Raw genomic sequence first — 104,583 nt, 5'->3', positions numbered from 1 at the left:
TTCGAGTCAGAAAATTAATTAATTAATTGATCTTAATAATTTTTTTTTAATCAAAGTACATGATATTTGGTAGGCCAAAATAATTTATAACTAGTATTTATAAAATATCTTCTTTGATGAAGGTAATGGCTCTCTTATACTTAAATAAATATTTTTTAAAAGAGAGAAAATACAATAATATTTTAGAGAGAAATGCTCTGAAAATATATATACAATAAAAAATGAAGATTATAGACATTTGTTTTGAAGGTTTCACGGTGTATTTATAGCCCATGAATCTTGTTCTTGTGTAAAGAGAAAAGGCTGGAGTGTGATTTTATCTTTGTAATATTTTAAAATGTAATGTGATTTGTATTCCACTTATTTTATCAAGCAAAAATATTGAGACATGGCAAGTCAAGAAAGACTTTAATATACCTAATGATGTTGGCGGAGTGCAAACTTATTTAATTAAGTTTATTTGTTGAGAAATAAATTTTCTAAGATTTTATGTAAAAATTTATAGAATTAATGACGCTAAATTCATGTATTATATTTGAATCCGTGGGTGTAACAAGTTTAGTCATACTCAGGTTATATATGATGACAAAAATCTTTAGGCTCAACACTTTTAAAAAACATGCACAGACCCACTCCGTTAGCCTAGTAGCACATTAGACCAGGCTACTAGGCTTGGCAACACCTGTTAGAACCAAGAAATGGGTTTGGCAAGTGCCAAACCTAGATGGTGCTAGTTATGCCTGAGCCTGACATCAAAATGCTAGACCAAAGCACTGGGTCTGGTGTTGGCTATACATAAAAGCAATTTGGTCTGGTCAGCGCCATACCCAACAATAGGGGTGAGCAAAAAAACTGGAAAACCGATTAAACCGAGAAAATTGGAAAAAAAAACCGAAAAAACTGAACCGAAAAAAAACCGATTAAATTTTTGAAAAAACCGGCCGGTTCGGTTCGGTTTCGATTTTATAAACAAAAAACCGAAAAAACCGAACTGAACCGAACAGAAACCGGAAAAACCGAGCCAAAACCGAGCCAAACCGAAAAACACCGAGCCAAACCGAAAAAAACTGAGCCAAAATCGAGAAAACCAAGCCAAAACTGGAAAACCGAGCCAAACCCGGAAAACCGAGCCAAACCGGTTTGAACCGGTTTTTGTCCTAAAAAACCGAACCGAACCGAACCGAAACCGGTCGGTTTGACCCGGTTTCGGTTCGGTTTCAGTTTTTTTTTCAAAAAAAAAATTTTGGTTTGGTTATTTTTTTTTGATAAAAACCGAACCGAATCGAAAATTATCACCTCTACCCAACAATATATGAGTTTGGCCAATGCTAGACCTAGTAACCTTTGGGTCTAGCATTGGCCAGGACTAACGCGTCTGGAGCTTGGTACATTACCAAACCCAGTCATGGCTAGGTTTGACTAGTATGAGACCCAACATGCATGAGTTTGGCACACTGTCAAGTCTAACCATGATTGGGTCTGACATTGGCCAAACCCAACATGCCCAAAGCTTGGTAGTGCTAGGTTTGACGCTAGCTAGATCCAATCAGCTTTTGGGTTTAGCTTTGACTAGACTTAACACGCCTTCACTAGGGTGTATTTGTGCTCGCGCATGCCAGCTCTATAGGTTTGGCACTAACCAGACTCAATTGCTTTTAGGTCTTGCAAACGCTAGACCTAGCAACTATTAGGTCTGATATTGGCCAAACCCAGTATGCTTGGGGCTTGGCACACTAAAGCTTGGCATGCACCAACACGAACATGCCTAGTGGAGGCGTGTATTTATTTTGCAAAGATACATAAAAATATATCGATAAAATCTCATTTCATTTCTATATTTATGTGATAGAAAGGTATGAGCCTCTCATTCCTTGGAAACATCTTACAGGCAACGTATTTGTATGAGTAGAAAGTAACTTCTACAACTTCACAATATGTATTTGAAGCATCAATCAACTGTTTCTATCATTAGGAAGACCAATGCTTATCAAGAGATTGTTGCAGATATAGCTGTCATCTCTGGGTAGTAAAACTCCTGTTTTTTTTTTGATCATCAGCTAGCCATTGGTATTATGTCAGATATTTTGAATGACAAAACCTTGTCATTTTGAAAGGACATCCCTGCTTTGTTTATCCATCAGTGTGCAAGCATAGGGTCTTCCATAGATTAATTTGGGAAACCAAGCAAGTAGGTAGGAATCAATTCCAAAAGAAAGCTAGTCAATCTTGTTATATTAGTTTGGATAGAAATTGGTCCTTAAAAACTCTACAATACCAATCCATTCTCACACTCCAGGTGAAATGCTTCATTAAATCAATCAACTAAGCTTGTTTAGTTTTTTGTGCAGTAGAATTTGGTGTCAAGGTCAGATCAGGTAAATAGTTTGTCGTGTGAGGAATTTATTCTCCCCTCAACTTTTAATTTACAGTCTATCTGCTCATGCTTTATGTTGCAGTGGAAGGTCATAATTAATGAAGTAGCCAAGTTATGCATGTTTTGGATCAATGTTTGCAAGCCATTCTCACAAGAAATCAGTCAAGGAAGAAGCAAGAATAGGGAACAAGATCAGTGTGACGATGGACGGTCACATGTTTTTCCTTATTCCTTCTCTTCCCAAGATAAGAGGCTGAACAAAGGGATGCTTCGAAATGTATGGGAAATTACAGCATGAAGCATAGAGCACAAGCACGTATCTGAATTTGGTGGGCTTCTGAGAAGTGCTTGCTTTCCCTGATTGCAGTGACAACAATGCTCGGAGCCCTTGCACTTCTGTCACATTGTTCAAATAAGAACCTATAGGGTAGCTATTGTTTCTATTTTTTTCCCATTTCGTTATATACTGGGGGTGGCAATCATAGATGAGTGCAGAACTAGTGACATTGTGGATGAGATGCATAGCTAGATCGATTTTGATTAGCATCGAGCGATCATGCTGATATAGGCTGAACAAGATTGAGGCTACGTAATTAATCCAATATGTTCTACCTATGAATCAACGAAACTGTGTTTCAGCAAGAGAAACTTGCAAGGGACCGGATGTTAACTTCTAAAGATGAGATGATGCGAGCATCGAGCGATCATACTGATAGAGGCTGAACAAGATTGAGACTGTAATTAATCCAATATGCCCTACCTATGAAACCAATAAAACTGTGTTTCAGCAAGAATCTTGCCAGGGACCGGATATTAAGTTATTAACTGTTAAAGATGAGATGATGCGCTTGATTGATACTATCCATAAATTTCAAGCACTGCGAATGTAATTAATCCAAATCTAAAACTATAAAAAACAAATCCCTTCATGATATACGAGATCGGGCTCGATTATTTACAGGGTGATTCAAAATCATGGTGTGATGAAATAGGGAATCCTTGGCATTTATACAAGGACTATTCTCATGACAAATCAGCTTCGTCCTTCACCCTCGACAGACATCACCATATATTTATCAGATATACAAGCTTGCCTTGTCTTTATATTTTTAACTATTGGTCAGTGTTCAGCATATACATCCATATAGTATTAGGGCAACTCGGCTTCAGTGTAGGTAGTAGCCACTGTTCATTTTATTGACAATACCAGATTATAAAAACTAAAATTTAGCCATGCAGAAATCATTCAAAACAGCTTGCTGAAAAATAACAAGACTATTGTTAACTTGACATCGAAACTTCTAATGAAAAGTAGTTCTTGGATTTCATCATATCAGAACTGACCAAGTTCGAAACAAATTTCAAGTACACATTGATTTAAAACCAATTCACACTATAAAAGTATGAATCACTGGATTAAATCTCTATAAAAGCCCGTAAACAATTTATGATTATTTTTTAATAATAAAAAAGTGTAGGAATTACATTTATTTCCCCCAACTATGATAGAGCGGGGTCTCTAGATCCATCAGCTCCAAAAAGTCCGCACCACCTTCCAGGGTGGGAAGGTCTCCCAAGTTCTGAAATATATCAGTCCCTGGCTTTGCAATCCCACCAAAGTCCGCACTGCCTGGAAGCGTTGGATCCATGAAATATTGTGAGATGGGGATACTATCCCCACCACCTTCCAGGGTGGGAAGGTCTCCCAAGTTCTGAAATATATCAGTCTCTGGCTTTGCAATCCCACCAAAGTCCGCACTCTGAATCCAAATCAAATTTCAATTAAGTTATTAGATAAAAATTTCAATAAAATTGCAAATAAAAAACTGAAGTACTTTAGCAGAAAAGAAAAGACAAGGCAAGAGATAATAGATTTTAGAAACTAAGCGGCCATGAAACAGCAAATAGCAAGTAACATACCCATGCCCAACCTGAGAAGCAAGTCAAAAGAAAATTTTGGGGAAAAAAAATCCTGCCATGTAATACATTATAACAATCAAGAAAATTTAACAAATGATTAGCAATGCCTCCATAACTACACAAAGCAAAACCTAGAAACAATAGGTTTAATTACATAATTAATGAAGTCCCAAGAACTAATTAGATTAGATGATAAGAAATAGATCCATAAGACCTATTCAAAAAAGTCAATTTTCCAACTGCCACTGCTTTTAGCACACAGCCAAAAGCTTAGTAAATAATTATATACATTGAGTTAAAAGGACAAATAAACAGACCTCAGGATTGTCATTGTAGAAGACAGCCAGCATTGAAAGGATATCATCATTGTCATCCACAATTTGAGGAGCTTCCACTTGAGTAGCACCCACGCTAGGAATGTAAGCAGAGCACGTATTTTCTGGTACATATGAGCTAGAGCTAGCAAGGATGGAACTGTTGGGGTTACATGGTTGTTGAAAAGCTGGTGCTGACATGCCAGCAAAAGAATCAGCTTCACCACCATTCACACCCCCATGCACAAACTGAAGAGCTTTTGTAGAAGCAACATCATCATTAGAAACCCTAGGAAGGGTAGTGCAAGCTGTTGATGGGGCTTGGGAAGGGCATGATATAAGCGGTCCAGTGCACATGCTCTCTGGCACGCATGAGCTTGTAGCGATGGTCATGTTTGGATTGTTTGGCAGCATAAATGCAGGTGCATCCATGAGAGCAGGTAAAATAGCTGGCTGGGCATTCACTTCCTTCTCCACCTCATCATCACCATCATCCCATTCATCCTCATTAAATGGTGCTCCATACTGCGCACCATTTTTTGGACCAGGTCCATCCTTCTTGAATATCTGACAGAGGACGTACTCATCTTGAGCAATTCCTTTGTCAGCCAACTCTTTTTCTTCAAGTCTATATTCATACATAACCCAGTCTGTTCGCTCCCCTCTAGGTGGCTTGCCAATATGAAAAACCAAAGTTTTTATCATCCCGACAACTTCATTTTTGTACTGAACAGATCTGTCTTTGCCAGTGGTTTTCCAATAACCAATATCAGTGGCACGCTTCTTTCTTACCCCACTTGCATACTTCTTTTCTGTAGGGCAAAAGAAGTACCATTTCAGATCCCTAGTTCTCAAACAAGATTTATTGGGAAGATCCCACGGGGCATATTTGTTAATCTCAATCTCTGCAATTGCTTGAAAATGAAATTTCTTCCCCAGCACTTTTCTTTTCAGATAGTATTTTACCAGTTCCACATCAGTTGGATGGAACCTAAAGCCAGGAGGCAATGAACTATTTCTCCCCATTGAGAAAATCCAACAGAGCTTCAACGAAAGAAAAACCAAATCACAATACACCGTGTGATCCTTCACAAGCAGCTAGAAAAATGTTGTATGAAGCAGTGTTGTTACCAGGCTGGTAGCCAAATCTAATACACTAATACTTTTTGTCTTTTGCACAAACAATGAATCTAAATATTGAAAGCAGCAAGGATGACACTCTTGTGTCAAAAGAAAAACAGAGAAGTGAAGGGTCAGGTCCAGTGTCTAAATATGAACTTCCACGAACACCACGGCCTCCCCTGGGTCATAAACCCAAAACCACACCAAAGTAATGACGCTTGTGTCTCGTAGAGATCAAAAGACATTGGGTGTGCAGTATAATTCCTGATTCAGACATTCTATTAGCCACACTGGTCCAATAAAACTAAGTAAAAGTAATAAAAAATAATATCAAACCAAGACAGATTCTAATCTAATCAAGACAAACCAGAAAACAAAGGCAAGCAAAACAATCAAGTCACAAGCCAAATACCACACACTCAAAGGACCAAAAAAATTGAAATCAAGAAAAGAACAAACAGCAAGAAAATCAGCTCAAACTCAATACATTGCGACATCCAGTTTAGAAAAAAAAATAACCTTAATCACTTCACAAGGACAGTATTTAAATATACATAATAAAACCGATCAAAAACAAAAACCCTAAATCACACAATCTCGTAAATAACAATCAATATCAGCTGAAAAAAACACAATCTCAGCTTGATCAAGATAAAACCCAACACAAATCAAAACTTTAACAGAAAAATAACTCACATACACAACAACAAAAAAAAGACAAACCCATTTTGCAAAAACACAATCTTCAACTCCTATGGAACCACAACAACTCAAATACAACAAAAACCCATAAAAAATAGAACACTAAATCGCCAAACCAAGACGATGATTTAAAAAACAACCCCTAAACGAAAACAAAAAAAAGAGTACAAAACTAACCAATCACGTAAAAACACAACATTTACCACCTAAACAATCTCAATTCCTCAATAAAAAACAAACCCACAAAAAACAAACCATAAATCGCACACCCCAGATAAAAATCTCAATCAACCAGCTCAAAACCATTAAACAACAAAAAACCCACAAACCCTAGAGAGAAATCCCAAAAATAAAACCCAGAACAAGTGAAGTAAATACAGAAAGAAGAAACCCTAGAAATGGTACCCGGGGAGAGGGGAGGCTGTGATCAAGAGCGAGGGAGAGAGAGAGACGCCAATATCTGGAGTGCCCAGTAAATCAATGTGCGTAGAAGTAAGGGGAAGCAGCCTAGGGATTGGTCGGGTCACTTTATATAGAAAGGGAGAGAGTATAGAAGGAGTGTTTGGTTACTAAACTAAATTAGTTATCGGCGTGATCAAGAACCCTTGTGTTTTGATTGGTTGGATTGCCTCATTGATTTTGACTCTTTTTTATTTTTGTTTTATTTCTTATAGAACTGGACAGATGTATTTTTAGGAAATGTTGAGGTTGTTTCTGCTGTGGGACCATTTGTGTATGGTGGTTGTGTCATGATGATTGGTTGGGTCAAGTGTAAGAATTTTCCTGTTCACACTAGTTTTTTTTTTTTTTTTTTAAAAAAAAGAGAATTCTTGCAAATTATGTTTTCTTTTTCTTTTTCATTTTAAGGCTGAAGTGTTATTAAATTAGTTTTTGAATATCGAAATTATCACACTTCAATCAGACTTTAATCCATTCTCTCTCCGTGCTATACCTGTGTTTTTAAAAAATCTAAATTTTTTTATTAAAAATTAATTTTTTGTGTTTTGAATATTTTTGATGCGTTGATCTTAAAAATAATTTTTAAAAAATAAAAAAATATATCATTTTAATACATTTCAACATGAAAAGTATTTTAAAAAACAATCATAACTACACTCTCAGACACTCAATTATTTACACCGTTGCATTCATAAATTTCAAAATATTATCGAGTGAATGTTTTGGGAAGAACTTTTTCCAAATATGATAAGTTAGTTTTTGGAATGTGCTTTTGTATTGTTTTTTTTTTTTTTTTATGTTGGGTGTATTATGTTATAACCTAATATTGATACATCATTGATAAAAAATCTTGAAAAATTATATTGTTCTATATATGGAAGTCTCTTAAATCACCATGTATAGGTGATATTAATTTCTTTTTAATTGTTTTTGTTAGTGTGAATATCTTAACTAAACACTTGTTGCAGATCATTAATTTTGATTTTCCAAATCTTATCAATTAGCAAAGATTGTTCAGTAGAAATTCTTGTGGTTTTCTTCTAATTTTTTTTTAAAATTTTATGTTCATATTTGCATTCCTTCAACTTATACCAAGAAAAAAAAAATCTGGCTCTTGCTTGCTCAAGTAATAAACAACATTATTATAAAAAGAATGGTAAAAAGATTATTTTTTAAAATATTTTATTTTTAGAAATATATTAAAATAATGTATATTTTTTATTTTTTAAAATTTATTTTTAATATTAATATATTAAAATGATTGAAAATATATATATAAAAATAATTTTAAATAAAAAAATTCATTTAAACCAAAATTCATTTAAATAATCCCAAGCACGAAAGCCTAAATGGATATTTAAAAGTGTAGATGCGGTTACTTTTCAAAATATTTTTTACTTGAAAATAAATTAAAATAATATTTTTATATTTTTAAAAAGTTATTTTTAACAACAGAATAATTGGAAAATATCAAAAAACTATTAATTTGAAGAAAAAAAATAAAAAATCCTCAATTTTTTCAAAAGTATTTTTAAAACACAAAAATAATAATAGGTTAATATTGTGTCCACGAAGAAATAGAAAATTAACGACAAATGGGGATGAGGAAAGCTTTTACAGAAGAAGACCTTATTTAAGGCAAAGGATCACCACCCCCAGCTACTGCCACAAAACTTGACAAGCCTTCCAAACTTCAAAGAGAAGAAAAGCCAATCTGGTCATGGAGACAAAACATCACAGTCGAAAATTGAATCACGTAATATCCAAAGGATAAGCACTACATAGAATATTCTCTTGAATAAAAAAAGAAATGATTCAGAACAAATAAATTTATTAATGTTAAATAAACTTCTTTAATGGCAATTTCCCCCACATGTTCCATTCATTGGATTAACCCACCAAGTAAAAGCTTATATTGCATGAACTGCCCTATGCTTGAACCAACCATTACGAAAGATGAACTAGTCAATAAGACTATATGTCCATACTAGAAGACTTGACTTAGAGTTGGAAGTGTCCAAGATCATATCTCCTACCTTTAAAAACTATTGTACAGAGAAGGGAAAGAAAAAAAATCATCAAATATTGCTCAAAAGACCTAGCACTTGGATGCAAGCAAGCAGACAAACATCAAAATTTTAATCAAGAAAAACACAGCCTGGAATCCAAATTCAAAGCCACCAAAACTCTGATATACAACAGGAATATCAAATGAACAAATTTTCTAACTGTTGAGAGCAAATGGGATCTAATCTAAGAGGTTGTATTCATATACTCTTTATCAAGAATGTTACTAGCAAGCCTTTGGTAGAAAGCATGGAAGAATCATACTCTTGGAAGAATAGACATCAAACGGAGAACAGTTACTGACTGACAGGGCCGCCTATCCAATATACATCGGAAGAAAATAATAGACTTCGAAATATGAATAGATACAAAATCGGGAATGCTCAGCTGCTTCTGATCACTAACCAGTGTGGAATATGAAGTAGCTGCAATGGGAACCAACAATTACAGCCTCAGACACCATTTCATGCCTGGAACGTTGTCCCCCGAGGAATCACTATGTACAAGTATGTTCTATCTGAAGATGCGTAAACAGTGCAGTATTTCTCTTGTCGTGTAACTAAATTCCCCCAGCAGCCAGCAGAATTCTATGACAAATGACAAGGGAAATGATGAAAAAAAGAAAACCTTGCTGAGGTAAATGCAGCCTGCAGGACTTTTAAAAGGTATTTCAGCCGATACAATTACAATTTCCTCACACCAAGCGAAAACAGGTCACAAACTGTCATCACTATTCTGCTTAGTTGCCAAAACCACAGTGCAGTGAACCAATTGCCATTATATGACATCATTTTACAAACAGCTCCAATCAAAATGCTTCACTGGACAGACTGGTTTGGTCAAAGGGAGCAAAGAAGGCAGTCACCAAACAAATCTCACCTCACAATATTCCATTTAAAACCCTTTGATAATAATCGTACTGCCGTGTCCGCCATGCATCTAAGCTGCTGCTGATCAGAGAGAGCACCAAGGACACGCATTGCTGCAAGAAAGAAACACATTGTCTCATGACAACCATAGCATTCAAATGCTGTGCAGATTGATACGAATATAAAATTGCAATGTCACCTCTTCTGTCAAACTTAGATGGTATCGCTTTCTTAGGTTCTGTATTGTCCGTGGACCACCTTTAAAGCAAGGGAAACCAGAATCCTGATTCAGAAAAAGAAAAGACAAACAAGTCCATCAGTCAACAAAGCATTGGTATTGCTGACATTAGAGCACCAGAATCATAAAGCCAGACCCCTCCAAAGAAATTACATAATTTTGTTGGATTGAAAATTATGTGCTCCCTTTCTCCCTCTATCAAATAACTAAGAACAAGGAAAATTAATTGTCCTATTTCAAACTTTAGTGACCATAGATCAGCTTCGGCACTTCTCAAGCATCACTCCTCAGCCCAAATTCCCGGTTACATATTGGGGATGAGCAACCCAAACAGATTTTATTTGCTTTAACAATACCAGTGCTATTAAAGTTGAAACAGATCAGATTTGGCTGATAAGTCAGACTGAAATACTCTGTATCAGAGAAAGAAATCACAGCGGTTAAATTTCAAATCCACAATTCACATGTTGCAACAATAATCCATGGCCCGCTGTCATTTCTTCACCAATTTTGTGGGCAACAAAACAAGATTTAAAGGCTTCATGAACATCATCGAGAAATTGCCAAAAACTTAAACTATGAACCAAAACTTCAAGGAAAACTTGCAGGTTTACAGAAAGAAACTAACAAGCTCAGGTGCCACTGAGTACAAACAAATGGCATGCGTGGGAAAGAAGACTGCAGTAAAAGAAAGCTGATGAAAAACCTAATAGGAAGGGGAATGTAGATAGCCCAGGCCCAGGATACATTCTGGGTATATAAGACAGCAGATGAGCAAGGACAGGTCCAAAAACCCAAGATATCCAACCTAACCAGTCCCACAAGGTTTTGATCCCTACTCATGACCCCAGTAGTGCCATACATTAACGACCAGCCCACCTTGTACAAAGCAGGACATTCTCATGCCCAAGATCATTCTTTTCCACAAAGGGCCATCAAGTCTCACCTACATATTTATTCATCTCAGTTTTTCCATCTAACATACATAGTAAGCCCTAAAATGTGCAATCCAAGATCAGTCTTGTCAAAAGCAGTCTCATGATGTTTGTATCAGGATCATATATGGTCACACAACATATGCCATGCATAGCTTATGAAAACCACATACTGGGGGAAAAAAATGATGAAGAAAGAAAGGACCAGAACAACAGAAAACATTGGAAGGTTAATGATAGTTCAGTTATACCTGCAACATCTCAACAAGGAGAATAATACGCTCTGCATGCTTACGACATGTCAAGAAGCCTTGAATACATAAAACCTGCATTTGAAGGGCAAATGATAAGTCAATCAATCACGAGATTGAAGAGCCAAAACGGTGTAATTGGATTGAAACAGTAGAAAGTGTTATCACTACCTTAAAATAGTCAAAGAACTCGCTTGGAATTCCCTCAGCGTCAGAATCCATGACCTGGAATAAGATCCATAAGCAAAACCCAAAACCAGTTGCAGAACAATAACAAAAATGTGGACACACACACTGGCACATAAAATAGACTACCATACCTCAAGAAGTTCCCGGGTTAGTTTGAAAGGTGCGCTTTCAAAATTTACACCACCAGGAGAGTTAGAGAGCATGAAGCCAAAATCAATGTGTATAATGTGGCCATCTTCATCCATTAACAAGTTCCCATTGTGCCTGTCCTTCACCTGAGAAAAAAACAAAAAAGAAATGCATTTTTCTCACAAAGAGAATGAATGAAATAAGTAAAACATAAGGTGCAAATCATTCTGGTTATAAAAGCTAATAGTACAAGAAAATACACTCTATTTGACCAGTTGGTTTGGAGTGTTGAATATTTTTTACATGATAGTAACACCTAAATGAAGGATGCAGCTTACTCTGGAGAAAAAGCCATCTTTACAGATACACAAATATGCCATCGATTTTTCTCAAAATCTAACACTCCATCCATCCCACATTTGTCCATTTCAAAAAGGATAAAGATTTTAATATATTTTTAAATTGCAAATGGACATCTTTACATTCTCCTTGAAAAAACATTTTTTGTTAGAAAAAAATTCATTAATACAACATTAAAAAAGTAAAAAATTTTATCGTTTCCTGATATGGACGAGTATGACAGGTGAGAGGTGACTAGTAAAGACATTTGCATTTGGGACCTGCACATTCTTAAACGATAGTGAGATCAGGCACCATACCTGTAAAAGGTAGCACACAAGAGAATATCCAGCCATGCTTTCAACAAAGTTCCTCTGAAGAAATAAGATGTAGATAAATAAATAAAACCTTGGGGATATATCTTTAATGAGAAAGAAAAAGGAAAAAAGAAAATTAAATATACAGCCCAAGTCACCATTTGCTGTTAAACTATAGAAGTAAGAATTTGGGGAAGACAAAGGTTTGCAACACTGATACAAGATGCAGTCTCAAATTACAGGAACCATGATAAAACCAGAAACTACAAATATCAAAACTGGGGCTCCAATATCTATGAACAATCAATAATATGACAAATAAAAGCATTAGGCAAGAGGTTTTAATGCTATGTACAGCTTAGGCGACTGATGTTGTTAAAATGAGAAAATGTTCCAAATCACAAACAGATTTCACCATCCTTCCCAGATGAAAAAAAACCATGCTTGAGAAGGAAGCACTGCCAATAGAAGCATGATCCTATTAAACAGAAAGCTTTCACATTAATCCACAACCATTTCTAGAGTGAGAAACAACATTTGTTTTTAACTAATATGAATTCCAGTTTATGATTGATGGTACAGTATTTCGTGTTGCAAAAAAATGCCTAAAGAAGTAGTGAGAAATTGGATGCTAACTCTTCAAAATCTATAATTACTGTATTGTGTCCTCTATACTTGTAGAATCTCCTCTATGGTAGCTTTCCACCTAAAAATAAAAGATGAAGAAAGCCACCAATACATGTAGAGCCACAAAACTTCTAGGAAGAATAAGCATCTGACTAACCCACCAAAATAATGACTATGCATTTGCTAATGCATCAATGGATTTTCTTGGGGTGAATAAGCCTGTTTAACCATGGTGATAATGTCAGTGCACCACTATTTTTTAATGTTTAATACCTGTGCAAGCTTAAAACTTGGGGAGTTCTCTCCATACTTGGCAACAAAAAAGTCACGCAAACTCGTGACATTTGGATATCTGCTCTTAATAGAATGGATTGATGCCTGCAAACCAAGGCAATATCACTGAGATACCAAAGAACAGTCCTTATAAAACAAATCAAACAGAACTAATATACATAATTACCGTATCTGGAATTGTTTCAATGAGAGCTGTGTAAGATGAAGTACATAGAACTTCATAGGGACGCAACCAAAGAGGGAGACCAGCTTCTTGAAATATATCTGGCATTAAAACCTAAATATTTTAAGCTTGAACCTACTGTAGAAAAAAAAGAAACAAAATCCAACTTTTTGGAATAATTTGAACATAAGAACTTGACACAAACAAAAAAGATAACTCTGGCATCGGAGCTTATAACATTAACTGGAATGCACTTTAGGCTCAACTCATCATCTCAAAGTCAATGTGACAGCTAAGTTTAATTTGCACAAAAAAAAAGAAAAAAAGAAAAATCAAGAAGATTTAGAAGCATCAAGTTAAGCAACATGAATTTGGATGGAATATTTGATCTGACACCATTAAGAACCCATTTGAGAGTACGGTAGCTTCTGTTTTTTAGTGCTTTTCAAAAATGCATTTGCCTTGAAAAAAACATCAAATTGATGTTTGTTTTTGTGTTTTTTGATAATTTTGATGTGTTGATGTCAAAAATAATAAAAAAAATATATCTGGAAAAATAAAAACAGTTTGATGCAATTTTTAGCAAAAAACACTTTTCAAAGGCCCCTTGCACCATAATATCAAACACGCAATAAGAAGATAACAAAAAAGGTCTGTCTTGGATTCTTGAAAATATGTAAAGCAAGGGCATTTAGATGCTTCAAGTTAGGCAAAATGAATTTGGATAGAAAATTTGATCTGACAAGATTAAGAAGATAGCAAAAGAAGGCCCACTTGGATTCTTGAAAATGTGTAAATCATCAGATTTTAGCAAAGTAACCTCTTAGGTATAAACAAGGACTTCAGAAGTCCAGAATTCCCAGAAATTTTCCGTTATTCTTTTTAGTTGCTATTGATTAACTGTTCATTTAAATTGGAGAGAAGCATGGTTAATGCAGATAGTTTTAGCTATTTAGCATAGGCACAAATACAGACACATCCTACTTATATAGTTCAGGAAATTTATTGCCAATTTATATAGCATCCCTAAGAAGAAACATGCTGCTTTCAGACAAAAACCTCTGAATAGTTAGCCATGATGAATGCAACACAATCTGCAGGCACCTACCATAAAAGTGAGAAATGAGTTGCACAGCAAGATGCTCCTGCCTACAATCATCACCACTCTTCACAATAACCTGCATGAGAAACAAAATTTTTTATTAGAACAGAAGGCAATTAAACAATAGCAACTCGCAGAAATTTATTAGTATTACATGTTCACTTGGTAGCCTAAAAAGGAAAGATCAAATCAAACACTGTAGACAATTAAGCATTCTAGAAGATACATAGAACCATACAAGGATACATGTAAATACCTACACATTGTCAAGATTCTTGTAAATAAAGCTGAAAAGATGCACATAAACGAGAAGCCTCAACCACAAACAAACACACAGACACATGAAATGTGCCTGTGCTATTCAATTAACATTAACCATTTCAATTATCAGCAAAACTTGAAAGAGAAACATAGTTCCATATGCAGAACTTACAGAGCGCAGGTCCCAACCAGGTAATTTCCCATATAATGAAGCTTTGCGTATTCTCTCTTTCTTGACCTCCCAGAGTTCACCAGATAAGGCATCACTGGCCTTGGGATTGCCATCAACCTGTGGAGATTCAAAACTTTCAATTCCATCATTTTGGACTAAGAAACAGAAAACATGATTTATCAATTTTTATGAATCTTCACCTTTGGGTGTGCATCCGAGGAATCTTGACCAGCCCCTTTCAGAGGGAGTCCAGGAGGTGCTTCCCCTTTGGCTGCAGCAGCCTGCAGAAGACAGTTAAAGTTGTATCATGACCATCAAAGACAAAAACACACAATAATGGCAATCCATTCACAACAACCCACCTTTACTTCTTCCATGGCAATTGTACTAGGAACCCGACGATGCTCCTTGCGTCGTGGTGCCCCTGCATACCCTGTGTCTTCCATTCTAACTCCAGGATCTGCTGTCAACACTACCCTTACCCATTCCAAATCATTACAATGTGAAGCATTTTGATGCATACAATTGATGCCAGAATTCAATTTAGGTGCTTCAATGATAGTTGACTGGCTAGGGAATTGCTTCTCCACTGAAAGACTCACACTAACAAATTTCATTTTCATTTCTGATGAATGGGACATTGCCTGGTCAATCGCCTCAGCGGTTGATCGAGACATCCTATCACTACTATTCCGATAAACTTCCTGGGCAGTCCACAAAGGATAAGCCCAAGGAGGTGGCTTCTGCAAGAATGCATCGCCATTTGCTAGAGGAATTCCTCCTCTGGAAAGCTTTTGAGTACCAGATGTCTCCTTGCTATTACTGAAAAGGGTTTACAGGAAGAAAAATCAAGCATATGTACAGGTAAAATCATTGTTGTGAAAAAAAAAAGTTTTGTATTGTAACGCATTCCAATTGGACCCTGTGGTATTTTCCAGTGATTGAAGTCCACAACATACCTTGGCATTTCACTTTTCAATACTTCAACACAAATCAGATAAGGTGCCTTTTCCCTCGAATTCAAGAGAACAGCTTCATCTTCGGGTATATGAACAATGCGATACATCCCCTTTCCCATTGGAAAGCAAACCCCTAAAAGTATAAAGAACACTATTAAAATTATGAGCTCCTAAAACTATAAAGAGCAACAGTAAAATAATGAGAAAATACTAAATGATAAATGTACATCACTGGAGGATGCATATTAACTGGGGTTATGCGTGGAAGAAGTAAAATTAATTAGCAGTAGAAACTTCAATTTCTTGGTAGTCAAAGTTCTCATATCCAAAATCATCCATAAAGAGAACTTCAATTAAACTGAAAATACTGCTTCCTGATAGTGAACTCTTATCAGCAAAGCATAAGTTCATAACAAATTCATATACTGTCCTAATTGCAAGAATAAACATGGACTGGACCACTCACATTGGCACTTTAAACAAGGCTATAATTTTTGCAATTCAGAAATAATAGATGGAAGATGGGGGGAGAAAGAGAGTGAGGTTGCTTCCTTTTCTTTTCTCTCTCTTTTTTCTAGAGAAAAAAAGAGCACCAACATCTAGAAAAAAGATAGCAGCCCAACTTATATACCCAAATAATACTAACAATAATAATAACAATCCTCAATGATTAAAGATACATTTCCAAAGGAAAAACTTAATAAATTGGCAACACAATTTACAAAATGATCTTTCAAAGGGCTACAAAAATGTCTCCACAACACCAAACATCTTAGAGAAATGCGTACAAAATATAAACACATATAATGGGCTAAAAAAAGTAGTACATATTTTAACAGCTGCCCAGACACTTCTTCCATTATTAATGTAAAATTTGAAAGATATTTTCCAAGATCATGTGTTTTGCATCATATTTTGAAACCCTCCATTATTAATCTTTGCCACAATTTCTAAGACCACCTTTAGACAATAATACCGTCATCAAAGCTGAAGCATGTGCCAGAACAGTTAAACATGTTGTGGTTTTGAGATGGCAATCTTTCAACTAAAACCCAAAATGGTTTATACCTCCACTGTTTTGAGCCTCAGCTAAATGCATGTTGATCTCTGCAAGTGACTGAAAACACAAGGGTGAGAAAACACACTGTTTCAGAAAGCATTCAAGAGAATATCATGCACCACATGTGTGCATTAACCTGCTATTCTTTGGGTAGATTAGCATGCAGCCCACTTTTTTAGACTACTCTCACATATAAATTGAAATTTCAAAGGTTATTTCAATCATTTCAAAGTTTTAATACACAAGTTTACTTTCTTTCTTTTTTAACTAGACAATCTCTTCACGCAATGGATCTCATCTTTGCTCTTTCTCTCACCATCATTGCAGAACAATAAAACCTATTTCATCTTTGCTGCTAGATGAATATTCATCTCATAGTACTCCCATCTTTTCTGATTGATTTCAATGGTTGTATAGCAATTTGTTTAATAAAATATAAATTAAGATTGAATTGGAGATTACTTTAAGTGACAGCTTACTGCCTGATAGAACTGCTAGACCTATCGATAATTTCTTCTTCCGTAAGGCATGTATGTAAATCCTCACTGACAGTCGTTTGTAAGAGGCAGAGTTTCTGACTCAGGCCATTGTCTTCATCTTGGACTTGTTTCTTAATTTCATAGTTTCAATTCCAAGGTATTGAGATTTTTTCAAGGCTTTGTTGACTGGGGATTGGATGATAAATGGAGAACAATCAGATAAGTGTCGAGAAAGAGTGAGATTCTGTCAAATCACCCTTCTACCCTCATTTTAAAATGCAAGAAACTAAAAATCAAGGGTATTTCTTCATCCAAGAAAAGTGGGCAGCTAGCTAACCAGCCCAAAGAGTGGACAAGAAAGCAAATCCCTTATGTGTGTAATATTTGCATGCAAGAAACAGAAAGCATAGAAAAGCATTAACCTCACAAAGAGCACTTTTACGATCTTCAACAGGAAATACATCCACCAAACCATACGAAGTTTCACATAATGTCATCACAAAGTCCAATGACTCATGATAAGCCCCTTTCCGGAACAGTGCTGCAGTATTTGAAAGTGGGGGCTTTGTGTTTGATTTCTCATTCTGTTGCTTAGGTGATCCAGGATGCTTCTGCAAGATTAGAGCCCAGAAGATTTGAATGAGGAAATGCTAAGAAACTTGTAGCCAAGAACCTTTAATAAAGGCACCTCCCAACCAGCACAAATACAGGACATCAACAATAGCAAGCAGAAGGAGCCCCCTAGATACTTTTCCTAAGTAAATATGACCTTGCAAAAATCCTTATTCCCAGCTGTTTACATGATTATAATATTCTTAAGTTGAATTTCATGTACTTCATCTGTTTAATTGAAAGTTACAGCTATTACATGTTGCAACTATTTCTTTCTCCCCTTGAACACAGCTGTTCTGAAAGGTTTCCTGACTCCCACCTAATAGTGACCAATTGGCAGGTACACATCCACAAGTTCAGCTTTTGCTTAAATGGAATGCATCTTTAAATGCCCTCTCTGCATGTAACCAAAACACGCCTTGGATATAAAGGTTTCTTCATCATATTTCTCACTAACAGAATACTGCTTCTTTTGTACACTTCATGCCATATCATGAAGAATTTAGGGCTACGGGTGATGCAATAGTCTCAAAGTCTAAATGGCCACAAAAAAGGGAGTTGTAACAGATCTTACGATAGATGGACACAAACTAAAAATCATTTTATTTCTATAATCGGAATTGGGCCATCCTCATGCCCTCCTTTAATCCCTCTCATCCTTTATGCGAATGGTTCAGTCCATGTCCTTGGTGGTACCACATCAAGTGGCTTCACTAGCTAAAAGCAGCTGCACTCACAAAATTCAGTAAGTTGTTTTTCTCAAGTGAAAATCCAGTTGGCCTTTTATCAGGTACCTGAGATATGGATTATGATAAGAGATGACTGCAATGAGAAATACACGCCTCCTAAGAAGATAAGGTCCAAAAATGGAGACAGGCCTCCAGCATCACTCTAAGCTTAACTAGTCCATGGCTCCTATTGCAAGCATGATGTTGGGAGACTATCATCAAAGCATCCAAGCCCAGAAGCGATATAATGACCACAACACCCTTTAAAAATATATCAAACTTTACGGGGACCAATATGAGATCAAGTAAAATCACTTTGGGGTCTCTCAAATTTACAACTAGCATAACCAGATGAACAGAACAAACTAAACAAAGATAATGATACCATCACAAAGATTAACGGCAAAAAAGCACAAAACATAGCCCTAATATCATTTTAAAGTTCAAACTAAAAGGATATGGAGTGTGATTTTCAAGAAATCAAGAGAGGTGATTTACTTCAAACATGAAAAATCCAGTGATGATGTTTCATGCTTAAGCATATCCTCTTACACTCCCACTATCAATAAAAACAAGAAAAACTGTATACAGTCGACCAACAAATTTCAACATTTAGTGGCCCTAATCTTTCTCATAGCTTAAGCATGCAAATAAAGAGGCCAATATAACTGTGTTGCCGCAGCAGATAACTACAAGTAGAATACTTTGCCACTGCAGATAACCGCTGGTGTAAGGTATCTACATGTAATGTAAATGACACATCTTTTATTGATTAAGATCACCAGGCACTAGAATATAGCTTTAGTCATTAGATAGTAATAATTATAAAGTGTGGTTCACCGCTTTGTAACTTTAAAAGAGCAATGTGCTGCAAAGCAACAGCAAGATTTTCAGACAAACCCAACACAGCATGACAAAATGATTATCAGCATACCTCATTGTTCTTCTTAAAACTAAATAACTCAGAGTCTTCAAATGAGCGCTCACGATCTCTAAACAATTTGCGAAAAAAATTCTCAGTACCCAGGCTGCTTTCAAGCAAGCTACCACTACTGTTATTTTCATTCACAGGAGAACTTTGGACCTCTTCAGGATGCACACGAAACAGTCTTCGAAACAAAGAAAAGTCAGAAGGTTCTTCTTCCTCACCATTGACAGTCCCCTCATCAGGTTTATCAGCCCCATCTTTCTTGTCCTCAAACTTATCCTTGAACAACTTCCAGAAGAACCCCTCTTTTTCATCATCCTCTGCAGATTTTGAACCTTTCTCTTCAAGCTTCAACCTTTCTTCATCCTCGTTCTGATCATTTCCATCTTTCTTGTCTTCAAACTTCTCCTTAAAAAACCTCTTAAGGAACCCCTCTTTTTCATCGTCTTCAGCAGATTTAGAAACCAGCTTTTCATCACCATCACTCTTACTATCACGAAACAGTTTCTTGAAAAAGCCATCGGAGCTTGACATTACTTCCTCATCCTCGACTCTACTATTGTCCCTGAGAAGCCTCTTGAAAAACCCATCTGAGCTGGACGTCAACTCCTCATCCTCGCTTTTAATGCTATCTCTAAGCCTCTTGAAAAAACCATCTGAACTTGTTGTCAACTCCTCATCCTCGCGTCTACTACTATCCCTCAAAAGTCTCTTGAAAAATCCATCCTTTCCACCCTCATCCTCATCTTTATCAACTGATTTCCTAAACAACAAAGCATCTCTAGCCTTAGTATCATCTTTATCAACTGACTTCCTAAACAATAAAGCATCTCTAGCCTTTGTATCATCTTTATCAACTGACTTCCTAAACAACAAAGCATCTCTAAACTTTGGACCAGGAATAAACTTCTTAAAAATCTTATTCTCATCCGGTGACAACTGACTCCCAGTCCCATCCTCCTGCAAACTATTCCCCGATAATTGCGTAGACTTCTGTAGAGGTGGAGAAGAAGTCAATGACAACAACTTCTGTTTTGATGACAAGATTCTATTCAAAACCTGATTCTTACTCCCAGGACTCGAAGACTCATTCCGTGGCCTCAACAATGGCGGCCACTCTCCCATCAAAGTGGCAGCAATCTGACACTTCTCCTGAATCCTACTAATCCCATCATTATCATCCGAATCCTCAAGCTCCGCCAACAAAAACCAATGCACTTTCAAAGCTATTAACAACGACTTAGAACACATATCAATAACAAACCTATCAAGTGACGGACTTGGCTTATGTATCATCATATAACAAATTTGAAACAAATAACTCTCAATACCCGATAAGGGCAATGTATACATTCTATTACACAGATAATCCCGAACCCCGGCATGATCGTGCTTGTATAGATAACTAACTGCAATCCACTCACAAAAGAAAGATGAGTCAAAGAACCTAATCAACCACCCACTCTCACCTGACTCACTAGTTAAAGGAGTCGTCCTCGAGGTAATCTCTCGCGGAGAATCATCCGATTCTCCGCGAGTTAATCCTAATAGCCTCACCATTGTCTATCTACCATCATAAAACTATATATATCTCTCTCCAAATCAGATCATTAAAGGAAACCCTGCTACAAACACAAAATTTAAAAATTCCAATGTTAAACCCTAGAAGTGACCAAAAACCTCGATCCGAAACCCTAATATTCTTCTCCTCCTAGTGGTTTCACTGATTCGAAATTGAAATGCCTCACTGAGACAAGCAATCGAAATCAAAGCAGGAAAAAAAAAAAAGCTAAGTCGGAGGCAGGCAACAGGTGAGGCAAATAACCGAGAGAAATCGAAAAAAATTTCTGTTTGGTTGTCGAGAAAATTAAAAAGATGGATGATCGGGAAAATGAGAGAATTTTGAATTTTTCACCAACGGAAAAGAAAATGTAAAAAAGAGAGAGAGGTCGTCGGTTGTTGTGATTTTAATCGGATTTTGAGAAGGAACGACGTGTCGTTACTGGTGTTGGCAATGGTGATGGTGGTGGGGCAAGGTGGTTGTTGTTGTTGTTGCAGAGAGGGGGGGGGGGCAGGAGAGGTAATTTTCTTTTTCTTTTTAATTTAGAAAATTTGAATTTTGATTTTTCTTATATTTTTTTTAATGTCTGAGGATTTGGGTTTTACTAAAGTGCGCTGATGGAGTGGGAGCACTTTAAGAGGCGGATTTATCATTTATTATCATCATTAATAATTCATTATGATTAACTAATTAGTGTTTTATTTTGCGTTGTTTTCCCTCCAAGCTTAACGGATGTGCAGTTGATGAGATAAGGAAAAAAAATAAAAAAAGGAGTTTTCTAATAAAAAAAAATAGAAAAGGGAAAGGGAAATATGTGAAAAGAAAAAAAAACATTGGAGAGATTAAAATATGGTTTGTAATGAGTTTGTTTTTATTCTTCATGTGTCAATCAACTCTCAATTTTTTTTTTCCGAAACTCTTTTAGATTGTTCATAGAGAAAGTTTTCTTTGAAGAAAAAGAAATAAATTGGGGTTCTCCATGATTAAATTTTGGGTTAATTGGGGATGCTTGTGAAGACTGAGTTTTAGCGGTGTGGATCAGGATGGTGAAAGTTAGCATAAAATGATATTGATTATTAATGTGAGATGATAGTAGTTGTTTTTTAAAGTATTTTTTGTTTTAAAATATATTAAAATAATTTTTTTTATTTTTTAAAATTTATTTTTGACATCAACACATCAAAAATATCCAAAACTATTAAAATATTAATTTAAAACAATTTCTTTTTAATTTTAATAAAAAATAAGTTGGAAGCTCAAAACTAATCAGAATTTAAAAATATAGCTTGTAATGATATGTACACATGACAATTATACATCCAAATCTCAACAACTAAAGGCTGAGATTATAATTATACATCCAAATCTCAACAACTAAAAGCAAATTAAACTCTTTAAAAAAAGAGTTTAATTTGCTTTTAAAATAGTTGAAAACAATATTATAATAATTTTTTAAAGTATTTTTTTACAATTTAATGTGTTAATTTTAAAAATAAAAAAATCTAAAAAAAATAATAATTTTAATATATTTTCAAATAAAAAATATTTTTAAAACACTACTTATATTGTATTATTAAACATATAATAAATATTACTTCCAATATTTATAAATATACTTCTTCTTGGCTTCTAAGGCTGTGGTGCGAGGATAGGTGGGGTTTTTTTAGTGTTTGAGATAATGATAAATGTTGTTTTTTTAATTTATTTTTTTATTTAAAAATATATGAAAATAATATATTTTAATTTTTAAAATTTATTTTTAACATCAATTTATTAAAAAATATAAAAACATAAAAAAAAAAAATTTCTTTTAAAACACGATCCAACTACAGCTATTAATTTATTTGAATATCAAGATTCAACTCCCATTTATAATTGGATTAATAACCTTAAATCCTTAATACATGCCATGTTAGCATCGCTAATCCCGTTAATCGGTTCGAACCGGAGATGGTGGCTAAAGGAATCTATTGACATGCCACTCTGTATTAGGGTTGACAGTGAATATTAAGGCTAGTTTTGGTATTATACATACTTGTATTTGAATTCAAAACTATTATTTATACTCCACTCAGTATACCGTAGGTATAATGAATTAATCTTGTATATCCAAACCTAAATTAATCGAATCTTAGTTCTTCATTTAGATACTACTCATTAATTATCTTAATACATAGATAATAAAGATAATGACACAAATATGTTTTTCATCAACTTTATTGAATAAATATATATAGCATACAAACTAGTTATGTGACTTTTCATCAACATGACTGCACACAGGAATGATTAGCAGCCAAGAGAGGGTAGACTAGACCTGGAAGAACAAGAGGTTGGGGTTTATGTCCTGTGGAATCTTACGCTGGGAAGGGAATTTGGGAAGGAGATTTGCAATCTGTGTAGCCCTTATCAGATATGATTCAAACTTATTAATATTGTCCTTGTTTTCTTCAACCACTAGGTCTTTAAATTCCCTTTTTTTGAAAGTCCAACTACCAGTTTTCCAGTTGAAGTGATACAATGGGAGAAATCGATGGCCGTAAATGGCTAAAAACTCAATTGCCGTAAGAATGAACTCAAATTCCTCGTTGAACATGTAGTAGGGGAAGCTAAGTCTTGTCCATCCTGGCTTCACTCCAGCATAACCCTGCAATTAAAGCATAAAAGTAATGGCATCGAACTTTGCTATTTACTTGCAGCGGCAATTCGTGAATCTCAGGACCATAAATATATTTTAAAAAAAACCATTCACCTTTTCTATGGCAGATCTGATGGCTAGGGTGCTAGGCTCATTGACATGGAGCAGATTGTGACCATAAGGTCCAGCACAAGCACAGCCACCTCGAGCTTGAATACCAAATACATCGTTAAGGAGTGCTGCTATAAAAGGTCCATGAAGAGGTTTGCCTCTTCTCTTCCCTGTCTCTCTCCACATATAAAGAACCTCGTCATTGACGTCTTTGTTATCAGTTCCATCACAGTACTCATGTATCATGCCAGTCGAGGAAGAGTTTGTAGTAGAGTATATGAGAAAGGACACTATAGCTTGTCGCTTGGCAGTTGTGTTACCTAAAACCCATATATTTTTGTTTGGAAGGAGCCTGTTTAGTGCCTTTTCTATGTAAATATCCTCTTGTTTTCTAATTACTTGGTAGCTAATATATTCTTTAATCCAGAAAGCCAATGATGCTCTGATGGTTTGGATTATTTGAGGAGTTCCTCCACTCTCTCTCTCCTCTATATCATTCAAGTACAGTGTATCCTGCATTTGATCATGTAGAAACATTAATTTGAGTTAAAATCTGAGCTAAGGTTAGCTCACTGACATGGAACAAATAAAAGAATATATATATATAAGGTATACCTTTTCACTGAAACCATTTACGTAGTTAACTGTTCCACCTCCACAAGTTGACGGAGCAGAAGATCCCAATTGATAAAGGGCTTTGCTCATCAAAAGTATTCCTGGCGATCCAGGCCCCCCAAGAAATTTGTGTGGGCTAAGAAAAATACCATCATAACCATCAACCTCTCCGGATCTCATGTTAATTTTCACATATGGGCCGCTACATTAAGAAAAAAGGACGAATATATGACCAAGAAGCCAACACTTAAGGATGCAATGAATAAAATTAAAATCTATAGGTGCATGTCATGTCATGCATAGAAAGTTGAAATTAATTAATTAATTATTTCATTCATGAATAAAAATTGAGAAGGAAAAACAAGAATAAATTTTGTGTTACCTTGCAGCAAAATCAAAACAAGCAAATCCACCATATTGATGAAGAAGTTGAGAAATTCCTCGAGTGTCCGAGTAAATCCCTGTCACATTACTACTTGCAGAGAAAGAGCCCAAAATTGGCCTGTTTGCATGTCTATACGTTTCAAGTCGTCGTCTTAGATCTTCAATGTCTATCAAACCATTGTCATCCAAACCTATCTCTATCACTTCAGCTAAGCTTTGCCTCCATGAGAGGAGATTCGAGTGATGCTCATAAGGACCGACAAAAACTACCCATCTCTCTTCATTACTCAGGCATTTTATTAGCCTCTCTCTAAAAGTTGATGGCACGGCGATCCCAATTACTTCTTGTAATCTTTTAATAGCTGCGGTTGTGCCCGAGCCACAAAACATGATTGCATCATTTTGTCCACCACCCAAGCATTTCTTGATATATTCAGCAGCTTCATGCAACATTTTTGTGGTCCGATGCCCCACATGACTGTCACTAGTATGTGTATTCCCTGCACGTTAATCCCTAAAAGTTAACAACTCCGAAGAAAATTAATTTATACTGAGACGATAGTTGTAAGGTTGCAGAGTATGGATCACTACATATTTAATTTATTTAAATTAATGGTAGAATTCCAATTGCTATTAAATTATATATATGTACATCAATTTAATTCAAAACCAAACCGGTGACATTAATTTGGATGATATATCAGAAGATAGAGTTGTGTCACAAAAAAAAATAAGAAAAAAAAAATAGCCGACAACATCATTAATTACTAACAGAAGATAGAGTTGTGTCATAAAAAAAAGTGAGAAAAGATTAGTCCAAGTCAAATGATAGTTGCAGGAAAACAAGTAAATGATCCAAATCACCTGATGGGAATTAACTTTTCTTTTTATTGGACAAAATTTCAAGTCAAACAATGCCTTAATTCATATTCTTGAAAGTCTTGCGTATTCCAAAAGGGTTATGGAGGTTAATTTTAAGTGTGAGTGCTACCCTTGCTAGCTAACTTGAAAAGGGAAAGAAGGAAAAAAACAATGAAGTCTAGCTATAAAATAAAATGAAGCAAGCAAAACAATAATAAGTTACCGTAAAAGGGAAGAACATTGTTGATGATAAAATTCTCAATATAGCGAAGAGATCGGCCGGAGGCCGTATGATCAGCATAGGTGAGTCTTCTTCTACCAAATGGAGAATCAAACTCTACATCATCGCCAACAATTTGAGAGCGCAACCATGCCAGCTTTTTTTCAGTGGAGTTACTCTTTGGGACACCAATCTCTAGTGTTCTAAAGGATTCGGAGGAACCACAAAGATGTTCAATGGATGACGATATTGAAGAAGATGAAGAACTACAGCTAATTGTTGTGACCGAGGGCGAGTTGTTTTCCAAAACGGTAGAAGTTCTAGTGTCTTTTGAGGTCGTAACTTGAGCCCTAGGGGTGGTCTCTCTCAACATGGATTGCTCTAGTTCCTTTCCCATGTTACAGAACTAGCTAGAAGGAGATGATGATGATAAATGAATGATTTATTTATTTGGATAAGCTTAGGAGATGAGTATATATATATATATATATATATATATATATATATATATAGAGAAATATTCTCCTGTGGCAAAATTTAAATAGTGACAACTCTTCAATTCAAGTGGCTTGTATGTCAATACACACATGTGGCCAGCCCCCAGTCTATGACCGACGTCTATGTTTTGCTACATGTTAATGCATGTGGTAAGATATAGTACAAAAATAGGAGAATAAGGGTTTTTAATTTCTAGAAAACTTTGAAATAAAATTCCTTGAATAACTCTCAGAACAATAATAATAATAATCTTATATTTATATCAAAATTTATATTTACATTTATATTTATTCATAAAGTCAAAGAAGGAAGTAGATAAATATAAATGCTTAACCACCCATTTAATGATTGGTTTTGGTATATGAAAATTAATCTTTATTAATACATTTAATGCTTAACTACCTAACCAATTAATACACAAGCTGAGCTGGGGGAGAAGATCTCAACTGATTCAGAGCTTTGATCATCAGAGATGTTCTTGACGATCCAGCCCCGTAAAGAAAACCACGTGTTTAGCCCTTATCAGATATGATTCAAACTTATTAATATTGTCCTTGTTTTCTTCAACCACTAGGTCTTTAAATTCCCTTTTTTTGAAAGTCCAACTACCGGTTTTCCAGTTGAAGTGATACAATGGGAGAAATCGATGGCCGTAAATGGCTAAAAACTCGATCGCCTGTCAGAGCTCCGGTTAACAGAGATATTCCTGACGATCCAGCCCCATTAAGAAAACTATATGGCTTAGAAAAATAGCCCGCCATCAATTTCTCTGGACCTCATGTCATTTTCCAAAGGTGGCCTGTCTGCATATTTATGACTCAAGTTGCGGTCATAGATCGATAATGTCCATCAAGTTGTTTTTGTCTAGTCAACAGTGGAGCCAAGAATTTTAAAATGAACAAATGCTTAATATTATATATTATATAAACATGGGTTATGTATAAAAAAATCAATTTAAAATTATACACTAACTCATATCAAACAAAATTAATTTATAAATACTCAAGTTGCCATCATAGATCGACAATGTCTATCAAGTCATTTTCGTATAATCAATGGTGGAGCCAAGAATTTTAAAATGAATAGGCAAATTATTAATAAATACTTGATATTATATACATGTGTTATATATAGAGAAATCAATTTGAAATATATGTACTAACTCATGTCAAACAAAATTAATTTATGAATATTTTTAAAATGAAAAAACTTACACTATAATTGTTCTTTTCAAGTTTTTATATTTTAAAATTGCTTCATAATGACTTCATTCTTAATTTCATTAAAGATATTCTTTTTCAATATATATAATCAAACTTTCATTCATCTATTTCTAAATCTTTCAGGGATTAGTGAAGTTATTAGCAACAATTCTTTGTTGACTTGTTGTTTTATACAAGTGGGTTAAATATAAATATTCAACAATTCTAGTGTTTTTTTATTTTATACATACATATATATATATATATATATGCGCGTGCTTTATTCACACTGTTATTAATTTTTTTATGAGATAATTATATATATATTCTACAATTATATTAAATATTTTTTTAATTTTTCTATGTAAGATATTCACCTCAAATATCTTTTTACATTTTTTTTCTAAGTTAAACTAGCTCAATTCATGTGACTCGTAACCTAACTCTTTAGAACCTCGAACCGGGTTTATAAACTATACCAAGTTGCTTCAAGCAACCAAGCTGATCAACTCATTTCTCCAACTGAAAACAACCAATTAAGGTGAATGTTAATGCTCAAGAAAATGGTTTGGACTCTTTCAAACTTGTGACCAGTACTTGAAGAAAATAAGCAACCACGCGCTCTAGTAAAAAAAAAAAAAAAAAAAGTTTATCCATTTTGTCGTGCAAAAATCTTGCCTTCTCTTCTCTGTGAATTAATGCCGCGTCAAGTGTGTTAGACACCACCTTGCGAGTTGCTATCTAAAGGGAAGCAACGAGTCCCGTTGTAAGGATTTAAAAGGTGACCAACCACTCTTGCATGAAAAAGTGACGAAGGACAGTGCCAATAATCGATTAAAAGTAAACGGAAAACAAAAACAAACAAAAAAAACCAGCAGAGGAAATGGAAAACCAGGAACATGCAATGGCGCCTATGGTTTTGCTCTCAACAAATCAATACCATACCTCACAGCCTGATTTTAAGGTAGATCAAAAAACTACGGAAATCATGTAAATTGTAATAAAGAATTAATATTCTAGGTATAATATTTTTTTTAAAAAATCAAAATTTAGAAGATTTCTCACTAATATTTTGTTTGAATTGATATTGGAAATCAGATAATTAAACGACTTGTAATTTACGACAACATAGCTATTAAAGTATAATTCAAAACCGAAAAATATTAGTTCTTCAGGTAATAAATCATTTAACAACTCTAGATCTATCTAACAGAATTTTAGAAATTCTTGAATATTTTTGTTTTATTATTTTCACTGCGTGTATGATATTTAAAACCAACATATTTGTTTACCACTAACATTTTTATTGATGGCTACTTTCATAATTGTCTGTATTCTACCACTGATCAGTATATATACTTCCTGCCAAAAAGAATATAACATCTTACACTATACTAGCACTTGGTTGGAAGAAGTATTATGCTTAGATAGTAGCTTGTCCACATGAATCTAGTTTGTATTTTGACCTCTATTATTGCTTCAGGCTGACCGAACGTTTCACCAATGGAAATTCTTTTGCTCGAGTGCGCGCCCAAGTAAAATTTATGTTTTATGCATTGTGCAAGGAGGTGAAATGTCACAATTAAGGAAGGGATTTCGTGAATGATTAAAAGCACCATTATTATAAATCATTCAATTGGTTGGGTTGAGTAATTTAATGATATATCAACTTAAGATTTGACTCATCGAATCAAAATCTAACTGAAATCCAATTTAGATTTAAAAAAATAAATAAAAAAGATATTATTTAATTCTTTTTTTATAAAATTTGTTTTTGAAACAATATTATACTATATTAATACAGGTTAAATTGAGTTAGTTCTGAGTTAATTTAGAATAATCATAGGCTATGCCAAGTTTAATAACTATTTAAAACAAGAAAGAGAAATAAAGGAAGACTACTTATACCCATATAAAGAAATACAAATATTCACAAGATTCCCGTCTTTTGTAAAATTACATCCCACAGGACTAAACTAATCAACATGACTGCACACAGGAATGATTAGCAGCCAAGAGAGGGTAGACTAGACCTGGAAGAACAAGAGGTTGGGGTTTATGTCCTGTGGAATCTTACGCTGGGAAGGGAATTTGGGAAGGAGTTTTACAATCTGTTTAGCCCTTATCAGATATGATTCAAACTTGTTAATATTGTCCTTGTTTTCTTCAACCACTAGGTCTTTAAATTCCCTTTTTTTGAAAGTCCAACTACCAGTTTTCCAGTTGAAGTGATACAATGGGAGAAATCGATGGCCGTAAATGGCTAAAAACTCAATTGCCGTAAGAATGAACTCAAATTCCTCGTTGAACATGTAGTAGGGGAAGCTAAGTCTTGTCCATCCTGGCTTCACTCCAGCATAACCCTGCAATTAAAGCATAAATTAAAAGTAATGGCATCGAACTTTGCTATTTACTTGCAGCGGCAATTCGTGAATCTCAGGAACATAAATATATTTTAAAAAAAAGCATTCACCTTTTCTATGGCAGATCTGATGGCTAGGGTGCTAGGCTCGTTGACATGGAGCAGATTATGACCATAAGGTCCAGCACAAGCACAGCCACCTCGAGCTTGAATACCAAATACATCGTTAAGGAGTGCTGCTATAAAAGGTCCGTGGAGAGGTTTGCCTCTTCTCTTCCCTGTCTCTCTCCACATATAAAGAACCTCATCATTGACGTCTTTGTTATCAGTTCCATCACGCTCATGTATCATGCCAGTCGATGAAGAGTTCGAGGTAGAGTATATGAGAAAGGACAGTATAGCTTGTCGCCTGGCAGTCGTGTTACCTAAAACCCATATATTTTTATTTGGGAGGAGCCTGTTTAGTGCCTTTTCTATGTAAATATCCTCTTGTTCTTTAATTACTTGGTGGCTAATATATTCTTTAACCCAGAAAGCCAACGATGCTCTGATGGTTTGGATTATTTGAGGAGTTCCTCCACTCTCTCTCTCCTCTATATCATTCAAGTACAGTGTATCCTGCATTTGATCATGTAGAAATATTAATTTTAGTTAAAATCTGAGCTAGGGTTTGCTCACTGACTTTGAGAAAATAGAAGAATATATAGGGCATGCCTTTTCACTGAAACCATTTACATAGTTAACAGTTCCACCTCCACAAGTTGAGGGAGCAGAAGATCGCAATTGATAAAGGGCTTTTCTCATCAAAAGTATTCCTGGCGATCCAGGCCCCCCAAGAAATTTGTGTGGGCTAAGGAAAATAGCATCATAACCATCAAACTTTCCAGATCTCATGTCAATTTTCTCATATGGGCCGCTACATTCAGATACAATAAATAAAATTAAAATTATGCACGTCATGCATAGATGATTGAAATTAATTTATTGATTATTTTATCGATAAATAAAAAATAATAATAATAAAAAAGAATAAATTTTGTGTTACCTTGCAGCAAAATCAAAACAAGCAAATCCACCATATTGATGAAGAAGTTGAGAAATTCCTCGAGTATCTGAGGAAATCCCTGTCACATTACTACTCGCAGAGAAAGAGCCTAAAATTGGCCTGTTTGCATGTCTATACGTTTCAAGTCGTCGTCTTAGATCTTCAATGTCTATCAAGCCATTGTCATCTAAACCTATCTCTATCACTTCAGCTAAGCTTTGCCTCCATGAGAGGAGATTCGAGTGGTGCTCATAAGGACCGACAAAAACTACCCATCTCTCTTCATTACTCAGGCATTTTATCAGCCTCTCTCTCAAAGTTGATGGCACGGCGATCCCAATTACTTCTTGTAATCTTTTAATAGCCGCGGTTGTGCCCGACCCACAAAACATGATTGCATCATTTTGTCTACCACCCAAGCATTTCTTGATATATTCAGCAGCTTCATGCAACATTTTTGTGGTCCGATGCCCCACATGACTGTCACTAGTGTGTGTATTACCTGTACGCGTTAATTCTTAAAAGTTAAGACCTCCGAAGAAAATTAATTTATACTGGGTCATAAAAAAATAGCCGGCAACATTTTTGCTCACGAAAGATAGAGTTGTGTCATAAAAAAAGTAAGAAAAGACGAGCCCAGGTCAAGTGTGATTTGTTTAATTCAAATAGTTGCAAGGAAACAAACAAATGATATACATCACTTGATTTGAATTTACTTTTTTATAGGACAAAAGTCAAGTCAAACAATGCCTTAATTCATATTCTTAAAAGTCGTGCATGTTCCGAAAGGGTCATGGAAGGTTTAGGTTTCAAGTGTGAGTGGTACCCTTGATAACTTGACAATGGAAAAAAGTAAAAAACTATGAAGTCTAGCTATAAAATAAAATGAAGCAAGCAAAACAATAATAAGTTACCGTAAAAGGGAAGAACATTCTTGATGATGAAATTCTCTATATAGCGAAGAGATCGGCCGGAGGCAGTATGATCGGCATAGGTGAGTCTTCTTCTACCAAATGGAGAATCAAACTCTACATCATCGCCAACAATTTGAGAGCGCAACCATGCCAGCCTTCTTTCAGTGGAGTTACCCTTTGTGCCACCATTATTTAGAGTTCTAAAGGATTCAGAGGAACCACAAAGATGTTCAATAGATGACGATATTAAAGAAGATGAAGAACCACAGCTAAGTGTTGTGACCGACGGTGAGTTGTTTTCCAAAACGGTAGAAGTTCGAGTATTTTTTAAGGTCATAACTTGAGCTCTATGGGTGGTCTCTCTCAACATGGATTGCTCTAGTTCCTTTCCCATGTTACAGAACTAGCTTGAAGGAGATGATGATGATGATGATAAATGAATGGTTTATTTGGAGAAGCTTAGGAGATGAGTATTTATTTATAGAGAAATATTCTCCTGTGGCAAAATTTAACTAGTGACAACTCTTCAATTCAAGTGGCTTGTATGTCAATATACACATGTAGCCAGCCCCCAGTCTATGACCGACGCTATGTTTTGCTACATGTTAATGTGGTAAGATATAGTACAAAAATAGGAAAATAAGGGTTTTTAATTTCTAGAAAACTTTGAAATAAAATTTCTTGAACAACAACAACAACAACAACAACAACCATTATCTTATATAAATTCAAATAAGGGTTTTATAATCATCGGGATTCAAATCTAGTTCTTGTAGGTTATATATATAAATTCTGGTCTTGATGTAAATATCATAATTAACTTTGACTAAATCGTTAAAAAACAAATTTAATTTATTTGCTTGAAAATTAATCTTAAAATAATATTGTAAACTGAAGAAATTAGTCGAACTCGAATATGAAAAGGATAAGAGAGGTTTGTCCAAGCTTTTGACACACCAAACTAGCCAGTCGCAATGGTCCCCCACTTTTGATAAAGGCATAACCATATATGTGCTTTGATGATTTTTATTGTATTGTATAAAACTATTCCAGAGTTTGCTACTTTCTGGAATCAGTAACCTTACACTCATGGTTTAAAAATCATGAATGAAAATAAAAAAAAAAAAAATTTCATCGAATAACTAAATTATTTTTAAAAGTTAAAAAAACAAAAAGGATCGAATTTCCAACCACCACCTCTATATTGGCTAAACTTTTGGAAGTAGAGATATTTTTTGTTTATTATTATTATTATTATTATTATTATTATAAAAAGAAAGGGTGGATGAAAGGTTCTCCACCCTTTATTAAAAAAAAAAGGCCTAGAAGCGCGAGCATAGACTGGGAGGCCCGAAGTACGTAGTGGAAAGAGCTCCAATATAAACACTTAATACAGACTATATAGGAGATATCAACCTCATAATTAGTTACTCCTTAAAGTGTACTAATATACCCAAGCATTTTTAGTTACACACGACTGAAAATAATTCAATCCCTCATGAATTTCATACTCAATCCATCCTTACAATTATAAGTATTCTAAATCATATCAAATTTATTCGAGTGATATGATCTCGGCCGGTGAATACAAGTAACATGTGTAGAACTAAAATTACTTTTCCTTTTGCTTTCATATCAATTAGATATTACTTAACTCGCTTTCCTAGGAGTATTCCTTTAAGTCAAATCATTTCATGACTATAAAATATACTTTTAAAGTAGCGATTATTTACACATCATCTCATCATACAATCAAAAATCACAAAGGGTAAGATATTAAGATCTTATACATGATCTTCAAGACTCACATACTAAAGAAGCAGGGATCCATTCTTTAATCCTGCAACAGTCGTCAGCACATGTAGTATGAAATACATGCTATAATGGAGCGTACTCTTTTCTTATCTAAAGAAAAAGAGTGTATGCCGTTGCTCTTTTTGTTAGAAAAAATACATCATACAAGTTTTAGTCTTGTAGCCATAAAATATAGACTTTAAATAAGAAATTCTAATTTGCTCGCTATCATTAGTGGTGGATGAATAATTTCATACTTGGCTTCAATCATAATAGACACATAAATGGTAGAAATTCATTCATATCGATTCTTTTATTTAAAAACCTCATCTTGATCCCAACCAATGTGACTTTTAAATAATTAATTTAAGTTAAAATTGCTCTCATTACGCCCAAGTTGCTTATTGAGCATTAAAACTCAAATAGTCTCATCTCTACTTACCTTACAAGCGCTAGAGGTGATTGCTCATGTGAGTGAGTCAATCTAAGTCTATCAACATACTTTATAAATTATATTATATGATACTCACAATATATTCCATAAAACAAATAATGAATAACATGATATCACTATTATTAATAATGCTAGAACTTAGAACAACGTAAATAAAAGCATCATCCTTAATATATACATTAACGGTGTCTAATGCCATAAAACTATTTAATACAAAACCAGAACCACAAAAAATATTATCCAGATATATTTTTCACACAACAACCAACAAATACAATATAATATCCCAATTATAGTAAAGCAAGAATAGGAATAAGATTTCGTCAAACTTCTAGAATGTAGAGTACATCATGAAAATAAAATGTGCGACCGCCCCACAAATTTAGTTTGCAGGCACTAATCCCTAGCACATCAATGGAAGCATTATTCCCCATGTATATGTATCTACTTCACTTTTAAATTTGATAAAATTCCACAAAGATTGTTCGATCCCTTGCTATGTGATTGGTTACTCCTGAGTTTACAGTCCAAAAAGAAACAAATAAAGCAAGCATTAAACAACTGCTAACGTATAAGTTTGAGGGATGATTGTGGTTAAACATTACATTTGGCTCAGTTCAATCACGAGCAAAGTAACTAGGTTTACCACAATTGAAACAATTCATATTTCTTAAAACAAAAACAATAATTTTTAGAAATCAAGGACTAAAACATAATTTTACAAGATTTCGAAGACCAAACTATAAATGACAGAAATATATAACCATAATGAAATCTCACCCATAATACATCCTCAATTCTATACAGAATCTCAATTTACATTCTAAAGATCAAATTGTAATTTTTCAAAGTTTAGGGACTAAACTGTAAATCTCTAAAATGGAGGGACTAAATTGAAAATCACACAAATCAATTATAAAGCTGAGATTCATGATCCTTAACATCATAAGAATACTTGTATGTTGTTATGGGAATGATGATGTCGTGAAAAAACTTCACGGAGAAAATAGATTTTCCATGGTTAGGTTAATGGCCTTGATTAATGGCTGTGCAATTCGCCTTAAAAAAAGTCCTTTGGAGGAAATTGATGTTCAAAGTGGTCATCTATTAGAGGAAAAAATAGTGTTTGTCAGTCTATTCATTTTTTTTGTAGAGGAAAAAATCATTGGCTAGCCATTGTTGTTCATTGATTGGTGTGTCATGTCATGATTGTTGTGTCATGCAAACTATTGGTGAAAAACATTGACGATGGTCTACCATTAACGTACCTGCTCTACACAGAAAAAGTCATGTGTGCATTAAAACATTGTGAGTATGAAAAGTTAGTTCGGGCAATGTTTTTTCAAAAATTTTAATTATATTATACCTGTAAGCAATAAGGATGTTTAGTTTATCATAACAAGAGCATTCAAAACATAAAAAATATTAAGAAAACTTACAATCCATATAAGTTTAAATCTATAAGCATACAAAACAAAAACTCATAGCAAACATGTTTTCAACATAAATATATTAATAGAATTCTAGCATTCATATTAAGCATAGATTCAAACTTGCAATTTAATTTAAAGTTCTAACAAACATACCAATAATAAAAAGTTTTATGTTTAAATTAAAACAAATGATGATATTTACTTGTTGATGCACTTTAAAGTAATGAAACTTTTGTTGTTATCAATGATGAGTCATTTGTCCTTAAAGCTTTATTATTTCTCTCTTGTGCAACTACAATGTATGCAATATGTGAACAAGGTCTTTGAACTAAAGTTTAAAAAAAACTTAATTATCTCTCAACAATGTGAACATAAGCTATAGATTTAGAAGGAAACACAAAGCATAAAAAGAGAAGGAAAATAGTAAAAATGAGGTGAGGAACTGTGTGTAAGAATATAGAACAAAAACTTATATGAAACTCTTCTTTCACCCCCCCTCTTTATATAGTAAATTTTAAAAGTTAAAAGCTTAAAGAATTAATTTTGATAATAATTATAATTAAATCTCTTTATTATCAATATTTGATTAGTCACCATAAATGAAGAGTTATATCAGAACATGGCGGTTATAAATCTAAATTTCTTAGCTAAAAAAACATTTGAAGTTTGTAGAAAATGATTCTAGAAGAGACTATTAACATTCACGACAACTGGACAAAATAATAGGCTGGAAAAAGTAATTCTAAAGTCCACTTTGCTTAGGACATCTCCCATATAAAAGCTTGAGTGCTATTTGGACTCAATCTTAACTTTTCAACTTCTCATTTTATAAACACCAAGAAAGTTTTGTTTCTTTTCTATGTGGGATAGAGTTCTTTTAGAGGGTTTTTGGATTTCACCAAAATATGTCAATTAAAGGTTCTTTGAGATCAATTTTTTATTCACTTATAATCTATTTAAATCATTTTATTGTTTCATGTTAAAAAAATTTATGTTAGAGATTAAATTTCGATAAAATTTTAACCAGAAAAATAAATAGACCCTACTTTTAATTTGATATCAAATATGCTTATTTACTATGTTTCAATAAATAGGTGGAATTATGAGCTGAGAATTCCGGCCGTTAAAAAGTTTTTTTTAGAAAAATATTATTTTTTTAAAGATTTTCAATTTTTTTTGTGATTGTGATTCCTATTTTAACAGAAAAAAGTTTTGAACATAAACTATATATTAAAGCAAGTAACATTAAACTACAATAAAGAAACACCTTTGAAGAATTAAGCATTAAAAGACAATTAATAATAAAATAGTAATAAAGGGAGAAAAAAACAGTTAAACAAAAAGATACTTATGAAAAATCTCTTGAAATAATTATGGGATTGGCCATAGAACAAAGGGCCAATCAGCTACGTGATGAGAATATTTTAACGGTTTATTTGATCTCATCTTCTAAATGATTGTCTAAGTAAATTATTATTATATTTGAGTGGGCTTGGGCATAGATTTGTGGATTAACATGGAGTAATCCATGTTAATTCGCTTAATCTATAATTTATTGATCAGAAACATGATCGATTGACCTGATTGATCGTGGTTAAATCTAGTTAAAGCTCAATTTAAAAAATTAATTTTTTATAAAGTAGTTTTCTGTTCAAAACCAATATTGTTTTTTATTTTTTTTTTAATACGAATTAACTAAGATGAACTCGGATTAACACGCTTAATCTATGACTTGTGATCTTGTTACAGGTTGACGACTTTTTCCCCTTTTTTCTCTTCCTGACGAGGATACAAAAATCACAGGGAATATTCTGGAACGACTTATTCCTTAAGATCCTTGTATATCATTTACAATGTGTTCTACGACCTTCACTTTCTGACTGCAATGACTTCTTCTTTGACAGGTATCTTTAAAGGTTGTAAATCTTCTCTTCAATGAATACCTGCACATTGTCCCTTATAGACCCCTAAGGATGTTGATGGGGGACCCTCCGAAGATCAAGTCAGTACGAAGTATTTTTATGTGGCAAAAGACATTAATGAAGGTATTAATGAGCTTTTATGAAGATAGAGAGGAAGAAGGAGAAGAAAATATAGAAGTTAGAGAAGAAGAAGAAGGATTGTGTTTATGTCTCAAAGTATAAGATTTCGAACCTTTTTTCTGTATACTCAAGCTTACTTTTATATTACCTGACTTGATATGCTTTATACAACGTAGGAGGGGTAGAGATGGGTGCAGACATGTCCTTACCCAACTTAGAGTTGGGAGCGTACGCGGCATTACCCAACGTGAAGTTGGGTGTGAACGCGCCATGACCCAAGTTAGAATTGGACCCGAACGAGCCACGGCCCAACACGGAGTTGGGCGGGGACGAGCCACGGCCTAACTTAGAGTTGGGTGCGGACATATCATAATCCAATTTAGAGTTGGACGCGGACGTGTCATGGTCCAACTTAGAGTTGAACATTGAAAAAGACACAATCTCATTTTGAATTATAACATTTATGTAATGGCTTTTAAATGGAAAAAGGCTTTTAGAAAACTATAACCCATCACTTCCCAATTTCATAGGCCCCATTTATTTTTCTTTTTCTTTATCTTTTTTAATGCTCCTCCTCTTTCTCTCTTCTTTTCCATCATCTCACCTGTGTGTCTATTCGTCTTTTTACTTTTGCCTCTTTTTTTTCTTTTTTTATCGTTTCTTTTCCATCTTCTTTGACTATTCTTTCATCGTTTTTCTTTCTTTCTTTTCCCTGTCTTCTCTGACGTGTGTCCACTCGTCTTCTCCTTCTCTTTACTTGTCTTCTCCCTTATTTGTTTAACTCCTCTCTCCCCATGTCCTGCTGCGTTCCCACTCATAACTTTCCCATTGTTTTCAACTCCGGTCCCTATTTCCTCCATTTTTTCTTGTTTTATATTCTTTATGTCTAAGAACGTTGTTCCGGTGGTTTGCGGTGGTTTCCGCTGGGCTTAACAACTATTAGTGAGAGAGAGAGAGAGAGAGAGAAGATCCGTTATCCTTTTTAATCAACAACCAGTGAGATTAGATAAATCTGAATTATATATCCATAGACGCGGGAGAAAATCGCATCTTTGCTAAGCAAATATTTTTTTGACGGGGGTTAAAAAATTCCAACTACAAAACATATATTTTATTATTTTTCATTATCTAGTCTTTTTAGTTGAGAATTTTATATTTAGATTCTAAATTTTATTTTATTTATATTTTAATCCATGTGTCTTGAGAAAAAAGAGAAAAAAGTTGTAATTTTCTGTTATCTCGTAAAAATTATGGAGTTATAATTTTTTTTTTCTTTCTATTGAAGCTTACTTTTCAAATGATGATGAGTTTTTGTTTAAAAAGCAATAATTCTCATAAAAATATATTTTTGTTAAAACAAGAAAAATAAACAAAGAAAGGAAGTTTTAATTGAAAGAATATTTTTTTTCTTTATAATTAAAAAAAAAACTTAGATTTTTATAAATATTTATCCTATGGGATATATTTATTTTTATTAAAAAAGCATGTTGTTTTTGTAAAAAGAAAGAATACATTATATAAAAAATTCACCTGATAAAATATCTTTTTTTATAATTTAAATTATTATGTTTCTTATAAATATCTATATTTAATATATTATAATTAAATAAAAAAGAATACATTGTTTTTTCTTGCATGTGGCGAGGTGACACAGTTGATTATGGATCTCAGAAGACGTGTCCTTACATTGTTCGTTGGTGGACTTACGGTAGCGGTAGCATGTGGTTAAGTCAGTCCATTCCAAGCATGTTTAGAAACGTAGTTAGAATTGCTTTTTAAAATATATTTTATTTAAAAATATATTAAAATAATATTTATTTTATTTTTAAAAAATTATTTTTAATATTACCATATTAAAATGATTTTAAAATATCAAAAAAATATTAATTTAAAATAAAAAAAAATTTCAAATTTTTTCAAAAATATTTTTAAAAACGTAAAAATAAACAGGACCTGAAAGTACGAGACGAGAATCTTCAATCTTATATTTATCTCACAAAAACAAAAAAATTAATTTTTAATTTTTAACTTTTTATCTATTATATTTATATTTGATGATTTATTTTTTATTACTATTTATGTTATTGGAAGTCTCTCATGATGATGACGTGTAATAAATAACATAATCTTGGTTGCGTATTAATTTGGTCCCGCATGGAATAGAAAATTTCACCATCTACTTTAGTGCAATCACTCAAACTATACATACTATGTTTCATGGACACTTTGCTTTTGTGGGATTTTTTTTTTAATTAATATGAATATGTGGACCAACTTATTATTTTTATGGATAGTTTTCAATACACAGGTTGGGATATTTTTTATTGATTGATGATAAGATTGCAACTAGAAATTAAAATTTAACCCAGTGTTGGAGATTAAGGCAGATATTTTATTTATTATAAATATTTTTTATTTGTAAATATATTAAAATATTTTTTTATTTTTTTTAAATTTATTTTTTTATATCAGTACACTGAAATAATAATAAAAATATAATTTTAAATAAAAAATATTTTTTAAACGTACTCATAAAATACTTTTTAAATTGAATTTTTTTTTTTAATGAAGGGGATGGCTTTTGGTCAAGTCAGTGAGTCCATTCCAAGAGTACGAGATAAGAATCTTTTATTTATTTAATATTTTCCACTTTCAATGGCCCGAAAGTCTCGCAAATCCCACCATTAATGATGACGTACAGACACTGACGTCGCCCATATATAGTAGCATTAATGAAACTCTGACTGCGTATTAGTGTGGCCCCGGATTGCAAATAGAAATTAAATATCTTTTAAATTGTTTTTGAAAGCGAATTCTTACAAAAATATATATATATATATATATATATATATATATATATATATATATATATATTGATGATAGGTAGTATAATAAAAAATAAACTATAAAATATTTTTTAATATTTGGTTATGTTTTGGAAAATGAGTTGAAAAATAACTTATTAATATTTTATTTTCTTTCATGTTTATTAAAATAATTAGAAACAAATTTTACAAGTTAAAAAGTTAAATGAGAATGAAATCGAAAAAAAATATAATTTTATAAATTATTTCAAATAAAATAAATAACAATCAAAATAATGGAAGAGATCAAATCTAACAGATAAAAAATTTAAAAAATGATAAAATTAAAATTAAAATAATTACAATTTCATAAATTATTTCAAATTAAATAAATAAAAATAAAAAGAATTAGGACTAAATTTAATAGATAAAAAATTTCAATTAAAATAATAATAAGAGAAAAACAAATAACAATCATAAAAATGAGAACTAAAGTTAATATAAAAATCAAATTAAATCAAATTTTAAGGGATGAAATTAAAAAACAGATTCAAACAAAATATATATCAATCAAAAGTTTGAGTACCAAATTTGATATAATCAGCAAATAATATGATATTTTTAAATTTTACACAACATCTGAAAAGTGTTTTCCGCCCAAAATAAAAAAAAAATATTTTCCTGAAAATCAAGCCAAATTTTTTTTAACTAAAAAGTATTTTTCATTGACCAATTTTTCTAATAGTAAACAAACACATGAAAGTTTAAAAATTAATTTTCAAAAAATTACTTTCCGAGCAAACAAACACCTCAACATAAATCACTAACCCACGTGTTGACTAACCTTTTACTATATATATATACAAAAATAACAGTGAAGGGAGGATCGTAAAAGTATCATCAGCTCACCATTTTAGTAATCAACCTTATATAGGATTTCGTGCATGAATTAGGCTGGGTTTGTTAAGGATAAACACCGATGATTTGTTGTGTTCTTTGTTGATTTATGTTTTCCATCCTCTTCAATTACTTCTCCTTGCTATGTTATTCTCATGTTCATGTTTTGCATATTTAAAAGTTATGATTTCTTATTCATGTTTTTGTGTGTTTTTTAGGATCACCAGTTTGCAGATTATGTTTAGAAAAAGCTGCACGGATCATGAACCCGCAGTGTGTTAGTTGGAATTAATTATTGATTTAATTACTACAATTAAACGCGAAATTAGGAGGTCGTATAATCATTAGTTAAAAAAATCAAATAACCCAAATGTCAAATTCAAAAATTATTGACTGTAAATGTAAAAATTTTAAAAATAATATAAATCAAATCTTGAAATCTCACCTAACAATTTAAATTATTGGGTCGAGATGGTTCTTTGACATGATATCAGAGTCTTATTTATCAAGCGGTTATGAGTTCGAATATCACATTCTCTATTTATTTGATAAAAAAATTAAACACAAGGTAATATAGGTATGTGTAAATTTCAAGTCCAAAGGGCTTTCACTTGAGAGTGTATTAAAGAATAATATAAATCATATCTTGGAGTCTCATCTAATAGCTTAAGTTATTGAGTTGAGATGGTTTTTTTGATAAAAATAATAGGTTATGCTCTCTCTTTGATGAAGAAAGTTGAAAATTTTAAATATAAAAGAATAAAATTGTACACACGGTCCAAACTCGAACTTTGGGGTTTTTTTTTTATATATATATCTCATATATGGGCAGACCATGCCATGAGGCCCAGAAGCTTAATGTAACTCTCGAGTTCCAAGAATTATATCCATATATCTTTCGTTTTCCTCTTCATTTCTCTTGCTGCCAATCTGGCCAGAATTTCTTCTTAGAGCACTCACCAATCCGATTTGCTTTTTTTTTTTTTCTTTTACTCAACAATTAATCCATTGTAGATGGCAATTAATTAATAGAACATATATGACAACCAAAGGCCAGTAGTCAAATATTACTTATTAACTATATTATATAATAATATAAAGAAATTATAATTCAATAATTAACTGGAAAAAGAATTGCTTCTTCATGAAAAAAAAGTTATAAAGAAGAATATTAACAAAAACAAATGGAGCTTGAATAAAATACTGTGAATACAAACTCATGCCCAATGTTTACTATAGCAGTTTAATGATGTACTTGCTTTTCTCACGAAAAAACCCTTGAATTAACTGCTGGGGGCAATATAATCATTGTACAAGGCTCCTCTAATTATTATTGGATTGTTCTTGAGCAGGATGGTCCTTTTCTTCCATTTTAGAAGCAAAAGATGGAGTTTAAAGGCAATTTCATCTTTTCAGTTTTTTTTTTTTTTTACAATAATCAAGTTGAGTAAAGGATAATTTAATCTTTAATAGATATAAAATATATTAAAAATAAAAAAGTGATTGGCTCGTGAATTGCATACTCCAACAAGTGAAAAGGTCCGTGCTTTTAGGTAGCGTGTGTAGCACCTCAGGTGGCCAAAAATCAACTTCCACTGTGTTATTGAAAGCATTGCGCTATTCTTTTTTTGTTAGAACAATGTAGTTGTTTTGGGTTGGTGGAGCAATGCTGATGACTTTTTATTTTCACCTCTTACTTTTCTCTCTGGCCTTACCTTGAAAATCACACTACCCATGGAAAATTCTAGAATTATTTTCTGATTTATAATCGCGTCAACTTTGATCTTTATTTTTTTAATTTTTAATTTTTTTTTATCTCTTTTGTAAAATTTTGAATTGCTTTCAATTTCAATTGTGATATGTTATTTTGTCCATTTGGTCATTTTTTGATTGGTTTTTTTAGTCTTTTGTTAAATTGATTGTTCTTTCTAATTTTACCTTTCAATCAAAAAAATATTTTATTTTTTATTTCAATTTTGATCCTCATTCTTTTGATTGTTTTTTTCCTTTTGTTTAATTAATTTTTATTTTTATTTTCACCCATTAATCAAAAATAAAATTTATTTTGCGTTTCAATTTCACCTATTCTCTTGATTGTTGTTTTTTGTTTTGTTTTGGATCCTTGTGTAATTGATATTTTTTTCCAAGTTAATCTTTCAACATTTAGTTGGTTGAGAATTGAGTTTCGTGGTTTATCTATATAGCATGCTTTCAGTCTAATATCCCGAGTCACGGATTTGAAAAGCTAACGCGGGGTGACAATGTTTTTTTTTTCTTATTTTCTTTTTTAGCTTTATGATTTTTTTTATTTTTTTTTCTACCAAGTTATCTCAATCTCATGACACGAGACACGAGTTTGGAGAGTTAACCCGGTTTGGCTCGCCCTTTATTCTCCGAGTTACAGTTTTGTCGTGTTAACTCGAATTGATTTGAACCGGTTTATTTTATCTTTTTTATCCAATTTTATCCTTCTGTATTTAATGGACTGTGAATTGAGCTATATCATTTATTTTCTTTTACATTTCTTTTTAATTTAGTCCATCTCATGTCATTATTTATTTTTTTATCATCTAATTAAAATAAAACTAATTTATTTGACTCATTTGAGTCTATGATTCGAGTTCTGAATTTGTTTTTCCTTCTTTAAAACATGTTTGTGCAACAAGCACATCATTTTTAACACAAAAAAAGCCCTCGCGATGTAGCGTAGGTCCATGGCTAGTGCATCACTAAATATAATTCCATTATATCATAAATATCACCAAACAAGGAAAGAACAAGAACCAAGCTTAGAGCGTGTTTGAGAGTTCATTTTAAAAGTTTATTTGCCTTGTAAGAACATTAAATCGATGTTTTTTTAATGATTTCTGATGTGGTGATGTCAAAAATAAAAAAAATATTAAAAATATATTTTAATACATTTCTAAATAAAAAATACTTTTGAAAAACACTCTGCACCACAATACCAAATACATGCTAAAACATATCGTAGGTTGAATTTTGGCAAACATGTTTGATATTTTTGCTTCGGTTTTCTTTGCAAGTTGTTAAAATATTACAAGGAGAGGGACTTGAATGGAACCAATTTATGAAAGAGGGCAATATTGAAAAATATCCACATCAAAATCTGGTGAAGATAAGCGTTTCCATTCTCAATCATATTTTATTTGCTACTACCTCACATTTTGAAGGTCCCACCATCTCAATTATTCATTCTCATTACCCATGAGAATCACCAATGATTGAAGAAAGGTCCCACCATCCTTTCTCGTACTCTCAAATCATGAATGTTGGACGATACAGACCACATTGATTAAGGGAGTATTTATTTTTGTTGTTGATTTTTTTTAAAATGTTTTTGAAATTATTTTTTTAAAAATATCAAATTAATATTTTTAAGGCTAGACTCTGCTCCCAGACAAAGCCTATAAGAGTTGGATTATTCCTTTAAGCTGAACCCATGACGGTGGATTTTCCCCCCAGGCCTAACATATGAAAACTGGGCTTTTTTTTAGGCTGAGCGGTGGACTATTTTCGAAGCTGTATGCATGATAATGAATTTTTGGAAGGCTGAGCCTATGAAATCAGGCTCTTTTCTAGTCTGAGCCCATAATATTGGGCTCTCTTAACAATAGATTCACGACACGTTACTTGAGATTGTTGATTATGTAGTTTTTAGGGTTTTTAAGCCTGTTAATTTGAAGTTTATCATGTTAAAAGAGGATATTCATCATATATATTTTTTTAAGAAAAAAAATCATAGGAGTCATGTATGATCCTGACACCAGAAACCATTTAAAAATCCCTGGTTTTGTCGTTTACATTTATTTGTAGTTGTAGTGCCGTGCTTGACTAGAAATGGGATTTATTTTTTTTCTTTTTATGGCTACGATATGAATTTATTTTTTCATTAAATCAATGAATGGTTACAATTAATCTTTGGGGATCAGAGCTAGCTAACACTCCTGGACTAGAAATATTAGTTTTTTTCATTTAAGTGCATTGAATTTGTTTTTTTTTTATATATATATATATATAAAAACCATTAATCAAGCACTTCCATTTATTTTTCTGTGTTTTATGATGAAGTGATAGTTGACTTTTACCAACCGACTTCAAATCTAGGCTTTCTTTACAAGGTAAAGTTCCTTCCAAAGTATTAATGAAGAAAAATAAATTTAAATTAAAACAAATCCTTTTATTTTAGTTAAAAATGAAAGCCCGTGAGAAATGATTGTTTTTTCGTGTTATTTTATTATGTTTTGATTTTACGATCATATGATATCTTCGAATTGTTTTTAAATTATATATTAAATTCATCTGTATGTTTCAATAAAAAACAATCCATCTAACCGTAGACTAAAATATATTATGTTTTATGATAACTCTAAGAGGTAACTCAACTGATCAGATTTTTAGTTTGCTCTTTAATAATCACGAGTTCGAGTCCTTTCAGGGCCACTAGAGGCTTACATGACGTTAATTTTAGGACCGTGAGATTAATCGAGGTACACGCAAACTGACCCGGACACCTACATTAATACAAAAATATGTTTTATGATGATTGAAACTAATTAGAAATTCATTATTAATAGAAAGCATATAGTTTGAAGAAATTATTAAACAAGATAAGATGGAATGCAAAATAATCCTTATAGGCAATAAGCTTTCAGCTACACTCAACATGTACAAAATAATCCCATATATAATTAACTTCACTTAAAGAATAATATCCATAAATTGATAAATATGCAATGAGACTTGAACTCAAAAGTTCATCTCTCTTAATTCCTAAGAGGAGCAGTTAACTTTGGATAAAAATTGAACTGATCATCATTAAAAAAACTTAAAAACAATGAATATTTTGAAAGCTCCAGCTCTCCTCGATCGAATCAGTAACCTTCTTGCACACTACTACCGGACCTGAAGCGTATTGGCCAAGGATACTATTTTGTAAAGGATAGATTGCATGCCGACACCCTCTATTTTGAACTGAAAGATTTTTGTTTTTTTGTTTTTAGGTGAGTGTCTTTATGTATTAAAATAGCAAGCTATATAACCATTTAGATAGTGACCCAGTGGTAAGAGCTTGAGATCAAGAGGTTTGCTCCCTCTGTGGTCTCAGGTTCAAGCCCTGTGGTTGCTTATATGATGACCACTAGAGGCTTACATGGTCGTTAACTTCAGGGCCCGTGAGATTAGTCGAGGTACACGCAAGCTGGCCCGAACATCCACGTTAAATTAAAAAAAAAATAGCAAGCTATATTCCATGAACAGGTAGCCATTTCCATTACAAAATTCAACTAATCCACAGCAAGTGGACTGTGGGACTCATCTTAATTGAAATTTATAAATGTTCGCATGTTACGATCGATCCATGGAAGAGTAGTTAAGCAAAATTGAAAGATGGAATTTAAAAAGAAAAAAAAAAATAGTGCAAGCTCCTTCACTGTAATATGAAATAGCTGGATTTCCCCATCATCAATTGTCACTTATTTATTTATTTATTATTTTCTTAAAAAGAAAAACCATCTTGCCATTTGCTATCTAAATTACAGCGCCGAACAAAACAAATCACACAGCACATTGGTACTGGTACTGAACGGGTCCTTCGTATAAACAGAAAATGATTTTAAAAAGGGGAAAAAAACACTATAATATTTCTTAGAACAAAAAACTTAACATCTACGAATAAAATAAGCAACCATCTGCTCTAGTAGATGAGATATTTGTCCTGCAAGGATCTGGCCTTCTCTGAAAACGCCGCGTTGTGTGTTTATACGCCACCTTGCTTGCTAGGTGCTATCTAGAGGGAAGCCACGAGTCCCCATTGGAAAGATCTAAAAGTTGACCAAACACTCTTGCATAAACAAGTCACTAAGGACGAAGCCATGAATCTATAAAGAAAAAGAAAACCAACAAAACCAGCTGTAGAAATGGAAAACCAGTAACCTTCATGCCATGGCGCCAATGAGTCTGCTTCTACCAAATCATTGCCACTAATTCCAATTTAGATAAAATCAGGATGGAAATTTAACCCATACCCGTTCCTACTACGTCAATACCGCCACACGGTATAATTAATATCTAATTCTAATTTTGATAAAATAAAAATATCGATAACCATTGAATACGATCTGAATGAGTAGATATTTTTTAAAATTAATAGATAATAAATAAAGTATGAATATTATTAAACTCGAACCAAAACTTAACCCGGAATATATATATATATTTGTAAATTATCTAGACTTTTTTTAATACAATATAATATATACATATTGACTTAAAAACATATATATAAATAATATTTATCATTTAATATACATATACATACTTCATATATATATATATATATATATATATATATATGAATTATGGAATAAAATTAAAAAAATTGATTAGTCGTTGTATATATATAAAATACGGTTTGAAGATATTTTAATAAAATTAAACAATTTTGATATACGCTTGATATATAATTAAAACATTTTTCGAAAATATTTCTATCTGAAAAGGAAAACAACATATGTTTTCGGAAAACAAAATGTAGTGTACAGGGAAAGATTCAAAATTAGAGTTTTTCAATTCTAAGGTATAGAAAAATCATTGTTTTATAAATTCTGAAGTAATTTCTAAAGTTGTTTAAATAGAAGTTAAATCAACCTAAATTAAATTAAAGAGAAATCTTTTTATAATAATTAGAAAAAAGAATTTAAAAACAATATTCTCTAAACTAAACTTGAATATATTCCTGACTTTGGCTGACCTAAAAAATGGGGTGAGATAATCTAATTATTAAATAAAAAATTATAACTATTTTTATATAATTGTTTTTTTAACCTTGATCCTATCCATCTGGTCTGTATCCGCTATACATTCAACGTAAAAAATGCAAGAAACTGTTTCCCAAAGACTTCCAAAGGGCAATGCATTCCAAAGGCACAGTATTAGGAGGGTTTCAAAAATTTTGATTTTATTTTAAATTAATTTATTTTAATGTATTAATTAATATTAAAAATAATCCACTGTCCCAACACTTAGAATGCTATAAATACCCCTCAAGAACAAGAGGAAGCTAATCGAAAGGAACTATTTGTGACGTTAAAAGAAGCTAGAATTTTCATTTTAGGACAGAAAGAATGGCAAGCACTGGTCAGGTCATCCGTTGCAAAGGTAATACTCAAACAGCTTTTACAAAACATGTTTCTTTCGCCAATTTTGGAGAATTAATTAAAGAACTTTCACTCATCAGACTGGTTGGGTTATTTTTTTTTATAAAAAAACTGGACTAGAAATTTGATTTTAAGTTTAATATGGCCTTTAAATAATTGATTATATAAAACAACTTGAACTAAGCCTTAATTTGTCTATGAATTTCAATTTTTCTTTTTCTTTGTTGATAATTAATTGGATGGATGTATTGTAGCTGCTGTGGCATGGGAAGCTGGAAAGCCACTGGTGATCGAGGAAGTGGAGGTGGCTCCACCTCAAGCCATGGAGGTTCGTTTGAAGATCCTCTTCACATCCCTCTGCCATACTGATGTATACTTCTGGGAAGCCAAGGTATGTGATTGCACTTTCAAATTTAATTACTACATAATCATGCACGTGATCTTGTTTTGTGGGCTAGATTTTCTAGTTATTCTTGCAGAGATTGATACTATAACATTGGTTGCAATTTGCAGGGGCAAACCCCATTATTTCCTCGCATTTTTGGTCATGAAGCTGGAGGGTATGAATTTGAGCCATTAGTCCATTACTTGTTGCACATAGATTATGCTTTTGTTTATTTTGACAGTGATGAATTGTGGTGACTAATTTCATTTTTTCCCCTCATGCTTCTATTTTTCTTTTGGGTGCGTAGGATTGTTGAGAGTGTTGGTGAAGGTGTGACAGACCTCGAGCCTGGTGACCATGTGCTTCCTGTATTCACAGGAGAGTGTAAGGAATGCCGACATTGCAAATCAGAAGAGAGTAATATGTGTGATCTTCTTCGGATTAACACTGATAGAGGTGTGATGCTGAGTGATGGCAAGTCTAGATTTTCAATTAGAGGGCAGCCCATCTACCATTTTGTTGGTACATCAACCTTCAGTGAGTACACTGTGATTCATGTTGGCTGTCTGGCCAAGATCAATCCTGCTGCTCCACTGGACAAAGTTTGTCTCCTCAGCTGTGGAATCTCTACAGGTTGGGAAAACACCAATTCAATTATTCTTAAACGAACAAAGATTTTCTCACCTTCTTTTGATGAGGATTTGGTTTCGTGTTGTAGGTCTTGGAGCCACCTTGAATGTTGCGAAGCCAAAGCCAGGCTCCTCCGTGGCCATTTTTGGACTGGGAGCTGTAGGCCTTGCAGTAAGTTTCTTTTCCAATACACGAAACAGATGATTTTTCTATCCATTTATGAGTTCTGATGCTAGCCTGCTACTTATGTTAAATTTGTTTTTGTTGTTTGACATGATTAGGCTGCTGAAGGTGCTCGGATTTCCGGTGCTTCAAGGATTATTGGTGTTGATTTGCATTCCAGTAGATTCGATGAAGGTAAAACAATCATTTAGTTTTATCATATCACTAGTTTTCTTTCGCTTTTTCAGCTATTGCTCCATTGGTGTCTTTAGCTTGTCGGCTGCATTAGTTAATTATTATGTAAGAGAGGATGTTGCAGAGAGGATTTTAGCATTGTCAACTTACTAGGATGAAACTGATCTTCATATTATCGAGTAGCTTCGCAGTTGCTACTTGGTGATTGTGCTAAAATATTACACAAGACGTCATGTTTTTTATGTTCATATACAACTGATTTCTGATGTTCATCTGTGTTTTTTATTTCAACAGCCAAGAAATTTGGCGTGACGGAGTTTGTGAACCCAAATGATCATGACAAGCCTGTTCATGAGGTTTGTAAGAAGATGAATCATGTTTGGAGGGATGATTCATATGAACCTTTTGCATCAGTTCTAATTTTGATTTTCCGTCTGTAGGTGATAGCGGAGATGACTGATGGAGGAGTGGATAGAAGTGTTGAGTGTACAGGAAGTATCAGTGCCATGATTTCTGCATTCGAATGCGTCCATGATGTAATTTTCTTTAAACTGTTTTAGTGATTATGGATCACTAAAAAAAAGCACTTTTAAAACACCCAAATCTGTTAACATTATGGATCTCTTTGCAGGGTTGGGGTGTTGCTGTGCTAGTCGGCGTGCCAAGCAAAGACGATTCTTTCAAAACCAATCCAATGAATTTCTTGAGTGAGAGGACTCTCAAGGGTACTTTCTTTGGAAATTACAAGCCGCGCTCTGACCTTCCTTCAGTTGTAGAGAAGTACATGAACAAGGTAACTTCAATCCCCATTAATCAATCTCTAGCCCGTAGAATTATGGTTTCCATTAGTGCTGATCGGAAGCAATCTGTATATGAAGTTTCTCAAAATATCTACTTGAATTATCATTAACAGTGACATTGTTTTATTTTAAGAACATTATCATAGGCAACAAAGCAGCCATTCCTCCTCCTTTGGTTTTGAACATTCTATCATCATGCAAAAACCCTCTTATCCTAACTAGTTGTTATATGTGCAGGAGCTTGAGCTAGAGAAATTTATATCCCATGAAGTCCCTTTCTCTGAAATCAACAAGGCTTTCGAGTACATGCTCGCTAAAGCTAGCCTCAGGTGTATTATCCGGATGGGTGCATAAAAGAAGAATCATCTTTGTTGATTTTCAGGTGTATTGCCTGAGCTAGCCTCAGGCGTATTATGTTCCGATAGTGATCAGTTAGATGAAACAATAAAATCCATGCTTTAGATTGATAATTAAGTAAGCTGTTACCACTACACTTCCTCATGAGAATAAATAAGATTTTGACGTGTTTTTTTTACTAAAGGTTATCAGCACGTTCATCTATTTCACAAGAAGAAAACAAACACAGGAACAACACGTTTGAATTCCTCTCATTAGGCAAATCAGCTGGAGCCAACACTTTATTTTCAAAGAATGATCAGGCGGAGCCATATTGGCCATAAGTGGTCAAGTTGCTAGAACATGTACTTCTTGAAAAACTCATAAAAGTGTCTGTCAACTTCTTCTTGTGTTAAAGGCCTCGTGAAAATACTATTTTACTCTTAAAGGCCAGTTCTTTGTGATTTGTTTTGAACGGTAAAAGCATAATTAGGATGTGTTAAATAATAAATCCTGTTCCTAAAGGATGATCCATTTACTCCCTAAATTATACAAAATTCCCGAGGTTTTTATTCTTCTTCAGTGAAAAAGAAAAAACTGTAAGAATGATAAAGGGAATCGAAATTATGTAATGAATGATCCATTAGTACATTGTAATAGACTTTTTTCTAAGGCAACTTATTCTATTTAAATCAACAAAATCCATGTACTAATAAATTATACTATCAAGAGTTATTCAAACTGGAGAGGTTTGGGATTATTATTATTATTATGAACAAATTGATTATTAGTGACAGCCATTGCTAATCAGCGTGAGGGTTTTGGGATACCACTGTAATGAAAGGTTGGAACAAGTCTTTAACAGCACAAAAGATAGACTATAATTAGCAAAAACCACAAAGGCTAATTAGAGATTAATCCCCAATCGTGATAGAGATTTCAGATTGATTTATCCACAAAGAGAAAAAGAAAAGTAAGCTGATTGGGTGATAAAATTGCAATAATTGCTAGTTTTGAGACTGCATTAACACGAACATCTTAGTTGGAGGACTGATTTGTATTATCTAAAAAAAGAAACATAAAACCAGAAACAGTCCAATCCTGAAACCAAGGAGCCGCAGGTTCTAAATACAGAGGACAGACAAAACAGCAGAGATCGTCAATGGTTTTCTCTTTAAAAATCTTCAAATCGATAGTCAACGTTAAACATGAGAGACATACATCCTTCTGCTACTATAAATACCCACAAGGAACAACCTCTTTCTTCACAACTCAAGAAACAGAGCAAACTACTCAAAGAAGCCTCAAAGAAAAAGCTGTTAAAGTTCGTTTAAGACAAGAAAGAATATGTCAAGCACTGCTGGTCAAGTCATACGTTGCAAAGGTAACCAAGAAAAGCTACTTCTCTTTGTTCAAGTCTTTTCATTTCTGGTTATCTTTTGAGGAGTCTAATTTATTGTCTTATTGATCAGCGAATGTGAATATTTTTTTTTACTTTAATAATGGCATGCGTGTTCTTTAATCTGTAGCTGCTGTGGCATGGGAAGCTGGAAAGCCACTGGTGATGGAGGAAGTGGAGGTGGCTCCACCTCAAGCCATGGAGGTTCGTTTGAAGATCCTCTTCACTTCCCTCTGCCACACCGATGTATACTTCTGGGAAGCCAAGGTGATTCACATTTTCTATTATGATCTGTTTTCAGAATCTGGGATTTTCTAGTTTTGCTTGTATGGATTGATACTGTAACTAACATTGGGGATCGAATTGCAGGGTCAAACCCCATTGTTTCCTCGCATCTTTGGGCATGAAGCAGGAGGGTATGTCCATTAACTGCTACTTAGATTATGCTTTTTGATTATTTTGACAGTGATGAATTGGGTTGACTAATTTGACTTTTTCCACCCTCTTGTTTCGATTTTTCTTTTGGGGGCTTGTAGGATCGTTGAGAGTGTTGGGGAGGGCGTGACAGACCTCAAACCCGGTGACCATGTGCTTCCAGTCTTCACAGGAGAGTGTAAGGAATGCCGACATTGCAAATCAGAAGAGAGTAATATGTGCGATCTTCTTAGGATTAACACTGACAGGGGTGTGATGCTGAATGATGGCAAATCAAGGTTTTCGATCAAAGGGCAGCCCATTTACCATTTTGTTGGCACCTCAACCTTTAGCGAGTACACTGTGGTTCATGTTGGCTGTGTTGCCAAGATCAATCCTGCTGCTCCTCTCGACAAAGTTTGTGTTCTCAGCTGTGGAATCTCTACAGGTCGGGAGAAATACACGATTTGATAAAAATCTTTGAATGGGCGATTTGTTGCTTTCTTGTAATGGGGATTTCTCCTTTTGACTTGTAGGTCTTGGTGCCACCTTGAATGTTGCAAAACCAAAGAAAGGCTCTTCGGTAGCCATTTTCGGACTGGGAGCTGTAGGCCTCGCGGTAAGTTTTTTTATACAGGTAGATTAATGATAATGTTTTCTGTTCAAGCTGCAGGAAGTGCTAATGCAGAACTTGTTCCTGTTGTTTTTTCCTAATCCAGGCTGCTGAAGGGGCTCGGATTGCTGGTGCTTCAAGAATCATTGGTGTCGATTTGAATTCCAATAGATTCGATGAAGGTGAGAGAAGCTATAATGCTGTTCATTGTGGCTGCTGAGCATTTCTCTTAAATTATTGATTGATTCTTAGCTCAGTCTAATAGCTAATATCACAAAACTGATAAATTTAAGTAGCTTTAATGTTGAATCTTGGTGATAATAACTGCTTTCTGATGTTCATTTGTGTTTTTTCAACAGCCAAGAAGTTTGGTGTCACTGAGTTTGTGAACCCAAAAGATCATAACAAGCCTGTTCAAGAGGTAAGTGACAAAAGAGAATCGTGTTCTGAGCGACTAGCATCGGCGAATCCTTCACGTCTGTCCTAATTTTGATTTACTGTGTTCAGGTGATAGCTGAAATGACCAATGGAGGAGTTGATCGAAGTGTCGAGTGTACTGGAAGCATCAATGCCATGATTTCTGCATTTGAATGCGTCCATGATGGATGGGGCGTTGCTGTACTTGTTGGTGTGCCGAACAAAGATGATTCTTTCAAAACCCATCCGATGAATGTCCTGAACGAGAGGACTCTCAAGGGGACCTTCTTCGGCAACTACAAACCGCGCTCCGACCTTCCTTCAGTTGTCGAGAAGTACATGAACAAGGTAAATCGGAGTTCCCATTAATCTTATCCAGCATGCAGTATGAACATATATTTCCATCCTTACACATATGTAGTAGACTAGAATTACGGCTCTGTTGGTATTTCTTAGAGGGAACTTAAAGATAAAATCATGGACGCAACATCAACTTAAAATGATCACCTTTACATGTGAAAATGAAAATTATTAACCTTCTTTGGTAGTGCAATGCTAATACACTTGCATTGAGTTTTGAAACTTGTGTCACGGGAAAGAAATCAGTAGTTATTCCTTCTTTTTATTTTGATGCAATCTCCTGCACTTTTAACTTCTCTAGTTGTAATGTGACAGGAGCTGGAGCTAGAGAAATTCATCACCCATGAAGTCCCTTTCTCAGAAATCAACAAGGCTTTCGAGTACATGCTTAGTGGAGCTGGCCTGAGGTGTATTATCCGTATGGGTGCATAAAAGAAGACTGGTTTGGTTTGCCTTGGTGTGACAGGAAGCAATAAAATTCTTGTTTGAGATTGTTGATTAAAGAAAGTTTCTGTGTTTGAGTGTCAGAGTTCTTGATAATACAGTGTGTAATTTCTTTCATTGTAGATGGAAAAAAAATATATTAAAGCCCATTTCTGGCATGTATATGTAAATCAAAATTTGACTTGTACTTTTTCAGTGCTTTCTGTGTCCCTTTCAGTTTGTCTTTCACAGTGCTATGGATACGAAAACATTGAAAAAAAAATCCTGAAGCCAGGCCAGATTGGCATTTTCACTTCTGGTTCTAGAGATTACTATGTTCCAATGAACCTAAAGGGAAATTAGGCATGGCCTAAATTTGGTCTGGTCAGAAACACAATGCTGTTCGGAACCCATTACCGAGCGGCAGAAGATACAGCAAGGTTTGTCCGGAATGAACTCCAAATTTCGTATTGGTGCACAGAGGTCAGAATTCACTCCATCAGTTAGTTACTGATACGAACATCGTTAAACTTAGCTGTTAAAAATGTATCAGATGCCGGAAAGATTTAAGACTACTTGTAATGGTGATGGACAAGAGGACTAACTAATAACAAAAATGAGAATAAAAGGTTGAGATTAATACAAATAAAAATAGAGAGTCCAAATTAGTATAAAATTAAAAGTAAAGGTACCATCTTAAGCTTTAGATAATAAGGGAACGTGATTCTCAAATTAGTTTCATGTGTAACTCTGAGACCCAATTAATTTTTTGGTGTTGAGCACGTGCCTGGCACCTAAATTAATTGGGGGTACTGACACCATCCCAATTAATTGGGTGGTGTTGGGTGCGCCAGCACTCTTCCAATTAATTTGGGTGTTGGGCGTGCCAGGTCTTATTATTCTGTTCAAGGATAGTGTTTGGACCCATTTGATTAAGATACTGGTATTAGGGGTGAAAAAAAAACTGAAAAAAAAAAAACTAAAAAACTGAACCATGAAAAAAAATCGATTAAATCGATTAAAATTTTGAAAAAACCGACTGGTTCGTTTTGGTTTCATTTTTATAAGCCTGAAACCGAAAAAAAAACCTGGAAAAAAACCGAGCTAAACCAAAAAAACCGAGCCAAACTGAAAAAACCGAGCCAAATCGATTTGAACCGGTTTTTATCCAAAAAAACCGAACAGAACCGAAACCGGTCGGTTTGAACCGGTTTCGTTTTTTTTATTTTAAAAAAATTCGGTTTGGTTATTTTTTTTTATAAAAACCTAACCAAACTGAAAATGATCACCCCTACTGGGTATGCTAGCATTTAATTTAGGACTCTTGGTTAGGAAAAATTTCTAGCCACCAGGGAGAAGATATTGTTGCTACCGGCTATCAACCACTAGGATTTTTTATATCAAGCCATTAGACATCTTGGTTAGAAAAAATATATCAAATTACTTGAACTAAAAGATTAACTGATTATCCAATATATAAGCCTTATTCTCAAACATCTTGGATTTTAGGACACATCAGTTATTAAACATTGATTGACCAATTTAGAGTTTGTACTTAGTTAGGTTTCAAGTTCAATAAAAAAATATAAAATTGGTAAAACTTGATAGGTTTTTAGTAACATAATTGACTCGATTAAAGAGAAAACCTTATGGTGGTATGCCTAGCTCCTTGGACACTCTAGTTTAGTAAAACGACTTATCATAATTAAGGTAATTACCCCACATAATTAAGATAAGATTATTATTTTTTACCTTCTCTCTATGAAAGAAGAAGTAACATAACCATTATATAAATCTTGACAAACAATACAATAAAGGAGAGATTTTTAGAAAGATAACAAAGTACTTTAGAAAATGTCTATATAGTGTAGTAGTTTTTCAACTATATAATTAGGTAAGCATTCATGATAAGAATGGAGAATGATTCTTTCCCTTTCTTGAAGTGATCCAATACAATATCATTTAGTTTCATTATAAATAATCTGGTCATAGATTACATTCAATACATTTTCTTTAATAAATAGTTGTTGATTTAAGTATTAGATAACCCTCTATCCATATAAAAAAAACCTATCAATTAGATATCAAGAAGGGCCAAGTTTTGCCATTGTTCAACTCTTTTTCCAACTCTAAATAACCTAGCCCTATCCAAATAAGTTACTCCATTTTCTATTTAAGCCCAAGTCCGATAATATACCAAGAAAAACCCATGATTCTCTCAAGTGATTTTAAACCACACAACATGGTAGATATCCTGAAAAATATAAGTCTTTAATGACTTATTATGACTCATTTAAATATTTCTTTTTCTCTTATAAGCATAGTTTTTAAACCTAATCTATGGCAAGGTCTGAGTTAGTGAGTTGACTCGAGTTGATTCATTCTTTTTATTTTATAAAAAAATAAAAATGACATGATTTTGAAAAAAAACAATTAAAGGGTAAATTACTTTGAGCATTATATGGTTTGATTATTTTTTTCACTTTGCAACAAAGTTTTAAATATTACACTTTGCAACCTTGATCAAAGTAGATTTTAAAAAACAACAAAAAGACAATAATACCCTCATATATATTAAAGTGTGCAGGATAGTCATAATCACACCACTTATTCTCTCCTTGTTCAAACCCCCTAACCAAAATACAAAACACAAAAAAAAAAAAAACAGTAGATCCAGACCACCTAAGAAATCAAGAAATAGTTATCGAGCAAATCAAGAAAACTACAAGAAAACCTAGTAGATCTAGACCTTAGCAATGAATCCTCATTAACAACAATCAAGATCCATCATCATTCTTCCCCACACCACTCTCATCACTAGGGCTGAGCATTTCCGGTTCGGTCCGGTTTTGAACCAAAATAAACAACCAAACTGAATTATTAATTTTTTAATTTTTTAAACTGAACCGAACTGAAAACCGGTTCAAACTGATTAATTTCGGTTCGGTTCGGTTTGGTTTTTTTCCCTTCCAAACCGATTCAAACCCAATGGTCCTCTCTACTTCTCTTGTAATCTCATACAGCAGATCCCAAGTTGCTGGAGGTGAAGACCCATTCGGGCTTCCACGGCTAGATCCTTGTCTACAACTGCACCCAACCTTGCAAATCAGGCAAAAAACCCAAGACCCAAACATTAGCCCCAGAAAACATAATCACAGAAACCAGAGCAGGTTGTCCTACTTTAAAAAGAAACATAAAGGAAGCAATACCTTAGTCTTTTCGGTGCTGCAAGGGAGGTCGTTTTTCTTGAAATCATCTTTAAGGGTGGAGTGGGTCATTTGATGAGTTAACTCAGCCAAGTACTCTTCTTCATCACTCTCTGTCTCAGTAGAGCCAACGATGACCAACTTGTTTTGCTTTGATTTTTCACCAGCCAGAGAGTGAAGGGAGAGAGATGCAGAGAAGGGAGGGGAGGGGGGGCGGCCCACCAGCCAGAGATGAAATGAGAGAGATGCAGAGAAGTGAGGGGAGGGGGGGAGTAAAGTGAGAGTGAAATGAGAGAGATGCGGGGGGGGGGGGGGGGGCAGCTGATGGCTTAATGTTATTCTAGGGTTAGAAAAAATTGTATTTATACTTGCCTCTTTTTTTTTAAGTGCTGGCTAGTTGAACCGATTCGGTTCAATCGGTTTCCGACTTTAGAAACCAAAACCGAACCGAACCGGAATTTTTTTATGATTTTTTAATCGGTTAATTTGGTTTTTTTTTTCGGTTCGGTTTTTTCGGTTTTTTTTTCCGATTTTCTCGGTTTAATCGGTTTATCTGTTTTTTTGCTCACCCCTACTCATCACCATTCTTACCTACATGTTGCCTCCCTCATCCCCACTATTGGTGCCCACTGTTAGTTTAATATGTTATGTAGTCATTCGGTTAGTTACATATGATATTATTATATTCATGTAAATGCATATTTATTATTAATAAATACTTAATTTATTTTTAATATTCATATAATATTAGATTAATAAATCTAGAGTAAAGATAAAGTTCATAGAACAAAAATATTTTCAAAGAAAATTATAGAGTTGTTATAATTATGAGATTTTTATTGCATCAAAATATTGTTCATAAAATATTTTTGGTCGATGATATCTGAAATACTGGACATTCATTAGAGCCATAAAGACTAGTACATATTATGTTATTTTATTTATGAAAGGAAGCAGATGTTCTCATCAGTTGAGGTATAAGGGATACCTAGAACTAATATGTAGGTGTTTGTCAGAAGATATGTATACTAAATTGATCCACATGAGAATTTCATATAGAGAGATTACCTATGTCTATAGAAAGGCTCATGTGACGGTTGTGTATATGATCTTTAGACTTGAGATCACTAAGTATCTTATATAGAGAATGTTATGCTTTAATCATGTTACATGTTATCTTAATCAAGGTAACGAAATGACAGACATTGGGTATAACATGAACTATATAAAGGTACTTGAGTGATCAAGAGAACATTCATCATCCTAGGTGAATTAGGAAAAGTATTTCATTTGTTCTCAAATAATATTGATTGAGAAATCCTTGGTCAATGTGGAATGAGATTTAAAAAGAGTTTCAAATCTTATAAAAACGATCAATGACTATTATGTAAAGAGCAAACATGATTTAACATAGCAGACATACTATATGCTTTAATGTCAAATTAGAACATTATTTATGAAAGGATATTAATTACACTAAGAAACTAGTCACTGAAAAGTTAGGTCAAACCACTAATGATTTTTTTAATATTCAATGGATCATGACATGTTGCTAGATGATGCACCTGATCTTCAAATATAAATTAATCAATTGTTTAATTGATAATAAATTAAATTTTTTAATTTATTTAATTCTATATAATTAGAATTATAATTTATATTTGGGCCAACATATTAGGAACCTAATGGGTTACACACATTAAGAACCAACAGTCAGAAATTAAACTGAGATGATTTAATTAAGTATGACTTAATTAAAATATATTTTAGAAATTAAGAATTAGAATATAATTAATACAAGTATTATATTTCTAAATTTAGAAAAATCAAATAAGGACTTGATTGAGTTAATTTTCAAAATTATCCTGAATTAATATATAGATATTATTCAGGGGCAAATTGACATTTTGCTAATTTATAGGGTTTTTCAGATTTTTCTATAAATAGTAAGCTATGTCTCTTATTTTATAGATGTTTTATGTTAGACAGAAAAACTACTAACACTCTAGACATAACAATCCCTTTCTCATAAATAGAGATTTAAGAGATTTCTCATTGATGGTTCATGTGGATTACTGTTGAAGGCCGGACAATTGGATAACTTGTGATTTACGACAACCCAACCTTTAAAGAATCATTCAAAGCTGAAGAAGATCAAATCTTCAGGCAATAAATTCATAAACAACTCTAGATCTATCTAACGAGATCCTAAGGACTCTCAAATAATATTGTTTCCTAGTTTCTGCTATGTGTATGATATTTAGAAAACCCAACACCCGCTGCAAGATTAGTATGGCTATCGACCTCTTCGACAAATCTGCCTACACAAAACAAACACAAAATTCTCTCTCTCCTAATCTAAGAAAACAACAACTAGTTATCAAGCAAACCAAGAAAGTGCTTGGCTAGAACATGTGTGGTGTGATTTTCTCTGCTAACATTTTGAGCATGACTAGAATTTCTAGGGCTGAAGGAAGTTCTTGGTTGTTGTAAATATTGTTGGCATACATATAAATAGTGTAATAAGTTGAATATTCATGATGTAACCCACAAAGGCACTATTATTTTGAATGGGGTAAACTTTGTTCTGTCACTGAGTGAGGCAAAATGGTTTTAATTTTACATACTAATCTTCAAAAAATTCATATTAGAAATTATCTTACAAGATGGATTGATGATTGCTTATTTTACTTGTTAGATTATTATGTGATTGAGTATATTAAAGAGAATTTAGTTATGTTTTTGTTATTTTTACATTTCAGAACTCTTTAGCCATTATTTCAAATATAATGAAGTTTTGTTAATAAATAAATATTATTTGTTGACTCTTTTTGTGACACCAACTCTAAAGAATAAAATGTTTTTTGTCTTCAAAATTCAAGTTATAAATTGTAATATTCAAAAACCTAGTTGCAAAGTTAAAAAAATAATCAAACCATAGGATTCTTAGAGTAATTTACCCAAATTTAAAATGGAAACAAATTAAAGAATTTAATTGGGTTTTGAATGGGTTATCTCTGGACTGATCGAGTTGCAAGTCAATCTAAATTTTTTACCAGATCTCACAAATCAATTTTATTCTTGTTATTGTTGAAGCTCGACTTAACTTAAACTTCAAGTCATCTAAGTTATGAATGATCCAGTCAGATCAGATTAGACACTTTTTGAAGAATTGTAATTGCTTTCGATTACGTGTAAATAAGTCTTATCATATATTAATTGATTATTTGTGTTTTGAGTGAGGATTTATAATCTTTATTTTTTATATAAAAAAATGAAAATAAAACGTTTGCAAAATAAACAAAAAAAAAAATTCTCAGGGCATTTTAAATGAGACGTTTTAAATTTTTTCCAGAGTAATTGCAGAAAATGTCTGTGTTTTCTCTATAAAAGAAATTCTTTTGACAGCCTGCACTTCATTAAAACAATAATAAAGGTAAGTGTTTGTCCGGCTGTATTACAAGATTCTAAAAGGTCAACGACTTGCCGCTGCAGTGTAAAGGAAACAAACAGCAAAACCACAACTGGAAATACAAAATCTAGAAACGCTAATTGCAAAACAGTCCTTCAATTATGATAGATATTTCAATTAAATGTCAAACTATATACTCATTTTCAATTTTACCATCAAACGATCAATCGCTTAAAAATAATTTCCATACCATGTAATTTTTCTTTTGAGTGTCAAGAACTACTTCTATCGTAATATTAATTAAAAAAACACTACACGATAATTTTTTTATCACAAAATAAAATAAAACTTCTAGTTAGTTTAAGAAATTGTGAACTCTGCCAAATGTTTGTCAAAACTACAAAACCAGTGACATTTGAAAGATAAATTTGCAAAATTGTTTCTTCAGATAGTATTAACAAAGTATAGCATAGTTTGAGGACAGGTTTGTAGTTAGCCAAAACCAGACACAAATTAAATAGAGAAACCAGAAAGCCAGAAACAGGGGGAGCCGTTGTTGCCAACAAGAGAGAGAAACAGAGGACAAATGAAACAGCAGGATCGTAAATGGTTTTCTTTTAAGAAATATTCAAATTTATGGTCAACATAATCCAAAAAACAGGAGAGACATGCGTACTTCTGCAACTATAAATACCTAGAAAGACAACCTGTCTCGTCACAACTCAAGAAACAGAGCAAAGTAATCAAAGAAGCGTTAAAGAAGGGTCTAAAGTTCGTTTAAAACAAAGATGTCGAGCACTGCTGGTCAAGTCATATGTTGCAAAGGTAACCAAGAAAGTTCATGATTCCTTGTGGGATCTGTGATGTGTTCTTTATTCTTTGTGCTGTTGTCATTTTGTGTATTTGGATTTCTCATTTATGTCTGGCAATGACTGGATGCATTTTGCTTAATCTGTAGCTGCTGTGGCATGGGAAGCTGGGAAGCCACTGGTAATAGAAGAAGTGGAGGTGGCTCCTCCTCAAGCTATGGAGGTTCGTTTGAAGATCCTCTTTACCTCCCTCTGCCACACTGATGTTTACTTCTGGGAAGCCAAGGTGACTGCATTTTCAATTGTGATTATTATGTCTGCTCATTGGTCTTTTTATAAGTCATACTAGTGGAGATTTATGCTTACGAAAATGGGCTGTGAAATTGCAGGGTCAAACCCCATTGTTTCCTCGAATATTTGGTCATGAAGCAGGAGGGTATGAATTTGAACCATTAGTCCATTATTGGTCATGATTAGATGTTGGTTGTGACTGTTGTAATAGCGATGAATTGAGGTGACTAATTTGATTTTTTGTCCTCTTGGCTTTTAGGATTGTTGAGAGTGTTGGGGAGGGTGTGACAGACCTCAAACCGGGTGACCATGTGCTTCCTGTCTTCACAGGAGAGTGTAAGGAATGCCGACATTGCAAATCAGAAGAGAGTAATATGTGCAATCTTCTTAGGATTAACACTGACAGGGGTGTGATGCTGAATGATGGCAAGTCAAGGTTTTCGATCAGAGGGCAGCCCATTTACCATTTTGTTGGCACCTCAACCTTTAGCGAGTACACTGTGGTTCATGTTGGCTGTGTTGCCAAGATCAATCCTGCTGCTCCTCTCGACAAAGTTTGTGTTCTGAGCTGTGGAATCTCTACAGGTGGGGAGAAATACACGATTTGATAAAAATCATTGAATGGGGGGATTTGTTGCTTTCTTTTAATGGGGATTTCTCTTTTGACTTGTAGGTCTTGGTTCCACCTTGAATGTTGCAAAACCAAAGAAAGGCTCTTCGATAGCCATTTTCGGACTGGGAGCTGTAGGCCTCGCGGTAAGTTTTTTTATACAGGTAGATTAATGATAATGTTTTCTGTTCAAGCTGCAGGAAGTGTTAATGCAGAACTTGTTCCTGTTGTTTTTTCCTAATCCAGGCTGCTGAAGGGGCTCGGATTGCTGGTGCTTCAAGAATCATTGGTGTCGATTTGAATTCCAATAGATTCGATGAAGGTGAGAGAAGCTATAATGCTGTTCATTGTGGCTGCTGAGCATTTCTCTTAAATTATTGATTGATTCTTAGCTCAGTCTAATAGCTAATATCACAAAACTGATAAATTTAAGTAGCTTTAATGTTGAATCTTGGTGATAATAACTGCTTTCTGATGTTCATTTGTGTTTTTTCAACAGCCAAGAAGTTTGGTGTCACTGAGTTTGTGAACCCAAAAGATCATAACAAGCCTGTTCAAGAGGTAAGTGACAAAGAGAATCGTGTTCTGAGCACTAGCATCGGCGCATCCTTTACGCCTGTCCTAATTTTGATTTACTGTGTTCAGGTGATAGCTGAAATGACCAATGGAGGAGTTGATCGAAGTGTCGAGTGTACTGGAAGTGTCAATGCCATGATTTCTGCATTTGAATGCGTCCATGATGGATGGGGTGTTGCTGTACTTGTTGGTGTGCCGAACAAAGATGATTCTTTCAAAACCCATCCAATGAATGTCCTGAATGAGAGGACTCTCAAGGGCACCTTCTTCGGCAACTACAAACCGCGCTCCGACCTTCCTTCAGTTGTCGAGAAGTACATGAACAAGGTAAATCGGAGCTCCCATTAATATTATCCAGCTAACATGTAGTGTGAGCATATATTTCCATACTTGCACATGCGTAGTCGACTAGAATTAACTACTCCAATTCCTTCGTTTTATTTTGATACAATCTATTTCACTGTTAACTTCTCTAGTTGTAATGTGACAGGAGCTGGAGCTAGAGAAATTCATCACCCATGAAGTCCCTTTCTCAGAAATCAACAAGGCTTTCGAGTACATGCTTAGTGGAGCTGGCCTGAGGTGTATTATCCGTATGGGTGCATAAAAGAAGACTGGTTTGGTTTGCCTTGGTGTGACAGGAAACAATAAAATTCTTGTTTGAGATTGTTGATTAAAGAAGTTTTCTGTGTTTGAGCATCAGTATGTAATTTCTTTCATTGTTGATGGCAAAAATAATATATATATAATTAGCCCATTTCTGGCATGTAAATATAAATCAAAGAATCACATGTTCGTTTTCTTTCAGTTTGTGTTTTTAATGGTGCTGTGGATAGAAAACTTTGATATAAATCCTGAAGCCTGGCCAGAATGGCAACTTCACTTGTTGGCCTGGCCAGAATGGCAACTTCACTTGTTCTTGATATAACTATGATCCAATGAATCTAAAGGGAAACTAGCCAGTTCGGACAAAATGCTGTTTGGAACCCGTTACCGAGGGCCCGAAGATAGAGCATGGTCTGTACAGAATGAACTCCAATTTTCGTAAAGCCGCTCAGTGGTGTGGTCAGAGTTCCCTCCATCAGTTACCGGTTAAAACATTGTTAAACATGTACTACCAGTTGCCGGCAAGACTTAACACTGTTTGTAACGGTGAAGGACAAGATTGAGAATGAAATGTTGAAATTAGTACAAATAAAAATACAGAGTCCAAACTACTACAAAATTAAATGTAAAAAGGACCAGATTAAGCTTCAAACTGTAGTTCTCAATCCACGTTGTCGGTCTCACATGGTAATGTATTTTAACCGATTCTATTCTTAAGACTTTATGACTTGCTATCAAAGTTCTTCACATAACATCAATGGTCTACTTCTAATCTTATTAACTCAAGCCATACAAGCTTTTTTTTAGTTTGCAAACTAGATTTTCCTGTTCATTTACTGGGAATCCTTTTGGCTGCTTTATGTAGATATTTTTCCTATAAATATTCATGAGAAGCAATTTTCACATTTAACTACTTAAGATGCAAATCTTTTGCAGCTACAATTCCTAATACTAGTATGATGGTTGTCAGCTTCACCCCTAGAAAAATGATATATGTGTAATCGATACCTTATAATTGCATTAGAATTGCTCCTCAATTTTAGAAAATAGAATTTGATTTTATTAATTTTAGAAAATTGAAACAACAATGACCAACATTTACTTGGCTAAGCATATCCAACCCTTTTTTTCACTTTGGCATGGAGAATTACAGTTCGGTCCTATAGTTTTAATTTCCCCCCTTTTTTCCCCTCTTTTTTATGGTTTCGGGTTTAAATACCGAACTTCATTTCTATTATGTTTTAGTCATTGGACTTTGAGAGGAGAGAGAGACGACGGATAATGAGAAAAGAGAGAGAAAGAAGTTGGTCGGCCACATTCCAGCCACTAGCAAGGCTGATTTTGGTGTTATTGGGTTCCTCTTAATGGGAGGGTAGTCATTTAAGTATTTTTAGGCTTCCATCTTACCGAAAAATGCAAATAAAGGTTAGGGAAGAGTTTACTTTCGTCAACTTTATTTTATGGGTTTTAATCAATTTAAGGTGGCTTTGATGATACAAGTTGATTTATTAGGATTCTTGTAATGTTTACTGGGTGGTTTTAAATAAAAATATGCTAAAAAGTAGGTCTTTGGGTCCTAAAAAAAACCTTTATCATAACTTTTTAGCCACCTCTTTGATGATCATAAATCTAGCAAGCAAGCAGACGTGTCATCTGCTTCATAAAAAAAAAAAATAACTTGTCGTCCACTCTTAAACATTAAAAAAAAAGGGCATAGCTTGCACACAAACTTTTATCTTCCTTGAGCTACATGTGTCTGCTTAATATTTTAGGCCTTAGACTCTTTTTATATCTTTTCCTAATTTTTTCAAGCTTTTTTATCAAGGTGCACTGTAAGTAAAATACTTGTCATGATATTTAAATTATTATTCAAGAAAAAAGAATTTTCTACTTATGTTATTTTTAAATAGATTTCTTAATTTATTTTATCATATTAATAGGGGTTTTTCCTTTTGTACAAAATTTTAAGTCATTATTTTAGTTTTTTTTTATTAATACTTGCATTTAGATCATAATATTTGTTTTTTTTATCTAAAAAAAATGTTTTCGATTAAAAGAGTTTAGATTGAAGATATATTTTTTCCTAATTATTTCAAATGATCAAGATTTTTACAAGCTTTTATTTTAATTATAGATGCTTTTTATTAAAAAACATTCTTCTAATAAAAAATCATGTTATTGTTTTTAAGAAGATTAGAGCTCTTGTTTTATAATGATTTCATTTATTGCTTTATGGATGATTATGGTAGCCTAATATGTAGAGTTTATAAAATTATTTTCTCATTAAAATTGGATGAGAAAAAATATCTATTATCTTAATTTTTTATTGTAAATTTTATATGACTTCCTCAAATTTAATTTTCTAATATTATTTTTATGTAGATAGTGTTTTAGAATGTAACTAGATAATTAGCCCATTTTACATCACAAATTGAACCAAAAAAAATATTGAGCTTAAAAAACAATGTCAATGTGTTTTTCATTAGTAAGAAAAAATATAATCATTAGCTCATAACCCAACTTAATTGGTTAATTTTAAAACCTTCTGATTTAAATACTTATCTAGCTTGGGTATCAAATTAATTTGTGTAGGAGTTGATCTAATATTACCATGTCGACTTAGTGAGTGAGAGGAAAACCTAAATGACTGGCAAAAATATAGTTTGACTAAAAACAAATTCAAGACAATATTTTTTTTAAAAAATTAATAAGTCGGTGATAAATTTGATCAATACAAGTCGCCTCCCAAACTAGCCACCCAAGTCATAGACTCGAGTAGATATAATAAGTTCATTTTTATACCCTTTTTTATTTTAATTATATGATAGTAGAAATAGACTATGAGAAAAGAGAATTATGATGGATTGCACAAAATAAAAACGTTTCCTAATATTATAAAAACATTACTATTATCTCACTCGAGAACAAAGCAAAAATTAAATGGAATTTAATAAAATAATATTTAAAATATATTTTTAATTGATTTAATAATTTTTAAAATAATTTTTAAAACATATTTTAAATTAATCTATTTTTAAGAAATTAAATTAATTGTTTTGGGGAAAACAATTAAAAAAAAGTCCAGGTGCAAAAGCATGCCAGCCCAGACCTACTCTTATTTTATTTCTTCTCCAAATTAGCCACACGACATGTCGTCCATCTAACTTTTTTTTTTTAAAAAAAAAGAAACAAATGATGTGTTATCTACAAACACAGTTTTTGACTAGTAGAAAGGTGGTTGTAAAATTGAGCTGAGATTTTTTTGATTCGAAAATCATATTTTTAACTTGTTTTCACCTAAAAATACTCTTATAACATAAAAAAACAACAAATTCAACAACTCAAAAACTCAAAAATCTATTAAAAAACACAAAGTCAAACAACAAAAGATCTCTCTCTCAACGTAGATCTATTTTTGTTGAAAACTTGAAAGTGTAAAAACACTTTAATGAAACTCTTTTCTTCAAGATGAATATTTTGACATCAAATTTGGTTATTTTTATTATTGAAATTCAACCAACTGACCTCTGTCTTTTTCATTCGTTGTTGTTTTATGACTCCTTTCTTTTTTTAAAGAAAAAAAAATTTGAACTAAACTATTTAATTACAAAACGAAAGGGACTAAAAAAGAAATTTGAAAATATCCCAAAGCAAAATTAAGCACGAGCACTCTAACACCATTTTATTTTCTTTTTTTAAAAGAAAAATTAAGGTCTTCCATTTTTTCTTTGTGTCAATTTTAGTCCTCTCAATTTCAATCTTTTTCAAACATTAAAACCATCTTCTTTTTTTTGTAAAATCAGATTCTTGTTCAATGTTGGAATAATTTTTTTGAGATCGAGATAATCACATAAAAAATAGATCAAAACAAGTTATAAATTCTAATTTGCAATTAAGACAACATTGAATGATGAAATCAAAAAGAAAAAAACTCGATGATTGAAAGCAAAAAAAAAAAAACGATCAGAGTTAACACAAAAGTTTTTTTAAAAACAAAAGGGTTGCCATTTTTTCTTTGTTTTGATTTTGATCTCTTTATTTTTATTTTCTTACAAACAATAAAAAAGAAATTATGAAATCGAGCAACAACATGATGTTGACATGTTTTATTGAGATCTCAATAACAATATAAAAAACAAATAAAAATAAATCATTAATTCCAAATCCAAACCAACATAATATCAAAAAATAAAATTAAAAAAAATCAATAATTAAAAAAAAACAAAACAAAGAAAAAAAAAGTGAGAGAGAAAAATGCTTCAATCCTCATTGTAATGTGAGGAGGGACAGTTTTCTCTGCACCTTTTATGTTTTTTTTATTTTAATCAAGTCGTAGCATAGATTTAAGTGGTTATTTTTTCACCGAATGGGGATTTATAAACATTTTTTTGGTGGTAAAAATGAATAAAAAAATGTTTGGAAAATAAATAAAAGTGTTTTCTCGAGGCACTTAAAATCAAATACTTTTTGAATTTTCCAGAGAAATTTTCAGAGAATTGCTGTGTTTATCTCTATAAAAGAAACCTTCTGGCAGCGTAAACCTCATTAAAAATCAATAAAGGTAATTTATTAGGAGTCCGGCTGTATTACAATGTTCTAAAAGGTCAACTGCCTGGCTCAGCAGTAAAATAAGATACAAACAGCAAAACCACAACTGGAAATACAAAACTAGAATGCTAATTGCAAATCAACCCTTCAATCAAGATATAGATTTCAATTAAATGTCAAAAAAATACTTTCTTGCAATTTCACCATCAAACCATCAATCACTTAAAAATCAGTTCCTTACCATGTGATTGTATTTTGGGTGTCAAGACCTACTTGCTATCATAACTTTAATTAAGAAAAAACTACCCTACAAGAATTTTCAATCACATAAATAAAAATAAAATAAAACTTCTATATAGTCTGAAAAATTGTGATCTCAACCAAATTTTTGTATAAACTACAAAACTCTCTCTCTTTTTTTTCTTTTTCAAGAATGTTTTGCGTAGGAAAATTATTAAAATTGATAGGTTTTTTGTAAAGAAATACAGTGACATTTGAACGATAAATTTGCAAAAATTGTTTTAGCAGATTGTATTAAAACGTATAGTATAGTTTGAGGACTGGTTTATAGTTAGCCAAAACCAGACACAGCGAGAAAGCCAGAAACAGGGGGAGCCGTTGTTGCCACCAAGAGAGAGAAACAGAGGACAAATGAAACAACAGGATCGTAAATGGTTTTCTTTTAAGAAATATTCAAATTTATGGTCAACATAATCCAAAAAACAGGAGAGATATGCGTACTTCTGCAACTATAAATACCTCCAAAGACAACCTGTCTCGTCACAACTCAAGAAACAGAGCAAAGTAATCAAAGAAGCGTTAAAGAAGGGTCTAAAGTTCGTTTAAAACAAATATGTCGAGCACTGCTGGTCAAGTCATATGTTGCAAAGGTAACCAAGAAAGTTCATGATTCCTTGTGGGGTCTGTGATATGTTCTATGTGCTGTTGTCATTTTGTGTATTTGGATTTCTCATTTATGTCTGGCAATGACTTGATGCAATTTGCTTAATCTGTAGCTGCTGTGGCATGGGAAGCTGGGAAGCCACTGGTAATAGAAGAAGTGGAGGTGGCTCCTCCTCAAGCTATGGAGGTTCGTTTGAAGATCCTCTTTACCTCCCTCTGCCACACTGATGTTTACTTCTGGGAAGCCAAGGTGACTGCATTTTCAATTGTGATTATTATGTCTGCTCATTGGTCTTTTTATAATTCATGCTAGTAGAGATTTATGCTTACGAAAATGGGCTGTGAAATTGCAGGGTCAAACCCCATTGTTTCCTCGAATATTTGGTCATGAAGCAGGAGGGTATGAATTTGAACCATTAGTCCATTATTGGTCATGATTAGATGGTGGTTCTGACTGTTGTAATAGCGATGAATTGAGGTGACTAATTTGATCTTTTGTCCTCTTGGCTTTTAGGATTGTTGAGAGTGTTGGGGAGGGTGTGACAGACCTCAAACCCGGTGACCATGTGCTTCCTGTCTTCACAGGAGAGTGTAAGGAATGCCGACATTGCAAATCAGAAGAGAGTAATATGTGCGATCTTCTTAGGATTAACACTGACAGGGGTGTGATGCTGAATGATGGCAAGTCAAGGTTTTCGATCAGAGGGCAGCCCATTTACCATTTTGTTGGCACCTCAACCTTTAGCGAGTACACTGTGGTTCATGTTGGCTGTGTTGCCAAGATCAATCCTGCTGCCCCTCTTGACAAAGTTTGTGTTCTCAGCTGTGGAATCTCTACAGGTGGGGAGAAATACACGATTTGATAAAAATCATTGAATGGGGCGATTTGTTGCTTTCTTTTAATGGGGATTTCTCTTTTGATTTGTAGGTCTTGGTGCCACCTTGAATGTTGCAAAACCAAAGAAAGGCTCTTCGGTAGCCATTTTCGGACTGGGAGCTGTAGGCCTTGCGGTAAGTTTGTTTATACTGGTAGATTATTGATAATTTTTTCTGTTCAAGCTGCTGGTAGCGCTAATGCAGAACTTGTTCTTGTTGTTTTTTCCTAATCCAGGCTGCTGAAGGGGCTCGGATTGCTGGTGCTTCAAGAATCATTGGTGTCGATTTGAATTCCAATAGATTCGATGAAGGTGAGAGAAGCTATTATGTTGTTCATTGTGGCTGCTGAGCATTTCTCTTAAATTATTGATTGATGCTTTGCTCAGTCTAATAGCTAATATCACAAAACAGATAAATTTAAGTGGACTTGATGTTGATTCTTGGTGTTAATAACTGCTTTCTGATGTTCATTTGTGTTTTTTCAACAGCCAAGAAGTTTGGTGTCACTGAGTTTGTGAACCCAAAAGATCATAACAAGCCTGTTCAAGAGGTAAGTGACAAAGAGAATCGTGTTCTGAGCACTAGCATCGGCGAATCCTTTACGCCTGTCCTAATTTTGATTTACTGTGTTCAGGTGATAGCTGAAATGACCAATGGAGGAGTTGATCGAAGTGTCGAGTGTACTGGAAGTGTCAATGCCATGATTTCTGCATTTGAATGCGTCCATGATGGATGGGGCGTTGCTGTACTTGTTGGTGTGCCGAACAAAGATGATTCTTTCAAAACCCATCCAATGAATGTCCTGAACGAGAGGACTCTCAAGGGCACCTTCTTTGGCAACTACAAACCGCGCTCCGACCTTCCTTCAGTTGTCGAAAAGTACATGAACAAGGTAAATCAGAGTTCCCATTAAACTTATCCAGCCAGCATGCAGTATGCACATATATTTCCATACTTGCACATGTGTAGTCGAATAGAATTATGGCCTCTGTTGTTATTTCTTAGAGGGAACCTAAAGATAAAATCGGTCAAAACATCAACTTAAATGATCATCTTTACATTGTTAACAACTCCAATTCCTTCGTTTTATTTTGATGCAATCTCCTGCACTGTTAACTTCTCTAGTTGTAATGTGACAGGAGCTGGAGCTAGAGAAATTCATCACCCATGAAGTCCCTTTCTCAGAAATCAACAAGGCTTTCGAGTACATGCTTAGTGGAGCTGGCCTGAGGTGTATTATCCGTATGGGTGCATAAAAGAAGACTGGTTTGGTTTGCCTTGGTGTGACAGGAAACAATAAAATTCTTGTTTGAGATTGTTGATTAAAGAAGTTTTCTGTGTTTGAGCATCAGTATGTAATTTCTTTCATTGTTGATGGCAAAAATATATATAAGTGGCCCATTTCTGGCATGTATATATAAATCAAAGAATCACATGTTCTTTTTCTTTCAGTTTGTGTTTTTAATGGTGCTGTGGATAGAAAACTTTGATTTAAATCCTGAAGCCTGGCCAGAATGGCAACTTCACTTGTTGTTCTTGATATAACTATGATCCAATGAAACTGAAGGGAAACTAGCCAGTTCGGACAAAATGCTGTTTGGAACCCGTTACCGAGGGCCCGAAGATAGATCATGGTCTGTACAGAATGAACTCCAATTTTTTTTTTTTTTTTTTGAACTCCAATTTTCGTAAAGGCGCTCAGTGGTGTGGTCGGGGTTCCCTTACAAGTCTTTTTCCGAATTTATATTATAATGTTATTGGATCTACTGTTTTTTATTTAATTTAATCGGGCACACTATTTAATTTAAGTGGACCGTGTGTCCCGAATTCCTTTAAAAAAAGAGTTTTTTACACGACAAAGAGTCGTCAAAAGTCAAACATGGCTGGCTGTCAAGTTTCAATTATCTCTGTGAGCGAAAAAGCTTCATAACATTTCATTAAATTCACCCTATGATTTAAACTTATGGATATGTGAAACCAATTCATCATGTCCGAACATATTTTAATTTGAAACAAAATGTTATTCATTCGTCCAAACATGCGTAATATCTCTTAATCAAAGCATACAAGAAGCTAATTAAGTCATTAATTATATATGTGAAATCATTAGCAATCAATGATGATGGTTATCGTGGTCGCATCTATGGTGATTGTCTCTTCTAGGTGGTTTTTACGACATTAGCATACAAAATCAAAATAAATGACAAACTAATGCAACACCAATTTAATGTCACATTTCAACATGTAATTAATGTAATGTTCCTGAAAAGCAATATTAATTAAATATTATGATTTTAAATTATAACACCAATTTAATTGATCTGAAAAAACATTTAAATTATAATATATATATATATATATATATATCATGTTTTAAAAATATGAGTTATCATATTCAAAATTAATAATAATTTTAATAAATATTACGCTTTTAAAACATAATAAAAATAAAAAAATATTATTTCTTGTATCATTATTCTGCTCTAACTTTTGTAAAAAATCTATATATTGAGGAGTCTAATTGATTCTCGTGAATCATACAAGATGTTGATTTCCCTAGCACTAGCCTCAATTATGATAACGATTGTGAAGTGATAGGCTCCAGAAAGTCTCTCGGAGCTCAATAATTGAATGGTTCGGATTCTCTGCAACCTTGCCAAGTGACAAGGATTCAAGAAATTGACCGCATATGCCGACAGATAGCAGAACTCAAAGAGCCTTGAAAATTGAAATGAGGGTCAGACCAGGACAGTGTTATTTGTTTGCCCGTGAACACTTGCTTTGGCAGGTGGGCAGCAGCCAAGCAAGAGCTCACAAATTCCATGCTACCAGCCAAGCTAGGCCTTAAACAATGAATAAAGCACAGGCTACAGAAACAACTCATTCTGTACAATTATTGAAAATTCTGGCCATCACAAGTCAAACAACCTCTTGTATTCTCAATTATAAAGAGTAATAAAGAAAGCGGCCATCGCCTAAACTTGGTTCAATTCTCAAACACTTCTCCCTCTCCTCCTTTCTCCTCACACAAGAAACTGGGGAAGACTAATATCAAACTTTCATCACTTTCGCTGCTCTCACTCTCTCTAATGCGGTCAAAAATTTTCACGTTCCTTCTTCTCTCCCTGGTTTTCCCTCACTACATGTTTCACCAACCATTAATTTTTGTTAATGGAGACATGAAACTGATCCAGGAAACTTGCAAGAACACCAAGTATTACGACCTTTGTGTCTCATCTCTCAAAACTAATGCCACAAGCACAAAAACTGACACCAAAGGTCTTGCACTTATCATGATTGGTGTTGGAATGGCTAATGCCACGGCCACATCATCTTATTTATCATCTCAATTGCTTAGCACTGCACCAAATGACCCTACCATGAAGAAGGTACTGAGAGAATGTGCAGACAAGTACGGTTATGCTGCTAATGCTCTTCAAGATTCAGTTCAAGATCTGGCCACAGAGTCATATGACTATGCTTATATGCATGTCATGGGAGCCTCGGATTATCCAAATGCTTGCCGTAATGCATTTAGAAGGTACCCTGGACTGGCTTATCCATCCGAGCTTGCACGTAGAGAGGATGGTTTGAAGCATATCTGCGATGTGGTCCTGGGGATGATTGATCATCTTGGTTTGTGATTTGTATCCACTTTTTAATGCAGATCTCTTAGATAATTATTTCTGGTTTTGCTTTGTTTTAGCTTTTACTTCTAGTGCCCATAGTACTGACTTTCCATTATGATCTCAATAATTAATTGATTATGCTCGAATGATCATACATATCAAATCAAGAAAGTTGGTAACTAGAAATGTTGAAAATTCTTATCATCTAAACTTCATATGGCTAGACTGTTCTAAGTGCTAGTACTAATCTTACAAGCAATAATTGCAATGTAAGAACAGTGCACCAAAAATGAAAGAAGTCATTATCATGGGCCATTATTTGTTACAAAGCCTACCTCCACTATAAAAAGAAAAGAAATAGGTCAAAGACATCTTCTCGCCTTTGCAAGGATATATCCAGGGACTCCATTGCATGCATTTTCTTTTCTGGCCAAAGCTAGGGGAAGAAAGCAGAATACCCATAACATTCCGGTGCTTTATAGTGATGATCACCGACTCTTCATGGGTTTTTCAATAATTTTTTCTAGTCCAATAAACAATTAATCCTTAATTTATGACATGCCATTATAGTTAATGCTGCCTATATGGCCTTAATTCAATTATATATACACACACGCGTAATTCTAAAAATGGATGAATATTTGTGAGATTAGATGTGCAAGCATGGACAAATTCGTATCATTGATAAAAAAAAAATCATGTCTTGGTACAAAATACATATATAGTTAATTTTGTGTTTCATGCAAGTCTGTATAATATCTTATTAACAGATATAATCATGCTAATAATATCATATTTAATTTGGCTGGTCAAGCCAGTGATTCATTGATTTGAGATATGGCTAGCGATGGGATAATGAAAAAACTTGTTTTTCTTTACCAAAACAATATCATTTCAAGAATTTTTGCTTTTTAAAAAAATCAGAACTTGAATTTCAGGCAAAGTTTGATTTTCAAATTAAGTTTTATATATAACTATCGTCATACTCAATTATGGTTTCATTTCCAAAATATTCTAAAAAAAATTTAAAAATAAATTGTTTTCAATGCATTTCGGCCATTCGTGCTTTTGTTTTTGTAATTTTCAATTCTTTTTCTCTTGTTAATATATTTTCTTAAAAATTAAATTCAAAGAAAATATAAGTTTTCGATATATTTACGTTTATTTCATATTTTTTAATTACTTTTATTTCTCTTGTTAATATCTTTTTAAAAAAATTAAATTTAAAGAAATATGTTTTCGATACATTTACATCCATTTCATATTTTTTTAATTACTTTTATTACCAAATAGATGTTAATATTGTTTTTTTTTAAATCAAAATACAAAAAAACATGAGAAAAAAAAAAAACAAATAGGAGTAAAGTGGACAAGGGAATAGAGTGCAAAACAAGAAGAATAAGGGATCAAGATAAAATAAAGTTGATTAGGAAACAAGCTAAAGTGTACAACAAGAGTCCAAAATAAAAAGCTATTGTCATGTCGACAAGGGAAGCCCAAGCTACACGACCAGACTGACGGAAAACAAGTATGGACACATTTAGCAGCAATTTTGCTGTTAATTTTTACGTATTGAGCATCTTTCTCACCCAATCACGTGGATTTAAAGCATGATCTGCAGTGGCAGAAGGGTGCGGTGATTTGAATTATAAGAGAGAGGCTGAGATGAACACTGTGACATATAATCATCGAAAGTCAAACTGCAGAAACCAAAAAAGAAAAGTGAAGTGACATCGCACAACATGGCTGCCTGTCAATTATCTCTGTCAACCAAAAGCTTCGTAACATTTCATTAATTTCACACCAGGATTGCGCCTTTCGGGTATCTGAAACCAATATATCTGGTATCTCGGCTGTCGGATATCTGTCAATTATCTCGGCTGAATTTGCAGGTCTGAACAAAATTTGTAAAATAAATCTTACTGTCTGTAGCCATCAATATCAGTGAGCAAAAAGAACCTAACTTAAGATCACATAGGAAGCATATTAACAATACAAGACTTATAACTTGTGATTCTGTGAAATAAGACTTGCACCCTGTGAATATGTAGCCATTAATATTACTGAGAAAAAAATCTAACTTAAAATCACATAGAAAATATACCTCTTGCAGTCTTGCTATATTCACTTTACCGGACTCAAACAATGACAGTATGTGAAACCAAATCGTAAAGTGACAAGGATTCAAGAAATTGATTGCAAACAGATAGCAGAGCTCAAAGAGCGTTGAAATGAGGGTCAGGCCAGAACAGTGTTATTTGTTTACCCGTGAACACTTGCTTTGGCAAGGGGGTAGCAGCCATGGAAGAGCGCTTATAAATTACATGCTACCAGCTAAGCTAGGCCCCATACAGTGAATACAGCAGAAGCTACAAAAACAACTCATTGTGTACAATTATTGAAACACAAAGTCAAGCAGCCTCTTTGACTCTCAATTATTAATTAACATTAATTAAAAAGCTGAAAGTCATCAGCTATTTACACTCTAGACATGGTATCAAAATATTATGGATGGGAATTGTATTTTGACATATTTGTCCTTCTTAACAAAAACGTCAAGAGTTAGAGAACGTTTAGGAACGCGGCTACGGCTGCGTTCCCAAAAAATTTTAATTTTTTTTTTACTAAAATTTAATATGGTTTGTATATTTTGGATCGTTTTGATGTACTGATGTCAAAAATGATTTTTAAAAAATAAAAAAAATTATTGGCATGCATTTTGGCACGAAAAGTTATTTGAAAAGCACCTGCAACCATACTGCCAAACACGCTTTTACTTTCAAGGACAAGGGTATTTTTGTAGTTTCCATGAGATTCACTAGGCATTACCGAATTAACTGAGAGGAAATTGATCTACACCACTTTTTTTTATATAGTATAATGATTTTTTTATCCCTAAAAGCAAAATTATATATATATTGTCTTTCTCAAGTTTAATTGCACATAAAATTATCAAAATTACCCTTTGAAGCAAAAAAAAAAAAAAAAAAAAAAAGAAGAAACCTGTTTTTCAATTTCACCTTTTACCAACCCAATTCTTGGTATATCCTTTTTTTTCATGTATCCTTGGTGCAAAATCATATATATAGTTTTTGTGTTTTATATACTTAACCTTTGATTAATCCAATGATCTGTAAATTTAGGATTTGTTTAGGAGTCTGTTAATAAAAATATTATTTTTCTTTTATCAAAATAATATAATTTCAAGGATTTAAAAAATAATCAAAATCACTCATATGAATTGCTAACTCACAACTTAAGTTTTAGAACAAATTACTTTTATACGAGGTCTTATAATTATAATTAAAAATTATATATGATGTAATATTTAATTAACCGTAATTATTTGAAAAAATTAACATGTAATGATAAAGAATATAAAATCTTATTGTGCTCAAGGATAATTAATAGAAGAAAAAAAATCTTAAATAAAGATATTTTTTCATTTTTAATAGATTATGTATTTCATTTTTTATTTTTTTAAAATGAATCATAAAAAATAACTAAATACCACTCATTAATCTTTCACCACCGTAAAATTTCTCAACAAAGAACCTTTTAGCCACGTGGCAAAACCAAAATGTACCATGGTCTCAAAAAGCAGACCCACCCATTTCCCGCCACTTCAAAACTAAGATCCCGCTAAAAAACCCTTTTTCTCTATCCTTCTCTTCACCCAAAAATATAAACCCTAAAAACATTTCCTTCACTTTCCCTAGAAACAAACAAGAAAACCCACAAGAAATGAAGGGAGGAACAGTGCAAATTAATTGGCACGACACCAAACCAGTCCTAACCCTAGACTTCCACCCATTCTCCGGTCTCCTCGCCACCGGCGGCGCCGATTACGATATCAAGGTACACTATATTTCTCTATTCTTGAGATTTAACTTTAATTTTCCGCCTTCCATTCCTGTTTAATCAGTCAATTAAGTTTATATTTCTGCTGTTAGTGGAACTAAAAGTTTAAGGCTTGTTCGGATCTTTCTTAAAAAATCAAAGACCCATTTCCAGCATTTCAGTGTTTGGTATTTTATTTTCAAAGAATTAGTATATATATATTTTTTTGGCAGCTTTGGGTGATAAATTCAGGCCAAGCACAGAAGAAAATCGCGACGGCAACTTATCTAAATAGCCTTTCATATCATGGTTCAGCTGTCAATGTGCTCCGTTTCTCTCCATCTGGTAAGAACTTGTTGATTGTGATGCTGCTTTTCAGATTTTTGATTTTATGTTTAGCAAGTAATTATTGCAAATTATCTACTTCGTTGTTTCTATTGATGGAGTTTCTTAAATAGAAGTAATTTAATTTGTTTAAGTTTTGCAGGAGAATTGCTTGCCTCAGGTGCTGATGGTATGATTTTAAGTTACAGAGACTATTTTTCTTTCAGGATGAAATTTTACTGGTCATTTATTAGGTGATTCAGCAATGTAGTCTTAAATTCAATTTTATGCGAGCAGGGGGAGAGCTGATTATATGGAAGTTACATTCCACAGAAACTGGTCAAACATGGAAAGTCCTCAAGAACTTCTTGTAAGTGATTTCGTCATATATGATCTTAAACTTCCATGTGTAGCTTAGCCGTGATCTACTAGATTTGGTCTGTTTGTTTTAAATGTGGATATGAGGCTCAAGTTGAGCCTGGCATAGTCATTTCATCCAAATTAATCTTGCGTTGCTGATTGATTGAATTCAGAGAGAAATGTAATGAAAACAGGAAAATGTAATAATATTAATATCATGGAGTTTAAAACTGTAGAAGGAAATAGTGATACTGGTTTGATCTTTTGGCTTTGGTTGATGTCATTTCATTTGTACGAAGTTTTTTATTCTTTTCACCTGCGAAAATGTCCATTTGAAATCTTATAGGATCTTGGTTAGATATTCACTCACTTCTTTGCTCATTAATGATTTTCATTTTTCATGCAGATTTCACCGCAAAGATGTTCTGGACTTGGAGTGGTCTGCAGACTCTGCATATCTGATCTCTGGATCAGTTGACAATTCTTGCATCATATGGGATGTTAACAAAGGCAAGAAGGACCACACAAAACCAAAGTGCATAACAGTTGAAGTGCCTTGGTTGTTGATTTTCTGATTGCCCTTGTCTTGGTTTTAGGTTCTGTACATCAGCTATTGGATGGTCATTTCCATTATGTTCAAGGTGTAGCTTGGGATCCATTGGCCAAGTACATTGCTTCTCTTAGTTCAGATAGAACTTGCAGAATTTATGTGAATAAGCCTCAGACAAAGACAAAAGGTGCCGAGAAGATGAACTATGTTTCTCAGCATGTCATTACAAAGGCAGAACAGCAGATGGTAAATGATTCTGAGTTCAGACAATAAAGTGATTGTGTTGTTGATTATTTGTGCTTTAACATGTTGCAAGCCTTATACTTTTTTTGGGGGTGCAGTCTACGAAAACACATCTTTTTCACGATGAGACGTTACCATCTTTCTTCCGAAGACTAGCCTGGTCACCTGATGGATCCTTTTTACTTGTGCCAGCAGGTATGGACCTAAACAGAAGTCCATTTGAGTTAGAAGCCTGTATGTTTCTTTATTCTTATTTGTAAACGCACATGCACAAATGCTTGTATTGTCTTTACTCATCTCATGAACTAATGCCGGTCTTACTTGCATTTGACAGAATGCTGCTGTTGCTTGTTGCTTGATTAATATCTGTTGACAAAGCACCCTTTGCATTGCAGGTTCTTACAAAATGTCAGCTGCATCAGAAACAGTAAATACTGCTTATGCATTTTCCAGAATGGATCTTTCAAGGCAAGACATGCTTCAATTTATCATTTCTTGTTAATGATGTCTACCTAAGTTTTAAGAAGACTTATTCTTTGTCTTCCGTTCTTTTTATTTCTTTCCTAATATGTGTTATATTTTCTGATATGCAGACCTGCAATAATGCTCCCTGGTGCTAGCAAGCCTGTTGTGGCAGTTCGTTTTTGTCCAGTGGCTTTTAACCTTAGGGGATTAGCCTCAGGTATTTCAAGTCTTATTGATTTTTATTAAATGTGTTGTAGCTCAGCAAAAGGTTATTATTAAGCTGGGTATCTTTATTGACTTGTGCAGCTGGGCTCTTCAAACTTCCCTATCGCCTGATTTTTGCTGTGGCAACTTTAAATTCATTATATATCTATGATACAGAGAGCGTTCCTCCCATAGCAATCTTGGCCGGTCTTCATTATGCAGCCATAACCGACATTGCATGGTAAATTTTAATATGGTTTGAACTCTGAAGAGCCTGCCTTGCAAAAACAGATCATAGTACACATCAATTAAATTTTGATAGAATTAGAGTGGACCGTTTCTGTATGATTTGATGCATATTTTCTTACTGTTTAAGGCTCGGTCAGACTCGCAAGATGAGAGTTTCATTTTTCATCTTAACTTCTAAACAGCCTTTCTTTTTTGTGCTATATGCTCCTGCTGCACCATCTACAATTCTTTTGGATGATACATGTGGGTTGATATTAATATCGCAAATTACTAACTATGTTTGTTGCTAATAGGTCATCTAATGCTCAGTATTTAGCTTTGTCTTCCCGAGATGGATACTGTACTTTAGTAGAATTTGAAACTAATGAACTGGGTTCGCCCATCTCCTCGGCAGGTTTGCTGTTGTTTCTCTTTTATTGCGTTTGCTAGTCCATCAATTTACTCCACAGTTTGGGCCCTTTCTTATGTGTTGTGTTTTAATCTTACATAGACGAGAGGAAAGACGCAGTCCATCAGAACAAGAGCCCTGATACGCAGGAACCAGAGTGCATGATAATTGAAACAACGACAAATAATGGTTGTATAGCAGAAGACAGTGGAAAAACAGTAGTAGCAAAGAATGAAGGAAAGCAGCCATCACCAGTCTCCATAAGTACTCCCATCTCAAATAAGCCAGCCAAGAGGCGAATCACTCCCATGGCAATTGATCCACAGTAACCTAGAAAACTTTTGGTAGTCAAAAAACTATTGTATAGGATGTCTCTCCTCTCTCTCGTTTTCCCAAATGCGGATGTATGATGCAAATTGTTGCGGTGCAAAATGGCCTTCCCCCCCCCATTTTTTTATTGGTGTTTTGTCAGAAGTTTTGGAGGGACACAAACAACAGATTTATGGGAAAATGATGTTAGGCTTTTCTGGGAGCACTTGGTTTCTATTTTAGAAACAAAAACTTAGCACCCCTCCCTTCTCTTTGAGAAGAAAATGAAATCCAAAAAGTTCTCACTGATCACAGATATACGCCTCTGCAGTATTTCAGGCAGCATTGAATGGATTGATTATTCAAGAAAGGAAACTGCTCCATACACTATTAAAATAGGGTTTTTCTTACATTGTAAATAGATGCAAACTTCCCCATCTTCCCCCTCTGATTCTGCTTTCTATACTTTTCTTTCCCTGCAGCCGCCATGAAAAAAAATTCCTTTTATTACAACTTTCGACCTACCAAGGCTGAAGAGGAAGCAGCAGTTGCTTGCAATAAGCCACATCATGTCACCACTCATGAACCTCTAGAATCCATGGAAGATCAAAAAGTGTATCGCTAGCAATGAGATTCTTTTAATATCACACGAGGACATGTTTGAGCATGTTTTTAGATATTGGACACTGGAAATGGCTAACCAAGTCATCTGGGGCCATGCATATGTGAAAAGGGGCAAAGGTTTTAAGAGTGAGGAGGCATATGTGAAGAATGGACCGATTAAAGACACTCATGTACTTGGCTTTATGGATGTGATTCCTAGCTCAATCCAGGAGATGAAATAGGGATTTTCTGGGATAGGAGCTGTCGAACTTTTGGACTAGGTTCAAGAGGTTCTTTCAATAAAGTATCAAAGTCTCAACTTTGGCTTTGATTAAGGTATAAATTTTGGACCAGGATTTTGTCCCCTTGTTCTGTTTTAACAGGGAGGTAATTTTGTTTGATTTTATAGCACTACTCAACAATTAATTGGCATGTTCATGATCATTAAAAAAAAACAAATTTATTTCTTGACGATCTTTTCTTTTATTAGATACCAAAATAGTGAAGGAGAACAAACTCCAATATAACAAAAAAAAAAAAAACTAAAATGGAAGATAAATTTCATGTGTACATAAATATATTTTACTATTCACTGCATAGTGTAATTACTATTTTACTATTCTAAAAAAATTTAATAGCATTGATATTGAAAATGTTTTGGTCTTTTTACAATTCTTATTAGTCATTACTTGATAGATCAAGGTTAAAATTATCTTTTTACTTTTTTAAAACATAGTTGAATTACCCATTTACTTTTAAAATCAAAATTTTTAGAATTCACATCAAAGAGCTTTTTAGTTATTTTATTTTTTTAACAATAAAATGACTTATTACCATTAAAGTCAAAATTTTGAAAGCTTGTGTCCATCGGCTTTTTTATCTTTTAATTATAGTTTTTTTTGTTATTATGAAGTTAATTGAGGACAATTTGATCTTATATTAAACATAAAATAATATTTTAATGAAAAAATTGTTGACGTGTGCGAAGCGCTTGTATCTTTCTAACAACGCGTGTTACGTCTCTCAGTTGTTAAAAACTCTTTTCCATCGTGTCATTGTAATCTTCACGATGTTTCACTTCTATTGGGGTGACGTATGGTAGTGGAAGTAGAACGGTTTGTCGCCGACGACACCTCTCTCTCTCTCTCTCCTCCCCTCGGAAATTATACTGGTCATTCAAGTTTTTAGAGTTGTCCTCTTAGTTATTGATATTTAAACTTTAGTATTTATTCTTTTGATTTCTTTTTTTTTTGTTGGTTTTTTTGTAAAAAAATTTTTTGTTTTTAATTTTATCTTTCAATCTCAATTTGTTATATATTATTTTTTCTAATTTGGTCCTTATTTTTTTTATTTCTAGTTTTTTTTTCTTGACCTTTTTGTACAATTTTTATTTGTTTTTAATTTCATCATTCAATACAAATTTATAATATGTTATTTTTTTTCAATTTGATCCTTATTCTTTTTATTTCTAATTTTTTCCTGTTCTTTTGTAAAAAAATTATTCGTTTTTAATTTCATCATTCAATTCTAATTTTTTTTTTTTTCAATTTCATTAATTTTAACCTCAATTGTAAATTTTTTTTCTATCTTTAAAATACTATTAAGACACCTGAAGATCTTTTTTATGAAAAAAAAAATATTCAACCCCGTAGAGTAGCACGGACCCATGTCTAGTGCCAACTAATGGAGACTCAAAGAGTTCTAAGAGGCCTTGATTCCGTGTAAACAAATCAACCAAATTAAACATTTAATTTATACAAAGAATTAGGACAAATATTAAAATGTGGAACTGAGCTTATTATAACATGAAAAAAAAAATATTTTCCTTTGATAAACCAAAGAAAAGAAATGATTTTAAATAAATTACTGGTTGATAAAAGTACAAAATAAGTTACTTAATTCACTATTACTAGTTTCCTTCAATTATTATGTGAATTAAGGAAGTTTTTCCGAGTATTCAGACGACAGTACTGAATCTCTTGACAGCATGATGCATTGATATATTACGATACACAATAAACCAACTGGCAAATATGAGTTTTACAATGTTTTGCCAGCTTTTTGTTGTGCTTTATATTTCCTCCCATTATTATCTAGGTGAGATTGAATCTCTTGAAAGCATGATGCAGATATACTTTTGGGGTAGAATTTTTAACCTATCTATATCTATATTATTGTAAGAGTCAGCTTAAGAAAATATTCTGGTACTATCCCTGCTTTGATACTGATCCCCATGGTTAGAATGGCTGAAAACATTTATGATAATATTTACCAGAGTGTCCCAATTTGGCATATCTACCTGCATATTACGCTGATAGGATACAGAAGTGGGCTTGAGTCAAATGATAATGCTCATTATGAGCCTGGTATCTTTTGCAGTCACTGTCATGGATCCCCCTTGTTTAAACATCTGTCAAATATACAATATGTTCTTGAAGGTAAAAACAAACTTGCAAAATTGTTTCTCATAAGAGAGGACACATTTTTCCGTAGCTATTATTAAATGCTCGCTATGAGTACAGTATAAATGATGTAAGCCTCAAAGTGCACGGTTGCTGTTTTATGTTTAATTTGATGTTGCATGTCTACCCACTGAAATCAGGATTTTAATTGGGGTTGATATATGAGCACAACTACCACAGGAGCCTGCAGTATTTATGTTAAAGTCTATTTTTTGGAGATTTTATTTCTTCTCTTGTGATGAAATAGTGCTATATATTCTTATTTAATTTCTTTCGTGTAATTTGGATTTCCAATTCCTAATTTGCATGGACATGACAGTACTATTCAACAAGTTAAGTTTTTATTCAAAGAAAACATATCGACAACTTTGGAAATGAATTAAGAAGTTTTACATGTATAATCCCAACAGGACTGTAGAATTTTGTTGTTGACGAGGAGTGTGCGATTATATTGCCACTTATTTCATTTGTTTGTTTTTCAATCAGACCTTGTGCTCGAGATGGTGCTGATTATACTGAGAAGAGGGTGTTGCTATGTCAGAATACAGGGGACGATCGTGAGCCGACTTGATGTGCGAACCTTCAGTTAGCTTTTCGTTTTTCTTAATTTCCTCTACAAGATGCACATCCTCTTCAATGTTTAGTACTGTGATTTTCTCACCATGAGGACCTGGAACAATGGCTTCCTGGACTTTAGTGTGCTCATCGAACTCTAAGATCTCAGTTTTCTGAACTGTTTTCTTCTTTTTCTTCTTAATGAAGCAGCAGAGAGCCACTGAGAGGAATGCAAGAAAGAATAGACCACCGAGTGAGACAAAGACAACAATTATAACAGTCGAATGATGTCCTGGTGTTGGTGGTGGAGGTGGAATAACATGAGGGGGTGGAGGAATGTGATGGGGTGGTGGTGGATGAAATGGATGAGTAGGTGGTGGTGTAATCGGATGATGTGGTGGAGGAGGAACTTTTGGAGAGGGGGGAGTAATGTGTGGTGGAGGAAAATTATGGGGCGGGGACACATTTGGAGGGGATGGAGAACTATGAGGTGGCGCAACTTTTGGAGGGGATGGAGGATTATTATGTGGTGGCGGTAGAGGAAAATACGGGAAGTTGTAGTCATAGTTATTAGTGGGAGCCATTTCAATCTGGGAAAGCTTTGGAAGTTGGATAGATTGTGTTATGCTGCTGTTGAGATGTGAAGAATATGACCTGTTCTCAATGCCTATTTGTACTGCTGACTCTTGAGCAGGGTTTTGAATTGTTTAGTGTTATGCATGCTTCTAAGTTTTGAGTAACTTGACTCTCATGCTAAGTTTTTTTCAAGACTTGTCTTTGATTGCACTAAAAAACACTTCTTGTGTTTTTTTTTCTCTGTTTATTAGAGAGGTTTCCTTTCTACATCTCAATTCTCAGGACAAGGATGTTGATTGGTAATATTGTTCATAGGCTCCGATAATGACACCATCTTCCATAGTCAAGAGGGTCATTTTATCAATTACCTTACCTGCCTGGCTTCATTTTTTAGCAGTTTTTTTTTCCAGAAAATTTATGTGAAGAGCAGAGAAAATTTAACCTGTTCATGTCCTATCATTTCGAATATCTAAATTAATTGTTTTTATAAAGAATTGGCAGGGTGCATTTTTCCTCTTTTTTTCCTTTCAAAATCAAGTATTAATATTTAGTGAATGTTCAAATCAAGCCTTAGATGTTTTTTGTTTTTTTTTTTTTTTGGAAAGTTTCATCTTTTAAAAATTTATGTTGATTTTGCCAAGAATTTGAAAATTTACTCTTCCTTCATTTTTCTATATCTTTTTCCATGCTTCTTCCCTCTTCATTTCTTTTTAATCTTTAAAATGCACTTAAAATATAATAATTTCGAATTAATCTTTTATAAAAAATAATCAAACACACTCACTTTTTGTTTTTTAATTCAAAATTAACAGGCATATGCCATATATAGTACTAAAATCAAAATCATCGTGTTAAATTGCAATCTCAATATGATATTTGCATACAAATTGGTTTGCTGCATAGGTATGATCATCTTCTGACTGGAACGGGATGTTATATCAAACCATGAAGAACAATCCCACCAAGTTTCCTTGATCTCCCGCAACTCGCAAGCATGAACTAAAACAAGAGCAATATGTATGTTACATTAAACACTATATTGCTGTTTTCCTAATTTGGAGCTGTTCCCAGACAATGGGAACAACAATTGTAATGTTTGGTACGTAGTGATTGTCATCATGCTAGTTGATCTCCCCACTGATAGGTTGAACCACTACCTCCTCGGAGGCCATGATCCTGTCGTCTTCTAGGGCTGCCCGTAAAGAATGAGCAGAAGTTCTTATTCTGGAACATAAGAATGTGCCTTGAGCATACATATATGCCTCTTCATAGATTAGTTAGGAATTTAGGATATATACCTTGCCCAACTCCCTGAAGATTTCCACTGTAAAAATAAATTCCTTTACCTTGTGAGGGAAATCATCGTTGTATGAATTTTCATGAAGAACAACCATTAGAAGGAAGCAAAATTCTCACAAACATGATGGGATCAAAATTCTCTATTTCATCCTTTTATTTTTTTCCCCTTTTGTTCAAGTAAACAGTATCATGACCAAGATTTTTACTACTGAGTGGACAAGATCGTTGTACGTTGGAGACCAAATTTCAGCACCTTCTCTAAACAGCAAAAAATGTGGGAAAAGAATGAAGAAATAGGTCTCTTCAATCTGTATTTTCTGTGCAATCTAGTACTCTTTCGTCAAAACACCAGGTGGAAACTCTTTATTGCAACATGATAACTAGTATTGATGGAGAGAAAGCTCACCCCAAATATTTAGCTTGAATCTTCTGGCTTCAGAATTCACACAACAGCTGCTTGTAGGCCTGAGGTAGGGGTTAGATTACCTCCTAACTAGTAAATGTACATTTTTTGATCTGCAACAAGGCAAGACAATCAACTAAGAATGCTGTTTTAAGTTCCCTGCCTTTAACTGCTACGGAAAATTAGCAGACAATAACTAAATGGGAGCTTTTGCGGATTGATCCACTGCTTTTATATCGGAGACTGGGTTTTCATTGTGAGAGAATCAAAAATAAATTCCTTGAAAAATTTCAATTGTGTACTTAAATTTATAATTTATAATTTTTCTTTTTAAATTGACTTTTTCTTTGTCAATGGAGCTTTTATCAGTCGAAAATATACTGTTAAATTTTCTGATTTTGTATATTTTAATCTTCCTCAACCAGTCTTCGACAATTTCTTGGATGTTCCAATATATTTTTCTTATTGATATATTTTTTTCTATTTTTTATTTATTTATTTGTTTATATGGGGGCTCAAAAATAAATAACAACAATGCATATATACATATATGTTGTGTGGTCCCGCACCATGTGATGGGGGGACCAACACATTAATTAAGGAGGCAGCTGGCTGCCTCTTTGATTTAAAATGAAAACTGCCACTGTAGAGGCAGTAGCGAAGAACAAGAGAGCAGAGAAAAACCGAGAGAAAGAAAGAAGAGGAGGCAGCAGAGCAGTCTGTCTTCTTTCTTCGATTTCCAGTTCGTTCACCGTTGGATCGGGCTGAGATTTGGAAAGCAGCTTCTAGACACGTTACTCTTCATTCTGAACGGTTGGATTGAAGATTGGTGGTGTGGAAGCTGGTCGTTTTGATAGAAAACGGGGCTGTCAGTGTTGTGAGCTTTTCTCTAACATTACTCTCTTTAATCTTGTTGTAATCCGAGAATAAGTTGTTCTTGATGATATATTTGTTGTAGCCCTTAGTTGAATCTGAGGAAGAACAATTGTGAACCCATTATTTGTGATAGTGGAAGTTTTTAGGTGGACTCCGGTCCCGTGGTTTTTCCCGCATCGGGTTTTCCACGTAAAAATCTTGGCGTTGATTTGTGTGATTGTTGCATTATATTTGTTCATTGTTTGATTCTGTTTTTACTGCACAAAGAGGGAAAAAGGATTGGGACTTGTGAATTGTGAATTGTATTCCGCTGAATTGATCCGGTTAGTTGTCCCAAGTTTTCCCAACAAAGTGGTATCAGAGCATTTGGTTGTGTAGATTGAATTCTTGTGCAGTTAAAATGGAAAAGGAAGATTCAGGCATGATAAAGCTCACTTCCTCAAATTATTTTCTATGGAAAACAATGATGGAAGATCACTTATATTGCAATGATTTGGCTTTGCCGATTGAATGTAAAGGAATAAAGCCTGATGATATGGATGATGCAAAATGGAATGGACTAAATAGAAAGGCTACCGCTAATGTTAGAAAATGGGTATCTTCTAAGTCCATTAATCACATTTCTCAAGAACATGACTGCTATACAGTGTGGAAGCTGTTGGAAGAAACCTTTGCCAAGGAGAGTGCACAAAACAAGGTTTTTGTAATTAAAGACCTTGTGAATTTGAAGTATAGAGATGGTGAAGATGCTTCAGTGCATATAAATGTATTCCAAGGGTTCTTGAATCAGCTGTCATTGATGAACCTTGAGTTAGCCGATGAAATGCAAGCATTAATCCTATTGAGTTCATTGCCGAATAGTTGGGAGACTTTGGTAGTGTCACTTAGCAATTCTACTCCGAATGGAAAGCTCACTTTGAAAACAGTGAAGGATTGTATCCTCAATGAAGAGAAGAGGAGGAAAGGGACAAGCACTTCCGAGTCTCATGCACTTGTTACAGAAAGTCGAGGGAGAAGTCAAAGCAGGTTCTCTCACGGCAAGCAAGATGGAGAATCCAGCAATAAAAAAGGCAAATGGAAGCCAAGAGGAAGATCTCAATCAAGGAAGGGTTTTAAATGTTATTATTGTGACAAGCCTGGGCATATGCAAAAAGATTGCAGAAAGTATAAAAGAGATAAAAAGGGTAGAGATGAAGACAAGAATGAAGAGAATGGTACAGCTGCAGTTGTATCTGATGGTGATGTTGCCATTGTGTGTGATGATGGCTGTGTTAATCTTGCATGTCAAGATACCACCTGGGTTGCAGATTCAGCAGCTTCTTACCATGTTACACCCCGACATGATTTTTACACATCCTACACTGCTGGTGACTTTGGTCAAGTTAGGATGGGAAATCAAGGGATGGCTAGTGTTGTGGGCATTGGAGATATTTGGTTGGAAACCAATACTGGGTGCAAGTTGCTACTCAAAGATGTTAGGCATGTGCCTGATATGCGCCTACATTTAATCTCTACAGGTACTCTTGATGAAGAAGGCTATCACAGTTACTTTGGAGATGGTAAATGGAAGCTCTCCAGAAATTCCCTAATTGTTGCTAAAGGGAAGAAGATGGGTCTCTACATGTCACAAGCCAAGGTGATCAAAGGGGAGGTGAATGCAATTGAAGATTGCTCTACTGATCTATGGCATAAGCGGCTTGGACATTTGAGTGAGAAAGGCCTTGGCATCCTTGCCAAGAAGAACTACTTTCCATTGAAAGGTATGAACTTGAACACATATACTCATTGTTTAGTTGGTAAACAACATAGAGTTGCATTTCAAAGATCACCTTCACATAGAAGGTCACATGTTCTTGATTTAGTTCATACTGATGTTTGCTCTATGATTGATAAATCTCTTGGAGGTGCATTGTACTTTGTTAGTTTTATTGATGATCACTCCAGGAAGATTTGGGCCACTTGTTTGAAATCCAAAGATCAGGTGCTTGATGTCTTTAAGGATTTCCATGCCAGAGTTGAAAGAGAAATTGGTAGAAAGCTGAAATGTGTTCGAGCAGACAATGGTGGTGAATACAGAGGTCCTTTTGAGAAGTACTGCAGGGAACAGGGTATCAAGTTGGAGAAGACCGTTCCTAAGACTCCACAGCAGAATGGAGTGGCTGAGAGAATGAACAGAACCATTGTTGAAAGAATTAGATGTATGCTCTCTCATGCAAAGCTGCCTAAGTCCTTTTGGGGTGAGGCAATGAAGACTGCAGTTGCCATGATCAACCTTTCTCCATCAGTTCCTCTTGAGTTTGATGTTCCAGATAGAGTTTGGAAAGGAAAGGATGTTTCCTATGCACACTTAAGAGTGTTTGGATGCAGAGCATTTGTACATGTTCCAAGGGATGAAAGGTCTAAGCTTGACAGCAAGACAAAGCAGTGTATTTTCTTGGGATCTGAAGATGATGAGTTTGGCTATAGGTTGTGGGATCCAAAGGAGAAGAAAATTGTAAGAAGCAGAGATGTTATCTTCTTTGAAGATCAAACCATTGAAGACTTTGAACTGAAGGAGAAAACAGAGTCTATAACTTTTATTCCATCTAATTCAAATCCAAGACCTACTTCACAATTACCTTTGATGCCTGCTAATCATGAGGGAGATTTGCAAAATGATGATAATGGTGGTTTTCTTGTTGAGCCATTAGTTGGTGATTCTGAATCAGCTAATGATGATATTGATGTTATTCCTGAACAGGTTATGCAGGAAGCTCCAGATGAGCCACAATTGAGGAGGTCAACCAGACCTCGCCAACCTTCCACCAAATATTCTCCTCATGAGTATGTGCTGGTTACTGACGGGGGAGAGCCAGAATGCTTTGATGAAGCTATGTCACATGAGAAGAAAAGTGAGTGGTTGAAAGCAATGCAAGAAGAGATGAAATCCTTGCATGAAAACCATACTTTTGAGTTAGTGAAGCTTCCTAAAGGTAAGAGAGCACTCAAGAACAAATGGGTGTTCAGGTTGAAAATTGATGAACATTGCTCACAGCCAAGGTACAAGGCAAGATTGGTTGTGAAAGGCTTCGGTCAGAAGAAGGGTATTGATTTTGAAGAAATCTTTTCACCAGTGGTCAAGATGTCTTCAATCTGAGTTGTGCTTGGCTTAGCGGCTAGTTTGAATCTTGAAGTTGAACAACTTGATGTGAAAACTGCCTTTCTCCATGGTGATTTAGATGAGGAAATCTACATGGAACAACCTGAAGGGTTTGAAGCAAAAGGTAAAGAGCAGTTAGTTTGCAAGTTGAAAAAGAGTCTATATGGGTTAAAGCAAGCTCCAAGACAATGGTACAAGAAGTTTGATTCTTTCATGGTTGATCATGGTTATGACAGGACCACTTCTGATCATTGTGTATTTATGAAAAGGTTTCCAGATGGAAACTTTATTATTCTCTTGTTGTATGTGGATGATATGTTGATTGTTGGCCATGATGCTAAGAAGATTCAGATGTTGAAGGAAGAGTTAAGCAAGTCTTTTGCAATGAAAGACTTAGGACCAGCAAAACAGATTCTTGGCATGAAGATCACACGTGACAGGAAGAACGAGAAACTTTGGCTATCTCAGGAGAGATATGTTCAAAAGGTACTTGAGAGATTCAACATGAGCAACTCCAAACCGGTTTGTTCTCCACTTGCAAGCCACTTTAAACTAAGTTCTAAGCAGTGTCCTTCAAGTGATGAAGAAAGAGATGAGATGAAAAAGGTTCCTTATGCATCCGCAGTTGGTAGCTTGATGTATGCCATGGTTTGCACAAGGCCGGATATAGCTCATGCAGTTGGTGTGGTTAGTCGATTCCTTTCCAATCCTGGTAAAGAACACTGGTCAGCAGTGAAATGGATACTCAGGTATCTCAAAGGTACTTCTAGTTTCAGCTTATGTTTTGGTAATGATAAACCTGTGTTGGATGGATACACAGATGCAGATATGGCTGGTGATGTTGATTCTAGAAAGTCCACATCAGGATACTTGATGAAGTTTGCAGGGGGAGCTGTCTCATGGCAATCAAGGTTGCAAAAATGTGTGGCATTATCCACTACAGAGGCTGAATATATTGCTCTTACTTAAGGGGGCAAAGAGTTGTTATGGATGAAGAAGTTCCTACATGAACTTGGCCTAGTTCAAGAGAACTTTGTGTTGCACTGTGATAGTCAAAGTGCAATCCATCTCAGTAAGCATCCTACTTTTCACTCTCGATCAAAGCACATTGAGGTTAGATATCAATGGATTCGAGATGCTATGGAGATGAAGTCATTTGTTGTTGAGAAGATCCATACCGATAACAACGTATCAGACATGATGACCAAACCTCTACCGAGAGAGAAGTTTGAGTTTTGCAGAAGGGAGGCAGGCTTGTCAGAGCCTTCTAAATTAAAGCTTACATGTTGATCGCCAGTATGGCGAATTCCTCACATGGTGCGTGAGGGGGAGATTTGTTGTGTGGTCCCGCACCATGTGATGGGGGGACCACCACATTAATTACACATTAATTAAGGAGGCAGCTGGCTGCCTCTTTGATTTAAAATGAAAACTGCCACTGTAGAGGCAGTAGCGAAGAACAAGAGAGCAGAGAAAAACCAAGAGAAAGAAAGAAGAGGAGGCAGCAGAGCAGTCTGTCTTCTTTCTTCGATTTCCAGTTCGTTCACCGTTGGATCGGGCTGAGATTTGGACAGCAGCTTCTAGACACGTTACTCTTCATTCTGAACGGTTGGATTGAAGATTGGTGGTGTGGAAGCTGGTCGTTTTGACAGAAAACGGGGCTGTCAGTGTTGTGAGCTTTTCTCTAACATTACTCTCTTTAATCTTGTTGTAATCCGAGAATAAGTTGTTCTTGATGATATATTTGTTGTAGCCCTTAGTTGAATCTGAGGAAGAACAATTGTGAACCTATTATTTGTGATAGTGGAAGTTTTTAGGTGGACTCCGGTCCCGTGGTTTTTCCCGCATCGGGTTTTCCACGTAAAAATCTTGGCGTTGATTTGTGTGATTGTTGCATTATATTTGTTCATTGTTTGATTCTGTTTTTACTGCACAAAGAGGGAAAAAGGATTGGGACTTGTGAATTGTGAATTGTATTCCGCTGAATTGATCCGGTTAGTTGTCCCAAGTTTTCCCAACAATATACAAATATTTTACACTGACTATCTTTTATTTTTAATGTTTTAATGCATCCATTTTATCATTTCTATTTTTATAAAAACATCATTCAAATACAACCAATTCATATAAAATATATGAGGAAAAAAATTCATGAGTAATCAAACTAATCTCTTTAAATTATCATGCAACTAGAAAAATATAAAAAAATCAATCACTATTTAAAAAACAAAAGTTAATTTAATTTGTTTAAAAAATGAAAGAGGACATAAATCACTATTTAAATGGAAACAATTAATTAAAAGAAAAAAATAAAAATAAAAAAAATAGGTCAGGTGTTGATGGGATAGGCCCACAAGCCTAGCCTAAATACAGAATCTCAGGCTTGTGTCTATTTTTTAAAAAAAGAAAATATGCAGGAGTTGACGACGCATCATCCGCTCCTACTTTTTTTTAATTAGGCGACAATTCGCCTATAGTGGCAGGCGGCTTGTCGTCTATTGTACCATTTTTCGATCACTTTTAGTAATTAAAGCTTTTGGATCTCAAAAACTCAATTTTGATGTCATTTTTACCTAATAAACCTCAAAAATACCATAAAAATCTTCATAAACCACCTACCAACTTCAGAACACCCTAAAATAACTTAGAAAATTAAAAATCAACTGAATCCAAAAAAATCTAAATGCGCCCTGATTTTTTTTTCCAAGCAAGATAAGGTTAAAAACCATCATTATCCAACTTCTCTCGTTGAATGGAACCATTTGACACCAAGCTTGGTTATTTTGGTTGTCTAAATTATGACAATTGATAATTTTCTCTCTCTTCCACTATTTTTTAGTGATTTTCTCTTGTCTCTTAAATTTAGAGACCGAAAAATAAATAAAATTTAACTTTTGGATCAAAATTAAAATTGTCATAAATTTAGAACTAACCATGTAATTTTTTCATGTTTTACGTTTCGATCCTCTGTTTTTTAGTTTGGGCTTTTTATCACAATCTCAAACTTATTAATATCATCTAATTAGGCCATTAAAGAACTCAATTGAAATATATAATTTTAGAGAAAAAAAAAAGGTGCGAGTGAAGGAGCCGGGAAAAACTCAATTAGTATATCAAATAATGTGTTCATATGTGTAAACATATCCCAAAATATAAAAATACAAAAATAATATGCCCACATACCTTCATTTGCACCCATAAAATTGTTAGATGAGTGTGAACCTGTATGATTATGTGACCACCCCACGTGCATGTTCATTCGTGTGCACACAGACCGATAGAGAGAATAGTATTCAAAAGACGTACATATGTCACTGTTTAGTCTAGGAAGGGCGTCGGCCAAACAAACTTTCCGGCGAGCCCTACAAACTCCAAAAGCTTTATTGTATATTATAGATGGATATATGGCGCTACGCATCTCAAGCTAACCGTTATGATTATTCCACAGACCATATATACGCTTTAGTCAACCATATCCTAACAACCTTTTCCTTCACATGGTACCTAGCTTATGCATACACGCACATTAATTACTACTAGTTCATTAATAATCACGACTGATTAACACGCTAATCACTTCTCACTTTAGCCCTGATCACTTATTACCTCGTGATTAAAGCACAAGGGATTGTCCCCATTATCACCAAGAATGTATCCAAGGCGTGCAGCTCGAGGTTCGAGGGAGGATGAGGTGGTGGTGGTGGTGGTGATAGAATTAAGAGGTTTGTCGTTGTATGGAACTTGCCAATCTCCATTAGTGTTGCATGGTTGGTGCTGATGATTAGGTTGGAGTGAGCGGATTTGCCGTTTCAAGAACTTGACGTAACGGATAGCTTCATCTAGCATTGAAGCAGTGTCCATTTTTCTCCCCCCGGGAACAAGCCGTTGAAGAATTCTGATCTTTTCACTTATCCTTTCTCGTCTGAGACGTGCTGCCACGCTCTGAGGGTCATCGCTAATCCTAACGTTTTTCCTTTTAGGTTTGTGAATCGTGACCGGATCTATGTCCACAGGCTGCATCGCCGCAACTCTATACATCATTTCTTTCATTGCTCCTAGTTCTTCTTCTGGCTCATCCTGAACCGCTTCATCTGTGCTGTTTCCTATTTGGTCATGACTAAGAAAAGTTGGGAGTGATACTTGGTTTGGAGCTGGGATTGGTGTTTGTTGTAGTTGGAGAGGGTAGCTAGGGCAAATTGAGACAAAAGGAAGCCGGTCATGATGAAGAATTTGATCTTCCATGGACACATGAAGATTCCAAGTGTGGTTTGTGAATTCAGTTTGATTGATATTCATGATGGAAGGGTGTGACTTGAAGAGTTTTGTCAACAAAAGAGATGGGCAATGCTATCTAATAGCCTCTTGAATTAGTGATTGCTGACTTGTGTAAATGATGGCAATCATAGCTAGTTATCCTCTCCATAAAATAGACAAAGTGAAGGGTTTAGTACGCAAGTGATGATCAACAACTCTCTCTTTGGTGTCTCTCTAGCTTTGGGGGGGGGGGGGAGATAGAGAGAGAGAGAGAGAGATTTGAAGCAGACTTTTTTTACCAAAGGGGATCTATGATGAAACATGTGGAAAATTATGAATTGAAAAGAGGGGAGGTTTGGGCTGGACTTAGAAGAATGATCAAGGTTTGAGATTTTCTCTCTTAGAACCAAGAATTGCACCTAATGAATGCTAGAAGCCCAGCTTGCTACATTAAATTCCAACTGAAGTCTTGAAATCTTACTTTAAAATTTGTCTTGCCAACCAACACAAGCACTGAAATCCTAGGCTGCTTCTTAAAGGCTTATTTTGGAGATGACATCTTCTCGATCTTTTGTTTCAGTCAATGTAGGAATGAAGCTTGGCTGCTTTTTTGAAAAGTTTCCTCATGATCTTCACATTAGTTTCATCCTTTATAATTAAACACTCATTTAAGATGGTTTCCTGTGCGAGTTCATTAATTAATTCTTGATTAGTTGTTGATGATGATAAGTTAATTAAATGTATTCCATGATCTTCAATTAGTTCTCACAATTTAGGAGAGTTCTTATATATGTAAAAACAAGGAACCAAAATCAGGTGGAATAACACAGAGTGCATGCATTAATTGTCTTATATAATATTTGAAAGAGTGCTGTAGAAATTGAATTTGTGTGTGTGTTCTTGATCATAAAGAAGATGTGAGTGTAATTTAGGGCTGGACTCATTATCAGCTTCGTTTGGAGTGAACAAGTTTACCATGATAAGCTTCTAAGCTCAATACTTTTTATGTATTTCAATTATATTTTCATATTATTTCTCCTCTTCTTTGATTTGCATCTCAGCCCTAAATTACAGTACTGTAAATTACTAGGAGTTTCTGGCTAGCTAGCTGCCAAAATAACTTGGCTTGAAAGCCCTTGAATGTTTTTTAGAATTCTCTTTTCATCATTTCCTATGCTTCTAGTTCATGAGGCACACATCATCAGAGGAGAAGATCAGGAAAAAAAAAAAAAAAAAAAAGAGTTCACATACCAGTAAGAATAAAAAAAACATTATTTTTTTTGTTTTTTATTTGATTTTTTTAAGAATTAATATATGAATTTTTTGTAATCTTTTAAGTTTTATTGATACGCTATCATGTTATTAAATCAAAATTGAAGAAAATTATTTTATAAAAATAAATTATAAGTTTTATTATATGTGTACTTCTTGATAATTAATGAAATCAATGAAGACAAGTGAAAAACATATAAAATATGTATAATATAGTGAAGATTAAAAAACAAAAAATCTTCAAATCCATATCCTAAATATAGAATACATAAGAGTATACATAAAAGGATAAGCTAAACATTTTCTAAGTAATACTTTTATTTATCTCTTATAGTTTATATATAAATGACGTCGTTTCATAAAAAAAAAAAAAAAGTTTATAAATTTTGTGTAAACTTGCGCATGCACATAAAGCAATCATTCTAGGGTTTCCTTGCGTCTTCTCCCAAGAACTCACGATATTGTAACAGAAGAGCCTCCACTATTATTACAGTTTTAAATAGTACAGAGACTAACTGTACAATTATGTGTGTTTGTGACTTGGGTTTGAAGGTAGCATGCTTCTAATGATTTGCATAGTCTGCGTATACTTCCTTGTGAACACACTGAAATGAGTGAGTACTGATGAATCTGTTCTGCTGCTCTCAACTGCTAGTAGAAATGCGAAGTAAAATATTTTTTTATATATTTTTAAAATTTTTAAAAGTGTGGCTACAGTTATTTTTTAAAATATTTTTTCACTTGAAAATACATCAAAATAATATTTTTTTTATTTTTTAAAAATTATTTTTGATATCAGCACATCAAAATGATTAGAAAACATTAAAAAAATATTAATTTAAAGCAAAGAAAAAAATAAAAAATTTTCAAGTTTTAGCTACAGGTTTTTAGCCAAAGTAAAGTTATAATTAATGAGATCCATCTAATAATCTTTACAATTTTAAACTAGTAATTAACTCATCAATTAGCATTAGTATTTTAATTCTTTCAAGAGATATTAAGTTTAAACTGTTTTAGTCGTGGTAATAATAAATTAGTTATCTAACAAGATGATCCATGAGCCAATTAATTGCCAAGTTCAGACAAGAGTACAGCTAATTGCAAGAACAAGGGTAAGTATTATGTACAGAATAGCGAGTAGCTAGTGGCTCTCTCTACTTTATCAGTTGTTGGTATTTAAGGAAGAACATGTTACGAGAAGGATTGATCAGATCTCGCACCCATTTATATTCTTTCTACATCATACAAAAGAGAAGGGAAAAAAAGAAAAGAAAAAGGGGTCATGAAATTCAATGCCACTCCATGGATCCTCATATTCTGGGCTAGCTTTACAGCGACTTGCTTACACAAGGATAAATAAGTTTCCCATTTGGGAAAACGAGAGGGAAAAGTGAACATCCCTCTTGTTGGGTCTTGTTGGCATTATATATATATATATATATATATATATATATATATATATATATATATATATATATAATTAGATAATAATATAAATTATATCTTAGAATCTCACCTAATAGATTAAGCTTTTAAGTTGAATTGATTATTTGATATAATTTCAAAGTCTTATTAATTAAGTAGTTACGAGTTTGAATTTCACTACGCTTATTATAGGTTAAACTTTTAAGTTGAATTGATTATTTGATATAATTTCAAAGTCTTATAATTAACTAAGTAGTTACGAGTTTGAATTTCACCACGCTTATTTTATTTGATAAAAATTAAGCACAAAGTAATATAGATTTATGTAAATTTCAAACTCAAATGGTATATTAAAAAATAAAATAAAACATATTTTAGAGTCTCACCTAATAATTTAAGTTTTTATGTTGAATTGGTTATTTAACATATACACACAAATTGTTTAATTAACTTATAAGGAAGATTACATTAGTTTAATTTGCCAAATAATTTATAGTAAAGGATTCGTTTATTTTGCATAAAACATTTTACAAAAAATATAATTTTTTTATTTTTTTATGTTTATTTTCTATAAAATATTTTACAATCAATATTTAAACTTAGTTTACTTATTAAGAAAATATTTTTAAATCATAAACTTTTATAAAATATTTTACACAAAGTAATTCATTCATAATATTATGTAACTATTTCAATTATCACAATTATAACCTTATTATCATTACCTCCTTCTCCACCACCACTATTATTTCGTTAATGGCATTGTCGTCGCCACCACCATCACTACTTTACAATCATTATCTCCTCCATAACCACTACCATCACCTCTATAATCACCACTGCTTCACCTCCATCTTAACCATCATAACTACTCTATCATTATACTACTTCATCACTATAACCACTGCTACACAACTATAAAACATCGTCATCATTATTTTATTATCATTGTATTTTTTAAATTATTACTTGTCAAAATGTAAAAAAATAAATTATATAAGATGTTCTCCGAAACAAATGTTTTTTTATATTTTTTTCATTCATAATATATTTTACACAAAAACGAACGCACACTATAAGGTATGCACAAGTATACATTAATACTTCATTTAGGATGTAATACTCTTAGAAAGAGATGTTTAGACTCTAAATTTGAGTGAAATAGGATCTCTCACTTATTTAATGTGAAGAAATAAAAAAAAACAAAAAAAAGTCTTAAAGTGAAATTAAATTTCCCGATAGCTTTGGTTCTACTCCAAGAGTCCAGTGAAGTTCGTAACACTACATTTTGTCCATTAGCTAAAAGTATTAAGCTAAATGATTTCTCAAGTTACTAGGAGTAGGCATACCACATATATCAAGGATTCGATAACGATTATCCAGTTTCAAGCCTCTTTATATTAAACCCAAAAAAGAAAACAATTAGAATTTTTAATAAATGCTGATACTAAAATGAAAATATTGCTCAAGATCTTGTTTTCTGGTTTTTTTGTTTTTGTTGTAGCAGATCGGTTTGTTTTTTTTTCTCTCTATTTCTCTAAGTTTTTTTTTATTTGTTATGTCCTGTATTTTGTTTCGGTTATTAATTTTATAATTTTTTTAATATAATATCCTCGATGATTATCCCAAAAAGTTTTTGCTCAAGACGCTTTTTAAACACAATGGCTCTTTTAAATTCAAAGATAAAGTGATCACTTTACTTTAGTAGGAACTTAGCATGCTTTTTTTCATCAATCTAGTAGTTTAGATTCTCTAGGCAATTGAATGGGGTGATCCAATTCATGTAATTCTTAACCTAGACAAGCTCAACGTATATATATCCTCCATGATTAAATAGAGAAATGGGGAAGTGATGACGAACTAGCTAGGCATTTCAGCAATGTTGTACTATATGGTTGCTGGCACTTTTGGCCATGTAACATCTCTAATTAAAGAGAGAGGGCACAAAGATAGAACAAACACTAATGTACTGCTTCGTATCAAACCCTATGAGAAAGCCATTGTAACCTCGCACATGCATTAAGATGGAGATTTTAAAGCTTGGCATATGGGACCATTTCTATAGTGTTGCTGATGCTGATGAGAGCAGCTTTCGTTGCCCTAAAATTGTTGTGTTTCAAGTGGGAAAACTGCTAGTGAAACGCATTGAATGGTCATGGAAGCAACAAAAGCTTTTGGGGCAAGAATTCTTTTTTTTCTCCCCTCACATTTGTGTCAATATTTTTTGAAAATATATAGAGTAGTCATACGGATATGTTGTTACCATATGTATGATATGTTTGGTAGGTTGTATATTGCTTTCTGTTCTTGTTCTTTAATTTCCTTGTAGTACTTTGTTTTCTTTAAATTTTCTTTTAGATTTGATGAGTGAATTATTTGTTGTTGGACTACATATATAAATTGAATAGAGATTTTCTACCTTTAATCTCTCTCAAAATTAAGTCGAATCTCGTTTCACTACAACATTTAACAGTTTTACTAACGGAATTTTTCCGTCGGCATAAGACACATATTCCGTCAGTAATTAATTTACCAATAAAATTTCGTCGGTATATCCCTCGGTAATAAAAATTTTTTATTACCAATGGATTTACTGAGGGATATACCGACGGAAATTCCATCGGTAATTATTTAAAAACATTTTAAAAAAATTCATCATTTTCTCGGTATTTCTGTCGGTATATCCCTTTTTTTTTGCTTTGTTTTAATTTTTTTCCCACTATAATTCCCTCGGTATATACCGAGAGAATATTTTCGTCAGTAAAATCTCTCGAAAATTTACTGACGGAAATATTTCCTCGATATTTCCGTTTGTATTTATCGATTTTCTGCTAGTATTTTAAGTTAAAATATCAAATACTAATCTGTATCATATAACTTAGCTAGGATCCATCATTTTCTCATTTTTTTCATTGAATTATGTATGAGATAAGCACCCCTTTTTTTTATGTAAAATTATTCACGCAAGTTATGAAGGTCATACAAGTTGTAGACATGACATAAGGCACTCCTCTATTTGGGAGAGCTGGTTCAGTGAAAGATAGCAGATGACATGATGGTTGATGAGTTATTGGAACTTGTAATTAAAGCTTCACAAAACTTCTAATAAGTCATGTGTTGAAACTATAAAATAATATCAAATTGATAAAGAAACATATATAGTTCAACAATGCCATATTTTCATTTATGTTATAATTACGTTTTTTATATATAGATTAAGAGTTGTTTGGGGTGAGTTGGAAGATTGTTAAGAACAGTGACTTTGAGCCTTTCGCTTATGATCCATTGAAAACAAACAACCTCTTTTATACAGAGGAAACAATGGAGTCCCAAACCCTAACAAATAAAAACAGTAAGGGGTGAATAAAAAAACAAAAACACCGATTAAATCGAGAAAATAAAAAAAATTAAAAAAACCGAACCGTGAAAAAAAACCGATTAGACCGATTAAAATTTTGAAAAAACAGATCGGTTTGGTTTGGTTTTGGTTTTATAAGCCTGAAACTGAAAAACCGAACCAAACCCAAACCAGAAAAAAACCGAGTCAAATAAAAAAAAAACCGAGCCAAACCGGAAAAAAACAGAGCCAAAACCGAGCCAAACCAGTTTGAACCGGTTTTTTCCTAAAAAATCGAACCGAACAGAAACCGGTCGGTTTGAACCGGTTTCGGTTTTTTTAAAATAAAAATTCAATTTGGTTATTTTTTTATATAAAAACTGAACCGAACCGAAAATAATCACTTCTAAAAACAGTGTTAAAACCCTAGTTGTGACAACGAGACCTTGCAAGAAGAGAGAGATCCTCGTGGAAAACCTCTATCTACCTAGATAATGTGCCCTTTTGGTCTGATATATAATAGTGTTAGCACAGAAACTTGGATTAGTACTCTTTTATCTTTTTGGTGAGAAATAATACGGATTAGGGCTTTCTATAATTTCAACTGATGTGCCAAGCCTGAATTAGATCCTTTAGAGCTGTAACTGGCTAACTGCTGCAAGCATCAAGTTCTATCAAACTTTCTAGGACCAACAAAACAAATTCATGTCTAGGTTTTTCTTTCACGTACGGAAGCCTATTTATCAAATTAATATCATCTTTACCTCAAGGTTTAGATCTATAAAACTAAAAAAATGAAGTATATTTTTTTAACAATAGAAAGAATTCTTTTAAGGCCAAAAACTTGCTATTCTAGAAAATCAAGGATTTGTTTTTATATAATAATAATCGATTGATTTATTAATGAAACAACTATTCAGATAATAATCAAGAAAAACATAAAAAATTTATAAAAAAATTAAAAGAAAAAAAATTAGAAACAAGTCCCAATTGCAATATATCATTAACATCAGAATCCGAACTTCATTATTCTTTATACGTTTTCTGCTTATATTTATTCAGAGATGAATACTTTCAGTATTAAAGATGAATTTAATTAGTTATTGTATATGAAAAATCAAGGATTTTAAAACAAGTTCTGTTAATAATACAATTGTGTTTCACCTGTAAAAACTTTTCACTTGTTTTAGGAAATAAGATATTTTCCTTTTAGAATAAATTGTTGAAAAAAAATATATCATTTGTATAAACTATGATAAAAGGGTTTCGAGCACTTCAATATAATATCGTACGTAGGTCAGACTTCCACTAAAAAGCAAGATATATAAATATTATAATATTATAGAGAAAATTGCATGTAGTGAGAAGACTACCAGAAAATTGATAAATACAAACGAAAATACCGAGGGAATATTTCTGTCGGTAAATTTCCGAGGGATTTTACCGACGGAAATATTCCCTCGGTATATACCGAGGAAATTACCGTGGGAAAAAAAATTAAAACAAAGCAAAAAAAAAATGATGACGTGTCATTTTTACCGACGGAATTACCAACGGAATTTGTTCTGTCGGTAATGCCGTCGGTAAATTTGTTGGTAAATTGTGAACACTGTTCATAATGTTAATTACAAAGGGAATCACCGACGGAAAATTCCGTCGGTATTTTCCAGAGAGTAAATCACCGACGGATTGAAAAGTCGTCGGTGTTATTTGGCGGTTTTCTGAAAAAATTCAATTAATTTAAATATTACAGACGGAATCACCGACGGATTGAAAAATCGTCGGTAATTTTTTGGCGGTTTCTGAAAAAAAATTACGAAATTGAAAATTTAAATTAAATATTACCGATGGAATTACCGACGGAATAATTAAAAAATATTAATATTTAATTATCCGTCGGTAAATCCGTCGGTAAAGAGTTCCAATAAAAAGCATGAATGCCCTTATTTCACAAGAGACATACCCGTTTCTTCTACTTCTTCTTCTTCTTCTTGTTCTTCTACTTCTTCTTCTTCTTCTTCACTATATGTAAAAAACATCATTAAGGTATGTCTTCTTCTTCTTCTTCTTCTTCACTTTATGTAAAAAACATCATTTCTTATCTATTTCTTTCTCTTCTTTTCTCTCCTCATCTCCTTCTCTTTTCCTCCATGCTTTGGTATGTCTTCTTCTTCTTTCTTCTTTTATCCTCTTAGTTTTTTTTTTAATTAATATGCTAATGAAATTTTTTTTCTCTCCTTAGCTTCACTTGCAACTACATTAAGGTAAGATTTTTCTTTTTTCTTCTTTTTTCATGATTTTTTTCACTATATATTTTTTTTATTTTATTTTTAATTGTTTTTGTTCTTAATAATTGTATAAATGTTGTTGTGAGATTTTTTTTTCATATGAGATCAATTTTTAGTAGATTTATTTATAGGATTTTTAAATTTTTAGCAATTGCAACTTCATTTTTTTCATATGAATTAATTTTTTAGTTGAATTTATTTTTTTATTTTATTTATTTGTTGCAAATTTGTTTGAATTGATTTTCTTATTCTTTTTTCCAAGCATTTTGAGTATATATTATACAGTGTTAATTTATGTTAATTTAATTATTTTATAATTTTATAAAATGAATTTTTTTTAAATGTTTTTCAATAATTACCGACGGAATTTCCGTCGGTAAATCCGTCGGTAATTTCGTTGGTAATAAAAAAATTATTACCGACGCGTTTGTTCCGTCAGTAAATCCGTCGGTAATTATATTACCAACGGATTTACCGACGGACAAAACATTACCGACGAACGATTCACCGACGGATCATTTCCGTCTTTGATTCCGTCGGTAATATAATTACCGATAGAATATGTGTCTTACACCGACGGAAAAATTCCGTCGGTAAAACTGTTAAATCTTGTAGTTAACTTAAACATATGATCATATGATCTCCTCACCTCAGTTCAATGATTCTCATAAAATGATTCTCAAACGAGTTCCAACATCTCCATGGAAAGGTTTTGGATTTGAGCTGCAGGAAATGAGAATAACGTATGGCACTCAAAAATTACAAAAAGATCGGCCTCTACTTTGACTGTGAATTTTAACTGTGGAGTGATAATTTTTGTCTTGAGTTTGTTGGATGGCTTAATGATCCGAAAAAGATATTTAAGAAAATTATAGGGTCATTTTAAAAAAAAAAATCAAATGATAATATCAAAAAAAAAATTAAACTAAAAAAGAATATTAA

General features: G+C 33.6%; 12 protein-coding genes and 1 long non-coding RNA gene across 17 annotated transcripts; 6 read left to right on the top strand and 7 right to left on the bottom strand.

Annotated features, from left to right (window-relative positions):
* Positions 1-3,673: 3,673 nt before the first annotated feature.
* Positions 3,674-7,039, bottom strand: LOC7485068 (NAC domain-containing protein 82). 2 transcript variants are annotated; one of them, XM_024605486.2, is made up of 4 exons: positions 6,838-7,039; positions 4,612-5,994; positions 4,295-4,346; positions 3,674-4,134 (listed from the first exon to the last, which is right to left on the bottom strand). In XM_024605486.2, the coding sequence occupies exons 2-4, from the start codon at positions 5,632-5,634 to the stop codon at positions 4,097-4,099; spliced, it is 1,113 nt and encodes a 370-aa protein (XP_024461254.1). In that variant the 5' UTR covers positions 5,635-5,994; positions 6,838-7,039; the 3' UTR covers positions 3,674-4,096. The 2 variants fall into 2 exon arrangements, with proteins under 2 accessions (XP_024461254.1, XP_002310505.1); XM_002310469.3 differs by lacking the exon at positions 4,295-4,346 and having other exon boundaries at positions 6,838-7,029.
* Positions 7,040-9,012: 1,973 nt separating this feature from the next.
* On the bottom strand, positions 9,013-21,687 carry LOC7486088 (phosphatidylinositol 4-kinase beta 1). 3 transcript variants are annotated; one of them, XM_024605145.2, is made up of 16 exons: positions 19,617-21,685; positions 17,765-17,953; positions 16,872-16,920; positions 15,804-15,936; positions 15,207-15,666; positions 15,045-15,125; positions 14,845-14,961; positions 14,418-14,487; positions 13,313-13,410; positions 13,126-13,230; positions 12,229-12,282; positions 11,572-11,715; positions 11,423-11,476; positions 11,252-11,326; positions 10,027-10,110; positions 9,013-9,940 (listed from the first exon to the last, which is right to left on the bottom strand). In XM_024605145.2, exons 1-16 carry the CDS (start codon positions 21,168-21,170, stop codon positions 9,839-9,841), a joined length of 3,369 nt encoding a protein of 1,122 aa, XP_024460913.1. In that variant the 5' UTR covers positions 21,171-21,685; the 3' UTR covers positions 9,013-9,838. The 3 variants fall into 3 exon arrangements, 1 of the variants encoding a protein (XP_024460913.1); XR_002982830.2 differs by lacking the exons at positions 9,013-9,940; positions 10,027-10,110; positions 11,252-11,326; ... (1 more) ...; positions 11,572-11,715; positions 12,229-12,282 and having other exon boundaries at positions 13,313-13,447; positions 19,617-21,687; XR_002982831.2 differs by lacking the exons at positions 9,013-9,940; positions 10,027-10,110; positions 11,252-11,326; ... (1 more) ...; positions 11,572-11,715; positions 12,229-12,282 and having other exon boundaries at positions 13,313-13,423; positions 19,617-21,687.
* A 1,683-nt stretch (positions 21,688-23,370) lies between these two features.
* Positions 23,371-26,450, bottom strand: LOC7486089 (uncharacterized). The gene is made up of 5 exons (XM_052454364.1): positions 26,004-26,450; positions 24,918-25,419; positions 24,536-24,737; positions 23,924-24,433; positions 23,371-23,818 (listed from the first exon to the last, which is right to left on the bottom strand). The coding sequence occupies exons 1-5, from the start codon at positions 26,395-26,397 to the stop codon at positions 23,483-23,485; spliced, it is 1,944 nt and encodes a 647-aa protein (XP_052310324.1). The 5' UTR covers positions 26,398-26,450; the 3' UTR covers positions 23,371-23,482.
* A 3,138-nt stretch (positions 26,451-29,588) lies between these two features.
* Positions 29,589-32,480, bottom strand: LOC112328202 (uncharacterized). Its single transcript, XM_024605340.2, has 5 exons — positions 32,022-32,480; positions 31,108-31,609; positions 30,777-30,978; positions 30,174-30,680; positions 29,589-30,063 (listed from the first exon to the last, which is right to left on the bottom strand). The coding sequence occupies exons 1-5, from the start codon at positions 32,413-32,415 to the stop codon at positions 29,728-29,730; spliced, it is 1,941 nt and encodes a 646-aa protein (XP_024461108.2). The 5' UTR covers positions 32,416-32,480; the 3' UTR covers positions 29,589-29,727.
* A 15,993-nt stretch (positions 32,481-48,473) lies between these two features.
* LOC112328256 (alcohol dehydrogenase) lies at positions 48,474-51,332 on the top strand. The gene is made up of 10 exons (XM_024605856.2): positions 48,474-48,621; positions 48,875-49,011; positions 49,134-49,180; positions 49,313-49,638; positions 49,724-49,806; positions 49,917-49,992; positions 50,287-50,348; positions 50,433-50,528; positions 50,624-50,785; positions 51,030-51,332. Exons 1-10 carry the CDS (start codon positions 48,588-48,590, stop codon positions 51,144-51,146), a joined length of 1,140 nt encoding a protein of 379 aa, XP_024461624.1. The 5' UTR covers positions 48,474-48,587; the 3' UTR covers positions 51,147-51,332.
* A 1,001-nt stretch (positions 51,333-52,333) lies between these two features.
* On the top strand, positions 52,334-64,465 carry LOC112328255 (alcohol dehydrogenase). 2 transcript variants are annotated; one of them, XR_008059686.1, is made up of 10 exons: positions 52,334-52,512; positions 52,658-52,794; positions 52,897-52,943; positions 53,064-53,389; positions 53,478-53,560; positions 53,661-53,736; positions 53,914-53,975; positions 54,062-54,319; positions 54,647-54,838; positions 64,341-64,465. XR_008059686.1 is itself a non-coding variant. In XM_024605855.2 (9 exons), the coding sequence occupies exons 1-9, from the start codon at positions 52,476-52,478 to the stop codon at positions 54,761-54,763; spliced, it is 1,143 nt and encodes a 380-aa protein (XP_024461623.2). In that variant the 5' UTR covers positions 52,335-52,475; the 3' UTR covers positions 54,764-54,970. The 2 variants fall into 2 exon arrangements, 1 of the variants encoding a protein (XP_024461623.2); XM_024605855.2 differs by lacking the exon at positions 64,341-64,465 and having other exon boundaries at positions 52,335-52,512; positions 54,647-54,970.
* Positions 61,932-64,465, top strand: LOC18100910 (alcohol dehydrogenase). The gene is made up of 9 exons (XM_006380309.3): positions 61,932-62,197; positions 62,331-62,467; positions 62,571-62,617; positions 62,732-63,057; positions 63,146-63,228; positions 63,329-63,404; positions 63,582-63,643; positions 63,728-63,985; positions 64,149-64,465. Exons 1-9 carry the CDS (start codon positions 62,161-62,163, stop codon positions 64,263-64,265), a joined length of 1,143 nt encoding a protein of 380 aa, XP_006380371.1. The 5' UTR covers positions 61,932-62,160; the 3' UTR covers positions 64,266-64,465.
* Positions 64,466-69,459: 4,994 nt separating this feature from the next.
* LOC7485070 (alcohol dehydrogenase) lies at positions 69,460-72,042 on the top strand. The gene is made up of 9 exons (XM_002309864.4): positions 69,460-69,702; positions 69,829-69,965; positions 70,069-70,115; positions 70,230-70,555; positions 70,644-70,726; positions 70,827-70,902; positions 71,080-71,141; positions 71,226-71,483; positions 71,731-72,042. The coding sequence occupies exons 1-9, from the start codon at positions 69,666-69,668 to the stop codon at positions 71,845-71,847; spliced, it is 1,143 nt and encodes a 380-aa protein (XP_002309900.2). The 5' UTR covers positions 69,460-69,665; the 3' UTR covers positions 71,848-72,042.
* A 1,455-nt stretch (positions 72,043-73,497) lies between these two features.
* LOC7485071 (cell wall / vacuolar inhibitor of fructosidase 2) lies at positions 73,498-74,415 on the top strand. Its single transcript, XM_024605295.2, has one exon. The coding sequence runs from the start codon at positions 73,681-73,683 to the stop codon at positions 74,233-74,235; it is 555 nt and encodes a 184-aa protein (XP_024461063.2). The 5' UTR covers positions 73,498-73,680; the 3' UTR covers positions 74,236-74,415.
* Positions 74,416-75,615: 1,200 nt separating this feature from the next.
* Positions 75,616-76,593, bottom strand: LOC112328130 (uncharacterized). Its single transcript, XR_002982755.2, has 2 exons — positions 76,325-76,593; positions 75,616-76,114 (listed from the first exon to the last, which is right to left on the bottom strand). It is a non-coding gene; the product is annotated as an uncharacterized LOC112328130 (long non-coding RNA).
* Positions 76,594-77,850: 1,257 nt separating this feature from the next.
* Positions 77,851-81,466, top strand: LOC18100911 (chromatin assembly factor 1 subunit FAS2). Its single transcript, XM_006380310.3, has 12 exons — positions 77,851-78,078; positions 78,294-78,405; positions 78,548-78,574; positions 78,682-78,754; positions 79,151-79,254; positions 79,341-79,540; positions 79,636-79,732; positions 79,933-80,005; positions 80,131-80,219; positions 80,309-80,447; positions 80,749-80,849; positions 80,946-81,466. Exons 1-12 carry the CDS (start codon positions 77,965-77,967, stop codon positions 81,170-81,172), a joined length of 1,356 nt encoding a protein of 451 aa, XP_006380372.2. The 5' UTR covers positions 77,851-77,964; the 3' UTR covers positions 81,173-81,466.
* A 3,073-nt stretch (positions 81,467-84,539) lies between these two features.
* On the bottom strand, positions 84,540-85,431 carry LOC112325826 (protein TRACHEARY ELEMENT DIFFERENTIATION-RELATED 7A). Its single transcript, XM_024592923.2, has one exon. The coding sequence runs from the start codon at positions 85,354-85,356 to the stop codon at positions 84,700-84,702; it is 657 nt and encodes a 218-aa protein (XP_024448691.1). The 5' UTR covers positions 85,357-85,431; the 3' UTR covers positions 84,540-84,699.
* A 9,219-nt stretch (positions 85,432-94,650) lies between these two features.
* LOC7485074 (transcription factor HEC3) lies at positions 94,651-95,307 on the bottom strand. Its single transcript, XM_002310473.3, has one exon. The coding sequence runs from the start codon at positions 95,305-95,307 to the stop codon at positions 94,651-94,653; it is 657 nt and encodes a 218-aa protein (XP_002310509.3).
* Between the last annotated feature and the right edge of the window lie 9,276 nt (positions 95,308-104,583).

Source organism: Populus trichocarpa, chromosome 7 (genome assembly GCF_000002775.5).
Source record: "Populus trichocarpa isolate Nisqually-1 chromosome 7, P.trichocarpa_v4.1, whole genome shotgun sequence".
Classification (NCBI taxonomy): domain Eukaryota; kingdom Viridiplantae; phylum Streptophyta; class Magnoliopsida; order Malpighiales; family Salicaceae; genus Populus; species Populus trichocarpa.
This window is presented reverse-complemented; position numbering and strand designations above follow the sequence as displayed.

Bases quoted from the DNA above. Each gene is read 5' to 3' on its own strand.
- LOC7485068 (XM_002310469.3), bottom strand. From the start codon at position 5,634: ATGGGGAGAAATAGTTCATTGCCTCCTGGCTTTAGGTTCCATCCAACT. The intron at 4,135-4,611 runs GTCTGTTTATTT...ATTTGGATTCAG, and splicing joins TCTACAATGACAATCCTGAG to AGTGCGGACTTTGGTGGGAT.
- LOC7486088 (XM_024605145.2), bottom strand. From the start codon at position 21,170: ATGGTGAGGCTATTAGGATTAACTCGCGGAGAATCGGATGATTCTCCG. The intron at 15,667-15,803 runs GTATGTTGTGGA...AACCCTTTTCAG, and splicing joins TTGAAAAGTGAAATGCCAAG to TAATAGCAAGGAGACATCTG. The intron at 12,283-13,125 runs GTATTAAACATT...TTATTTCTTCAG, and splicing joins CAAGTTTTAAGCTTGCACAG to AGGAACTTTGTTGAAAGCAT.
- LOC7486089 (XM_052454364.1), bottom strand. From the start codon at position 26,397: ATGGGAAAGGAACTAGAGCAATCCATGTTGAGAGAGACCACCCCTAGG. The intron at 24,738-24,917 runs GTAACACAAAAT...TTCTTAATGTAG, and splicing joins TGTTTTGATTTTGCTGCAAG to CGGCCCATATGTGAAAATTA. The intron at 24,434-24,535 runs GTATACCTTATA...GATCAAATGCAG, and splicing joins TAAATGGTTTCAGTGAAAAG to GATACACTGTACTTGAATGA.
- LOC112328202 (XM_024605340.2), bottom strand. From the start codon at position 32,415: ATGGGAAAGGAACTAGAGCAATCCATGTTGAGAGAGACCACCCATAGA. The intron at 31,610-32,021 runs GTAACTTATTAT...TAACGCGTACAG, and splicing joins GAATGTTCTTCCCTTTTACG to GTAATACACACACTAGTGAC. The intron at 30,681-30,776 runs GCATGCCCTATA...GATCAAATGCAG, and splicing joins TAAATGGTTTCAGTGAAAAG to GATACACTGTACTTGAATGA.
- LOC112328256 (XM_024605856.2), top strand. From the start codon at position 48,588: ATGGCAAGCACTGGTCAGGTCATCCGTTGCAAAG. The intron at 50,349-50,432 runs GTTTGTAAGAAG...TTCCGTCTGTAG, and splicing joins ATGACAAGCCTGTTCATGAG to GTGATAGCGGAGATGACTGA. The intron at 50,786-51,029 runs GTAACTTCAATC...TTATATGTGCAG, and splicing joins TAGAGAAGTACATGAACAAG to GAGCTTGAGCTAGAGAAATT.
- LOC112328255 (XM_024605855.2), top strand. From the start codon at position 52,476: ATGTCAAGCACTGCTGGTCAAGTCATACGTTGCAAAG. The intron at 52,513-52,657 runs GTAACCAAGAAA...TTTAATCTGTAG, and splicing joins TCAAGTCATACGTTGCAAAG to CTGCTGTGGCATGGGAAGCT. The intron at 53,561-53,660 runs GTAAGTTTTTTT...TTCCTAATCCAG, and splicing joins TGGGAGCTGTAGGCCTCGCG to GCTGCTGAAGGGGCTCGGAT.
- LOC18100910 (XM_006380309.3), top strand. From the start codon at position 62,161: ATGTCGAGCACTGCTGGTCAAGTCATATGTTGCAAAG. The intron at 62,618-62,731 runs GTATGAATTTGA...CTTGGCTTTTAG, and splicing joins TTTGGTCATGAAGCAGGAGG to GATTGTTGAGAGTGTTGGGG. The intron at 63,986-64,148 runs GTAAATCGGAGC...GTAATGTGACAG, and splicing joins TCGAGAAGTACATGAACAAG to GAGCTGGAGCTAGAGAAATT.
- LOC7485070 (XM_002309864.4), top strand. From the start codon at position 69,666: ATGTCGAGCACTGCTGGTCAAGTCATATGTTGCAAAG. The intron at 69,966-70,068 runs GTGACTGCATTT...GTGAAATTGCAG, and splicing joins TTTACTTCTGGGAAGCCAAG to GGTCAAACCCCATTGTTTCC. The intron at 70,903-71,079 runs GTGAGAGAAGCT...TTTTTTCAACAG, and splicing joins TTCCAATAGATTCGATGAAG to CCAAGAAGTTTGGTGTCACT.
- LOC7485071 (XM_024605295.2), top strand. From the start codon at position 73,681: ATGCGGTCAAAAATTTTCACGTTCCTTCTTCTCTCCCTGGTTTTCCCT.
- LOC18100911 (XM_006380310.3), top strand. From the start codon at position 77,965: ATGAAGGGAGGAACAGTGCAAATTAATTGGCACGACACCAAACCAGTC. The intron at 79,255-79,340 runs GCAAGAAGGACC...TCTTGGTTTTAG, and splicing joins CATATGGGATGTTAACAAAG to GTTCTGTACATCAGCTATTG. The intron at 79,541-79,635 runs GTAAATGATTCT...TTGGGGGTGCAG, and splicing joins CAAAGGCAGAACAGCAGATG to TCTACGAAAACACATCTTTT.
- LOC112325826 (XM_024592923.2), bottom strand. From the start codon at position 85,356: ATGGCTCCCACTAATAACTATGACTACAACTTCCCGTATTTTCCTCTA.
- LOC7485074 (XM_002310473.3), bottom strand. From the start codon at position 95,307: ATGGAAGATCAAATTCTTCATCATGACCGGCTTCCTTTTGTCTCAATT.